This window comes from Centruroides vittatus, unplaced genomic scaffold (genome assembly GCF_030686945.1).
Source record: "Centruroides vittatus isolate TY-2023 unplaced genomic scaffold, ASM3068694v2 contig_1033, whole genome shotgun sequence".
Lineage (NCBI taxonomy): Eukaryota > Metazoa > Arthropoda > Arachnida > Scorpiones > Buthidae > Centruroides > Centruroides vittatus.
This window is the reverse complement of record NW_027120671.1, coordinates 822,556-941,766: the sequence shown is the minus strand read 5'-3', so window position 1 is coordinate 941,766 and position 119,211 is coordinate 822,556. Positions and strand designations below refer to the sequence as shown.

The 119,211-nt window shown below is 29.7% G+C and overlaps 1 protein-coding gene across 1 annotated transcript; it reads left to right on the top strand.

Moving 5' to 3' along the window:
• Window positions 1-9,341: 9,341 nt before the first annotated feature.
• Fmr1 (synaptic functional regulator FMR1) lies at window positions 9,342-114,253 on the top strand. The gene is made up of 12 exons (XM_067262547.1): window positions 9,342-9,605; window positions 31,479-31,531; window positions 40,849-40,954; window positions 48,898-49,052; window positions 52,723-52,788; window positions 55,002-55,095; window positions 56,763-56,879; window positions 60,297-60,470; window positions 64,562-64,640; window positions 69,447-69,556; window positions 85,133-85,258; window positions 112,362-114,253. Exons 1-12 carry the CDS (start codon window positions 9,555-9,557, stop codon window positions 112,746-112,748), a joined length of 1,518 nt encoding a protein of 505 aa, XP_067118648.1. The 5' UTR covers window positions 9,342-9,554; the 3' UTR covers window positions 112,749-114,253.
• The last annotated feature ends 4,958 nt before the right edge of the window (window positions 114,254-119,211 follow it).

Here is a 119,211-nt window from a genome sequence, read left to right as displayed (position 1 = left end):
GGCTTGGTTGAAACAATGATGGTCATAAAAAACAAAAAAAAAAACAATCATATTGCTTGAAGTGCGCAAATAGTAAAATAGGGACAAGAATTGAACAGAATAAATATGCAGTAATGGTAATCACTGTTTGACATGTGACAATTGTCGGTTATATCGCTAGATTTGGTTATCATCTATCTCGGACTGACAAGATACATAGTGGGATTTCAGTTGTTGCGAGCGAAAGACAGAAAAAAAGTTATATCTTATTAATATAGAATCATGAAAAATCACGAAGACTCAAATCAGGTTCAAATCATAATCCTTCACGATGGACTAATCTTGCGGATGGAACATTTTGCCAACAGGGAGATTACTGATTACATGGTTCGACTGCCAAGAGACGTCGCTTTAGAACGAATGCATCATGGCATCGTTCAACTCCTACGTTTTGCTGAGTTCACAAATCACCATCGTTCCCAATGGTTCGATGGGTGTGACTTCGCCCACCGTATCCGTTTCCCGCTCGACTAAGTCCAAGACCAAAAAGCGAGCTAAAATAAATAACATGAATGCCTTAGCAAGAGATAATAATGTGCCAGTATCGCCAGTCAACGAAAATGCAATGAGGAGAAAGGCATCGGTAAAGAAGTGCAAGAAACCCGTTTCCATGACGGGATTAGATGGCTCCATGAATCTCGCTCGTGAATTCATTAGAGTTGCCAATGTCACCGTGTGCATAAATTCCGGTTCTCGTACAATTGACAATTGCTTATATAACAGTCAATCTCGCACTCACATCAATTTAGACAAATTTACGACTCGCCTACTGTCAATTAAGCAGCCTGTGGCTTACGAATCTGTGCAGATAGCACCGCCAGCCTATCCTGGCCAGTCCCAGATGACACATCAGCACTTGGGAGATCTGCATAGGGGGGATGCCTTCCGGGAGGTCTTTTTTAAGGGAAGCTGGCTCATATTCAAGAGTCACAGAAAATCCAGAAAACTCCACTTGGCCAGCCCGTCCGAACGAGACGCAAACCCACGACCGAACTCCCAGTGTTCAGGGAACGAAGACTGCTTAGCCACTGGTGGGTCTACGTTGATTTACTAACTTTTAGAATAACAAATTCCGAACACGATGGAAAAAACACCATCTTGAAAAAGTGATGAGCATTAAAAAAAATCGTACGAACTTACGTACTTTTTCTCTTTCCCTTGATGATTATGAGGATCGTGATAAGACGACCCAGGAGCCGAGGCGGTTAAGTTGTCAGCCTACCGTTCTGAAGATCCAGGCAATCCTGAATTGGATTTTCAGATTAGGAATTGTTCATGGATGGTCCGTTACAGATATATTGGACCACATCTATTACTACCCTATTGCTCCAGTGTAGACCTGGCCGAACGAACGATGGGTATTGATCAAAACATCCCAAAAGATGTAAAGAAAAATTAAAAAAAAACGCAAACTAGTGGGAATTAAAATAATTCGAATTACAATTAGAGATGACAACTTTCACGAAGGAAAAGGTAACGTGCTAAAAAAGCATACAACTCTGTTAATTTTTAAGAACATCTCTAAATAGTAGGCTCACCAGTGACCAAGCGGTTCCGTTCCCTGAACATCGGGAGTTCGGTCGTGGATTCGCGCCTCGCCAGTTCGGGCTGGTCATGTGAAGTTTTCCGGGTTTTTTCCACGTCTGTAACACCTGAATAGGGGCCAGTTATTATTAAAAAGATCTCCCAGAAGGCATTCCCCTAGACAGATCGTCCAAGTGTTGCATTGCCATAACTCAATAAAACAAAGCAATGAGCAAAGAAGATAGGCCGTATGACCGAAGCAGTTAAAGCTTACTATTCTGGAGATCGGGAATGAATCCAGACGAGAAACCTTCTGGATCTGTTAGACCTCGATACGCACCATGGTAGGCCTGAGCAAACTCACAGTAGAAATGGAAAAGAATTATTCATTGCTTTTCATTGCCCACAAGAAGAGTCAAAAATTAAAATTATAATAATAACGATTATTTACAAAAATGAATACCTGTTTTTTTAAAAACTATATTGTAAATTTTATTAAAAACTTACTGTATAAATTTTATTATAGGTACCTTGATTTTTCAATGTTTTCAATGTTTTCAATTATGTTTTGCAAAATTTTTCATTAAACACCGAAATTTTGTTAGTAACTCTTTTTGTCGTGTAGTTACTAAGAGGGTTTTTTCCAAGCTTATCGTAGGTTTTTTTTTTCCTTTTACTTTTTTTACCCTGTGGGCACTAAGAGGACCTCTTTTTAGCAAGCCCATTATGGGATAGGCCAGGCCTACAATGGGACGTCCGGGTGGTAAGGGACAGGGCCCGACATATCCAAACGGATCACCGAAAAATCTCCAGGAATTTTTCGACCGGTTCGGATTCGGTCTCTGGTTCCCCCGAGCGGTAGGCTGCCACCTTGACTACTCGGCTATCCGGCCACGGTTTTTTTTTTAGCTCTTTCCGCCCTGTGGGCACTAAGAGGGCCTCGTTTAGTAGGCCCATTATGGGTTCGGCCAGGCCCACAATGGGGCGACCGGGTGGTGAGGGACGGGGTCCGACATATCCGAACAAACCACCCCCCGAAAAATTCCTGGAGATTATTCGACCCGTTCGGATTCGATCCCGGGTCCCCCAGAGCGGTAGGCTGCCACCTTGACCGCTCGGCCATCCGGCCGCTTAATCCGGCCACGGTTATCATAGGTTTGGTGACAATAGTGCCAGTCGGTGTTGAGGGACAAAGCTGAATGTATCTGAGACGGTCTTCCCCGAAACTTCTGAAATTTTCTAACTCATCCTGCTTCGTTCCTGGAAGTGGCAGGATGACACCTTAAGTGCTTGAGCATTCGGCCATCATAGTCGTAATACTTTCACGAGCAATTGAAATATAAAATTTAAATATTAGTTACAGTTAATTGACAGCATATTTTTTGGTAAGTTTGGTAGTAGGCCTACGTAAGTCTATTACCAAGTAAATTGCAAACGGCCCCTGTAAAAAGTATTTCACTTTACCTAGTGTAGGTACATTAAAAACTTGTTGTTTACCGGACGGAGGCCGAGGCGATTAAGGGGCCAGCTTATTTCACTGGAGATCCCTGGTCCCAGGGAAGGTCGAAAAATTCCAGAAATTTTTTAGGGATCATATATACTTGATATGTCACGCTTCGTTTCTCACTACCCAGCAACCCCATTTTGGGTCTGGCCTAACTCACGCAAAGTTTAAAAAAGACCTTATTAATGCACATGTCGAAAGGAACAAGAAAGGGGATATTATTGAGCTTCAAAATGGCTTTGTAACTAATAAATATTTTGTTTCGTAATTAACGAAAATTGATATATATCGGGACATCCCTCAACCATGCAGGTTATCCCACTAAGATCAAGTTTTTCGAAAATAAGTTTGGTTTGGTTTGATAACATATGGCATGGCATCTGCCAACATGAACGACCTAGCAAAGTGGGATGCCTTTCAGAACTTTCTGTGGACATCAAGTCCCCATGTAGATGTTGAAGAACACCCGAAAAATTCCACGTGGCCAAACTGCTGGTGAGGTGAAAACTCACTAGTGTTCAGTGATTTTATCCACTCGGACCACTCCGTCACTGGTAGGTTTTCCAAAATAGTAGATCCTGAAGTCAAAAAAATATGGTTAACCTGATGTCTCGCGTTAGTAAGTAAATAAACATTAATAAGTACTGTATTTGAATACAAAATTTTTCAAAAAATTCGAAAATATAGGCTAAATATAGTTTCATTATATATACGTTGTGATTATTGTAATTCGAAACTAATGATAGATTTAAAGAAAAATTTAATAGATTATTCAAATCTGTAGATAAAATTTTAATTCTTATTATAACAATTTTTTACCGATAATTTTCAGTAATCTTGAAATCGAAGATAACTAAGTTATCGAAATTTATTATGCGTCATATTTTGCAGCACAGAGATATGACTTATCTGTCGGTGTTCAAGCATATCTGTTTATGCCTACATTGAAATGACTGTAAAGTATTGAAAATTTACATAATATTTGAAAACTAGAAGAAAAAATATATATAATGAAAAGAGATTTTATATTTTGTAAATACAATAAATGAATTTATAATGAATACTTCTAAATGACAAATAGATAACTAATACTAAGCAACCAATGGTGTTTAATATGAGACGGGGTAACGTATGCCATTGTTTGTTTACTTAGCTGCTTGTTCCTAATGTTTATACATTTATGAAAGGTATTGTATTAAAAAGTTATTTTCAAATCCAAACAGTCGACCGAACTCGGTAAATACTGTATAACACAATGCAAGAATTAAATGGGAAATATATATAAAATATAATTTTATAATGGCAATAAACATTTTCTATATAATAATAACTTGTAATTTTATTCATGGCTTGTCTGTCGAGGATTATCAATCAAATTTCAATTTTATAAGGTTAAAGAGAATTAATAGTAAATTAAATGAATAATAATTAACAATACAGATAAAGTCAATATCCCTACAAAAATTAGATACTTCCTCAGTATGATTTTTTATTTTTTTGAACGTGGTTGATTACTCGCTTTTATCCATGAATATTTGTTAATAAAAACATCGTAATTAATTAATTCAAATACTATATGCTTTTTTAAAGCTCTTTCTGCCCTGTGGGCACTAAGAGGGCCTATTTTAGCAAGCCCATTATGGATTCGGCTAGGCCCACAATGGGGCGGCCGGGTGTTGAGGGACGAGCCTGACATATCCGGACGGACCACCCCGAAAAATTCCTGGGAATTTATCGACCCATTCGGATTCGAATCCGGGTCCCCAGAGTGGTGGGCTGCCACTTTGACCGCTCGGCCATCTGGCCGTTTAACACTAGGTGTTTTCTAAGTAAAGGAAACAGCTTCGGGGCTTATGTTTTTCTGTTTCAGCTTGACACGAAAATGCAAATGTGGTAACATGTTTCTATCTTTTTGTCTAAAGCAATTTAAAACCCTCGGGTTCAGGGAGAACGTGCTTTTCACCGTCACAACTGAAAAAACGTCAAGAAACGTCTAAAACACCCACAAGTGCGGTCAACTCCAGCAATCGGCAACAGAATATACAAGTGTGTGTTTTAAAAAACTGATTTCGTCCCGACCTTAGAGCCCATAGAGTTTAGATGGCAAATTTTGACCTTGAATATGAACTCACAGATCGAATTTAAAAATTCCGGCTTCGTCACATCAATTGTACTTTTTTTTTTTTTTTTTTTTTTTTTTTTTTTAACTTTTTCCGACCTGTGGGCACTAAGAGGGCCTCTTTAGTAGGCCCATTATGGGTTCGGTCAGGCCCACAATGGGGCGACCGGGTGGTGAGGGACGGGGCCCGACATATCCGAACGGACCACCCCCGAAAAATTCCTGGGGATTATTCGACCCGTTCGGATTCGATCCCGGGTTCCCCAGAGCGGTAGGCTGCCACCTTTACCGCTCGGCCATCCGGCCGTCACATCAATTGTACTGTACAGTACATATTTGCAAAAAAAAAAAAATCGTGTTTACTGGTACTGCTGTTGCTTTAAACTTCGATCACAGAACAGAATACACTTTCTGACTTATGAAGAGCTCTGCTCGTTTAATCTGTTTTTCGAACCTAATATAAATTTTATTTTTAAAACAATATTATTGATATTTTTCCTGAAATCGATCGTTAAATAAAACTTCTCATTCCCCGCCTGTCGCTTTTCGTGTCGGATCCGATCGCTAAGTAAACGAAATTAACACTTAGCTTTAAGCGGCCGGATGGCCGAGCGGTGAAGGTTAGCAGCCTACCGCTCTAGGTGACCCGGTATCAAATCCGGAGGGGTCGAAAAATCCCCAGGAATTTTTCGGGGGGTGGTCCGTTCGGATATGTCCGTCCCCGTCCCTCACCACCCAGCCGCCCCATTGCGGGCCTGGCCGAACCCATAATGGGCTTGCTGTAAGAGGCCCTCTTAGTGCCCACTGGGCGGAAAGAGTTACAAAAAAAAAAAAAAAAAAAAAAAAAGCACTTAGCTTTAATTTAAAAGTCTTACATTATTTTCCTATTTTAACAATCTTGTCATTGAAATCTCCCTTTAAGCCATATTTGTTTTTATTTTAAATATTTTATTCTATATACTTTCAGAAGATGATTAAAATAGTTTGAAGTTTAGCAGATGAAGACCGGTGGTGAAACCAGCGGTAGAGACAAGTTCTTTCGACATAATTTATTTTCCATCTCTTTCTTGGTTGAAAATTTCTTGTAAATAAGAAAAGCTTAACTTTGTTAAGTCTTTCTGACCTATTTTGACAATTGATTGCCGAATAGCTACACATTCAAAGGCGTAAGATGCAAAAAATACACTAAAAAGAAGAGAGAGAAAGAGCGCCTAAGACAACAGAACCTTTTGGCATACACGTTGTAACAGCTATTTTAAATTGAATATGGCGAATTCGTCGGCTTTCCTATCTAGAGGATTTTGCTGAAATTAATACAACAGGAAGAACGACTCCATATTAATCTAATTTAAGTTGAATTGTTTTAATTATCCGAATAACATCTGATTATATTTAGTTTAGTTAATCGAGATAAATTTTTTCCGATTAACTTTCGTTCGTATAAATGTAGTAGGCTATAACAGTGCCATGTTTCAAGTTCATTATGGGTTTAACTAAGCCAGCAATGAAGACGGATGATAAAGAAAGCGATTGGCATATCCAAATTAAATCATGAAAATTCTCACGTTTCAACCCAGGTCTTCAACGCGGTAGGCTGACGCCTTTACTTTCTATTCCATTCAACCGAATTGAGTATTTATTTTACAAGAAAAAAGTGCACTTGATGCATCTAAATCATTTTTCGTATGTAAATTTGCACTTTCTTACATACTGGATCGATTAAACAGAAACAAAGCTTAGACTTGTTTCTGTGAGAGCCAAATGTGGTGAAGGACCCTTTTGTTTGATGTTTGTTTTTCTACAAAAAATTTAGATAGATACAAAATGGAAAAATTTAGTCAAAGACGATTAAAACTGTTTCTTACGGACTTGTTTCCTTGTTGAAAGTGGCACATTCAATGTGTCATCCGGAACCCATGAGTGAAATTTTAACTATTGGCCTCGATGTACTTTTTTTTTTAACTCTTTCCGCCCTGTGGGCACTAAGAGGGCCTCTTTTAGTAGGCCCATTATGGGTTCGGCCAGGCCCACAATGGGGCGACCGGGTGGTGAGGGACGGGGCCCGACATATCCGAACGGACCACCCCCGAAAAATTCCTGGGGATTATTCGACCCGTTCGGATTCGATCCCGGGTCCCCCAGAGCGGTTGGCTGCCACCTTGACCGCTCGGCCATCCGGCCGTCAAAGGCCTCGATGTACTAAAAATTCTAGGGAAGTCATTTGAAAAACCGAAAAGAAGCCTCTTAATAAAAAGTAGGAGGTGATGACAAGCGAGAGTCGTCATCAACATCAACTCGTTGCCTAATGTGTGCGTTCTAAACCACCATTGAAAGTCGTCGCCAGTTTCTCGATCGAGTTCTTCAATTGTCGGATACCTGTGGATTTATCATTCTTTCCCATCATCTAGTTCATCCTTACGGATTTCCTTCTTCCTTTCTGTTGTGCACAAGAACTAAGAACTGCCCTCGAGAACTTTCTCCGGTTCGACCCATTTGGCTTATATCGTGTCAATATTATCGACAAGGTATTTATCCCCACGCGTATCTCATGTAAGCTCTCTCTCTCTCTTGCGACTGCTAGATTGATAGGCTAAATCTATATATCTATCCCGATATGTCTATTGTTTTGTATCATGTACTCTTTTCCGTTGAAATTAAATCGTTATTGGTTGTTAACCTGGTATACGAGTGATTCACTTCCGGTTCGTTGTCTCTCATCTCATCTCCATCCCGAATCCGATCACCTGTGTACGCGGCCGCTCGCGTGACCGATCCAACACGCTGTCTCGGCTTCCGTGTCACCCGGGACACGGTGGTGTCAGGTCACACTTCTAAGTTTATGCTACCGTATGGCTTTTGACAAAAACAATTACACTCAATGGATAATTACTTGTCTAAAGGCAAAGCTTACGAAACATACAGTAGAGGGTGGTTAAGCGTGGTTTATATATATACAGTAGACTCCTCTATAACACGGGTTCATATAACACGGATTCGTATAACACGGAACTTATCTACCGTGTTATAGGGGGGTATATTGTATATATATATTGAAAATTTTAAAAATAAATATAAATTTTCATATTTAGTAAAGATATATTTTTTTAATATCTACTGTTTTATTGTTTTTTTCATGTAACCATTCTTATTTTATATAGAATATCGACATAATTTTTAAATAAAGGGTCTTTTGCCCATCTCGAATTTATATAATTTGATAAAAGTTATATTTAAAATAATATTTTTAATAAGGCTAAGTGATCCAAATATTTTATAAATACATAAATCCATAATATTAATTAATAAAGAGATCAGAATCTACATAAAACTTCTGATTTAGACAGATTTAATTGGATTTTCACTAACAAATAACATACAATTATTACGTTCAATTTGTTTCCTTTTGAAACTGTTCTTAGCATCTATTTCATTTAAGAATTATTATTTAATCCAACAATTTTTTTTAATGCTATCGAGATATATAAAAGAGTCAATGGTGGTATAAAGAGCCAATCTTGGAACCATATTTTGGGTATAAGAAACGAACGAAAATACAAAATAATTTGATGGAAAACTTGCCAAGCGTCTTTGTAACACAACACAACACTAGTGTTTACTAAGCCTAAATTATAGAAAGAGACACGGTTTCATCAAACAAATCAACAAAATAATACTTTAGATTAATTAATGAATCTAAAGCAATTATCATTTAATAATTTTTTACACAATTTTCAAAACGCGTTTAGAAACACACACATACACACACACACACAAGAAAAAACAATTGTTCTAGATGAAGTCAATAATTTACTTTTAACGAATTTTTTAAAGTGTATTAAAATACCCTAAAACGATTTGATTTTTACATTTAATAATTAATAATAAATAAATAAAGCCATTAACGAACAATAAGACATTTATATATTAGATAACGAATTTGAAAATTTAAGATGGCCGAAAGCAAACCACGCGGCCGTACGGGCCAAGTAACTCGCCATTAAAAAAAATCATATCCGACGATAATTAACTTTGTCAAATATATAAATCGGTTAAAATTAGTCGAATAAAATATATAAAAACAATTTTCTATATTAAATAACGCTTATATATCTTTATTATTATCGAATTCGTAACTTTCTTCGTCCGCATAGACGTTGGTCACGTGGTCAGGCGTGACGTCACGACCCGTAGATCTAAATTCAAGTTACGGCTTTCATAGATCAACGCTCATAGTAATCTTAACGAATGTTTTATATGATATTTTTTATGCGGTTAGTTTAGCTGTTGTGCTAGAGATAAGTACAGTATGTTCGTACTGTACACTATCACATTGCTAGCTTGTTCTCGTGCTTCGAAGGTTTGTTAAAGATGGAGGAATTGTGTGTTGAAGTATGCGGCGAAAATGGTGCCTATTATAAGGTAATGGAGAGAAATGTCGGTTTTGAAAGGTTATGTTTCAGTTTTGTTTTCACTATTTAATTGTGTGCAAAAGAAAAGAATATGTAGTTATTATTAAGGATAGCGTTTTCTCTGTACGTATTCGAATCACGTTTGTATCGAATGGGGTTCGTCACGTTGTCAGCCTTTTATATTCGTGTAAAATGATAATTTACTTATGATTTTTCATATAAAATCAACCGGTAAAACTTAATCATTAAGTTTATTTCGATTTTATTCACGAAATTCGATATAAAAACCAATTCCATTTTCAAACACCACGTGAAAATTTATACAATAAATTTCGCTTTATGATCTCTTTCGGTTAATGATGATCTGTTGTGAACTTTGATTTTTTTTTTAAATGCTCTTTCATTCCAATGTTTATTCAAATATATAATTTATTATATGTGAAATTCTTGCATTTAGTAAAGTTTAAGATGATCAACATTAAAATTTTATTTATTTATTGTTTTTGTTTGAATTCAGAAATTTTTAAACACTGAGAAAAATCTTTATTTCGGTGTTGTTATTTCATTTAAAAGAAATCAAGTTTAATAATTAACTTCAGGATTTTTTTTTTATAACGATAATTAAAATCTTTCGAGTTACATTGTTGCGTTTAAATTAAATATTCATCTGTAATCAAATCCATCTCGTAAACAATGTCGAGGATTATATATATCGCACTAACCTCGTAAAGCTTTACAGAATGTTTAACCTATCGTTTTTAAGCGATACGTTAAAAATTCTACGAAGCTTTATAAGGTCGGTGTAATGTAGCCTATTTATTTGTAACGTGTTTGTCTAAAAGCTTTCATTCTGTATAATGATTTATTTTGAAATGTTTTGAAAAGAAATTAATAACACATAAATTTTGCATTCTAAACGAAAATAATTTTATATATGTTTTAATTTAGAATGCCAAATCATATATTAAAACAGAAATGTCGTGATTTTACTTTGGAAAAAAAGTCTTATTATATAGAGAAAAATGTTTTATTTTGCTGATTTGTCTTCTTTTTTGTTTTATAAATATTCATTTGTTTTGAAGAATTTTATAGATTCGAACATACACCTAAGCACTAATTTTCCAGCAAATAAACGTAACCAAACTTACACTTCAAACGTTTTCGCTTAGGTGTATTAGTGCTTAGGTGTATATTCGAATCTATATATACTGTTCCAGTTTTTTGAGGAAGTTATATTCAGAAGATTTTTCTTTATATGAAAGATATTCTTTTATCTCATTTGTAATTTTGTTTATTAATTTCAAATTTATATATTTTATGCATTAATAATATAAATTTAAAATTATACAAGGAAATGTTCATTGTCTATAATGGTAGAGTTTGATATAATTTAATTCAAGTATTGCTGATACCTGGATCAGAATATATAGTGAAGATAACAGTTTTAGAATTTTTGGATATTTATATATATGCAGACATTTGTTTTGATGTTTATACCCAAAAATATAATTGTATCGTTGGAGTTACGGCTATGTAAATATTTTAAAGTAACTGTTTGGAATTGGTTAGATTTTATATATCTTATATTTGTGTGTTTTGATATAAAGTGGATAACTATATACATACGGAAGTTGACTATTAGTTTGAACAATATATTAAAATTTTAAATGTATTGTTATGTACATTTCCTTGTTTACTTTCAGATTTTATCAGACTTCACGTTTCTCAAATCCTTAATTTTTGTAATTACTATCATAAATTACCATGTTGTTTCCCTTATTAGATGCACTTTTTTGTATCTAAAATTTCTGAATTTTTAGATAACTTAATTAAGATGCTACAATTTAGATATTACAATTAAGATGCATCCTATATTCAAATCCATTTGATGAACAAAGCAATAATAAATACAAATACATTGCACTAACTTTATATAGCTTTAAGCTATACAAGGGTAGTGCTACATTTGACTTACAGGTTAGTAACTTATAAGTCAAATGTATCTCACACTGTGAAGAATTTTTTTTTTCTTCAAAAAAGACACAACAAATGTGATGTACCCAATACAATGGTACATCTTATAAGGTAAAAAATATGGTAAATATCAATAAATAATAATATAGTGCAGTGATGAATGATCTGTGGCCAAAAGGCTGCATGTGGCACACGAGGTCCTAATGTGTGGCCCCTGTGGCTTTGGCAACATAATTTTGTTGTTGTTTTCTGTTTCATGCCATTATGTAACCATAATTAAGATGTAGTTCATGATGAAAAAGCACTCAAAGTAAACTAGACCAGTAAAAAGATGAAAATAAACTACATATTACTAGTTTGCACATCACTAGCATGTATTATTTTAGTACCTAGTCTGCTGGCAGTTATGAAGTATGTCAATATTTAGCAGGCTTAACGCTTGAAACTACATAAGAAAAAATGCATATGGTCTGCCTGAAGCCTACAAAATTTTAGTTGGGGTATTATCTAGAAAAGGATTCATCATTGATGTAATGTACTGATATTTAATGCAGTTTTAATTTTATATATGTAATCAGGAATGTGTAAACTTTATTAACTTTCTCCACCTTTTGATTGTAATTGCTGAATATGTCACAAAAACATTCCAGTAACAGAACAGGAAAGAACTTAGGTTTTTGTGGTGTATTCAGTATTACAGAACAGTCCCGTTTGCAGATATTACTCTTTGATTATAATCATGTGTTATGAAATCTCAATAAGTATTATTATCAACAATGTTTAATTATAGATACAAAGAATCTATATAATTATCTTTTGTTTTAAAAACATGGGACCATTTTGAAGTCGTAAGTTTGTTGGATTAATGTGTATTAAATTAATGCAATATTCTCTTTGATAGTATTGCATTAATTTTCTGTAATTTATTTGTTTTTATGAAACATCTTTAATTAACAATATAAATAAATGTTAAATCACAATTTTTGCTTTTGAATTAGAATCATTATTACTGTAAACTACCCATTTTTATTCTGGAAAGATTCACAATATATTTCAATAGATAGCTTGTCACATTTCTTCTGGATCATGTTATTGTTTATAATACTTTTGGAAATGTGCTACATACATACAAGCTGTATAAAAGTTGCCAAAAATAAATTTATTGATCTTATAAGTTGTTACAATGGGGAAACAGTACTGAAGTAATATATCACTGATTGTTTATATTGTTTCTAATATAAGTATCATGTTAGTAAATATTATAAAATAAATTTTTAAAAAGAAACTTAAAAGTTCAGTTAATCGTAATGTTTCGTGATCAAAGTTTACACAATTTCCATTCCTGTCTGTTTTGCTTTATTTAACTTACTCTTTGATGTTATAAAATGAAGCTAAATTTCTAAAACCACTTTTTAAACTTTGACATTTAGAATTAACAAATTTTTGTTTGTTTTATTTATTTATATATAGTGAACATATATTGCTTTTCTTAATAGGTAATAAATACTGTATAAAATTTATGAAAGCTGCATAATTGTAAAACCTAATCATTTTGATTTTGTTTTTCTGAAGCATTCATATCTGTTTTTCGAATTTTGAAATAGGTTTTCATTAACTTTCTGGATATACATGTATAAAGAGCTTGATAGTAAACATTTAAGTAATTATATTTTCCATAAATTATATTTTATAAGAAACAAAAGATAGGTCGTACAGTGTTAAACAGGTCATTATGTAGTCTATTTTCTTGTTATGGTGATTACATTTATTTATTTCAAAATATATTTCAATACAAATTATAAATTATCTTCATAATTTTAATGCATGATAAGTTAAACAGTTCAATAAATTTTAAACCAGTCAGAAAATAATGGTAATAATCATATACAACAGTTTAAGTTGATCAGGTGACTATAAGTAATATGTTAAAATTATTAATTACGTGATCAGTTTGAAAATTCTTGCATTCTTTATATACCTAGATCAGGAAGTTTAATTTCAGTTTTTGTTAAATTTTGACAAGAGAATTTGTTGAAAAAAATTGTATTTATTTCATTTTAAATATACAGATGATTCTATTATTAGAAATGTACTTTCATTGATTGTAATGAAAATTCGTTATTTGTGATGTTTTTTAACTTTTGCAATAATTTCAAATTAAAAATATGCATGCTGTTAGCATTGTTATTGTTTTGTTTTGAAATCAGTTTAAATGGTTTCAAACTCATAAAATTAAACAAACACACCACTGAGCCTATTACCGGTATGCGTCTTCTAATAAACAGACCGTTACAAACGTTTTCGAACTCAGGTTCATCTTCAGGTAATTAATAACTCCCAAACGAATGCAAGTAATCGGGATGATACTGGGTGGAACTGGATAGGTGCCTGGGTTGGGTCTAGTTCCTGGCAACGGTGCCATCTGCGGATCAATTTATGAGTGATGACTGGATAACCATGTTCTTTGGCTATATGTTCAATATGCCTCAGCTCGGCTCGGAGAGCTATCTGAGAAGACAAGTGTGTGTAGGCCCTCTTAATTAAGGCGTTAAAGGCTGCCAGTTTATAATGGGGAGGGTCACATGACCCTGCTGGTTACTTACAATCCATACCTTAAATCGCTATACTTTGCGATAGCTAAGAAAAAGAATATTTGCATCGCTTATAGAAGTTGTGCTACAATATTTTACATTTTATGGAACGGAAAAGACACCTCTAACAAAAAACGACTCCCGGGTGTGTATACCATCCCACTCATGGATCATAGATGGGACAGAAGTCTGGTTTACCTAGGATCCACCAAGCACTCTCTAGAAGTGAGAATGAAAGAGCGCACAGTGGATATTCTACATTCGAGGACCACCTCTGCTCTAGCCATCTATGCCTCAGACCCAGGAATAGAACCAATGTTCAATCAAGCGAAGTTGATCCACACTACACAATATGTACACCATCTTAGATGGCTAGAGGCTATTTGCATCTGCATGGCTAAACTCAAAGATGGTAATTGCATTAATCATAAGGATGAAATCACTCTGTCAACAGCCTGGCAGGTGCTCGTAGACAAGAACTTCTACAGCGGTTAAAGGGGCGCATGCTCGAATGACGTTATCAATATCCATACGATAAAGTTCTGACTGGTGTTCCAATCAAATTTAATTTGAATTGCATTCAGGAGTTATTAGTTAGTTGAAGAAGAACCTGAGAGTTTGAAAATATTTGTAATGGTCTGTTTATTGGAAGACACACACTGGTAACAGGCTCAGTGGTATGTTTGTTTACTTTACTCCGGTGTAGTATCACTGTTGTTTGACTCGTAAAATTGTTTGAATAATTTTTTGCAATATCTATAGCATCGTATAACTATTTTTTAACATACTCTGACACATTATTAAATATATGCAATCTTTGATTGATTTTGATTTATGATATAAACAAAAACTTTTCAAATACATAACAAAGAAAAATAATGAATAAAATTAATATTAAAAAATGCTTAGTAAGATTACAATTACTTTTAATTTATAAATCAAATTTTTACATTTTTAATTCTAAGATTGTATTAAAGGAAAGTATAATGAATGAAAATGAATTAGAATTACCAATAATTTTGTTTCATTTATGTATTATTCTATAAACTGGAGGGAATGCCAGAAATAAAAGTATACACCTTTTAAAATATGTTCCAGAAACAAATTTTAATGAAACAAAATGTTTTTGACACAATATTTTCATTCAGAAATATTCAACTGATGAAGATCTATAAACTTAGATCAAAAACATTTCTATTTCATTAAAATTTGTTGCTGGTTGTTAAGGTATGGATTTTATTTCTATTAGTACATATAATTATAGTTATATTTCAAAATTCTTAAAATTATAAGTTTAATGTGTGATTTACTTTTACATCATATTGGTATATTCTTTGTAGGTTATTCAAAAGAAAAAGTTATCAGTTTGAGTTCACTGAGTTTTACTACTATATATAATTTTCCTTTTTGTACTTAATTTCTGTATAGTTTGCAATCATGCATTTGGCAACTTTGCAAATTATTTACTTAGAATATTTCTGAAAATAATTACATAATAGTACAGTCAGTCACAATAAATTCAGACTTTAGGAATCGTAACAATAGAATGCTAATTTAGAAATTCTAGTTATAATGATTCTTACGAAGAAGGTTAGTTTACTGTGAAATGGTTAATGTAGTGTACTGTTTGGAGTGGTAAATAAGTGATGATCAAAATAAGTGTGAATGAACTTGCATTTTTTTAAATAAAAACAAAAATCAGATATTTGATAATTTATTTTAGCATTATTTAAAAATTTTTTTTATTAAAGTTTTAGAATATCTTTTTAATACTAAAATATTTCATTGTATTTCTAATAGTGGTCAAAAAACATTTTTATTTTAAATCAATAGTTTTAAATAAATATTTGAGATAACTTCTCTTATTTTATCATCAACATTAACAATAACAAAGAAGATAAGTTAAAAGTTCTCTGTAATAAAATAATATATTCAGGTAATGGCTTTAGAAGTTTAAATTAATTTTATAACTTTTTTTAAATACAAGAAATATCTACTGTATTTCTGTAAAGATAAGAGCATGCTCTTATATGTGCCAGCTTGTTTTGGCTTATAAGAGCACTGCACTGCTGTGTCAATGTAAATTTAATATAAATATACTGATACAATAACTATTCAGTGACACCCATTGATTTGTGATTTATGTTAACTATTATTAAAGATAGTTATTTTAGGTACTTTTTAAAATATAGTGTTGATTTTTTTCCCCATCTATAAGAGGATACTCTTTGATATACAGAAATATGGTATGAAACAAAAACTTTTTCTTTAGGAACTATAACTTGTTTAAACCAAACAAAAATCTGTTGTTAAATAATATATATTGTATAAATATTGTCTACTTGGAGCTTGTTTATTAATTAATAGGACTTATTATACTGGTGAAGTTTCTGATAAGTCCTATTAATAAACGAGGTTCAAGTAGACAATATTTACACAGAAATGTAAAACAGTAAGGACATGGAGGTAAAAAGAATTATATATTGTATTTCCTCTATTCCGAGATTTACTTTTTTTAACTGTTTTTTTTTTTCCCCTGAAATAAAGGTATCTTAAAATTTGATGCTATCTTAATTTGCAGTCAAAAACAACAATCAACAGTCATCATTAAGTAGAACACATACAACATTATGCACCAGTAATAAATATTTTCAGCTATACTAAAGTCACATCAGTTTAAATGAGCATTGTTAGTAATGACTGCTTAATTTAAACTTATTTTTAACATTTAAAATGCTTTTAAAACAAAACTTTGATGATGCATTTAAACTAGAAGCTATTGCTGTGTATATGCTAAGTATAGGAATAGAGTTTCCAAACATTACCTTTTTTTTTGTGGCATTTGTATTGTTTTTATAACTTGTTAATTAAACAAAACAAAATGCAATAAAATTAATTTTTTTTAAAATTTTTCCTCCATAAAAAATAAAGTTTAAAATTTAATTTAGAGTCATGGTGTATTTTAGAATTTAAGTAATTGTTAATATATTCTAAGGTAACTATAAATAATAATTCAAATTATAAGCCTTGGGAAGTAAAGACATACTTTAAGTATGAACCATGTTAGATATCTAAATAATTAATTTAACTTTGTAAACATTACAAGAATAGAAAGAAAGAAAGAAAGTTCTAAAATTAATAGTTTTATTTACAAAATACCAAATTTGCAAATATTTTCTTAATGAAATAAATAGTATAAATAATAAAAATACAATGTAATAACTGTACACTGGGCATTTTATTTATTTTTTACAAAATTCTTCAATTATATTCAAGAAATTAGCAAAATAAAATCTACATCTGTGTAAGAATAATCAAACTTAATCAGACTATTTTATTGTCATTACTAAAATGAATAAGCACATTTTTCAATAAAGGTACACACTACATTCTGCCCATGTTTTGAATGGATTCAGCCAATTGTAGTGACATTTCAAAGATGAAGAATAGTTCCATCTTTATTACAGATCCCATTTGAGAGCAAGCTATACAAAACTAACATACAGCTCTCTTTTAAGTTTGGAATTACAACCAATCTGTACCATTTGCAATACTCCTTTTCTAGTTTAGCACATGCTATTAACCTGTCCCCAATATAATACAGCCAGAGTACATCACTTTAACCAGCAAGGATTTTCAGATAATGCATCCTTGAACAAACTGTTTGAGAACAATAATCAGCTCAAACCAATCTCTGCCATTTTTTGTAGACAAATTTACACACTAAACTATATCATTACCATATGAATATCTCTGTTTACCAAAATATCTGTATACTATATAACTGATCCAAAAATTAACCTACTTGATATTCTTTGGCCTAACAAGACCCATGTCTGGTACATGGATCTTGATAGGCCAAACCCATAACACCACTACAAACAATTACAATAACAACAATATTACAAACCCATGAGCAAGAAGCATTATGAAAGAGAATTTGAAAATTGTTATATAAGATTGGAATGAAGAAAATTCAATGAATAAGGATGTTACATATAAAATTTTTGTTTTATGATTATAAATAATAGTAGTAGTTACAAAGACTGATTAATGCACATATAGTGTTTCAAAATAAATCAATACATTATACCACAAAACATTATAATCAAGGATTTGAATACTGAAGTAATGTTATATTTCAACAAAAGGTAAAATCATTTATATGGCTTTTTCAAATTCAGTTTTAATAATAAAGTTAATAAATTATATTTAATTATAAAATAGTTGCTTTAATAAATCTTGGAAAATATGACAATTATAATCTTGTATTTCAAGCTTTCAAGCTTAACCATGGTAGTATAGTGATATACTGTAGATTGACTTCAATCTAAATGTGAAACAGATTAAAGTACATAAAATTCATTAACAATACTTCAAACACTGCTTGTTAAGGAACCAAAAAATTTTATTTCATGAACATTCTTTATTCTGAACAATCTCAAGTATTAAATACATTACAAGAATTAAGAACAGTGAACTCTAAGCTTGTAATGTATTTAATGCTGATGATGATTAGAGTTGAAAATGTTCTGCAATAAGTTTTTGCTTTCCTTAATAAGCAAGTGTTGAGGGTATTGATAATTATAGTGTCAAGTTTTGTGGAATGTCAGAATTCACTAACTTCAGTAATGTAAAATAATCTGGTAAAATCTTGGTGTGAAAATTTGAGATTGGGGCCTGATACCTATTTAGTTATCATATAGTCAATTCAGAGCTTTCATTGTGGATGGAGGGCATGAAGTAGGTCTTTGTGTTTACAAAACAATCCATTTATTGGCACAAAAAGAGGCTTTCTGTAATCTTAAAGTTTCAACATCAGAAATGTCTTCTGGCTCTTCCTCTCCTTCCAAGATAGTCCCAGATAAGAGTTCCTGGATTGTAAGTTAGAATTCCTTTGATGTCTTGATTGGTCCTGGGGCAGTGCTGTCAACATTTCCAGTGGTGGGATAGATGTCAGTCTGTGAGAGGGAGACTGAGATGGAGGTAGGAACAAAAACACAGAAATAAAAAATGATTGACATTTGAAAGACTTGGGCAAAGAAGCCATTGCATTCTTGAAATTTGGGGTTTTTAAAGAATTTGTCCCCAAATCAAACATTTTATTGGTTTCCATCTCTTCTCATTTCCCTCTAATTGGTCTTTTCTCTGTATCCAGATGAATATATACCAGATTGGGTCAAAAATAGGTCTGTCTTCGATGTTCAACCTGCATTTTGACTCCAACCAATATAATGTTCTCAATATATAATGTTCAAAAATAGTGTTCTTAAAGAACATTATTTTTGATCTGTAAGACTAAATATCTGCATCCATAATTTCCAGTATAATAAGTCCTGTTAATATATAGAAAGTACTAGTATACAAAATAAATTTTAAAGATGTCCATATCCTTTATTTTACCATTATTTTGTCATTTCTACAAGTGCTAAAGTCAAAGTTCACCTTCTCGGTCTGACACACTAAAGTTTGACATGCGAGGTCAAGTCTTACTCATGACCTCACATTAGTTTGATTATTGTTTGGCTTACAATTGGATTTATAGTCTTTATACATACAAAACACGTACTATTTAAAATATTACTTATATTACCTTAATCATTCTTTATGTTCTTTTAATTTTTTATAACTTTCCCAATCTGTTTCTGATGCAAAGTTGTTTGACAGTATCTTTATTCTTATCAAATAAAATTTATTAGGCTGCAATTTGAAAAAATTTTAGACCTACAAATTCCCACTGTAGTCCATCCATTCGTTTGTTTGTCCGTCTGTCTTTCCTCAATCTCAAGAACAGCATAGATAGGTGAAAGATAAGACCAGATATGGAAACCTTAGGTGCAGAAGACCCCAATTTACAAACTTCCGACGTAACCTTAAAGTCTGTTATTTCAATTCAAAACTTTCCCCTGAAAGCAGTTAATAGATGACTGGCACGACTATTGTTAAAAGAAAAGTATGATGTACAAGAGCAAGCCACTATTAATTTGAGGTGGCAAGCATATATTTTAAATAAATTAAAAGTATGATTGTCACAATGCCAGGCTTCAATTTTTAATGTTACAATAAATAATTGCTCGTAATAAATAATTTCCGTAACATGTTAAAATAATAAGAATTAAATATATAAGCTTGGTAATAATATTTTCAATGTAATTTTTTGTATATAAATCAGCTATTGATTTAATTCATGATAGACAATTTTATTTTACTATATAAAATTCTTTCATTATAATAATATATTACAAACTTTTTTACAACGTACATTTGACTATTATGATTAAAAATGTTTCGTACATAAATATGTACTGTACAATATTTATGTACATTGTAAATATTGGAGTATATTGCAGATTTATATCGTCCCAAAGATGGGACGTCTCAAATAGTTTGAAGTTTTTTTAAACGAATTTCTCAGTCGTAGATTTATTATATAGTTATATTATAATTTGATTGTTATAAATGAAAAAGTATAATTGCATTTTAATTTTTTTTTCTTTCATCAGATGTATATTAATTATGTTGACGGTTATTTCATGGTATAATTATAATTCTTCTTAAAATATTAAGTATACTTTTTGATTTTGGTATTAGCGATCATGTTTTTTTTTTTTTTTTTTGTTTACAAGAAATAGTAAATTGAAGAAAAATGCATTCTGAAATAATTAATATTGGGAATATTTTTGAACGTACGATAAAATTATTATTATATTACAACATTCGTTTCAATTTGATTAGATACAAGAGTTAGAATATTGATTTATCTTTCTTAATTTTGACTGAATGATCAAGATGTAGAAATAAAATTTAATATTTAATATATTCAATTTTTAAGAATTTTTTTTAGATGAAATAGACTGGTATTAGGAGATGATCATTATCAAATAAACAAAATTGTTAATTACAGTTTGAATGAATTCTTCCCAATTAGGCATTTTTGTAAGATCAAAGAGCATTGATTTGATTGATATGAATGAAAGTAATTAGGAAAAGTTTTCTGTTAATGTGCATCATTTATTACACAGAGAAATTTATTTTAATACTAGATACCTACTAAAAAGTTTTTGCTTTACTGAACGATATTTAAAATATCGATAAGCTTTTTTCCAAAAGATAGAATGCATTGTTTTTTTGTAGTAAAAACTTTAATATTATGTTAAATTTAGAGTTTAATAATTCAGATGGGGCAGATACGCTCTGATTTTATTTATAAATATTTACATTTTTAATTAATATTGCTTTTTTTTTTTTTTTTTTGTTTTCAATAATTCATCAGAATAATTTAAACTTTAAAAGATTTAATTTTGCAGAAGAAAATATTAGAAATAAATATAATAATAATAGTTAATCTAAAACATTTATGCCTTTAATAATAATTTGAATATGAGCTATAAAGAATTTATAAGTTATGAATCAATTAGGTTATTGTTAGAACTATAAACGTTATCATGACATGTAAATATCCGTTACGGATTTATGCGGAAATTTTATTTCCAGATATGAAATGTGGTTTTGGATCTATAAATAGATAATTGTTTTATCCTTTACTTATATAAATTTTCTAAACAAAAATATTCATTGTGATTCTATATGTTTCTGACAATGTGTTGTTAATCAAAGTGTGATGTTTTAATAACAAAGTACATTTTATTTGAAGAAAGAATGTTTTGAATATATCTCATAAGAAAAAATCAATAATTGTTCTTGAGATTTATCACATTTCACTATAAGCATTAAAGATTAGTTTTATCCAAATATGTTTTTTTCTAAACAAAATTTTATAAATTAGCATTACAATCTAGCTCAGGCCTGGCCAGCCCAAATTGTTTCACAGGCCACTTTGATCACACGTAACATTACGGTGGGCCACAATTTAGGCAAACATGCTTTTAAAAAAGTAAAACAAATACAAAATGAATAAGATTTTATTGTTATACCAAGAGTTCGTATTCGTATCTGCTCATTATAACAATGACACGTGCAAATTTTCATTTATTTAATTGTTTTGGTATACACATAACGGGAAACAAAAGTTCTAATAAATATATAATATCGCTTAGCGGGCCACACAATTTAACGCGACGGGCCGTGGGTTGGCCAGGCCTGATCTAGCTTATAAGAAAAACTTTACAAGTATTTATTAAATTATCTTTGATAGAGAATTATAATTTAAAACCTGTGTTTTAATATTCTGTTTATAATTTCGATATCTTTTTATTTGTGTAATGAATTAATATCGTATCTTTTCTCATTTTAAAAAGTGTATGCTTAATGTTAATTTATAAAGTAATTAAAGTATAATATAATATATTGCGATAACCGAAACAAATTACTTTAAATTAGGTGAATGATTTAAAATAAAATATACAAATTTTAAATTAATGTTTTTATCTGTTAACAAGGAATTTCTATGCCGAAAACTAGCACTTTCTTGTTCAGAGGTTATTCATCTCTCTAGTGTTAAGATATTTCAAATTTACAAAAGTTTAATTTAAAAGCAATATTTGGAATATTTATTATATCAAAATTTGTCTTTTATGAATTTCTAATGCTTTTATATAAAGAAATTCACAAATAATTTTATTTTAATCAAATCTGTTTAAAGCTAAAATGGCATGTTACTTTTATTCTCTTTGTACTTGGATATTATTATATTTTTTTAGTTTTGGAATTTATTTCTAGTTTTCATTATACATTATTGAAGGATTTGGAATGAAAGATGGTAACACCATAATGAAAGTTCAGAAAAAATGCAAAAATTAAACATTTTAAGAAGTCTTCTGTTTTGTTTTTTTTAAATCAGAATAAAGAGCGTGTTATAGTTAAAAAGTACATACAGTATTTAAATTGAAATACATTGTTCAACTGTTATCAAACATTATAACATGCTAATGGGAATGACACCTTTACACTTACCTTTTGCACTCAAATCCTTAATTTAATTTCGATAATCTATATATATAATCAAGATGAGATGATGATGATAATAATAATAATAATAATAATAATAATCATCATCATCATCAGCGCAGAGCCCAAACGGTTAGGAGCTGAAAGTTGAAATTTGGTACACAGTTAGGGCACGTCACGACAACCCACACTAGAAGGGATTTTTCGAAATTCCTCCCCATGGGGGACAGGGACAGGATTAAGTCTTAACACTTCCATTAACAATAGAAGTGTTAAGTAACAATGGAAGTGTCAACAATGGAACTGTTATGTAACAATGGAATTGTCAAGAATAAAAGTGTTACGTAACAATGGAGTTGTTAAGAGAAAGTGACGTGCAAGACGCAGATGCAGTTTTTTCGTTTTTGCGGGAAATCGAATGTATTTTTAGACTTGTCTAAAAATTTTCTAATTAGTCTGGAAACAGGGAAACTCAATTCTTGCATTCTGTGAAAACAGGTAAGGTTGACAATAATGTAATAATCTTAATCTTCACTATCGTTAATTTTGTCTGAGCAACGCTGGGCCCACCCGCTAGTAGTAAATAGTTGAGACTAAATATTTTATATTGCAATATATCAAGATAATGATTGTATCTTGTTTAAATTAAGGAGAATTTAATTTAATTACTATGACATCTAAAAATTATATCCTTAAACATTGTAATAGTTTGATTGCTTTTATAAAAAATAATTTTTATCATCCCACCATCATAATTATTACTTAAAATTATACTATCCCAGGGTCCTCGTGTACTTCTCGGTATGCAGAGAATAGAAATTTCCAACACTCCTTAGGAAGTTGCGATTTTATAATTAATTTCTCTAACTTCTCACCCTCGGTTAGAAAGCCTGATGCACTGCAGCAAATGATGTTATTTGCTAGTCATGATACCCATGGTTATTTGCTAGCTATAATTGAGTATCAGACAAACAACACTGGATAAATTACTTACTGATTAATAATAATAATTACAAATAATAATCCTTTGATTTGTACACTTTTTAATTGTTTTAACAAATTCTTATAATGTCACAGTTAATAAAACTAAAATTTCCATTAATTGTTATCTCATTTACTTATATAGCTTAATGTTATCAGTATTGTTTAGTATAAGAAAAAATTAATATTTTTAAATAAATAAATATTCCTATGATAAGGTACAGCCCTGCTGCTTACTAACTGCACCATGAAAATTATGATACCATTGAAGATTTGTGATACTTAGAATGTTTGAAATTTTGAGTATTCCGAGAAAACTGATTATCTTCCTTTTTAAAGGAAAATGGTTGCAGATAATTAACTTCCAATGTATTTTTTTTTCACCTTGCAGTCATTTAATTAAGTATATTGCCGTATTGAATGTATAAGCAAAGAAATACTGATTAAGTATTGATTATTTCGTTGTTAATTCATAACTATTTGTTTTCTTTTTAAAAAATTTTCTTAACGAGTAATGTTTTTATGGAGTAAATGAGTGACGAATTTTCTTAAAAGATGAATAGACTACAATTTTTTTATAGTAGAAAATTTCAGTTTATTAATATTCTTTTGTAGAATTTTACTATGTAATTTTTAAAATTTGTAAAAATGTTCAAATTATTAGTACTTAATTATATATCGAGAATATTTGCTAAAAGTTATATATTCTATATCTACTATTAGTAATATAGAATTAGAAACAATTGTTTATAATTACACTGGTGTCTCAATTTCAAATTTAATTGTTCCTGGAGGCCGTTTGAATTGTTTGAAGTCCAAATCAATTTTCTCCATTAATTAATCTGTTCATAGACGTTAAACAATACCATTTGAATAAACTTAAACAGCAAATACACATAATTAAATGGCAATTAAATGCCCTAAGTAATAAATTAAAACCAGAAAATTCAGCAAAAAATTTTCTGGTATTTATGAAGGTATATCTTATCCAGTTGTTAACGGACATTGCTTAATAAATTAAAACATGAAAACAGTAAATAAGATACATAAATACTGTATAGTAAAACAAAAAATTCCATTAACTGTACTTTAGGAGTGGTGATTCCCCGTTTCTTAAGGTTACTATGCATCGTGCTTGATTTTCTCACAAATAATCCTCTCAGAAATATCACCAATCAGTTGCTTCTCGTTTATTCACACTATGAGGCATTTTTCCATCTCGGTAATGTATTTCCTGGTGGTCACCATTGTCACACCTTGTTGTTGTCATAATGTTAATTACATTTGCTGGTTTTTTGCTTTCTTGTTTTCAAGACTGGCATACACTGTTGATTTTGACAGTTTAAACATTGCTGCCATATCTGCCACATGTGTACTACTATCATACTTTGCAATAAGTTTCTTTTTCCACCTCAGTTATTAATAGTACAATGTTCCTGTCTTAGTTGTTTCCACTTTTCTCAAATGCCATGGTTAATAGGTAGAGTTATATACAGGGGGGTGCAAAAGTAAGTATACCATTGTTATTATGGATAAAAACATACAGGGAGAAAATAGGAAGAAAAAACATTTATTTTTATTTACAAGTTAAAATGACAAATAAGGAATACAAACTAATAAAAGATAATAAAAATAATAATAATGAACACCAAACATTGGTATTTTTCAGATTTTCAACTGTATACGTACTTTTGCACTCCCCTGTATATAACCAAATACACCAAAAATAAAGTGAGAAAAGCATTGAAAACACACAAGCATAATGTAAGAGATGCTTTTAGTGATGTTTCTGGAGGAGGTGGCATAAACAAAATCAATACAAAATAAATAGGAATATGTTTCAGGCATCCATGAATGAATATGTATGTATATTTTTTCAATAAAACATACAGTATTGAAATTTTTACTAATACAAAAATTATATCGTAAAACAAACGCACCTTAACGCTAAGAACTTTCAATTTAATCATAAAAAAATGTTTTCGACCCATTCAATGGGCCATCATCAGGCTAACTGTTAGCCTGATGATGGCCCATTGAATGGGTCGAAAACATTTTTTTATGATTAAATTGAAAGTTCTCAGCATTAAGATGTTTTTGTTTTACGATTTAAAAGAGTCTGAGTGAGAATAGGAGAAGAAAAATTATAACTTTATTTATAGTCAGAATTGATGAAACAGGTTTTATACCACCACTATGTTGATCTCATACAGATGTATTGCTAGATGCAACTTTAGTTTTGCATTGCTGGCCTTGATTGAGGGTCATCCATTGTTGTCAGGGTGAAAAAACATTGATGATAATCATGCACCTTTGTAAAATATGAATTCAAAGTTGTTTGCTATGCCTTATTTTTCCTCTCGTTGAAAATTTTACAAGATGCAAGGCTTCATTTAAACTCTTTCATACAAATTATTACAAAAAGCTTCGTGTCCTTTGATTATTATATTTTTCTCTTCTATCAATATAGCTATTAGTTTAGCTATTAATGAGGACTTACCACACCAATCAAAGAGGGAACTAGATTAGAACTTCTTTATTCTTTTAACTTCAAAGTGTACTTTTTGGGTCTTTTGACCCCTCTTCAGTTGGAGTAGAAAGAACAAAGAAGTTCTAATCTGGTTACCTTTTTGATCATGGTATGATAAATCCTTATTAATAGCCACTTAGACCTCCTTACAAAGTCACTTTGCTCCCAGTCAGGGTCTATTTTCTCAACACTTTTCAATGAGTGTTGAGAAATTTATCTATCTGTTACTAGACTTTGCCTTCCTGCTGCAACCAATGTTGACAAATGTAGAAAGAAATTGTTTAAAGGTATCAATAGTTACCTTCTAAAGTTACAGACTGATGCAATTTATTGACGACTTGAACATCAAGAAAAGGATTCACTTAGTTTCTTTTATTTTAAATTATTGGTTTTTTTTTTCTCTAATTTTATTATCCAATAACTTTCTTTAAAATGGTAAAATACTATGTGAACAATAAACACTTTTTAGAATAATAAGAAAACCAATACTGCATAGAATTACTGTTAAAACAAAGTTGATACCAACAGTACTACCAGGCATGAAAATAATAGGCTATCTTGATTTGCATTTAGAACTTTCAAAAGATATTTTACACAGCTACACATCCACAAGAGCCGAATTATCGGGCTAGAGTTGGCTATAATAAATAAATTAAGACAATTTGGCACTAGAGCTTGGCGTTAGGCGCCAAGCTCTAGTGCCAAATTGTCTTAATTAATATACTGGAGGAGGCGATCGGACTGAAGGTCCGGGTAGCGTAACTGGTAACGTGTCTGCACGGATAGCAGAAGTTGCGGGTTCGAGTCCCGCTTCGGGCCGATTTCTTTTCCTCCAGTTCCAAATTATTAAAATTATTTATTTAATTTAATTATAATTATTAAGTTTAGTAAGAGATGGCGCCTAACGCCAAGCTCTAGTGCCAAATTGTCTTAATTTATTTATTATAGCCAACTCTAGCCCGATAATTCGGCTCTTGTGGATGTGTAGCTTTGTAACGGGTTAGTCGTTATTTATTGATATTTTACACATTGTGAAAAAAAAAAAAAAAAATTGAAATTTTAAAACTGGCATCTAGAATATTAAGCAATAAAACAAACATTGATTTGGCTCGATTTGCATTCATATTAGTAAAGGCTTGGATTAGTGAGTTGCTCTGCATTTGATTTTTAATGGTCTATTCATCTATTCCAGTCTGAGGATGTTAGAGTAAAATAAAATGAAAGAACTTATTGAAAATAATTGGTATTAACAACAATATATTTTTAGGAAGTAGAATATGCAAAAATTACTTGTGTAGATGACAAAGAATAAATACTTAAGTATGATTACTTATTCAGATTTTACTGTTCTCGTTTTGTGGAATGACAGTGGCAATCAAATTCTATGCGAAATTGCGTTTTGCGGTTGCTAGCAAGTGAATAAGAACTGAACAATTCACGTCATTAGATATTATTGATGACAAAACTTTTTAAAATTTATTTTAACAAATTTATTATCATCATATATTTTATTAATATTAATTGATAAATAAAACAGAAATGAAGCAATTAAATAAAAAAGAAAAATTTTGTCATTCATAAGCATTTGTATCTTTGATGATGATTTAAGAGGTTCCTTCTCAATATTTCTTTTTTAATTTTACTTATTTTATAGCTACAATGAAGTGTAATAGAAAAATGTTTTAATGTTTGAGATGGTGCCTCATAAATGGCATAAAGTTTTGAGCTTTTGATGGCTGTTACAGAGGAAGAAGGTAGAGCACATTATGCAAAAATTTTATTTCTGTCCTAGAGGTTTTCCATAGAGTATAAACTACCATGAGTTATACTACTGTGATCAAAAAGTATTGGGAATGGTTCATTTAAATTGCATGTGTGCAAGAGGGTGCTGTCGTCATTTGGTATGACTTTCATTGACATCTAGCAGCAATTTGTATGTCATCATCTGTTTTCCTTTGCAAATAAATGCTTGTTTTGTGTTTAAAGAATTTTTGCACCAGCAATTTTTCAAAATATCAAGCGTAATTGAGCAAAGAACAATTATTAAATCTTGTTTTTGCAGTAGAATTACTGCTACAAAAATATATTGAAAATGTTACAAAAAGCCTTCGGTGGCAATAGTCTATCAAAAACAAGAATTTTTGAGTGGTACAAGATGTTCAAGGTAGGCAGAGAATGCATCAAAGATGAATCATGTTCTGGTAGACCATCCACTTCAACTGATGAACAACATGTCACTAGAGTCAGAGATTTGGTGCTCAATAATCGTCACTTAACAATTAGGGACATTTTTGAACATGTTCTAGTATCATTTTGATCTTGCCAAGCAGTTTTAAAAGATTGTTTGGGCTTGCAGCATATCGCTTCTCTCAAGTGGCTGAGGAAATGCTTTCCTTTGTCAAGGTGAATTGTTCTTAAAATGCATTATTGTGGATGATGAAACAGGGATCTACACTTTTGACACCAAAGCAGCTCTGCAACCAAGTGGATGGCACTTGAAAGATGAAACAAGACTGAAAAGACCATGTCAAAGTCAGTCAGAAATCAAGGTTGTGTTGACTGTTTTTTTTTAACTGGTGGAGTTGTGCATAATGAATTCCTTCCAACTGGCCAAACTGTCAGCAAAGAATATTAATTGAACATTTTGCATCATTTGCACGAAACAATTTGTAGAAAACAAGCTGATTTGTGGTGGGAAAGTGCAAACATTTATGCATTATGGACTAAAAAACTAATGCATTGTCAAGGGTGCCAAAAACATTGCTATGGCTCACTGTAACCATTATTTTTTTTGTAACGTTTGCTTAACCCAAATTTTGTTAACACAAAGGGAAAATTTTGAGTCTCCAACTTTGTATTAATAGGGTTTGCGTATGTATTTATTCCTCCTTTTTTAAATATACAGTAGAGCGTCGTTTATCCGAATCAATTGGGGACTGGGGTTGTTTGGATAACTGATTTTTTTTGGATAACCGATTATGTACGAAAAAACATATTAACCTATCCCATGTTGAAATTTTTTTCCGTTGCGTGTCGTTTTGTGTTGAATTTTCATCGATTTTAAGCCTAACGAAAATTTTTATAATAATAATCGAGGCTATTGTATCCTTAAAAATGATTCTTTATTTTGTACAAACAAAATAAATATATTGAAAAATATAAAAACAAAAAAATTATACTATAGAAGTTAATCTAGTATCAGAAATGTTCGATTCGGCATGACAAAGTCCGACTGGAAAGCATTAGGTTAACTGACATTTCAGTTGACTGGCTTTTGGATAAACGACGCTCTACTGTATAATTTTTTAAAATTTAACTTATTAAACAGATTTTAAAATTATTACGTAATTTGTTAGTAATATTGGTATTTAAAAAAACAAGTTTTTCTTGATTTTTTTTTTAATTGTTACTGTAATATTATTATATATTAAAATATTTTAATAAGGTATCTAGATGAATTGAATTTTAAATTTGTGAAATGTATATACTTGTTTTGATGAAAGATGAACGTGATATTACTTTCAAATAAGGTATTTGCTGATGTCTTAAAACATGGTCATTTATATTTACCGTATTTTATGGACTATAAGAAGCACTTTTTTCTTCGAAAAATTGCCTCCAAAATTCAGGTGTCTTATAGTCTGTAGCATCTTATGGGTATTTTTTTAAAAAATTGCTTAAAAATTAAGGTGCGTCTTATAGTCCGTAAAATACGGTATGTTGTCACAAATGTTGCTAGGATTCCATAGAATCCTATTTTTTATTTAAAAAAAAGAATTATTACAATTTTTTAAATGTACTGTGAAAAACTCAAGTTCATTTCTGGAACACTATCTTCTGATGGCATTCAACAAGGATTTGAATAGACTTGAAGGAGATTTGAGAACATTTTTGTAAAGAATGTTTTTTGAGACTTCCCCCTCCAGAAAGGAATGTTGTTAGTGACTTGTAGTCAGACCTAGGGTATGTCCTATGTGGCAGCATCCAGCAACTGTGAGTGGAAAGAATCTTTGTATGCACTTTCAATTCACGAGTGACCTCTGTCTACAGTGAACACATGTTGTTTACAAAATGGTGGCAACAAGACTTCATCAAATACTTGCTATGGAAAATATGACAAGCATTAAAACAATAAATTTGAAAGGTAAACGCTATCACTAACTAGATACAATACACAACAAATATAAAGAATCTTCATAGAATAAGTTTTAAAAAAAGTTTTATTTTTAAAATGTTGCATTTACAAAATCAGAAATTATTAAGTTATGTAAAAAATTATTAATTAAAGTATATACAACATATATAAACAATTTGACATTCTGTTTTCATTAATCTACAAAATCAACCATTTTCTTTGGAAGCACGAACAGTGGAAGTGGTGATAAAACTTGCTTGGTAGCTGCTTCCTGCATGTGCACGTAGAAGTGTCATCTGGTGGTTATTGCACGCTAAACGCAGTTACTTCAGACATGCACATTTGCTTGAACTAGTTTGTCTGCTTTGCTTGGAAGCACATTCATGCCCATGGTTGCTGGACGCTGGCACATACGATGTACCCTTAAAATAAACGTGTATTTGTTTTCTAATACAAATAATTGTATAATCTGTAAAAGAACCTGTTGGTGTATTTAACCTGTCTTTGTAATTCATACAAAGTCATGAATAGATAACATTTGAATTTATAGTATGAATTTAGTTTGGAACAAGGTTGCAGTTTACTGGAAAAATACATATTGCAATACCAAGCTAGATTGATGAATTAGATGTGACATGATCTCGCATTCCCACTATTGGTTATCATTCGTCACATGCCTTTCAACTTTTGCTAAACCAACTATAGTTCTTAACTTGTAATTTTCTATATGAAATTTAAACTTATGTTCCTTTTTAAATTTTTCAGGCTTTTGTTACTGATGTTCATGAGGATGAAGTCAGTGTAGCCTTTGAAAATGAGTAAGTAATATTGTTTAGAGTACTTACTAATAAATTATATCTAAATTTCAATGTAATAAATTCTTATAATGTATATAAATATTTTAATTATATAATTTTTATTAAAATTGATTCAAAACATAAGTAATGTATTTATTACATTAATAAAAAAAATACAGGTAATCCCTGACTTGTGACAGTTCAGTTCTGAGATCTCTGTTGTTAATCAGATTGACATAAAAATAGAGTATGACTTTTACGGTCATGCATAAGCCTATATAATATCATACATATGCATATATTGTAATTAGCTACTCTCATATCATAATACAATATAGTGTTGCTCTTCAAATCAACATTTAATATTTCAATTAATTATGGTATTTTATTAGTAGAGAGTTACATGTGCAAGTAGTCAAGTATATTAAAAAGTATGAAAAAATTATATCGAAGGATTATTATGGAATGATCTTACTATTATTATTAATTCATTTTAGCTTTATAAAATTGCAATTATATTGATGATCTGGACTGAACAGATGCAGGAGTTATAGGTTCGAGTCCTGCCTTGGGCCAATTATTTTCTTCCAGAACCTTTTAATTAATTATTAAAATATTAATTATAATTATTAAGTTTAGCAAGAAGTGGTGTCTAATGCCTACCTCTAGTAATGAACAGTTCTGCAGAAAGTTAGTTTTATTTTATTTTTTTAATTTGTTAATGAAACAAATTCAACTTACAGTTAATTAAGCAGTTGTCATAAAAAGTTTTCTTTTCTATTACAACATTAAATTTGACATTTAGCTGTTATACTGTGTCATTAGCACTAATTGCTTAGACCAGGCCTGGCCAACCTAAATTGTTTCACGGGTCACTTTGACACTTTGATCGCACATAACATTATGGTGGGTCACATAACATTATGGTGGGCTTTTAAAAAAGTAAAAGAAATACAAAATGAATAAGATTTTATTGTTATACTAAGAGTTCGTACTTGCACTTGTGCACGACAAGCAAATTTTCATTTATTTAATTGTTTTGGTATACACATAACGGGAAACAAAAGTTTTAATAGATATATAATATCGCTTAGCGGGCCACACAATTTAACGTGACGGGCCGCATGTTGGCCAGGCCTGGCTTAGACTCAAAAATATATAAATAACATCGCTAGACCCGATATACTATAAGCTAGACTCCAACCAAATGCCAAATTCTTTTGGGCTAGATATGGCTAAATACTAACGAACCCCGCTCCGGGCCGATTTTTCTTCCAGTGATTCTAAATTATTTAAATTAATTAATTAAATATTATAATTATTAAATTTAATAAGAGATGGTGCCTAACGCTTCCCTCTAGTACCAAATTGGTTGCATAATTTATTTAGTATTTAGCCATATTTAGCCTGATAGAATTTGGCATTTGGTTGGAGTCTGACTCAAAAATAACTTCTAAATATTAATAACACTTTTTTTTATGATCAATAATATTGTCAGAAATATGGTTGGTTGTAAGTTGGGGATTGACTCTACATATTTAATTTATTTTTTAGAGAGTTATGGTTTTTATATTCTAGTCTTTACATAGCAAGATTTCAGTACTAAATATTTTTAAAATAATAGTACACTTAATTCTGTTTTCACGTCATAAATATGTTCCCAAAAATTTATGTAAAAAAATACTGTGTGGAAAAATGGATAATCAACTCCAGACCTTAAAAATCAGTAAAAATAATACAGTAAACTAATTAATGTAATAGGATGTTTAAACAAAATATTTCAATTTTAATTACAATTGTCTTTTTTCTGATTTATTAACTTACTTATCATCAAAATTTAATAAATTTATATTTGAGCAAAGTTTGTTTTAGCACAAGTTTTTGTTTTTTGACTTTTCCAGTTAAATTCCAAAATTACTCTGGCTTTAATACCAAATGGCATACAAAAACTGTTACATATTGAAAGAAATTCAGAAGTGCAATCATACGAACAAATTGTCAAACTTCAAATTACAGTTTTTCAGACTGATTGTTGCTATACATGTTTAAATCAAGTCATAAAAAAACATTCAGATCTTTAAATTTACTTGTGTGTATAGCAGTCTTAAATTCAAATTTAAAAAATTTTTTTAAAGAATAGTTTTCTAGAATAGGAAGTTGAATACTTTTCTTAAATTTAAAATCAAATGAAGATTTTTAAAAGACAAATGTTATTTAAGTAGGTTAGGTCAAAACAAATTGTGTAGAAAGGAATTTTTTCTAGACCATGTTAAATCAAAATTGCATTTAAAAAAGTCCATGTAAAAAACAGAATTGGCTGTATCAGCTTTTTTAAATGACTCACTCACATTAATTATAAATATTATGAATATAAATATATACCGAATTTCATTTGGAATTTACACAAAATTCTGAAATAAAATTTCTGAAGTTTATGTAATACAGTGGTGGTTATGGAAATTTCCATCATACAAACAAATTATTAAACTTCAAATTACAACTTTTCAGACTATATATGATATATACAAAAAGCATTCAACAGATCTATGCAGTTTGTAATAACATGTAGTATAGAGAAGAAATCAAGAAGAATAAACTAGTGAAATTCAATTTATTACATAGAATGTTATGTTGAACTTAAATGTTGTTTTACACTACAGCCTCACTAATTCTGTTAGCAAACACTGTTGCAAGAACTTGCTGTTCAGTCAGACTTCTTTCACATGAATCCAGGTGTTTGTCTGGATGGGCAGTATAGTTTTCAGACATCCAGAAAGTGTCTGGGTATCTCTGCAGACTCCTTTTCCAGTAATCTCTTGAGTTCAGTGCAATGTATGACATGCAGAGGAAAATTGGTGACCTTTGTTTAGTGTGACACAAAAATAAATGCAATAGACAAAATGTGGGTTCACCCTTTTATGGAAAAAAGATTGCTTCTTGGAACTTTCTATGTACGTTTTGAGGAACTCAGAGCTTTTCAGTAAGTATTTTGTTTGTATTATTTATCATTAGGCATCCAAATGATAACATGAAAAAATGGTGACACTTTTGGTTTAATAAAGCATTTTACATTTAATTTTTTTATTTAAAGAAATTTTAATATGAAAAGTTTGATGTTTTTAAAAAAATATGCTTTTATGTCTGCATGTATGTATGTATGTATGTATGTATATATATATATATATGCTTGCTGATTTAGGAAAAGGTTATTGTATGAGTTCATATTGCTGTTTTAATTTATATTATATCCTTAAAGTTTAATGAGTTTTTTAAGGAAGGATAAAATAATTTTAAAATATTACAAATTGAAGACTAAATACAAATAAATTTGATAAAATATGAATGAAGAACTTCATTTATAGATTTTTTTTTTATATAGTGAAGACAGAATTAAGAATAATGTTTTAAATGAGAATTTTTATTCTCTAAACATTATCTATATGAAAAATAATTATAACTTTTCAACAATGGTGTTGGTATCATGGAGCATGTGCAGAAGTTAATTGGATTATGTAAAGACATGCTTTTGCTCCAGTACTCTGCTAGGTTGCAACTTGGGCAAATGTCTGTGCCAGGTCCATGAACCGGTAGCAGAGAGATCCGGGCAGATTATGGAGATATCATGTCCATGACATGTGAAAAGTCTCATGCCTTACAATGCACTAGTACTCATCCAGGTGACATCCAATTCCTGGGTTTTTGTCCTTGGGCAAACACACACATGAAAAAGAGCCCTTAGGGGAAAAAAAAGGCTTAAGTAGATTAGCAAATAATAAATGAATATTATTTCTCAGTAAATGGGATTCTGATATTTCATAGGACCACCTCAAGCTCAACTCTTCTAATACACTTCTGCAGTTGCTGGGAAATATTAGAAGAGTTACTTTCAGACTCCTTTTGTGATCTTTGTATTCATAATTTGCCAGCTGTTATCAATAGTGTTGAGAGCAGAACTGTTATCTGACCAGTTTAGGCATATGGTCTGGACCATTTGTAGGAATTTTTACCTAAATAATTTTTGGATCACTTTAAAACACAATAATACCAACAAATCAAAAAGAGAGACATTAAACTTCACTTGCCATCTTGGCACAGTGACATGCCAGAGTCATTCTAGGAGATGCAGGATTTCATGTCATTAAATTGTTCCTTGATTGTTAGAATTAGCTTGGCAGGTAAAATGTTATTGTAGCATTCACTCTGTATTCACAGACTTTTAGGAATTGTAGTCTGCTGACTTCTTTACTGGATAATCATCTCAACACCATTTAATTCCTTAGAAACTACTCTGTGCATCAAGCATTCCCTGATATGAGCCTTGCCTTTTCTACACCTAGTAAAATAAGGTTTTCTGTTGGGTCCTTAAAGGTTAAATTTAGATTTATTTAAAAAAATAAAACAATAATTCTATATGTCGATATATTTGTTCACAAGCTTTTAAGCCTAGGTAAGCCACTGTCTGTACATTTTATTTGTCAGTCAGTAATAGTGCTTCTTTTGTGGATAGTAGACTTTTAAATCCACATTGCACAGATGATCATGCATAGTGCATTTGCTTTTGTGGATGTTCTCTCACCATTCTATTCTAGCATGCTGTACTCACAAATTTTCTTCCTGATCTAAATTTTCTTTCAGTGTTGTCATATTCGTTTCTCCTTTGTAACAAATTCACAATTGATTGATGTTCTCTCTACATTGTTTCATGAAAGGATAAACCAGTATCAAAGCAACAATTATAAACTTTTACACAGTGTTAAATATCAAACTTCCCATTTTTATTATAGAAGTGCATTGCCATTGCGTGGGCTTCTTTTTATACCAATGATAGATGGTCGTATTGCTACAGTAGACCTTGCCAGCCACTGAAAAGTGTTCTCATGTTTATGATGTCATGGATGATAGTCTTTACAGTTTTTTATAGGTCAAGGCAAAATGATATTCTAATTTAAAAATAAGCACAATTTTATTTAATTTTATGGGTGGTGCAATTTCAATGATTGCTACTGTATCACTATACAGTGGAATTTTGACTTTGTATTTTTATCTCAATATGTAATAGGTTCAAACATCATTATAGGTAAAAAAAAAAGAACAGAAGCATAAGCTATAATTCATACCTAATTTTATTGTTATATTTATGTATGTTTCCAGTTTACACTAAAAATTAGTTGCATGTCAATTTCTACATTATTTTACATTCCATTGTCTGACAACAATCTTTGACTTTATGTATGAAAATTTTTAAGTTCAAAGTTTGTTTTCTGTGAATTATAACGATGCTGAGTTTATTAGTTTAACCACCTGTAAATGCATATTAAAAGCTGATAAGGAAATGTAGTGAACTTCAGAGTAACATTATAATTGGGCTGCAATTTGAAAAAATTGTAGACCTATAAATTCACACTGTCAACTGTCCGTTTGTTCATCTGTTTTTCCTTAATCTCGAGAATGGAGTTAAATAGATGAAATCCGAGACCAGATATGGAAACCTTAGGGCAGAAGACCCCGATTAACTATATATGAACTTCCGATGCAAACTGGAAGTCACGTCATTTTAATTCAAAATTTTTCCCCCGAAAGCAGTTAATAGATGACTGGCACATATATTGTTAAAGGAAAAGTATGACGTTCAAGGGCAAACCACTACTGATTTGAAGTAAAGTGTATATAGTTTAAATTAAATAAATTAAAAATTGCAGCCCGGCATTGCGACGTTGTCACAATAAATTATTGCTCATTTCTAATCTAGCAAGTAGGATAACTTTCCAATACTTAACTTGTTACACTATGCAAATCAATGGATATTGGTTAATAAAATGATTGATTACTATTTCTTATTTTATTTATAATTAATGTTTTTGTTCTTTACAGTGAGATACATATGAATACCAAATAATGCTGAATATTTGACACTACACTATTAAATACTAAACATATATTTTGTTTAAAGAATTTATTTAATAAAAAATTTATCAACTAACCTGTGGTAAAATAATTACATTAAATGCTACTCAAAATAGCATTTGTTGTTGCTAAGTGTCTGTTGCATTCCTTGACTATTGTTTTGTTTGAAAAATTAATTTTTACTTAGAAATCTAAGTAAAATTAGCTGTTTGAAAAAAGCTAAAGTAAAACTGTTTAGTAAAGCTGTAAAGTAAAAAGTAAAAAAAGCTGTTAAATTGTGTTGGAATAACAAAAGTATCATAAATATATCTAAGATGAACTAAATTTATTTTATTGTTGGAATTTTGTATTGTCAAGGTAAGTATTTTGTCATCTGTTGTTTTCAGTTTTTGGAATATGTTATGCTTTTGCATATCAGGATTTAAAATCTAGTTAAATAGATCAAATTTTTTAAAAGGGCTATTAAGTACTTCTACAATTTCTCTTTATACACACATTCTTGCATTATCAATCTGATTTAAGCTTAATGAATACCAATGAAATATATTTCTGCAGTCATCCATTTTTTAACAGATGTCAGAGCTGTTACTGTGGCTCTCTGTACTCCTCATCAGATGCAAAAAAGTTGCTTTATTCACTTACAGATACAGGAAGAAATCACATGGGCTGACAAATATTGGAATGTGTCGCAAATATCTGACGAATATGGAAATGTGGCAAGATCTCAGCTCCAATTGTAATGCTAACTGGATAATATTGGGGATTGTAGTGATAAAGGGAAACCATTACACAAGAAGTTCCGGATTTGTTTGCAAACATTATAGTGAAATTTTATTCCAAAAATCTCAGTGCACATTTTCCTTATTCACAATTATTCTTTCGGGGCATAAAATATGTATTTGCACATTTTATGCCTCAAAGAATACACAAATGAAACAAGATCTCAGAGAGAGTGCGCAACCAACATTTTTTCCAGAAATTCATTCAGGGAAAACATTGGAAATGATTCCACAAATTTAATGATCAGCCCTTGTGTATAGTAATTAACATGTGTCTTACTATTTATATATAATTGATCAGAGTTCAGTTTTAATTTTAAAATTTTGAATCCTGGATGAAGTTTTGAACTAATATTTGTTATTAGTTCATTAGCAATTAGCTAAATTAGCAATTTTAATAAAGCAAAGATATATCAACAATTTTAATACTCTTTTGGGACAATCTTTTATGTGATGAATATTAAGAAAAAGATGTTCACTATTGTAATCTATTTTGGTAATTTTATAAACATCGGGTGTGCTTCAAATTTTATTTTTGATTAAAAAACATCCAAAATCTTCGTGGATTATAAAACTTGGTAAAATTTGGTTTACAATTGTTGTAAAATCAACAGCAGCATTCCTGCAAATCTCTTTAAAAATGGTCAGAAAAAAATTTCAATGTTAAATGTGAGTAACAGAATATGAAATATTTGTCTACTATTTTCCTAATGAAAGTGAATATATTTAATCAGGAGGTAGTGGACCAGAAACGAATACTGACTTTCTTCAAATATTGATAGGACTTTTGCTATAAAGCTGCACAGTCAGCACAGATATACCGTGAACTAAAAATTCATATTTCTTATTTTTTAAAAAATAAGAAATATCTGCAAAAAGCTGCATGAAAAATGTACCTAAAAATGTCAAATAAGGAACTAAAATCAGTACGAAGTGATCATTAAATTGTGTAATTATTTTTAAAGACAAAGCATTAGTAAGTGCAAACTTATTTTTGAAAATGATTCCTTAAAATAGCATTTTCTATTCTAAGACATTTCTAATTGCAGCAATATAATGTGATTGGTGTCTGTGACCAAATTAAGTAATTTGAATACTTTTTCCCTAAAAATTGCATTATATTTGGTGGAAAACAAGCAGTTGCATTCAAAATCATATTGAATTTGCAAATCTTATATTTTCCTCCCAAGTATTGATTGTTTTTGTAACAGAATCAATAACAGAAAGAAATGTGTGCTGCTCTTCTTGCTATTGATTGATTTTATTACAAATATGATGTTGTGAAAGCTGCTATTATTGCTTATTGCACCTTGAAATACTAGGCAATGTTTTTTAGATGTAATTAATTTAAAAAACTCTTGTTGCAAAATTATGAATTGCTTCTTAATCACGAATATAATTATAAATGTACTAAAATAAGTTACTGTCTAACAATAGTAAATTTTATTTATTTATTGTACAATTAAGGAAATGTGCATGAACAATTGATTTCCACCCCCCATTTTAACAATTATACGCACATTAAAAACCATAAAAATATTTCAACAATAAATTATGATAAAATAAAATGGAATATGTACAAAAGTTATATTTAAAACTTTGTTTGCTTATATCGATTATTATTTTTATCATTAAAAGATTAAAAAAATAAATTGTACAAGACAAACATTTAGATAAAAAATATGATAATTATAATTAAAAAAAAAAATAGAAATGAAGATTGAAGTTATAAAAACTTTAATAAATTTATTAAATAATAATTATACTTGTAAATTAAATAACTTTGTAATATCGTGTAATAATAAGCAAAATAACTTATTTTTATCCAACAAAGACATAATGTTGATTTTCTGCTAATAGGAATAGTGAAGTATTTACCACTGTAATGTTTTAAATACGTAAGATATTGCAATTTAATTTGTCAAATGTTTGGTGTTATTTTATAGTAACGCTAATTATTATTGAAGATAGACTTAGAATATGATGAAGAAAACTGCTTTTTCTTAGCCAAAAGGTTATTCTCCATAATGTTCTATAAAATCATGAAAATCATTTTGTAATGAATGAAAGGTCTAAAAATAAAATGTATTATTTCTGCTTAATATTTATCATGCATATATCATTTAGTATGTGCTTGGAAAATTGCTTTACAAATTAATAAACATATCCATTTTGCAGTTAATTCCAAAGAAATTTGCTTTTGTTTATTACTAAATAAAACATAGACTATTTCTCACATCTGTTTAATGACATATTATTGAAACAGGTAAATATGTATAAATTCAGCCAGTACTTAATATATCAGATTCTTCCCGAACAAACACTAAGTTATCTTCATGGCAAGTATCAAACATTGAGTAAATCAAGAATTGATAAACTAATTTATTCAATGTTTAAAAGTTATAAACTGTCATTGCCACTATTATGTTAATTTCTGTTCTCATCATAGCAGTAAAAATTAAGTTTTCGGAAAATAATGTTTTCAAGAATTTCTAGGCCAAAATTTATGTAAGAAAATGTCTGATTTGTTTACCTTAAAACATCTTGTTTATAATAGAAATCTTTCTTATTTGATATGAAAACAATAAAATGTTAATATTTCCTTATTGTGAATATGTTTATCAAGATTTATTAAAAAATTTTTAATCTTAACAGTTGGCAACCAGAAAGTAAGTTTCCTTTCCGACGTGTAAGGTTACCGCCACCACCCACAAAAGATGGTGAAAAACCCGAGAATATGGTTGAAGGCCAGGAGGTTGAGGTAAGTTGATTTTGCTTGGTAAAAATACCATTTCGATAGTAGTATTTTTTATTACTACATATTTTGCTAATGTAATATTTGCTTACTGTTAAAACATTCAAGATAATTACAGGTACTCCTCACTTTACGACTCGCACTTACGACCAATCGAGTTTCGAACTGCAGTTCGGGAAATCCCCTTTCTCAGCTTGAGTGTCGGTCAGTGGCGAATGGTGGAATGCACACTAAGCGTATTATAATAGGCTAATAGCATACTATAATAGTCTTTTTATGAATAAATTTGAAGTTTGTTGCATAATTTGTATAATTTTACAATGATCTTATATTCCTGGCGCAAGCTCCTCTCTTATCGACCAATTCTCTTAACGACGTAGTCGTCGGAACGGAACTCGGTCGTAAAGTGAGGAATACCTGTATTAAATTTAGGAGAATTTAGGAATATTTTTTTATTTTGAAGTAAAGTTTTGTTCTTTTTGTTTTATGTATAAAAATTGCATTATGTAATTCCAAAATGCATAAAAATTACGGAATGAATGCAATTTTTTACGCATTCTTATCGTAATATAGATTTTGTATGAATTATTATCAATATTTTTTTAATTAGTAGTTGATAAATTGTATCAGAAATTTTATTTTTCTAGCAATAGGAAAATGTTGGAAAGACTTGGAATTGATAATGTCAACATATTTAGTTTTTTAAAAATTTATTCTTTCTTACTTATTGAAATGAATAAATTATTAAACAGAAATGAAAAATCTGTGTTTATTTTCATATAAAGCAGATGAGTATTTGTGTTATGGACAAAGTGATTAATATGAGCATTATGAATAATGACCAACAAAATCAGGCATTGTAATAAATTTCAATAATTTATCAAATTGACCGATCCTTATGAATACTGCTATCACCTAGTCGGGCAAAATGATGATAATACATTGAGGAGTGAACATCTGACATACGCTAGCCAATCAGAACTTACATCTGAGTTGCGCATGCTTATTGCATTTAGTACTGAATTTTAAATTTATGTGACCAGTAGTTACTGTATTTTACGGACTATAAGACGCTATAGACCAGGGGTCCCCAACCCTATGCCCGCGGGCACCATAGCGCCCGCCGATCGTTTTACGTGTGCCCGCCGCTGTGCGACCACGATAGAAATAAAAATATTTCAGTTTTCAATAAATTGCTATGTAAAAGTTTTTCCGTTTTTAATGATTAACCACTCAAAAGTAGAAATGGCGTCCAACACAGATAAAAGCACAAAGCGAAATGCGACTGATCTCTTTTTCCCCTCCGCCAAATCTTCACCAACCAAATTTCCCATACCTGAAATGAAATAAACCGGTCCGTTCTGAATATCATAAAATCAAAGTACAGATCATGACTTACAGATGAACACCTTGACGATTGCTTACTAGCAGGAATATCATCATACTCTCCTAATTACGAAGCAATGGCCAATGAAATGCAATGCTAAAAATCACATTTACTTTCAGATTTATATTTTTTATAAAGAATTTTTATACTTTGTAGATTTTGTATGCATTGTTTAGTAATTACTTGTTTTGTAAAAATTATTGTTAATAGTCTTGTGTATGTTTTATTACATTTTTGGAATTAAATGTTTTCTGTACATTATGTGTATGTATTATTAACTACGTCCAAATATAAATTCACCTTGAAAAAATAAATGGTGCCCGCCATCCGGCCGGTATTCTAGAATGTGCTCTTAGTTACAAAAAGGTTGGGGACCCCTGCTATAGACTATAAGACGCACTTTAATTTTTAAGCATTTTTTTTTTTTTTTTTAAATACATATAAAATACATATAAGATGCTACGGACTATAAGACGCACCTGAATTTTGGAGGCAATTTTTCGAAGAAAAAAAATGCGTCTTTTAGTCCGTAAAATACGGTAATCTTTCTTCTTTGACAAAAGTAACGATCATGGAGGAATCATTAAGTGATATGAATAATCGCCTCAACAACCGAATAAACGAGTTAATAGCAGAAAAAGGTGAGAACAGTCAAATTTTTGCAAAATTAGCATATTTGTCAATGATACAAAAAGTCAGAGTCAAAAATGAAAGTTACTTCTAAGTTATCGGAAGAATATCGGTTAATAGTACTTTGAAAGAATTCACAAAAAATAAATATTTCTAAGTGAAATAAGTGGAGTTTTTTTTTTTTAAATCAAATTTAAAATTTGGTACTAAACATGATATGCACACGCAACTCAGAGTGCTGATTGGCTAGCGTATGTTGGATGATCACTCCTCAACTTATTATCATCACTTTGCCTGACTAGGTGATAGCAGTGTTCATAATGACCAGTCAATTTGATAAATTAATCAATATTTATCGGACTGCGTGCCCGCTTTTGTCATTATGAATAATGCCCGATTAATCACTCTGTCCATAACATATATATTATTGTTAAAAATGTTTATTTCAAATCTAAATATTTGATACTGTTCTTGCAATTTAACATTTTCAATGCTGCTTTATAATATATAATTTATTTTTCTTACCAGAAAGTTTATTTGTCTTTTGTAGTGAAAAATTAATTTGTAACATAAATATATTCATATTTATATATAAAAGAAAGAAAATATTTTTACAATATCATATACTGTTGATCCTGGCTATCTCTAAAACTTCTGTATTTCAAAATTTATTTTTTTCTTTGCATTTTCAGCCTAAATTCAATGTAGTTTCCATATTTGTCTCAAATAATTTTCTCTCAAAACCTCAATCTCAAATTATGAACTGAAGTATCATTTACAAATTCAAAGCTCAGTGACTATATTTTGATATCATGAATTGTAATTGAGAGACATCTCTTGCAATATAATACGTAGCTGCAATTAACATCGCTTTTCTCTGATTTCCAATAAGTTTTGCTTGCATCTCATCTTATTTCTTGAAGAAAGTCAGGCATCAGAAACTATTGATAAAGTATTTCTATTAAGGTTTGTCAAAAATAGTTTATTTATACTGTACTAATACAGGTATGCATTGTACTGTACTTGCTATAATATTAATGAAATAAAATAGCACGTACAGTATATACTTCCAATCAAACCTATTACTGCTTACTGTGTCGGGACCTCTGTTGAAACCTATCTTGAAGTTTTTTCCTTGTTCCTGTGAGATTCTATCGACAGACAGGTTCAACTGTATAATTTCCAAGCATGAAGTAAATGCACTGAATAAATATCATTTTGGCTGACTAGCTTATTATTTAATGAAATATATGAATTAATAATGACTTAACTTAAAGTTTATATAAATATAACTTGAAACTTTGTTTTTATTCTAGATAGCATATGCTGAAACTTGTAACAAATATATGTTAGTAAATTATGTTTGTTTTATTAAGATATTTATTTAACATTAGAAAATGTATTTTTAAATTTTTGTCTTAGTTTTTATAAGTTTTGTTTAACGGTTGTCAATAGTATATTTAGATATAAGAGGGTATACATGATGGGAACACTTGTTGCACGATGGTATGTCTTGGAAATCATTATGAACAGTATAAGGTGTGGACATCCTTCTGAACCTATTTTACTCTCCTAACTTATTGTCTGATGCATATGTGCAGGATATCAGGGGTTGTCACCTGCAACAGCTTTCTACCTCACAACACTTTGAACAACTCTGGACTACTTAAGTATGCCTTGGAATACTGTTCCATAAAGTGCTATCAACCATTTCATTGATAGTATGTCATTGTCTACACAAGTGCACAGTCACCTGAGGTGAACCTATTTTCTATTGATTAAACACTCATCAAAACTCAGTTATATTTCTCATATTTTTTTGTGGGTTTTCACATTTACACATTATGGTTGTACCTTGCAAAGTTGTATTTGTATCTGTCCGTTCACTCTTAGTGCTGCAATTTTAGTTCTGAGCACTGTGTTATGCTATGAGAAGGGAGCAGAATGACAGCAGTTTACCACAAATAAAGCATCACCCATTGCAATAGTGGCCACATCCTGTCATTCATATGAATAAACGTCTGCCTTCACAGTGCTAGTTAGAAGGGTGTTTACATACTGCACAAACATCATCAGTACCTATAAGGAGCTAGCATGTGTTAAAATGATAGTGAAGCAGCATGATATCCAAGAAATAAGTTATGATAGACCAACTCATAGTAAAGTACAGCAACAATGAATGCAAACTAGAAAGGAAAATGGAAGAAAGGCTACCATCCATTTTGGCCCAACATTCAACAGCATCTATGTGACAATAGCCAAAAGCAAAAACATGCAATTATATTGTAAGAGGAACCAACAGAACAAGATAACACATGCTGCCAATTTGTCTTGTACAGAGTAGTTAGTAAATAACTAGTATTGAATACAATTGAAACAAGTTGATTAACTTATTGATAATTATAGAAATTGAAATAATTGATTAAGTAGGGTATTAAAATTCTTTGAGAAGCCAGATTACAGGGTAACTTTGTGTCTATTCTTTGTAATAATGTAATGCAATTGGGATGTTTGACAATAGATCAAGACGCTAGTTTTTGGAACTTGGATTGCTTGCTATTGTATGAGTTCATAAGGATTACATCCAAGAAGTATTTGGATACCTAGGACAAGTTCATGTTAGCCAGTAGGCCAAATGCACCTTGACCTAAAACATCCATTTGCACTGCACAAGAAGTTACTTCAGAAGTCCGATCTCTTTAAAAGAAGACAGCAGACTTCTGGAAGAAAGCTGAGGGACTTCACCAGGTCTCTCTCACTCTCTCTCTCTCTTTCTCTTATTTATTGATACATAGTGCCATGGTTTCTCATAGCATTACCAGGACTTCGTCAGCCTCAAAAAAGTGGAACCCAGAGAGCTGCTCATTCACAAATGAGATTCAGAAGAGTTTCCTCAGCAGATCTACAAAAGTGACAAGAGGCTGAAGGAGAAAAGTTTTAGTTAGAGAAAAGTGCACAGATGTTTATGAAAGTGACTAAAACTGGTCATAACTATGATCAAAAAGTGAACACGATGCCTGTCAAAAGATAGGAAATCTTTGGTTCAGCCTGAGAGCAGGCTAGGCAAAAAAATTTGCTCTGCTTTAAACCAGGAGTTAACCTCTACATAATCAGAAGATATATTTGGCCTTGTCTAACACCATGTCAATTCTTAACAAACTCCTAGGACAAGTAAAATCCCAAGGTATGAGGAAGAAAACTATCCCCATTTATTGCAGAAGAGATTCAGAGAAATTCCTTAAATCTCTCCTACAAATGAAGGGAACAATAATAGTTTTGTCGGGTCTGATGCTTAAGCTGTTATCCTTGCACCAGCTCTAAACACAAATCGGGCCTTCTTTGAAGGAGGTGTGACAGAATACTAGGGAATTTCCCATACAAAACAACAATATCATTTGCATAAACCTCAGTTAAATAACTTCAGAGTTGAAGACCTCAAACAGCTCAACTCCCTGTTTCATCAAAGAACTAAATGATGGGTAAGCTTCTCTTGATTAATACAACTAATAGTGTAGGAAGAATGTGCTGTTGCACAACATCAATAGTCACCTCAATGTCTAATAAGGGACCAAATCAGCAAGAGAAGCAATCCGATTTGAAAGATATACATTCTGAAAAGTGCTCCATCACTCCGTTCTGGGTTACAAAATTTCACCCTTTTTAGGCTAGAAGCCAAGTTAAGGGTGAAAGTAGTGTGTGTGTGATCAGATAAGGAAGCTTCATCAGACACACACGAATCCACTGATGTCTAAATCAAAGGAAGCTAGAGTTAGGTCTATAATTTCCATATGGCTGAAAGTGGGTTTGCTGCTTTGATTTAAGATTATCGATTTTGTATCCACCAAAAAGTCCAGATGATGATCTCTTCTGGGATTGCTATCATTCCCAAACACTTGTGTCATTTCCCTTGCAACCAATTAGGAGAGGAAGGTGATAAGTGGTAAAAAAACTATCACAGATCTTATCTCATCAGAAGGGGGAGGTTCAGTAGAATCATAAGGAAGATAGGCAGAGGAGGAGAAAATCTTCTTAAACCCATTAACATTAGCCATTACATATACAACTAGGTTTTTTTCGTCCAGAAATCTGAGTTAGGGAAATACTTGAATCTATTTACTAATAAAAATGATTTTTATCAGATGAATGGTAATAGAGTTGGATCTAAGTTGGACAAGCTTCTAACTTGATCCCTGAAGACCTGGGGCTCTTGTATCAAGGATATGTCAATGCCATGTATCATTACATGGTGGTTTCTGCAGTACTAGAGATTGATTTGGATAAATCTTAACATAATGATTTACATAAAATAAAAAACCATTCAAATGTCTAGCAGAATTCTTTAATATTTTAAGAACATTTTCAAATGCATTAAGCATCCATCATCAGTTATTTTTTTAATTTTATTGAATTATAATCTCCAGTAAGCAAGTATACATTTATTTAATGATTTACATGTAATGGGAGCACCACATGTTATGATAGAACACTCTAAGAGTCAATAGCAGCAGGTCTGTTAGTCCCTAAAGCCACTGACAATGAGCAGCAGCATTGGGCTTGCTACTAAGTCTTGAAATTGCCAACCTTGAGCTAACCAAGTGGCCCTACTACTAAACTCAGAAGCAGCCAGCTGTCCTGTTGAAGGAACCTCACACATTTTTAGAGTAAAAAACCATATATGGGTTTTAATGTAGAGGAAATATGTAGTCAATGTCTACAGAACCTCAATGCTGACACAAGGCTGAAAACAATGGGGTGTTGCCTGGTGTCCCAAGTGAATTGTTTGCATTATCTGTTGTATTGTCTGGATACTTTCCTTGCCAAAAATCTTTGATGCCTTCTAATTTGGCATTGGCAAGTGCTTCTCTTAGTTGGATGTGATCTTGGCACTCAGATGAGAAAACTCTACAAGACACAACAACACAGATCACAACAAGGTGGAGACATGATGGAGGAGGTACAAGTTTGTGGAAACACCTAAAACTTTTTAGAACAGAATAGTTCTCAACTTTTGCATTCAAATACTCTTATCTTTAGTTAGAATTGCTTTGGATTAAACCTAATAACAAGTTTTTTCATGTAAGAGTGTATAAGAGTGATTTGACTATAAAAATGAAAGAAACTGTGTGACATTTATCTGTTGTAATTTAAAGATAAAGAAAAAAAATATTAAAACCTGTTCAAAATTGAGATCTGTTAAAATGGAAAAAGTAATTTGGTACTGTGCAGTTCCAATTTACACAGGTATTTTTACTATATTTTACTGTATTAAGATTATTTCTCATTGCAAATTTGAATTAATTAATTGCACTACACAATGACAAAAGGTATTTTTTGATTGATAATCTGAAACCGTATTGTTATTCTTTCTCGTTACTTCACTAAGTGATTGATTAATCACACTACATAGTTAAAAATAAGCCAGGATGATTTAATGTACAATAAAGAAAATAACTTTTCCAGCAGACAATACGTACATAATGTGTCTTGCGTGAGAAGGACCAATTGTATAAAGACACATTATGTATGTATTGTCTGCTAGAGAAAGTTATTTTCTTTATTGTACACTACATGGTGTTTGAGTAACATAAAGGTATTTTATTGATCTCAATTTACACACACTGGCAATTATTATTACTCTGAGAGGTAATTATCATTAGTATGTTAATTGATTTCCTAGTTGATTATATATTGAATAATTATTATATTTGGATATACCTTAAAAAATAACCTTACAAATAGTAAATTTGTTTTTTTATTTCTTCAAAAAGTTGAACTGAAACAAATTAAGAAATTAGTTGATATTTTTCAAATTATTTTGAAAAAATTGAGATTTAAATGTTAAACTACTACAATGGTACAAATGGTACAATTTATCTTTAAATATTTCATTGTAAGTATGCAAAAATTGAGCTTTAATTATTTGGTATTTTAGGTTTATTCTCGAGCAAATGAACAAGAAGCATGTGGTTGGTGGAAAGCCTTAGTAAAAATGACAAAAGGAGATTTTCATGTAGTAGAATACATTGGTTGGGAAACAACATATACGGAAATTGTTCCTAGTGATCGATTAAGATTCAAAAACTCAAAGTAAGCATTATTTTCTTTAAATACAATTTAATTTATTACATATATTTTTTTTTTATTTGATCTTGTGCATTAAGTTTTGTTAATGTGTTTTGATAATGATGAAATAAAACAAATTTTCTCTAAAGTTACCTAAATAAAGAAAAATTATATTTAAATAGCCTATAATTAGCATTGTATAATATCAGTTTTTTATTCTGAGAGAATGCTTGCAATACTATTACTAATAACATCTTTATACAGTAGTCTCTATAGTCCATCACTTACCAGTCTGACACATCAGTTGGTAAAATATTTTTGCTCATTTAAAACATTTATTAAATATATATCGGGTTTTTGAATGTGTTGAAGTTTTATTAAATACTTTTATATATACTACTGAATTCCTAGGTTTATGTTAATGTTCTGTAATCTGTTAGTAGTCAGAATGATATATACACATATGCTAGAAAGAAAATAGTGGCAACATATTTGTTATATTCATTTATAACAAATTATGTATTGTGGAAACAGAATAACATTACATTTCTTCAATATATTACCCTGCCATATTTATCACCTTCTGTCACGCATATGGAAAGCACTGCACACCAGTATCACTACTGTTTTTATGTCCTTGAATGAGTAACCTATTTCTCAAAGAATGGTATCTCTTGTATGGAAATGCTTCCTCTCAATGCTTTAGCATGGAGAAGAGATTGAAGTCATGGGGCCCATATTGGGAGAATATGTTCAAGTATTTCCTATTTCCATTGTTCTAACAACTCCCTCACAGGAGCAGCAATGTGATGGTAAGTATTGTCATGCAAGAAAATGGAAGCATGGAAATATTTTTGCCTGTATTTGGAAATGCTGTTTCCTCTACACTGTAGGACAAAGATGACCCAGGTACAGTACCTACAGTAGTATGCAGCATTTGCAGTCTGTCCCTGAGGAATTGCAAGATAGATTCTCTTTATCATATGTCATTATCAATATTAATTTTATATTTCCAGATTCTTGGTGGTTTTTTTTAAGGCAGGGATGATGGGTGATGCCATTCATTGGACTGGCATTTCAGTTCTGGCTCATAAGATTGCATTGCATGAAATGTGGATGCAATGATCATACTTCGAAAGCATCATTTTAGGTTGTTCCAATTTGACACCACTGTGACCAATTTGATCAAAACTATATACTGTGGTACCTCTTACTTCAAATGTAAAATTAACAAAACTTTGCCTCGAAGTTCAAATGATCCTTTGAAATTTGAATTACACATGCAGCAATAAACTGTGCTTGAAGCATAAACACAATCTGTTGTATTCAAGTTGTTTCTCATTCTTGTTTTTATGTGTTTGGTTATATATATTGTACTGTGTGTTGTTTGTCAATTTTTAACACTTTCTTCCTGCAATTTTTCCTTGTCACCAGCTTTTTGGCACCCTGTTCATTTTGTATCCTGTAGTTCAAAATTTCCTGAACAGAAGTTTTTAAGCCACATTTGGCATGTTCAAAGTATAGGAGTATTTTCCCTATACACACTACAATTTTTTTTACTGTTTGTACTGTATTATATCCTTTTCAAAACTCAAAGCATAATATGCTTGATATGCTTTTTATCTGAAGACATAACTTGTTTTTATTCAAACAAAATATGAAGTAAACAGTTTAAAGTAAGATTCTAAACAAAGAATAAAACCTCACATTATCTATGTATATTAAATTTCACAACTTTTATAATTAATCACATCTATATTAAGATGCCTAAGTCAGCGTGATCAATAAATGCAATTTTCCTTTTATTATATAGTATTTACATATTTATTATTCTTGTGTTAATTTATTATTAGGGCATTTAATTGTTATTTTTACCTTAAATTATGTCTATTTGTTATTTTAAGTTCATCAAAATGAGTATTGTTTAGGGTCTGGGAATGGATTAATTTACTTTGTTATTTCTAATGGAAAAAATTGATTTGGAATTGAAATAACCTCCTGGAATGAATTAAATTCAAAGGCACCACTGTGTTTTCTTTGTAATTTCTACTTTTTCAGTTTGAATTCAGTCAGTAATTCTTTATAATGTTTTTTTAACCAAAATAATATTGATTTCATAGTGCCTCAATATATTTGTAATTATATATTAAATTTTACTTGTGAAATTTAATAAATTTTATGACTAAGTAAAGAAGGAAATTCATAGCCATCTCATAATCAGTAATTGCTCAGTTCAGATTGTTTTTCTGTTGTAATTTTGTGCTTTACCAAATTTATATTTACTGTCTAAGAATTAATTTAATAAATTTTTAATAGAATACTATGAAATTTATTTTAATTTTATAACTCTAAAGAATTAATGAATAATATACTAATGATTTCAAATTTAGTCAGTGAATAGATATTCTTCAGTGGAACATTGCAATATCAATAGTATTGCATATTATTTTATGCATTACAATGACTTAATGAATTGATTTTCATTATGATAAATTTATAATTTAAGAAATTGACATCACTTAATTTGTATTTTTGTCATTTTTTTCTGTTAAATATTTCTTCGTTTATTTTACACTTAAATTTGTTAATTATAAATTATAATAATCATCATCATAGCGAGTTTAATAACATAAAAATAATACAATACAAATTAGCAATACAAAAAGAGAACAATTTCTCTGTTATGGGGGAATAATACAAATGGTTAGAAGGATTACAAATTAGCAAGTCTAAAGTACAAAGATAAGTCATAAACACTATAAACAATGATTTTATGATTGCATACATAATGTTTCATCTATAATTACAAAGACAATGAATACAATAACAATCATTAATTTTGATGTTTCAAATAGTACTTTTCGGAGATTTTAACAAAATAATTGTATATTTTGTAAAGATTCGTTTTACTGAGATTATTTAAATTAAGTTGGAAGTCAAGTAATGAATTATAATTGCATATTTGAGGTATTTTATAATAGTCACGCAAGCTATGAAGTTCTTGACAATTGTGAATTAGATGATATGATGAAAATTCTTCAGAATTACATAAAGGGCAATAAGATCTTGCTAAATCAATATAAATATTATTAATAAAAAGAGTATATTTATTTAAACAGAGTTGAATTATTAATCGTTTTACATTTAAACTAACTAGTTGTGACATATAAGGTTGTGAAGACGGAATTTGTAGTAAATCAATATACCATGGATGATAAGTACTTTGGTATAGTGAATTTTGTTCTTTGTTTATTGCCTGGGAAATTGCGGCGTTTATTAAAAGTGAATATCCAAATTTCCAAGCATTAATGTTATGTTTAAATAATGACTCCGATACACCAAAACTATTTAGGATTTGGCTTAATTTGTAATGCCATAGATGCTTAAATTTCTGATTTTTACTTTGATTAATATTTTGTTGGTGTAAATATATTATAGTATTATCATTTTTAAATTTGATTCTGTAGTAAAATTTTATTAAACGTTTCAGTAAGAACGGGAAGAACGAAATTCAGTTTACTTCATGCCACTTTTCTGTTAAATATTATTATTATTTTTTTAAAAGAATTTCTTATAAAACTAAAAATACTGAAGTAATGTCATTTTGTTCATGCTTATGTGACTTAAAATATTCTTAGTAAAAACCTATTTCAAAACAATATTAAAAATAAGTGATTTTAATTTTTTTTTCCAGTCCTCCTATCACTAAAAATACTTTTCATAAATTTGAAATTGAAGTACCCGAAGACTTAAGAGAATAGTAAGTATTGATATACATGTATGTATTTTTTTTTTAGTAATTTAATGAACTCACCATATTAAACTTTAAATATCCTTTTAATAAAATTTCATCAGACATTGTTGCTTACTAGATGTTTATACATCTAAACACACAAAATTATGTGATAGAAGAGTGACATTCCCTGAAATTATGTGAGCAACTCACAAAAAGAAAGGAAGCTAGGTTATCTGTTTCTTGTATTTAATTAGTAGACATCAATATAAAGAAAGGGAAACAAAGTTTTGGTTGATGGATGGTATCTTTTGAGTTTATTAGGCTGGTAACAATGACTGACTGTTTTTGGCATTTGTGTCAAAGACTATGTTCATTATGTTTATTATGAAGAATTTTGAATCAAGTTAATTTTGTAGCTTTTATTTTATTAAACATTTATTTTTTATATTTTTATATACAAAGGCCAGTGGTTCGTGTTCAGTTTTCATGCTAATAAACACTTGTTGCTCACTTAACTGTTTGTCATTCTTCATTCAATAAAAACCAAATGAACAATATGACTTTATTAAGTCATATATATAAATTTTTAAAGTTAAATTTGCTGAAAGTTGCAAGTTCACTTTTTATCAATAAGATATCCTTGTGTGATGTAAGTTACTAAAAACGGCCCAAAAAATTTTAGCTTCAAATCCACAGAAACTGGTAACTGAAATGATAAAGATGATTCCATTACCAGTTTCTGTGGATTTTTTTTGAATTTAGCTAAAAATTTTTAAATTTAATTTTTTTAACATACATTGGAAATAGACACTTTTCAATTACAGACTGTGATTTTAGTAGTGCATTTACAAAAATGTAATTAAGGAGATGTTTTTTAGGAAATTAATTTAAAGAGAGATGCATTTAGAAATATATAGGTGTAAATATCTCAAATGTCATATAATATTTTTAGTTTATTATTTGTAAATTAAATCATTATCAATCTTTCTTCAAAACAGAAGAAAATTAATTTATTTTAGTAATTATATGCATTTGTAATTCAGTTTTATGTGTGTGTTTTGATGCATGGAATAATTTCAAAGAGAATATAATTCCAGTGAAATTATGCGGAATTTGAAATGAAATTGTTATTAATATGTTAAACATACATCATTCAGACTGTTGCAGATTTAATTTAATTAAGAAATTTTGTCTGATAGATTAAATGTACAAAAAATGATTGTATCTTGAATGTTATGATATTTATATGCTAATTATTTTATAAATATGTTAATATTGTGTATTAAAAAAATACAGTGATACCTTGGTTTTCTTCGATAATCTGTTCAAAAACAATCGGCGAAATCTGAAACTGACGAAAACCGAGGCAATTATTTCCATATGAATCAATGTAAATCCAATTAATTCATCCTAGACACTCCAAAATACATACCGAAAACACATTTTATAGAGAATTAATATAGCGTTAAATAGTAAAAACAATAAGAAATTAATGTAAAAGACTAATTAGCATAAAGATAAAGGCATCAAGATTAATGATAAGATAATTAGCATTAAGATGAAAGCAATAGAATTGTTTGGCTAGACACACAGGGTAATGTCTTGTCTTGTAGAAGCTAGTTGGACACGAGCTTCCAGCCTATATCGCCCCGTGGTAAAGTGTGACGTAATTGTCATGTAATAGTAGTTGTATGCATTTATGATGGTCGTATCGATGGGAATGCATTCCAGGAAATCCGTTTAAGGGTAACTGGCCCCTATTCAGGCATTACAGATGTGGAGAAAACCCGGAAAACTTCACATGGCCAGCCCACTCTGGCGAAGGGCAAACCCATGACTGAACTCCCAGTGTTCAGGGAATGGAACTGTTGTCCACTGGTGGGCCGTCGCAGAGTAATGTTCACACAACGAGAAATAACGCCACACTGCACTAGAAAACGCGTGGGTTGCCCTTTGTTTTAGCAAAATTAGCAGTGAGGTCACTTGAGCACACTGACGAAATCCAAGGCAATCGATGAAAGCTGAGACAAATTTTTCACGAAAAAAATCGACGAAAACCAAAACCAACAAAAACCAAGGTATTACTGTATATAAAATAAGAAATTTAAATTTATAAAATTCTTACGATATAAACAAATTAAATTTGTTTGAAACAGAAAAAGGTATAAAAGTTTGTTTGTATTATTTAATATTTTTTTTCTTGAAGTATGAAAATATAATAATTTCAATATATTTAGTTCTAAAATGGAATCTGCCCATAAAGATTTTAAGAAAGCTGTTGATGCTGCATTATGCCGGTTTAATCCTGAAAAAAATTGCTTAACTATTCTTGTAAGTACAATATATTATTTTTAATAATTAAAAAATTTAAATAGACTATTATAAGCTTTAATAACGAATTAATGTTTACTGAAATATTTTTATAATTATATTTAAGTATTTAAACACATCAAAAGAGTCATAAATCATTAAATTAAAATCATTCTTTAAATTGTACATTTATCTTAAAAGATAAAATATATTTAAAATTTCATTATTTAAGGTAATCCAGTTTGTTTCAAAATTATTACAATTTGTCTTATAAGAACATTTCTTAATAATAATGTAATACAAGTAAAACAAAATCAACATTTAAGTAATTTTATTTTATTTTGTATTGAATCATTAATAGGCTTTGAAATTATAATGAGTAGACTAGTGATATGAATGCAACGTTATTCCACCTATTTCATTTATTTATAAAGTAACAAAAGAAAAGTCTAAATAAAAAATTTTATAATTAATGTTTTGAAAATAAACAATTTACAAGTCACTTGTTAGTTGCCACTGTAAAGAAAACATTTTAATTTTCTCAGATGTAGAATTGTGATTACTGTTTTTGGATTGGGAATGGATGATTCTTCTTTTACATGTGAAAGCAAATGACACTTATCAGCTCTGTTTATATTAAAATATTGAGAATTTTCAAATCTTTAGTTTTTTGGTTAATTAAGTTATGCAAGAACCAAGCAGAAATTACATTGCAAAATTATCATGCATGTCCTTTTGTATTATTGTACATCACGAAGTACTAGTAGGATCATTAGAATTTTTAAATGAAAGGATTGTCGAATCATACGTGTTCTTATGTGGCTTGATTATAATAATTTTTCTTCATTTTACAGTAATGACTCTCCTCATATTTATAACTATTGGAAATCTGTGGTGTAATATTTTAAGATGATTCACCAATTAAAATTACTGCTGAAACAAATATGTGTTTTGGTTTGAAAAATTTGAGCAAATGATTGAAAATTTTGTAGAAAGAATATTTGTTTCAGTATCCCCTTTATCTATATATCATAACATTTTAATTTTTTTTATTTTCTGTAATAATAATTTTGTTGAGAGACAATTATTCTGGGTATTCCACATATTTGTAGATTTATTAAGCTAAATGAATGAGTTTTTCCCTGAATGTTATCAGTAACTAGTTTATTAACATATATTATATGACACACAATATTATTCTAGTCACTTAACCTTTAAAAAAACTTTTATGAAGGTTTTTTAAAGGTTAATGTATTCTAAAGCAACAAATAGTTTTTAAAACTGTTTTTATTTTGTATTGTTGCTATATAGAAATATTTTAAATTAAATTAAATTGTGAAAATTATATTTAATTAAACATATTAAATGAAGTCATTTTGTTGAAAAAAGTTGACACTTGGTTTTCCTAAAATTTGTGTTAACATAGCTTTAAAAATATATAACAAAGTAAAAAGTGAACAAGAATCCACCCTATAAAAGGCAAGATAAAGTAAAAAGAAAAATAATGTCAGATCTTATTAATTCTCTTATAAATAAATCATAAAATTCTATGTTAGTAACTTAAATTAAATAATAATTTGTTTTAATAAATATGTTATGAGTATTTAGACATGTTTTTTCTTCTATCATTACAATTAATTTATTGAATGCATATATATATGTGTGTGTTTTTCTACGTTAAATTTCAGTCAAAGGCAGAAACTTCAAAGAAGCGAGCTACAATGCTTAGTGAAATGCATTTTCGTAACTTAAGACAGAAGGTTTTATTAATGAATAGAACAGAAGAAGCAGCACGCCAATTAGAGGTATAATAATATTTTAATTGAATTGATAATTTTGGATTAAAAAAATATTATTAAATCTTATTTTAAAAATGTATGGATGTGTTGTTGATTTATATCTGAATATAGTGCAAAGTTTTGTATCAAATAGATTTTGCATTAGCAACAAAAATGGGAGTATATTTTGCAATTTTTCTCAAGCAAATTGTTGGGTATGTTTATATGCAATTAAAGGTGTTAATAATTGTATTAGGAGTAAATCTTTTATAGTGACTTAAGTTTTATCAGAGTTCTAAAAATAATAATAATATCAAATTATAAGTTATTCAGATTGATAGGGATTTAGGTTTGTAGAAAACAACCAGATTATTGAGAAAATTGCTCCTGCATAATGCAAAATCTTGTTTAGGATATTCTTTTCCCAAGACTATTCTAGAACCTTCAAAATGGAAAGTTTCAAACTCCCTACAGTTCTGAATTTATCTCAAACTAGCAGACCCGGCCACGAGTTGTTGTGGCTCAAAATGTATCTATTATAAATGTATAACACTTCCCCCGTGAGGGAAATTTCAAAAAATCCCTTCTTAGTGTACATTCTCTTGACATACCCTATTAAAACGCAATCAAACATTCATCTAAAATAGTATAATAAAAGTCGAGTTCTTCACAGTAAGCCTTAATCCTGTCCCTTTCCCTGCTGGGGAATATCGAAAAATCCCTTTTTAGTGTATATTCTGTTGACGTAACCTATTAAAACACAATCAAAAACGCAAAAAAAACCACATGTAAAATAGTATAAATAGAAGCCAAGTTCTTCACAGTAAGCCTTAATCCCCAGTAGGGGGAATTTCGACATGTATATTATATAAAAACACGTGCGTATTCGAATGCAACGTTGTGTCAAAATTTCAAAGGAATCGGTAGAAACAAATGAACGTTATATTTTATTTATATAGATAGATAGAAAATGATCTGCTTTAGTCCATTCTCACAGAAAAGCAAACTTAGGTCGTCGGAAGTTAGCGCCATCTGTTGGACATAAAAGCCTTAATCCATATATAAAGATATTTTTGGAAGGGGGGAAATGGTGGTCTTCACATATGCCGGAAACCTTTGCGGGAGTGTATTAAACAACTTCCCGAAGTTTCATGGCAATCAAATAAATGGTGTGGTAATGCATGAAGGACAAACAGACAGACATACATTTGTTTTTATATATATAGATGATCATAATCCATTTATTTGAGCTGCTGAAAGAATATTTTAATTGAAAACTTTTGCACTAAAAGATTTTACATGAAATAAAAGTACAATTATAATTAACCTCTGTAATTTTATGTAGCTGGTATTTTGAATTTGACAAGCAATTACACTAATATATTAATGATTTAATAAATAAAAAAGTTAAATATTTTTTAGATTTTTTATTGGTTGATTCTTGTAAATATAATCAGATATTAGTTTATATAGCATCTTTTTTTATATTTAATCTTTTATTTGAACAAAATATTTTATTAAAATAATATCGAAATTCTTAATTTCTTTATAAATACATTTTAATATTTAGTGTTTTTAATTATAAACTCATTTTTTTAAAATTTAATATCTGCAAAATATGCCATCCAGTGTGTAATTGATGCTAATACTATATTGATTCTTAGAACTATTTGTACCAAAAAAATAGTAATTGATGGTTAGGAAGCTTCTTATACAGCTGCCTACTAAAGATGTAATGTAAATATAATTATAATTTTATTACATTACGTTTACTCATAAAATATTTCATTATGCATATGAAATATATTGATCTTTTGTAAACCGATGGAATATACAGCAAAATTATTAGTATGTCATGGCAAATTGTTTATATCTGGATTTAAAAATGCAAACTGTAAATTAGCTTTGTTTTTTTCATAGAAAATAAGATGAAAGTATAATGTCTGAACCTTCCAGCCCTTCTATCTTCTGTCACCATTATATTTAATGTAACTTTAATAAGGCTTATCATACATGGAACCTTTTGTAAATGCTTATTGCTTAGTAAACAAAAGAAAAGTTATAAAAACATGCAATATCATTACAGATGTTTTTGTCAAAATGCATTTTGGCTATTGCCCTCTTCAGTTGACCTTATATTAATTCTGTTTTCTTATGACATTGCAACCTACTATGAAGGTTTTACATATTGTTGTTTTTTATCAATTATACAAATTCTAATTTCTAAATCACAGTAAAAATATATACATCAACAATAACGTAATATGATAAGATCTTATTGAAGTTATATGAAATATAAAGGTAACAACAATTTTCCATAAGCTTAAATTATTTGAATTCTATTGATATCATGAAAAATGCTTTAAATAACAAGCAAATAAGAATGTGTCTTATTTGCTTGTTATTCATTTTATCATTTCAACTGCTTTTATTCGAATTGCCAGTTATGTAATATTTTTGTGGAAAAAATGAACTCAAATAAAGCAACATAACAAAAATAAATTTATTCTCGCTCTTTTCTACCTCTTAGAATCTTTATTAATAATTTTAATAACTAATGCTAAATTTGATAATGGAAAAGGATTCATAGCTGAATATTTGTAATTTTCAATTTCTGAAATCTTTAAATATTTATAGAATGTTTATTAACTGAACTTGCTAAACTAATACTGTTCAGTGCAGTAAAGGGGGTACTTAACCTTTTGAGCTTGTTTCGTTGAAAGTCTCATGTGAAAGATGTTGCACACTTCAGCCAGTTTTATGATGTTTAATTAGCAAAGTTCTGCAATCAACCAGTTGGTTGCAAAGTTACTTTCAGTCAAAATCATCAAAGTATTGGAATGTTATCAGTATTAACATACTGTCAATGCCAATAGTAGTTACATCATTATATGAGAACCTCTTGTTTAACTGGATTAACAATTTTTAAAGTAATGGTACTTGAAACCATTTTTATTGTTAGTGTAATCTGTCAAATGTGAAATATGTTTAATTTAAACAAAAGCCAAACAAAATTTTATATTCCTTAATTATATAATTTTTTTAGATGAAATCAAGCAAACAAAAAAGAATGGTTAGAGATTAATTGAAATAAGTACGATATTCACAATAGGCAATATTGCCATTGTTTTGGTAATTTTGATGATGATTCAAAATTATAAATTATTGTTTTTACATTAAAATCATCAAGAGACAGTAATATTTAATTAGAAAAAAATCTGTTTCTGATTAATTTTTTAATTTGCTTAAATGTTAATCTGAGTTTGTAGTGTGGCAGTTTCAATTTTTCAGATTCTAAATTGAAATTATGATGATTATTCATTTAAAATATTTTATGGAAACAAAATGTTTGGATTATATTTTCAATGTAATTTTGCAATGTTTTTACACTATAATATACTTAATATATTAAGAAATGTAACTAATATAAAATTATTATTGTAGAGTACAAGGCTTCATTCTAATTCTGGATTTATGGAAGAGTTCAGTGTTAGGGAAGATTTAATGGGATTAGCCATAGGTGCCCATGGAGCAAATATACAAAATGCTCGAAAGTTAGAGGGTGTTACTGGAATTGATTTAGAAGAAACAACTTGTACGTTCAAAATTTATGGAGAGGTAAGTAAACACAGTAAATTGATAAATTATTATGTATATATACAGCTGAATCTTAATGACGTAAGGGAGAATATTTAGTGAATGATTCAAAAAATTCAATATATCCTCTTCATTCCCGTCAGTAAATATTTTCGAATAATCATATATTATTAAACTAGCAGATAAGCCCGGCATTGCTCAGGCAAAAAATCCGTTCCAGGTGCACGTTCGTTAAGTGAAACGTTCGTTATACGAAATGCATTTTCCCATAGAAATACATATTAAAACATCTAATTCGTTCCGCAGCATAAAATAACCGTACTGTATCATAAAAAAGGAACATGGGGTGCGTTCTTTTATTCCTCCGCGTAACTCTGCGCGAGCGACATCCATTTAAAAATTCCTGCGGAACGTGCTCCTAAATTCTGGTGGGAGTGCGCGCCGTCGAACGGCAAAAACGGCCGCTTGTAGCAGTAGTTTACGGTAAAAAGCAACATGGCGTCTTCCGTGGCTCAGATAGTTTCGTTTCTGGGTCCATTATGTGGTTTTTATGAATGAAAATTTAAAAAATTGTGACAGTGCAAGTTAGTGCACGTGGTGATGTAAGTGTCCTTTACGAATTTTTTTTCAAATGGTAGCCAGCATTCTAATTTTTTTTCCTGGCTATTTTGAATGCTCTTTCAACAAATAATCCATTTTATGGTTTAAATTTTACAATTGGGACTCTTCTTTTGCCTTTAAAAGCTCATATTTTAGAATTATAGATCCTCCATCACGATACTAATCGATAGTGCGAGCGCTGCCATCTTTCTGTCACCGTCGTTCCTAAATGCCTACAAAACAAGCAGCGCACTCCCGTAGTAGCGGAGACGCAGAGCTCCGCTACTACGTCTTCGGTTACGTTTGTTTAGTATGTTAGGAAAACACTAACGCACCCATGGAGCAGTTGCCAATTATGCGCGAAAAGTCCATTGTTCGCAGCCAGTCCGTTGCTCGAGTTACGTAACGGCCAAACAGAAAGTACGTTGTTCGCAGCGTCCGTTATTCGAGGCGTACGTTATTACGAGGCACGCACTGTATTATTAAACTAGCAGATAAGCCCGGCATTGCTCAGGCAAAAAGTAAAGATATCGAAGATTAAGATTATTACATTATAGCCAATCTTACCCGTTTTCACAGAATGCAAGAATTAGGTCCTCCCTGTTTCCAGACTAATTAGAGAATTTTTAGATGGGTCTAAAAATATATTCCGTTTTCCACAAAAACGCAAAAAGTCGCATCTGCGCACATAAATCTTGCACGTCGCTATCTCTTAACACTTCCTATTGTTAAGGAATACACTTCTTTCATCCCCACGTGGTACCCTACTAAAATGCAGTTAAAAATAAAAAATTGCATCTAAAATAGTATAGTAGAAGCTCAGTTCTTTAGGATAAGCCTTAATCCTTTCCCTCTCCCCTGCGGGGGATTTTCGAAAAATCCCTTCTTAGTGTGTGTTCTCATGACGTACCCTAACTGTGTACCAAATTTCAACTTTCAACTCCTAACTGTTTGGGCTCTGCACTTATTATTATTATTGTTGTTGTTAGTATCATCACAACCCATCTCGCTTATATTATAAGATTAGTTTCTGACTATAATTGTTGTAAAACTTCACGAATAGATGTTTCGAGAGCATTCCACAACATTGGAGAGCGTTCTGGAATGTTCCACAATGATCTGGGAATGTTGTGGAATGCTCTCGAATATTCCGGACTGTTCTAGAAGGTTCTAGAAGGTGAAACTTCCAGCCCTTATATCTTCAACAGCATGCCCTTCAGGTAAAAACAGGAACCTTCTTCATGGATGGGGGATAGAGGGCTACCACACCATATAACTCCCTTGATCCTACCGGGACTCATTTTTGAGTTTTAGCGGCATGCACATTGTACGCTAACTTTTATAATATACATTGATTGGTTACTTCATTATTTAATATTATTATGCAGTGCATCAATCTTAAATTAAAGTAGCTCATTCTCATTTCTTAATTTTGTAAGTTCAGATTCGAGTTCATCATTTCTATCTCTATGGAGTTGACCAGTAAAGTCACTAATTTCATTATGAATAGTAGTAATTTCTTTGCGGATTAGAGAAAATTGGCTTTCTATTTTTTCATTACTAGAAGTAATAAGATCGACTATCTTCGTCCAGAGAAGTGTAGTTGTAGTGTCAGATAATTCCATATTTGAAGTTGCAGATGAAGGATTTAAAGTAGGGTTTTCACTTACCGAAGTAGCTGATTTCCACTCTTCGTGGTTGAGTATATTCAGTAATCAAGTTGTTTTTGTATTGAATGAAGATTGCATAGTTTGGTTTGTTGGAGGTCTACCTCTTTTCGTTGGAGTTTTTTGAAGAGGACCTGGGTTCGGCTCAATTCCGGACATTAGTAGTAATAATTGAGTCAGTTTTGTGTTAAACATTGTAGAAACAAAAACAGGAAAAACAAAATGGGCAAAATAATTTCCGACGAAAACAAGGTGTAATCGAAAACTTGCCAGTCACCATGACAAACGGAGCACCCCCAATCACAATATAACAAGTAATAACTTATATTAAAATGAAAAATTAATAAAAGTACAAATACATAATGTAGGGGAAAAATGTTAAAAGTTGTAATAAAGCATTATATAAAATTACAAAATGTTTGTACTGTTCATAATGATATAACAGCTAAATTGTTTTAACTTTTGACAATTTTAATAGATTCAAAATTGATCATTGCAAAAAAATTGTAGAAAGCTAGTTCACTATTTTATCGATAGATTAGATTTGTTTACTAAAATCACCTTTGATATCTTAAAAGATGCCAATGTACAGTACATAAACCTTCATGTGGACTTATATTCTAAAAATAACGAGAAATATAGTGTAATGATTATAGAAACTGAATTTATATGTACTGTACTTTAATTTTTACATTATGAACATCAGTTATTATAATGTTAAATGTAATGAATACAAATTATTTTTTCTGATTTTCAATTTTGAGAATGTCTTAACAAAAATGGAATAGAAAAGTAAGTTGAAAAGACCAAATTGTTTTTGAATTTTTAAATAGAAAAAAACATTTCAAATAGAATTTTGTTTTAAATTGAAAAATTGAATATTTTTGAATTGTACATTTATGTTTACAGTTTACAATATAATAAATATGATATTCACTTAACTTGTGTTTATTGCTTATAATTTAACTTACTTGATTTCAACTAATACAAAATACACTGTCATTAGATTAGTCATTAATTTTAGAATATTCATCAAAGACTTCCAATCAATGTATAACCAATGCTTGTTATCAATAAAATTGTCTTTTTTATTTACTAATTATTCTGTAACAATTTCATGCTTCATTACTAGAGAGAATTTATAGAGGCAAATTTCTCAAATATCTGTAGTTCTTTGCAATATATTTTTTACATATTTTTCGATAAATTTGACAGATATTGTGTATGAATAATAATCTTATCTAGTTTATTTTCTCAATGTTCAAATAGTGCATTCTCACTAATCAAAGTTAATTATTGTAGACAATTGTTCAGGTTAGCAAAGTTTCAAAGGAATGGAAATCAAAAATAACTACAATAATATGTATAATTAAAAAAATTCAGTATAAAAAAAGTTCATAATACTATAAATTTCAATAAATTTGGTGCATATAGCTATTCAAATAATATATTTTTTACTCTGACACAAAATGAAAATTACTACACAAACTCTGCAAGCCTGGAATATATTATAATAAAAATAGCAACTAACTGAACCTTAAAAGAATATCCTGGAATTTCTTTTAAGGTTCGGTTGGTTGCTATTTTTATGAAAATTGTTACTTGCTTTTTTATTTCATTTATATTAAAAAAATACATGATAGTAAAATGTTTACATTCAAAACTTATTTAAAAAAAAAGGAGAGAGAGAATTTATTTAGAAACCTAGAAAATTTAATATTTTGGAATATCTTAATCAACTGGGTTATATAATTTAAGATTACTTGAATTAATTTATTTTGGTTCGGGTAAAAAAATTTTTTTTATTGTGAAATTTAATTTTAAAATAAATTTACTTTTGATCAGACTGAAGAAATTGTAAAGAAAGCCAGGTGCATGTTGGAATATGCGGAAGAATCAATTCAAGTGCCTAGAGCCCTAGTAGGTTAGTAATTTATGTTTATACTTTATTCAGTCTTGAATAGATTTAAAAATCAAAATTATTTGATAATTTTTAAAATCAGTGTAGGAAATGTAATAATTTTTCTAGCAATTTGACAAAAGAAATTACACCAATTTTATGTAAAATTTTGAAGTATTAATAAAAGTTTTTTCTGAAAGAGAGATTAAATGATTTTCTCGTAGTAAGATATTAAAAGATTTGCATCTTTTTCTAACATACAGATTGCCCTCATTTTACATAAATTAACAATAATGCTGATTTCAAATTTCCGAAAAATTCCAAAATTTTTTCACAATATATGGAATATTTTTTTGCAACTGCTAAATGCAAATATTTTTTCATGCCATGTGGTGGTATCAGTAGCACTTTTGCTTTTTAATAGTGATTCTAGAGATTACCGACATTTACTGGTTTCTTTTCTTTTCTTTCGAAGACACAATGTAGTGACGTAAACTTGTATGTAAAAACACAATGTATTTACTGGTTTGTTTATTATTCTGAAGTGTTTATTGTTCTCACAGTATTTTACCATTTTAAAACTTATTCAAATGAAGTACCATTTTGAAGTTATTTCATAATAATAAAAATAGAAAAATAATAACCATGTCAAGTAAAAGGAAATTAGAGAGTTCAGTCAGATGTTAAAGTCTGTTGCAAAATAAACCCAGACTGGGAATGAAGTGACTTTGTAAGGAGTTAAGTGAAGCTTTAGCATCTTATTGAGAAAATCTCAAGAAGAATAAACGAGGCACAGCAAATAACTTTGGATTTGTTTTATGAAATTGCATGATTCTTAACCTAGCTTGTCATCAAGGAATGACCCTCAATTGGAAACAAGTTGTCCAATTTCAGTGCTGTAAGAGTTCAACATAGTGACTGTATAAAAATTACATAATTGATTTTTGGCTATAAATATGTATGCCTAAACTAATTTATTATTGTTATTCTGAATTAGTAAAATCTTGATACTAAGCATGTTTTTATTGAAAAAATATGTATGCATATATACATGTGGATGTTCAGAATGCATCTCTATTTATGCCATTATAAAATGGATTTATTTTTCACCAATTTTGTTTGACACCACCCCCAGGATTGCACCACTGGCTTAAAATAAGGATAGCATGTATTTGAAATATTTTATTATGGTGTTCATAAACATAATTATTAAAAATATTTATTTGGAAGAATAAAAATTTAAACACTTGCAGCATGTTTTTTTCCTGATATGAGATGATTTAAAATCAGTTACTTTTTAGCCTAGATTTTGTTATATTTCAGTTCAGCCAAATTTTTTATAATTATGATTAATGGTTTTAATTTTGTAATAGTTGTGCCTACAACAGCAAATTGATTCAGCTATATTGTACTGTTGGGTTATTACAAATATGCAACTTTATTATATGATCCCTTCCATTAAGGTACTGTACATAGCAATCTACCTAGGGAGATACCTCAAGTGGACTTTCTGTAGAAAGCTGGCCGGCCCATTTAGGTGTCAGATATGTGAAGAAAAGCTTGGAAAACTACACACAAACCTGTTGGTCAAGCCTGAGATTGACTACCAGTGTTTAGTGGTTTTATTCATTCACCTACCAGTGGCTGAATTAAATCTGAAATCAGTATATTCAAAGTTTAACATTTATTTTGCAAATATAAGCAAAATAATTTTAAAGTATTACCAGTTTATTATTTTTAATGGAATCATTTGTTGTCTCAGAATTTGGCAACTTAGATCCAAAGAGCGACTATATCAAAAGCATGTGATAAATCAAAACCTTGTGATAAGACTGATAAATAAATTTATTTGATTCTAGTTTTATGTAATGATGAAAATGTTTCACATATTTCAAAGAAATTTTCATTTTAAGATCAATGCTACTATAAATAACATATATACTGTATATACAATAATACAAAATCTATCTTGAACATAGCAAGTCTCACTGCCATAATCAATTTCTCAGCAATAGAAACCATACACACACAGGTTATTAGATGTATGCATGCAACTGAATGCCATTATCATCAGAACAGAATGAATTACATTCACATGTTGTATGTGATTTGGATAAACTGTGAATTTATGGATATCTATAGAGATCATAAATTCATGAATTATTCATGAATAAGATGGGTGTCTCCTTGATTGATTGCAGCTATGAGCTATTGTGCTGGTTATTTGTAATAATGAATATATGTGGCTAATGGAGGAACATTAAAGGCTTTAAGCTGTGGTTTGGGAGGCTGGTATCAGCCATCACTGCTCTAGACCAGTGGTTTACATTTGACAGTTTGTAAATACCAGAAGGTTCCTGCTAAAAATTTCTTAATGTCAAATGTTGCTAAACTTGTGTTTAGAGAAACAAGCCAATGATCATAATTAAATTGACAGTTTGTGTGACACTATATTTTGGTAAGTTTGTTTCTAGTGTGTTAACACATTTCATTAAACATGAATAATTATTTGCATATAACAGAATTTGTGAAAGAAATTCTTTTTCAGAGTATATTTATTTTCAATTGTTAAACAGTGTAATTGCATCAATTGGTATTTATATAAATTATATATGAATTCTAAATTTTAATAAATACTAATATGAAAATCTTGGCCATCTAAACTATTCTAAATATTTGATGATGATAAATGTAAAATTTTTGTATTACATAAATCCATTTAAGGAGTTTGGAATAGAAAGTTTGTATTTAACATGGTTTATGAAACAAAAAACATTGGAAACCATTGCTCTAGATCAGGGATGTCCAAACTTTTTGCCCCAAGGGCCAGATTGAATTTAAATACATTTGCGGCAGGCCACGTGAATATGTGAATTAAAAAATCTCATTATGACTAAGGTAGCATTGAATTTTATTTTTTACAGTTAATTGCAGATACACCAATACTAAACAAACATAGCTAAATAATACATAATTAGAAAATTATTTCATACAACTTTTAATGGGAATGATGGAACTCTGTATTTGCTGAAGAATTTTTTTAAAGTTTGGATTAAAATCTGAAACACCAATTATAAGCAATGATTGCAAATGATCATCCGATAAATTTGCCGTCTTTCATTTCAGATACTTCACCCTGGAAAAAGTTTATTCTCACATATAGGTAGTCCCAAACATAGAAATAAATTTACAAGCAAATTGTTTTAAATTTGGAAACTCTAAATCCTTTTTTTTATCAAATATGATTTTTGCATTTTTTTTTTTTTCAATTTTCGATATACATTTTTGAAAATCAAATGGGTTCGCGCAAAAAAATCAGTATTTTTCAAAAGCCTTTGCGGGCCGGATAAAATCACCTGCCGGGCCGGGTCTGGCCCACGGGCCGTAGTTTGGACACCTCTGCTCTAGATAGTTCTTCATTTGTGAAAAATGTTAAGTAACTAGACTAGATAAATCTACATTATATTTCATTCTTTTCAGTATAGAATGTGGTCTGATTCTATACTATATCAAATTTTTTAAACTATCAGTCTATTACTGCACTATCTTACTAATGTACTAAAAGTAATGCATGAATGAAATAAATTAATCATGGTTTTACCAATTTATTTGCTTAATTTTAAGAAAAGTAAGATGACTAATAATACATTTTGGATAAATTTTTCTAAAGTTCAGTAATTATTGTTAAGAATATAATACTATTTATTATACAATATTAGTATTATAACTTTTAATTCGGATTGATTTTTAGTATATGGTTTTAAGATTTTATATTGCAAGAGAGCTCATTGCCTTCTGATGGTAAATAAATTCTGAAACTTAGTTCTACTCCTGAATTAAGTTGTCTGATATTTATTGATGTTAATATTCAAAAATATTTATTCAAACAGAATTTAACGAAACAGTATTCAATAATAATACCTTTCTAAAATTTTGTTTTTATAATTGATTTAATATGGTTTAATATTTTATTTATTTATGAAATTTCTGAATACATATTATTTTATTAAATGAAAACAAACCATAAGTAGAATTAAATCATGCGAGTAATATGATAATTTTCAGTTATTAATTGACATATTGTCATCCTATCAAAAATGTCTTACTGCAGATTTTAATTGTGTAAATTCTAAATTATTCAGTTTAAAAATAGAAAATTAACTGTTTAATTTAAAATGAGACAAGAAGAAATGAATTAATAGTTTAGTTGTTGGCAAACTTATCCAATATTTCTCTAGATTGAAATTGCACATTACACAATAAAATACAATTAGTAAAATATAAATTAAATGTAAATATGCTAATTTCTGTACATATTTGCCATCTTATACTAGTAAAAAATTGGATTTTATTTAAGAAGTTATGTATTCTTAGTCAGTAGTTTATATAATTATTTGATCACCCATATGCATTAGGTGCAGAAATTTTCATATTTTATTGAATTTATTTACTAGAAAGTGTTTTTAATTTTAAGTAAAGTAACATAAAAATTATTATTCATATTTTTCTACTAGGGTATTTAATTTTTTTTCACACATTTGTTCTCAATAACTTTAACAGATAATAGATGATTTATAAAATGAGTCAATTAAAAGTATACAGATATAACTTTTAGAAAATTTAAATAAGACATATTTAAACATTATTATTTTTATTGTTATGATAGAATTTTGAATTACGTATTATTTTATCAAAAAAAAATTACAGAAGTCTCAATATCACTTAATGTTAATTATGAGTAACTTGGTATGTGAAAATAAATATTAATATATTAAAATTTTGTTTTATAATTTGTTAATAAAAGTATTACGTTTATAATTATCAATGTAGGCAAAGTGATTGGAAAAAATGGCCGCATAATCCAAGAAATAGTAGATAAATCTGGCGTAGTTCGTGTCAAAATTGAAGGTGACAACGAGAATCAGACATTAAAGGAAGAAGTAAGTTTTAAATTTTAAGCTCAGACAAATTAAAATTAAGAAACTGTCAATAAAGTTGTTCTAGTCTTCATTATGAAAAATTCTATGTTCAAATGTGATTTACAGCAATAAATTAAAAATGCTAATTTTTGTGAAATTGTATCTATAATTTAAATGTTAACCACTCTGCAGTGATCGAACGGATGTATCCGTCAAGGGCGATCACGTAGCAGTGGTGAACGATGTCTATGTCCGCAAAGAAATTTTGCGGATATCGCCAAAAACTAGCCAAAAATTACCGCGGAAAAAAATTCACGTAAAAAAGGAATTACGTGACAATAAAAAAAGATTTTTCTTTACTAGACACTGTTTAAAAAATTTTTTTTGAAACAGAAACGAGAAAAACGTGAGAGATTCGTAAAAAATTTCTCACATTTATTCTCCACAACATTGTGGTAGCTTCATATCTGACTAACCCACTGTAGAAAGGTTAATGTGATTTAATAAGTTAATTTTAATAAATCAAGCTATACCAGAAATTTATTCATTTTTGGTATAAGTTAGAATTCATAAGTAGTAATTTTCATTTATTAAGATGTGAATATAAATGATTGTTTGGTTTGACTGCATTTATTAAAACTAAATTTATGACATTGAATTAATTTCCATGTATATAATAAAATTAATCTCCGAATAATGTGTCATTCTGGTTTTGATGCTTTTATGAAATTGAAGCTATTTTTAAAAAGTTACACAACAAAGAAAGTTAGTTAAACTTCTGCATTTCATACATTCTAATTAAACAAATATTGATTAATTTTTATAAAATTTTGATGTATCAAATTTTATTGTATATAATATGTATTTATGTTAAGAGTTTGTAATAACATCTTTAAATCTTTTTTTTTTTCTTTTTTTAATGCATTTGAAACCGTGTCGGTAATTGTTGTTGTCTCCTAAACACTATAAAGTGCAGACACTCGGACACTTGGCAATCTTCATCTTAAGTTTATTTCAGTTGAACTGAACTAAACTTAAGATGAAGATTGCCGAGTGTCTGCACTTTATAGCAGTGATTCTCAAAGTGGGGGTCGTGAAAAATATTTGGGGGTCGCTGAAAAATTGATGCCAGATCAATTTTTTCAAATATTTTATAAATTTACTATGGATTCATGTTTAGAAATAATAGAAATAAAAAATATATAAAATAATTTTTACTTAAATAAATTGCACATATAAATAATAAAAATAATATAAATATTTAAATACGAGCCTAACCCCCTCCCTCCGGGATGTTTTTCGACACACACTTATTCTTCGGGGGTCCTTTGAAATTTTTAAGTGCAGAAGGTTGGTCGCGGTCCAAAAAAGTTTGAGAAACACTGCTTTATAGTGTTTAGGAGACAAACTAAATTTGTTTTTGCTTTAGCTATACAGTTATTGTTATATTTAATAAAATATATATTCTATTTCAAATTTTGGAACAGTTAAAAGTAAAATAGTAAAATAAAAATTACGAATAAAAGAAACACGATTTTTAAATTTTAATGTTTCGTAAAGTAACACTATCTTTATTAAACAAAGACTGCTTGATTAAAATTACCAAAATTGTTTAGATAATTTTGATAACTAATTGAGCGGTTTTTTGTTTGTTGAACCTTGTGTACAAAGTTTCCTGTTTTCATAACCTATATATCTGCTAATGTAAAATATAAATAAACCACATAGAGATGCCATGTTCTTAAATAGTTTACATATGCAATCAGGTAATTGTTAGAATGCAGATATATATTAAAAAGTTGATGCACAAAAATTTTTTTTGTGTACTACTGAACTAAGATATGCATAATTATTGGAGTATGTGCATGTGCCATATAATAAAAAACAAGTCTAATACATAAATGATTTTCAATTTAGCACACACCTAAATTGCATCGTCCTTTTAAGGAATCGACGAATACTTATAAACAGACCCTTTTGAATATAAAAGAACTCTTTAATATCTATGAATTACTCAAATTAAATGATTTTGCATTACAGATGCCATTGTCGTCATCAAAATCTATGACTTTTCAACTTTCAAACTTAACGTATTTCTGTATATAATTCTTATGTAGGCCTCACTAGTTTGAGGTTTTTCAATTTAGCACTGCACTTAATTTAGTGCCACAGTGACATGTAAATTGAGATTCGATTGTATATTTACATTTTTCTGTTATCATTCAGCATTCTGATTCTTTTGAATTCTTGATTGTAGAAGCCTTTCTTCACTTCTGTCTTCACTTACTTTTAGTTATTTTTACCATGATGTTTGAGATCTTTCATATCATCTAATCATATTTTGCTTTGTCTCTCTTTTGGTCTCCTTGCCATTCTTTCCTGCTAAATATTTTTTTACATACTTTAGTATCTTTCATTCTTTTGATATGTCCTAACCATCTGTCTGTGTATTTTTAAATATTTACAGATATTCTCTGTTTAGGTGTTATAATTTACTGTTATTCTGATTCTCCATTCATTTCTGGTTTTTTGATTGGGCCACATATTTTTGAAATGATATTATCTGAGAGTTGTTTGTCGTAGATACTGTTTGGTTATATTCCAGATTTCAAATTCTTACAAGACAATGACAGGATAAGGGCATTTATCTACTATAGTTTAAATATATATAAATTTTGGCAATTTATAAAAATAGATTATTTAATAATTGTAGTTGTAATCACATTTAATACATCATTAGTCTAATGATGTACAGTGGACCTTCGTTATAGTGCTGCTCACTATACTTCGCACTCGGTTATTGCGCAGGCGATAAGCTGAAACACGTTTATATAGGTCTGTGTGGCATTAGTGAGTAGGGCATTTTATTGTTACTGCGTCTTGAGTAATTGTGTATGTATTGAGTTCCTGAATGTATTTTGAATAATGTTTAATTATTGTATGCATGAAAAGCTTACAGTGTGAAAGAAAAGCTTGACATTATTGCTAAAGTAAAGAGGTGAACCGTGTTACACCGTGCTGCTCGGTATAATGTGGATCACCTTATAATGCAGGTGTTGTTTCCTGCCCGACATGCGCGTTATATCGAGGGTCCACTGTATTAAAAATAATTTCCATGACTATTATCAATGCATTTATCAATAATTATTTTTAAAGAATGTAAACATTTGAAAATTTTATATATAAATACATAATAATATAAATGCAACATTATAAGATTATGATAATTTTAAATTTCATAAATTAAAATATTAATATTGAAAGTGTAATATTTCAAATGGAATTTTTTAAAGGTAAATGTAATTTCATATAAATGATTTATCTTTAAAAAGTTTTTTCTTTTAATTTCTTATACAATTGATTATTTGCTAACTTTTATTAGAAATAAGTGTACAACATTCAGTTTAGTGAATATGTACATTTTTATCTGATTAGTTTATTAAGAAAAATTTATTTACTTTTTGTATATACAAAAGGAAATGTCATAAGACAATTTATATCCTTCCCCAAAAATAATGCCCATAACAAAGAATAAAAATCAATAAACATGATAAAAAATATATAAAAAACAAGAGATTATATATTGTAATGTAACTGTTTACAAATGTGTTTAAAATGTAGAAAATCTTCATGTAGAGATTGTCTCATACATCGCATATTCTGAATAGACCAATAAAAAAAAAAACAAGTTTGGTTATGAGTAATGCTTGATGGGACTCTGGAAGTATTTGTATAAAAGTAAACAGTCAAAGTATTTGATACATTCAGTAAAACTGGGAATTCCCAATTTGGACCTAGCCACATTAGCATTAGGGGTAAAAGGAAAGTTGGAGAGTTAATTAGATAAAATATTTCGTACTTTAAATACTTTAAAAATTTTTGTAAACTGGATGAGACAGCTTTAGCCCATATTGGCAGACAGTAATTGAGTAAAGACTGAATATTGGCAAAATAGATGGATCGTAAGACTGTTTTTGTGGATATAGTTTTGCAAAATGCCGAAGAATACCACAATGATTAGCTAGAGATTTAATAATCTTATCAACATGTCCCTTGAAAGCAAGTGTAGAAGGTCATTATAAGAATTAACATATGTTATGGGATTATTGTAAATATGGAATGTGGGCAGCTAAAGATTACTAATAAGTGAAAAACACATGATTACAGTGTTTTGTATATTAACTTTCAGGTTAGCTCTTCTAATAGGGAAGATAAATGGAGTAAGTCAGACTGAAGGACATGTGGGTCATGGTTAATCAATTTAATACCATTAGCATAAGATAATGTAGTCAAAGTAACATAACCAAGTATGTTGTTTAAATAAAAATGAAAAAAAAAGTCTGCTTAAAGTGGAACCTTGCTGAATTTTGCATAAGGGAGAAAAATTCAAAATTGCCAAGTTTAATTTTACAGATACAAAGGAAAAACTGAATGCTGCCACAGTGAAGCTGGGCATTGTTACAAATACAAACCTGACATTGGAAAACATTGCTTGCTTTGGCAACTTTTGAACTTACAATTGTAAAATTATAAAATTCTTAAATGTAAACTATAATACTCATATATAGTTTCATTGAAGCTGTTTGCTGTTTATTTCTGTGTATGTGTGTATAGAACAGGAAATGGGGGATTAAGTTATTATAATAGAAACATTTGTCCCACTATCGTGGATTCCTCACACTATTACACCATTCCTAAGACAATCAAACATAATAAGTAAAATGTACAGTACTTGCGTCAGATTTCTAGTTTAAAGCAATCTTTTTGATTTCTTTATACACATCCATATTAAGGTTGTCTTCTCTTTGTTTAATTTATAGTATTTATTAGTTTGTTTGGATGAACTATTTTAGTTTTGACATTCAGAACCCCAATGATATCTACCTTTATATCTCATTTTTCAGTAAAGAACCATCCAATAAACATTAATTATAAATACACTGCACTAACCATTTATTTTGAGCTTTTTTATTACTGATTTGTTCCAACTCAATTGTTGTAAGTTCATATGGATTGTTATTCATACAGTACATAAATTCTTCGATGTTTGGCTTTGTTCTCCAGATGATGCATATGTCATCAATGTATCATTTATATATTTCAATATTGGAAAAGAACTTAGTGATGATCCTGGCTTCTAAAAGACATACTACTATTTCACCTAAGTCCCCTGATAGTGGGTTACCCATAGGTATCCCTCATTTTTGAAGGAACATCCTCCAATCTAATTGTAAGCAGGAGGTGTAACAAAGTAAACAAAGCATATGAGATACAAAAAACAACTATCGAAGGCATGGCTAGTTATGTATGACTCAGTGTTATAACAGCCAACGCAGGTACACATTTTTAGAGATTTGGAATTTTAAAAAGTAAATTCAAAATTAGAAGCATCAGAACTAAATGGAACCCTAAGTGCACCAGAAAGAAATTTTTTCTAGAATTTCACCCGAAGAAGGTCCTAGGACCAAAAACATTTCTGTTACATTCCAAAATAACTGCAAAGCATTATAAGGTTAGTACGATGTATTTATATCTCATTTTTCACAAATATGACAGGGATTTGAAGTTTTTTCTAAGCTTGGAAGATTGAGGTTGAAATGTTGGTTTTATCAAGGGGTTAAGTCTGTTGGTTTGCCTATGTTTAAGGTCTCTTGGTTTGTCTGTGACAATTTTATGGTTTGATAAAAATGCATGTAAGAGGTGATTAATTGTAATGAAATATTTGGATAGACTCAAAGGTATTCTATCATAGTAGGTAAAATTTGTTGTTCAGTTAATCTTGTTAGTGTAACCAGCCATATTTTATTCTCAATGCAACCTTTCATACCCAATTTGGCTTTGTATCTCAGATTCAAAAATTCGGCGATAGGTTCAAAACAATTAAACTTATTGTTTGAATTTTTGAATCCAAGCATGTTCTTTTTTAATTTTTTCCATGAACTGGCCTCACAATTTTCTATGTTAAAATGATATAATTAACACAAACAAATTATTTTGTAATACATATGATCATTTTAAACTGTTTTTATGAATTATAGTATAAGAAAAGTAGTGTAATCATTTACAGGTTGTTTTTGATAATGCAGAATCTCTGTTAATTGGAGTTCTGTTGCGTGCGTGCACACACACAGAACAGCAAACACATATATAGTGGAGATTTTTTTAGATTTCTCTTGTCATGATTAATGTGCAGCCATACATTACTGTTCAATAGCATCATCAATACAGTCACTTTAATTCATTGTCAAACAATGAAATAAGATGGCTGAGTTAGACCAACTTCCTTAAATTTCCTTAGAGTAGTCTGATAACCAACTGCACTGATTATTGCACTGTAAGGGAAGGAATAATAAATGTCAAAAATACTTCTTAAATATATATTAAAACACACTTTATTTTTACTTGTCTTGACATTTTTGCAACAGGAACTAGAATGTTTTTATATTATTGATTTAAAAGTGGAATTGGAACACCCAAGTCTCAAGGTGTTTATGCCTTAAAACTCATCTTTTATACAGTACTAAGCAAAACATAGCAAAACTTTTTATAATAATATTAACTTTATATGTTTAAGATAAAACTTTATCTCAGAGTAATGTACAAAAACAGTTAACTTTAGTCTAAGAGATCCACTACTAGATTTTACTAAGAAAGAAACTTCAGAATTTTCATAACCATTTCACAATAGATATATTCACCATAAATATTTTGTGTAAATTTTCTAATAATTCAATCCATCTTACTGTTCAGACTGGTACAGCTCTTATTTATATGAAGAAGAAATTCAAACTATTAGATTTGAATTTGCTGTTTGCATAAGATTTTTACATATCTTATAAATATGCAAAAGTAAATCTTTGAATATAAGAGAAGATTCTTTTCTTTAGTGTTGCCACCATGCCAGTTTTCACCCGGACAAACCAGTTTTTAAATTCATGGTCCAGATTAATTATTAATTTGTCCAGTTTCATAGAAATTATGAAATTATGGTGAAACAAAATAAATTTATAAAAATATTTGCAAAACACTTGATAAGATTACATAATTTCAGTAGTTGTTACTAAGCGTACACTAAGAATATTTTAATTTTTTTATTCTTATTTTAACAAATTACAAATGCTTTCAGTTTCCTACAGTGTCATCTATGGCAAGAAATGTAACTATTTTGGTACTAAAATATTTATTACACACAAAAAAATCCCACTCCTTTCTAAGCATTGCTGTGAAAACTGTGTAAATAGTTTGTGAGTTTTTAATTTTTAAAAATTTCTGTGACTTTTGAATTACTCTGTATTTTTATTTTAACGGTTAAAGACTTTAACTTCATACCCCACCCAAACTTATCCCTAGGCTAAAAGTGACAGAAAATGTACTTTTAAAATTCTAACTTGCAAATATCTCTGTTAAATATTAAGTTTGTTCAACACAAGTCCCTAACTGGCTTAAAATTGGCATGCGCATTGTTCAGTTCTTGGCTGTAAAATGACATTACGCGTGTCTCGTACAGTTTCAAATTCAAACCAGTCAGGGACTTGTGTTGGAACAAACCTATTGTCCGGGTCAACGATTTTGAAAAGGTTGCAACATTACTTTTCTTGTAAGTACTAAAGTCTGAATATTTAGCTTTTTTTATGTATAGATAATATCAGGTAATGAAATTTAGACATTTCAATGTTTTTTCTAAAAACAACCATAAAAAAATGTTTTAGAAAGTTTGATGTGGGTATATAAGTAGAGTAATCAAAGGATGTTTTATTACATTTTATTGGAAATAGACACATTAGCAATGTCTGACAATATGAAACTTTCAAAAGAACACATTCATATGCTGTTTGTTGCTTTACCACTTCAAAAGTGGTCACAATGCAACAGAGTCATGATTTCATGTGCAAAATGTTGAAGCATTCATGGGTAAACAAAGGTCAGTCAGCTGTTGCACATGTCAAAGGGCCAACAGTGTAGAAGGTGATGGATGATTTGCATTTGTTTGATGTCATGATGATGGAGCTGCTTCCAACCATCAACATTGTCATGAAAAACTCTACTGTGAACAACTGGATTGTTTGAACACCAAGATTAAGAATTCATCTAAAAATGGACAAAGTCCAATACCACCACAAAAACATACCAACATATAGAGCAAAGATGACCTTAGAGAAGCTGGCCATTATAGGCTGGGAGGTTCTGCCTCATCTGCTTCACAGCCCAGACTTGACACCAATAGGTGACTATCACCTATTTTAAGTCTTGCAGAAGCATATTGCTAATATACAGTTCCAATAACAATACAGACATTTGAGGCTTTTTTTAAAGAAAAGTTTCAGTCATTCTGTGCTCATGGGATAAAGTTTACAGCAAGATGACAAGATGTGATTGATATTGATTGTGATTACCTATCATGCTAAACTGTAATCCTTGTTGTTCAGTTAATTGTCAATAAAGTTTTTTTCAAAATGTCTAAATTTTACTTTTACAACCTAATACTATTTGAATTCAGTGTAAAAGCGACATATGTAAAAAGTAACAATTTATCTAGTGTTACTCAGCAATTTCAATTAACCAATGTAATTTTTTGATTTTATGAAATGATTGTCATTAAAAATTAAAATTCCTAACTAAATTAATTGTTGTCATTCATGGGTCCAATGCCTGTTTGAGTCTGATGTTTCCACCACCAACTTTTTCTGTTCTCTTCCGGCAAGAGTGCTTTAGATAAATTTGTGTAGTCGGCATTACACTATTTGTTAGTCATTAAACCATTCTTTGTAGGGTTTTCCTTTTTTGTTTGTTCCTTCCCTTATTCCGAAAGTAACCATCTTAAGCCCTCTTATTCTTCATTCTGCAGATTTGTTCAATGAGACTTTACTGCAAAAATTAATTCTTACAAGAATATAGATATCTTCTAGATTCTTCTATGAATATTTTACTTTGTCTTGCCAGTTTATTCTCAGTCTCTTTCTGTAGCAGTTTTTTCAAAGGCTAAGTCTTCTTTTTTTTTTCTTTCTTCTTTCTTTTTTCTTATGTATCAACCACATTTCATAGCCATATAATATGCTGCTGAAAATACTTCTATTCAGGACTTTTAGCTTTGTCTAACATGTAATATTCTGACATATCCATATCTTGTCCATTACTTCAAGATTTGAAAACCCTTGCAATTCTTGTCTTTATCTTGTCAATGTATTAAATTTTCAGTTAGTTTTCTTCCCAAGTGTGTGAACTCTAACTTTTTCAATTGTCATTCCAACTAGCTCTACGCCATTTGTATGATTATCCCCTCCAAACACCATAAATATTTTCTCTAAAGATTAATTTGTAGTACATATTGCAATCCTTCTTTGCTACTAGTATCCATTGTTGTCTTTAGGATTTCAAGAATTACAATATAATCTGAAAACTTCAAATTTTTAATTCTTTTACCATTTATGGTTATGTTATCTCCTGTGATGCAGTCCATAGCTCTTTCTAGATGAATGGTAAATAGTAATGGTGAGATAGAGTAGCCTTGTTCATGCCTCTCCTTGTCTTAAACCATTTTCAAGATTTCCAAAATTTCTTACTGCTGCTTCAGAATTCTCATATCTTGTAAAACATCAATAATTTTTGTCTGTACCATATGATTCTATGACTGTCCATGTAATTTACTGATCTACGCAATCAAATTCATTCCTAAAATTAGTGAAGCATGTATAAACATTCTTGGTTTTTCTTTTTTCTACAATAAGTTATAGAGTAAGTATTTTCTGTTTAGTGTTTATCTTTCTTAAGCCCAGCTTGTTCATCTGCTAAACATAGTTCTGATTGGTGCTTTAGTCTGTCAGAATCATTATTAGAACTTTTCCAATAATACTAGTAAGGGAAATTCTCCTATAATTTTTGCATTCTATTGCACTGTTTTTCTTAACAATAGGAACTAGTATTGATTTTTTCCATGTTTTAGATGTTTTTTCCTTTTCTTCATGATGGACAGTTCTTTGATTATTTTTGATCTGTGTTCTTATCATACACTTGTAGTTGAATGAACTGATACTAGAAATTGATGACTTTTCCAGGTAATTTAAAAAAAAAAATCTAATAGCCATGCATTATCGTATGAATTATTGTCACTTTGACATTGTATGCAAATAAACAGTACTTATTGTAAATGATGTGTGTAATCATAAGTTTGAAAATTTCAAAAAATTGGCTGGTGATTACTGCATATGAACATTTATTTCTGATAGTACTGAAATCAATGTTGAAACTTGTGTCTTATTCATGCAAGCAATGCATTAAATAGTTCTAAATTCTGAACTACAATTTGTAATTGTAATAACTGTTGATGGTTATAACTAAGGCCTGGACTTTTGGGTGCCGCACCCACTCAATTTTTGAAAGGGGCAGAGTGTAAAAAGACAAACTAAGTTGGTTTTAGTGCAGTAGGCCCACTCATTGTCAAATTATTTAGCACCCAAATCGCAAACCAAATCGCACTCAGTTTCCCATTTTTATACATTTTCAAAGAATATGTTGACAATTATTTTTTTTGTGGTTTTTATTCATTCACTTGAGGGGGAAAAACCAAATCTGTTAAATTTGAAAAAAATATGATAATTAGCTTACTATCTTCTTTTGTTGAGCGAAAAGGGGGTAAAGCGGAATTTTCTGGACTAAACAACTAAGCCTTAGGGTTGTTTTAAGAATGTAAACAGATTCACTGAAAATCTGGAACACGTGTTTTCTTTTCTAAGAAAAGAACAATCTAGAAAATTCTGTATTGAGGTCACCTTACTCTGACTTGCGAGCACAACAGTTTCAATCTTTTGTTCGGTGTCGGCGACATTAAAAAATGGCAAAATTGTCCGCATCTAAACCAAACATTTTAGCAAATAAGTTTAATTAAAGATGAAGGCGTATGCACAGATGGAAAAGTTCTTTGCTGTTCCATTTGCAATTATGTGATTTCAGTTGATGTGAAACATCAAGAAACAAAAATCAGGCGACACACAAGTTTGGAAAAGCATAGAGAAGGCAAACAAAAAAGAGGAATTTCAAGCATATATTTATAGGGGCACCTGGACGTTGTTGGAGACAATCCTGTAATGTTTATACTGGAAGAAACAATGGATTCCACGAAACGGTACATGCTGAACATTCTTGTTGCACCACTGACCAGGTGTTATTTACAATCAATGTTGTTCAAAATGTACCAACTTGAAAATACGAACTCAACGAACTCTAATATCTGGTCATCCATTGGAGGTCTTGGATAAACAGTGTGGTATTCTACTGAGAGAACTTCGAGAAAATTAATGCATTTATCAATGAACTTCCTTCCGGTGATTCTGTGGCCGTCGACAGTGTCAAGAAACTGGTCGCCAATCCAGTAGCGACCACAGAGCTCTACTCCATGCATTTGCACAAGTTATTGGTGCATAAAATCAACGAGCTGGAAAGACGTGGAACTGTAATGCAGGATCAGTGAAATATTGTAAGTCAGGCGCTTGATGTACTGGACAGTTTTGCCCTGGACAAAGTCAAATCTAGTTTATCAAAAAATCCCAATTTGAAAAGTATTCTGGATTGCACTGAACTAGAATTCTGAGTAAAACTGAAACATGTCCCCTTAGTATCGGTCGACATAAAAAATCTTTTTTCTTATATAAAGATATTCTATCCTCCAAACGAGAAAACTTCACTTTTAAGAACATTGAAATGGTTACTGTTGTAAATTACAATGCTCATCTTTGTCTTAATAATACAGCATTTAAAAGCACCCAAACGAGCACCCGATTCATTCTAAAACTGCACTCAAAAATCCAAACCTTAGTTATAACGTAAGCTTATATATATTGGAAGAGGAGATCGGACTGGAGATTTGGATAGTGTAACTGTCAATGCATCTGCACGGTAAGCAGGGGTTGTAGGTTTGAGTCCCACTTTGGGCTGATTTTTTTTTTCTTCCAGTAGTTCTAAATTATTTAAATTAATTAATAAAAAATTATAATTATTAAAGTTACTAAGAGATGGCACTTAACGCCTCCCTCTAGTGCCAAATTAGTTGCGTAATTTATTTAGTAATATAGCCTTGTCTAGCCTGATAGAATTCAGCATTGGTTGGGGCCTAAATTCATAATTCTTTACAAACAACAACAAAAAAAAAACCAGCATTTAAAGCAAGAATTTGTTGGAATTTTCTAGGAAATACTATTATTATTTTTAATAATGTATAAAAGCCATCAAAATTTGTCAAGTTTTTGTTTCTATGATTTCAGTTTTTAATAAAATAATTTCAAATTTTGTGAATTCTTCAATTTATTCATATTTTATACAGTAAATAAAATTCATTTCAGATATGTAGGGCATAGAGTAAACAAATGTGTGTTTATTCCATGATTGCGAAATATTTGTTTTTAATGTTTTAGCTGAGTATTTATATTTAACCTGACGAATTGTAAAGATTAGATTATCAGTTATATGATTTTAATTCAAAAAATGTATTCAAATTAATTTCTGACTATAGTATTTATGATTTATTATTTATTTTATTTCTTAGAAACAGTAAACTATTGGAAAAGCACGAAAATGCTAATATTAATTTACTTTTGGATACTCTTTATACCTTGTAATGTTTTCTTGTATCTTCATCTCGTCGAAAGACGACGAGCATCGGGACATTTATTCAAACTTTATTATATCTGTCAGCATACAAACTATTATCAGACCATAGAATAAATAAAATATTCAATAAGCAACAAATGTAACAAAATAAATTTAAACCACTTACTAAATGAAAACACGACAAATATTTGCCTGGTGTCCCTTACAAAAAGTAGTATTTTAATGTTGTCTTACAAAGAACAGCCATCGGGCATTTTCCACAAAGCTTCTGAATGACTAACTTAATGCACAAATACAATAGGTGTTTGAGTGTCGTACATAAATTCAGTACTAAAATCAATTTAAGAATTGAATTTTGTAAAGGTGAAAAGTTTTTGTATACATTTTCACAGTTCTGATATCAAAACAATATTCAATTTGTATAAATATTTTCAAAAATTTATTACACAAGATTAATGCAATTTTACTTTTCTCGTGTTTAGAAAATGTATGAGAAACTGTTATAACAACATTATTATTATACCAATTTAAAATTTTGTGTTTTAACCCTCGTGTAATGGGAGAAATTGATTCTTATACAATAAAAGTTTATTAAATTGAAAGTAAATTAATTTTTTTAATCAAATTTACAATTGACATTTTAAAATTGCCGTAAAAATTAAGGAAATACTCCCAAGAAAAGGAACAAACTTGATATGTTTTTTTAAAACAATGTGTGAGAAATTGAACCAATCATTGGCAATTATACCATTGACATTTTAGTGCATTTACATATTTAACATTTTTAACTGATTGCTCACTTATATTTACATTCATGTGTTTTTGTATGCAAATACTTCACCATATTTTTTAAAATCTTATCGTTGTTAAATGTTCTTTAATTCTACATTTTAATGGTCCAGCAATTTCTCTAATACGAATAGCTATCCATTTTATTAATTTAAATTTATATATTGCATTAGCCTGTCTATAATATAAATTGTATATTTTAATTACACTATTTTTCTTTTTGAATAAAATAATACTTGATTTATATTATTACTTCCAGAAATAAATTTTAAATTTTAATTATGTTTTGAAGACTTTCAAAAGCTTTAATATATGTAAATGTTATGTAGGTATTATTATTAATAAGACAATTTTAAGAGTAATATTAAAATTTTTTATCCCATTTCATTAATAATTTATATGGATAATTGTTTTAAAAATACTTTATATATTATATTTGCTATTTCTTTTTGTATAGACAAGTCTGTTGCTTTGTCTAGTCGTCTATATTGTAAATCCATTCAAAAGGCATTACATTTAATAAAATTAGACATGTATGAATAAAAATTGTTCTATTAACATTGTATGGTTTATAATAATTTATTGCTTATGTTCTAATTAATATTCTTTTCTAATTATAGTTATATCTAGGTAATTTAAACAATTATTATGTAGATAAAACAATAAGTAGAAAAGAATATCAGTTAGAGCCAATATTATAAACCATATAATGGTAATAAAACAATTTTTAGTCATATATGTATAATCATATCGACTATGCCGCCTTCATGGAATTACAATACAAATAGTAAAATTTTATCATACATTATTAATCATTTGCATACTTACAAAGAAAAACAATACCCATTATTTTAGAAATTTGTGTATTTATTTCAAGACTATTTCATGAAGTTTAGGACCGACACAGATCCCGTTACCATACAATTTAGCTGTCTGTGATGATGTATTAAATTCATGTGTGAATGAACGAAATATAGATGATCTTATAGTTAAATAATATAAGTCAATTATCATTTAAAAATTAAACAATAAAGTGGCGATAATAAATCTTGATAAAAAAATATTTTATTTTGACTTACTGATAGAATTTACAAGTGTTTTTTGTCTTTTGTCTTCGTGAATTTTTTCTCTTTCAATTTGAGTTTCAGATTAAAGTAATAGTTAAGAATCTTTAATTGATTAGATGAAAATGCTGATGTTGATGTTAATTAAAAGTATAATTAAATTTTAGGTGGAAAAAAACATATTGTGATTTAATTTTTTTAGCCAGAAAATAGTATAGAATAATATTGCCTACTGTTAGCATTTGGTTTATTCACATCTAAATCAATTAAGAAATATTAAATTGAGTGATGATTATTTTAATAAGAGTTTGGTTATTTAAAACTTCAAATTTAGGAAATTTATATATGCAATAAAACAGATGCATAAGTAAAAAATTTCAAATACGGGTTATGTCGTTATTCAAATACCTTGAGTTATGTCGTTTGTCAAAAAAGTATATGGAAAAATAAAAATCAAGTTTGTCATTTTATTTGACTTTACATCCATCTGCCACAAATATTGAAGTTGTAATATCACTAGAAAAGCATTAAAAACACACAAAATCATATTAAAATATGTACATTTACAGTAAATGTTAATATAATCATCATAAATCCTAGAGAACGAAACAAGAAAACATCTGTGTTTGTGTTGTCGTCTTATTAAGCGGTCTTTAAGTGCTCATTATTGGCGTTTTCCACCGTAGTTTCGACCTACGTCGTAACTACACAAGTAAATTTGACTTATGTCGCCTCTCCTGGAACCAATTACCGACGTAAGGTGAGGTATACCTGTAATAAAGAATTAATAAAAAGTAAAGTTATCGATTTTAGTATAATCGTGGAAAAATTCAAGTATTATATTTGAGTGAGAAATGTTTTGAACCAATAAAATGCACTCATTACTCCATTTTTAACTTGGGGAAGAGAGACTGGATTGTGAGATTATTTTTATTTATATTTTCCAATAAATATTTGATACATATTGAAGAATATTTTTTCAATAATATCAAATGCAAAATTTTCTATATATAGTTAATTCTCATTAAATATTCATAATTATTTGATTGTATTCAAACAATTACTTTTAACAATATTTCAGTTTTTTATATTAATTTCTTTAGAATGGCTAACATAATTTTTATTTATTTATTTTTCTTTCAAGCAATATGATGAAATAGTAACACCATTTCACATTCAAGGGATGCAGGTGCCATTTGTTTTTGTGGGAACTATGGAAAGTATTACCAATGCAAAAATTTTGCTGGAATATCATCTTGCCCATTTAAAAGTTTGTATACATAATTTGTAAATAGTTATTAAATCTAAATGATATTTTTGTTCTTTTATTTTAGTATTTTACTGATAAAATTAATTTTTATAAATCTATATAGGAATATGTTGAATTTTAGGTATTGAAAATTCTGTATTCAATAAAATCTAACAAAAATAAATAAAACTTTTATTCTTAGTGAATTTTTTAAAATTTTTATTAATATTCAAGCTTTCTGAGAAATAACTTCGCAGCAGATTAGACTGCAAAGTAATACTAATAAAAACCTCATTCAACTTAGAGCCTTTTTTTCATTTCCAGTATATTTTAATGATAAACAAAAGTTTGAAGATGAATGTTTTTGATTTAGTTGAGATCTTCCTCGGGTCTACATGAAAAGATTTTCATGTCAACCTGAGCTGCTGTTCAAAAGAAATGAGGTTGGTCATCCTGACCAAAATAATTTACAATAGTCTGTCTGTTAATAGTAAAATTAAAAAATAATGGAAATTAATGAAAATTAAAAATAATTCGGAATGGATGAAAGAATGTTAACTCAAAAGTTATTTTCAGAAATGTTTTTATACTGGATGGGGATAAGTTTAACAGCTGGAATGGCAGGGAGGAGTGCCACTACGGCAAGAGCAAACTTGGACACATTTTTGTTCTAATTACTTTAAACGAATTAAGTATAAAATTGATGCAATAGGTCTCATCTACATCAAATATTCAAAGTGATGTGTGAATTGTAGATTTAATTCTTATGCAAAACCTTAATGAATTGGAAATAAATTTTATCTTAGTGTATTTTGTATATAAAGATACTTGGTTATGCTGGAATTAAATAATGTAAAAAGCTTCTTTGATGAGCATAAATGTTATTAGTCAAATTATTGATTAATTTGGTATCTGTTATTTTTGAAAAATGGACTTTAATAAAAGTGTAACCTTAAGTGTTGTGTATCCTAAACAATATTATGATATTGAGAGAGAACTTTGAAAATTCAAATTTATCTTAATTATTGTGATTTTCAGTTAGTCAAAGTTTCTAGTCAAGTCTGTAGTTCAAGCATCAAGACAAATCCAAAAAAGTTCAAATTACCAAGGGTAAATTATTAGCATTCTTTAATAATCTGTATTCTTTGACAATATCATATCTTTTTTCTTTAGTTTCTTTTTCACTCCTTTAATCACTTTAAATTTGTTAAATGAAGTCGCCTGCTTAGACAGTGTAAAACAAGGCAATTTTACCCATGCCCCAATGAGGTTACAGAACTTGTCCAGATAGTGAAATCCCCATCCTATAAATCTGGTTATATGCTTTTTTTATATTTTTGGAAAGATGAAATATACTAGCTTCAAACTATCCAAATTTATACTATTTTTATATGAAGCTTTTTTTGTGTTGCAGTATATGAATATTTGATTGATCATCTCAGAACAGAATAATTTTTATTCCTAGATGTGATTGATTAAATTTCATAATAATTGAATTATTTGTTTTTCTTTCATAATCTATATTGAATGAAAGCTGTAAATTCTTGTTTTTTTTTCTTGTAATTGGCTATTCTATCTAATTTTTTTAACTAGATTTGTCACAACTGTTAGACACAGAAGACCACTGTTACTCCATATAATATCCTTCATTGAAATCGAAATGGTCTTCTGTGTCTAACAGTTGTGACAAATCTAGTTAAAATAATTATGTGACGACGGGGGGGTCCGAAAGAGTCGCAACCCCTCTCAATTGTCACCAATATGTGAAACGGGTAGGTAGGAGGATGTCGTATCTCCTGTTTCCGGTTCACTTGTCAAGGATGGCTGTTCGTTTCTGATCGTTACGCGTTACGTGTTACGCGAGTGGATAAGAGGAGAGACGGATGGGGTCGACGATAAGGCGAAGTGATCTTCGAGACACAGAGGAGACCATTTAACAATAACAACAAGATTTATTAAGATATAACAATGGACACAACTACAAAATCTCTAACTACAGTCCCTAATGCGCGTAGGGGTCGAGAGAGAGCTTACATTTGCGGTTCATACCTCAATTTAGTTCCTTAGAGAGTTAAACTTGATTTCCTCGATGGGGAGATTAGTATCCAATTAGGCACAGTTTTATATATGTTCGCGACTGAGCGCGGAGACGTCTGAGAAGGTCCGAGTCGGTGATGACAAGCGACGGCATTATGTCCGGCAGATGATAGGAGACTCCCCTGAGGGGGTGGAAGGAGTGGCTTTTATAGTTTTTGCCTGGGAAATTAGATCATGTGATCGTACGCGAATGACGATTTGTGTCAGAGGTGTTCCCGGGACTAAAAACATACGACGAGTTCTAACGGTAACTGTCAACAATCCTTTGTCTAAAATTGCAACTTAGATCATCTTGCAGCCTTAGTTTATAGTTAAACGGCCGGGGACGCATAGTTTCTCGTCCAGGGCCGTTTTTCGACAGGATGTTTATACTAGGGGAAAATTCCTAAGTCGAATTATTATAAAAAAAGTGGATCTGATAAAAGTCAGATCTCACAATTAGATAGAATAGCCAATTACAAAAAACATAATGGATTCTACTAGATATGAAGCAATCAATAATAAGCTGTAAATTATAATTATAGATTTGAATGATATATAGAAAAAGTAATAGCAAGGTTGAGGCCGAAGTTTTAAACGCGAAAACGTGTACATCGGATGTTCGCTGCCTCTTTCCTGTAAGCCTAGAAGTTTGAAAATGGTGTTTGGAAAGTCAGTGGAATCGTGCTTGACATTCCAAACACCATTGTCAAACTTCTAGGCTTACAGGAAAGTGGCGCCGAACGTCCGATGTACACGTTTTCGCATTTAAAACTTCGGCCTCAACCTCGCTAATAACTTGATTTAAAAACTTATTCTCATTTTTACATCATTTTTTTAAGGAAATGGTAATTTTTATTAGAAAAATGTCTATGAATGTTTAACTTGTATTATAGTAATTATATAAATATAAATACTTACCTAATTTTTATTATAGTGTATTTTAAAAAGTTCATAGAAAATATCTAAGATAATTAAAATTTAACAATTTTGGTTGATATATAAGGTATGATCATTTAATTTGCAGAATAATGCTAGTTTGTTCCCTTGCTGTCATCTTCTAAGTTGTGATAAATTTTTATGCTTTAAAGCATCTCCTTTGTTCTGTATATAGGTATGGTAATGGCAAAGGTGTGTATCATATGTTTTCTGGAATATTTTTGGATAGATGTCAAGGTTGTCATTGTGGTTCTGCATGTTGTCTCCTCAGATTTGAAGAGCTTGCATTTTCAGTGCTTTCTTTCAATTATGGAAACAGATATACTGCCCTACCATTAATATCTATACACCAAGGTTTTAGACAAAACACTTGATTTATTGTGTTTCTAATATCTTGTATGAAAACCTTTTGACTGCTATAATGACCCTTAATCTTTTTGGCATACTCTCTATCAAAGTGAAATATTCCTCTATTTAGCTTTTAACATAATCAGCAGTTCAGCTCTGTTCCTTGGATGCACACAGCTGATGCTCCAATCCATCCCAAAGATACTCAATAGAACAGATATGTCTTACTACTAACTTGTATGGCTTTGCAGTTACTACTTAAAAAAGTAACACAAATGTTTTCAACCCACTTCTAGGGTCTTCTTCAGGTGTTTTATAAGTTTGTGTTATGTTTTTAAGTAGTAACTGCAAAACCATACTAGGTTAGTAAGACTTATCTGTAATTATCACTTTGTTTGCTAAATGGATTGGATGCTCAATAGAAATTGAGATTGAAACTTTGAGGTGGCCAATTCAACTTTTTAACACTTCTTTACAACCCAAACAGTCTGGCAGCATGTGTTATCTTGCTGATAGATGTAGTATTCCCTGAAGTATTGCCACAATGTTGGAAGTTCATAATTGTACAGAACATCCAGATATCAGACAACATTCATAGTTTTATTGATAACAACTAGTGGACCTAAACCATACTATAAAAAGCAGCCCCTAAACCATGATACCATCTTCACCAAATTTTTGTTGTGACAATGTATCTTGGAAGGAACTGTTCCTCTGATGTTTTATCACACTCCAGATGTGATTTAAGTAATACTAATGTTTTTGACCCAGTTAACTGTTAGCATTATTTAAATTCCATCCACTGTTAAAAGTGCATTGATTAATTCAATTGATTTATTAATAAGGCCCATGAATAAAACTGTGCATGACAGGAACTGATCAGCACCTACAACTAACCACAACTTCTGAGAGAGTGCAATTGTCATAAAGGTATTACAACAAAAAATGTATATAACAGTTTCTTTTTTCTCAGAATTTATATTATTGAAATCTGTCAAACCAAGAAAAATTACAGTGAATAATAAAGTTATTTTCTATTTCAGCAGTCCGTATAATTTTTAAAGCTCTGTTTGTTTGTTTGTTTCCAATTGATTCTGACTGTGTTTTGGTGCAGAAATTTGTTTCATTATTACCAGTAACACATTATTTTTCTTTAAAATAATATATGTACTGTTGCAAAATATTGTACAGTAGAAACTCAAATATCTGAACTTGATGGGATCAAGGGTCTTTCATATAATCCAGAAACTCATTTTTTAGTATTTTGAATACAACATCAAACATTGTATTGTACATTTAAAGCTTTGTGAAAAGTCTTTTCTTAAAGAAGGCGTCAAATACAGTATTTTACATCTAAAAACTGCATTTAAAAGACTTAAGTTTGGGGAAAATCAAAAATGCATATTTGCTTCAAATAAGATATGTTTCTCTGAGTGATCCAAAAGATGCTTCATCAACAACAGCCCAACCAAAGATGTGTTGTTTTGATGCTCTCAATAAACAATCAACTATTTGAACATATGTGTAGCCTCAGTGTGGTTTGGTCCTATTGGCTTTGTACTGTCATCAAGTTCAGTTGTCGGTCCTGCTGACCTGAAGAACAGGTAGCAGCAAGCTTATTTTCAGATAACAATTACTGACCAGAATAGTCTTCACAATTTATCCATTAGATAACACCTTCATATTCAATTTCAGGGCAGCCTTCTATGCATTTGAAAAATTTCAAATATATATATATTTTCACACTTCAGGGATCTTAATTTCTTTTGGAATGTTCAGCCACAACCTTTTCCACATGTTCACTAAGGTTTCTTGTTTTACTTCTTCCCATACTGATGCTTTCATGTAGATCATATGTTTAATGATAGTGCTTTTCAAAATGCCCTTTCTTTTTTTATTTTTGTTTTTTCCTCAATTTTGTTAATAAGCTTTCTCCTATATCTGCATTTCATACTTTAGATAGCACTTTGGTCCATGGGTTGAATGACACATAAAAGATAAAAGAAACATAAATAAATAACAGCTAACCCGTTACAAAGCTATACATCCACAAGAGCCGAATTATCGGGCTAGAGTTGGCTATAATAAATAAATAATTAAGTTAATAATTTAGGCTATAATTTAGTTTAGTAAGAGATGGCGCCTAACGCCAAGCTCTAGTGCCAAATTGTCTTATTAATTATTTATTATAGCCAACTCTAGCCCGATAATTTGGCTCTTGTGGATGTATAGCTTTGTAACGGGTTAGTTGTTATTTATTTATATTTATACGCCTTGCTGGGGTTGCGATGGCCGGTTGAGTGCCTTGGGAGGACGTGGGCACTTGATGTGTCCCCAGCTGGCATTGTAATGACCGTCGATGGTTGTCATGTTAGCTTATATATACTGGAGGAGGCGATTGGACTGAAGGTCCGGGTAGCGTAACTGGTAACGTGTCTGCACGGATAGCAGAAGTTGCGGGTTCGAGTCCCGCTTCGGGCCGATTTCTTTTCCTCCAGTTCCAAATTATTAAAATTATTTATTTAATTTAATTATAATTATTAAGTTTAGTAAGAGATGGTGCCTAACGCCAAGCTCTAGTGCCAAATTGTCTTATTAATTATTTATTTATTATAGTCAACTCTAGCCCGATAATTCGGCTCTTGTGGATGTATAGATAAAAGAAACTTTATCATGTCTCTACTTTTCAAGTCATCATCAAAGTGGTGATGACTTGAAAAGTAAATGCAAAACTTTCAAAAAAACTAACTTGAAAATTATTGCAGACATCCATGCAAATTTATGAGCTTCGTGTACTTCTGGCAACAAGTCCAAATTTATGTTTTCAAGTATGCTTGTCTTAGCTAGCTTCCTTATAACGACAAGTTATAGCTTTTGTTTGTCAGATGCACTGCTGCAAGAAAGCAATGCCATTGTTTGTGTTTCTTCCTTTTTCAATGACCTTTTGCTGCATCCAGTTTAGATGCTACCATGGTGTGTCGTAACATCTTATAGCACAACTCGGTCTCATCAGTATTATAAACTTCAGATGAATGTAAATTATTGTCAGCAACAATCTTAGCAAATTTCTCTTTGTAAGCTTCAGCAGCATCTACTGAAAGATACTCTAGCCACTGTAAGCTGGCCTTATACCATGATGATCCATCCATTTTCTCAACCAACTTATACTAACATTAATCACTATCAAGTTTCTCATTTCAACTTAAAAGTTTTTTGATACAGGCATTCCATGTTCTCTTTATTGTTTAAAAAACGTTAAAGGGAATCATCAAGAGATTCATTCTTCACCTTTTTTTGTCTGTAACACAATTATCCAAAATCATGCCATGGGATAATTATTCTACTAGCATTTGAGACTATTTTAGCACAGAAATCTTTAGTTTGAGCCCCATTTTTTTCCAGTCACACAGTTTATATATGCATTCTATACTCAACAGTAATGTTTTTAAGAGGTTTACCTTTGTCCAGCTGGTTTATGGCTTTTAACTTCTTTTCCATTGTCACAACTGCTTAGGTTTAGTTTCTTGCATGCTGAAGAAATCAGAAAACAAGATTAGGTTGATCAGAACATCATCCACAATGAGAATACAGGGCATTGTTGCCAATAGCTATGCCATAATTATATTATTTTATAAATTCCTCATTTAACTTCATTATCCATACTGTTAAATAAGTACTGTTATGCACTTATTCTATTTGAAGATTAAATTAATTTACTCAAATTCTAATGTAATGTTACATATTTGACTTAGTTTTTCAGCTCTACAATCAATAGTTGCCGTGATGATTTCCAGTTGCATGGAGAGTTTGGTTTCTGTATATTAAACTCTGTGGTATGTATACCATTATTGTGTTTTTTAAATCATTTTGGCATATCAGGTTTTGCTGTGTCATGAGCCATTAGATTTTGCATCAGTTCAAGGAATCTAACATTATTTTCAGTTCTTTTCTTCTCTTTTTGGGCTTGTAACTAGCTTTCTGGCTGAATGGCTTATCTTGATCCACTCTCTTCATGATGTAACAAATCATCTGACATGGATTTTACATTTTAGAAAGTGAATAACAGTATAAGATTTCTATTTGAACAAGGACTAGAGTAAATACCCAATTGCATTTTTCATATTGTTTTCTTTTAAGGATTTCATTTTGAATTCTCAAACATTAACAAAAATTTTTTTGTTAATAATGTTTCTGAAAATAAAAACAGAAATGTTAAAATGTAAAATGTTAAATAATAAAAGTCTTCAAACATTCTATCGTTTAAATGTTAAGTTAAAAATGTGTTCGAATTTCGGTGCATCTGAAGATGTCCTATCATATTGGGTCGAAAACGTTAATGTTTGTTTAATAAATGTTTCTTAGCATCAGGTGTTTGATGATTCAAATCCAGAACCTATTACCGGCGTAATTTGCATGAAAAAATCTTCTTTTCACAAACGTTTTCAAACTTTTGAGATAGTTCTTCAGGCAAAGAAATTCCAATGGAATGCTTCAAAAAAATGGAACGTAGATATTTAAACAAAAACTGAATATTCGTATGACGGAACTCGTTGAGATGGGCATGCGCATTCGTGCACGGATGTTAATACCTAAAGATCAAAGCATTTCAACAGAATTTCTTTGCTTGAAAAAGAACTATCTCAAAAGTTTGAAAATGTTTGTGAAAAGATTTTTTCATGCAAATTACACTGGTAACAGGTTCCGGATTTAGTATTTCACCCCCGGTGTCAAGAAGAAGTTGAGTTTCTTGTTTGATGATTCATTAAATGAAATCAGTTTCAACTGCTTTTGCCATATAAGCACTTTATTTATTTTAAAGAAACAATTATTTGTAAGGACTTTTAATTGTAATATCTATATTTTCTCATAAATTTGTGCAAATAAAAAAAAGAAATGTATCAACCCTTATGATTTTCTTAATTCTAAGATGCACTATAAGTTTAAAAACAAATTTTTAAATTATATTTTTTTTTTACGGAAGGAAAAAAATCAATGATGTTAAGTTTTTTGTTACTTAACAAGAAGGTAGAATAGTGATACAAATTATATAAAGGAACAAGTGATACAAATGCCATAAAACAAGTAATGTTCAGCAGTTTTATTGTGATGCTATTCTACACTTTTAAATTTAATGCTGCATTATGTTGTTTCGAAGGCATTTTAAATGTTAAAAAAGGAGTTAAAATTTCATGAACAGTACCATCAAAGCTTACTTGAATTTCTATGAGTGCCATTGACATCTGCAGAAAATTTTCCAGGGAGTAAAGCTTGGAGACAAATGACTACATTAATAAATTTTTAATTATTTAATTTTTTGTGGTTGTTTTTCACAAGTAGATTATAGAATATAATATTGCATCAATACAAAAAGACAAAGCATCCTAGTGTTATGGTGTAAGGTTACATATCTCGATAATTATTATGATAATAGTTTGTGGAAGTTTTACTCAATTTTAAGGAGGGTCAAGTGCCCCATTTGATCCCTCTGTAGACACCCATGATGAGTACCAAACAGTTTTTCCAAAAGTGTTTGTTATTGGTATATAACATATCACATTGGCCCACATTTGTAATGATTTTTGATTGCTGTTTTGGATAGTGAGTGTTAAATACCATCAATTCTAAGATTCATCTCTATTTTGAACAAGTAAAAATCAGTAAAAAAAAATGCCTTAGAATCATGAAATACAGAATAACAAGTAATATAATTGAAAACTGATATTCGTAATAGTTCTCTAGACTGGGTATCAGTACGCAGCACAAAACACCTTAAGGAACCATAAATTATTCCAGTAAATAACTTAATGAAAATGGTAACTTGAGAAGTAAAAATCTGAGATAAAAAATATCATTCTTTTTACTTTAAATTTTTTGTAGTTGAATTTAGTGTTTTCAAGTTTATGTATTTCTGTGTAAAATTCCGAAATTATTCAAATTAAAAATATAGTATTTTTGTTAGAGCAACCAACTTTGTTTTGTTTCAGTTGTTTTTTAATTATTTATAAAAAATAAATATAATTCAACGATTCACTGAAATATGAAAATAAAGTAGAGCATGGTTTATCCGAAAGCCGATCAACCGAAAGCTTTCCAGTCGGACTGTGTCGTGCCGAATCGAACGTTTTTGATACTAGATTAACTTCTAAAGTATAAGTTTTTTTGTTTCTATATTTTTCAACATATTTATTTTGTTTGTACAAAATAAAGAAATAATTTTTAACAATACAACAGCCACGATTATTATTATTATAAAAATTTTTGTTAGGCTTAAAATCAACAAAAATTCAATGCGAAGCGACACGCAACAGAGAAAAATTTCAACGCGGATAGTTAATGTATTTTTTTGTACATAATCGGTTATCCGAAAAATAAGTTATCCGAACGACCCCAGTCCCCAATTGATTCGGATAAACGATGCTCTACTGTATGTAAATTTAACATTTTGGACTGTCTGTGTATGAAACAACGTTGACAGTTTTGTTGCTTTCATTGCAAAGTATATACAGATGACTTTTTTGCAATGTATTTTAAAAATTATCTAAAATATATGGTTTGTCTTAAATTCTCGTCCCCATTCTCATAAAAACATTTCATATACATGTGAATGAATGTTGCACTTTTTTATATCACTATTTTATATATAATCCAATATTGTTTTAAAAAACAGTATAATGTTATCAATTATAAGATGAGTTACTTTTGTACATTATTATATACAATATTTTGTTACAAAAATTTGGAATAAGTAGCCTAATGTTTAAAGCAAAGACTTTTCAAAGCATTCATTGAACTATTTAATTGTTTGTTTTAAATTTAATAAGCTGAGTACAAGGTTTTAGTTTTAACAATGGTTTAATTTAACTCCCGAAAAGTTATGGTTATATTTTTTATGTATTTCCCCCCTTAATTTATGAATTGACTTTTTTGATTTGAAAATTCTTATGACGAATGCTTTTAATGAATAAAGTTACATACAGAATTGGTTTTAAAAGAAAAAAATTTCTAAAGTAATTTATTTAAATTTTGAAAATGTTACTATTATGAAAGCGGTTACTGTACAATAAAAAATTTAAAGTTCTTCTGATCAAAAAGTATACTTACTATAGAGTTTTGCATATATATGTGACTATTTCTCTGAATATGAAGTTAGTTTCCTATTATTTTTCTTGACTTGTTTTGTATAAAAATAAAGCTGATAATTATTTATAAAAATTGAGTTTAAATGTTAATTATTTTTAAAAATATGATTTTATGTATTTATAATTATAAAACATAATATTTAAATAAATATATTATAATAGATGATGAAAAACCTGAATAATTAATATTAGAGTTTAAACATATTTTAAATAAGTTTGATTTTTATTAATATAACAAATGTAGACTATCAAAAACAGCATCTTCACTTGTCCGTTTTAGAAGTTCCCAGTGCGAAAAAGAACGAGTGAAGACACCATTTTGTATAGTCTACGCTTGTTGTTTTAATGAACCTTAATGTCCTGGATTATTATCTTTCAAGTTTGATTTTATTTTTAATATTTTAAACAAAAATAATTTAAAAATAAATTATTGCAATTAACAATTTTCTTTGTTGTATGCAATAAAAGAAAAATTATAATTGAGTATTAATTTAAAGAATTTTAAAAAATTTTGTTTATATGAAATTGTATTCGATCATTGCATAAAATGCGTTTTAAAAAGTAATGAAGAAAAAGTGTATATTATGTAATAAATTTTGCAGTAATTAGTTATTCATCAGTGAGAATTCTGAATAAGAGAATTTATAAAAGTTTTACTGATGAATTTTTATATAATTTATTATACTTTATTTACTACAAATATTTATATGTAATCACTATCTTGTTTCCACTAGCATTATTATTTTTATTTTATTATATATGGCTACTTATATCAAATGGAAACAATTAAAAATAGAAAATCTTGTAGAATCTCAATCGCAAATCATCAATAAAATTTTTTAAATGTCACAGATTATAATTTCTATTGGTGTTTATATGAGATATACAGTATTATGCACTATAGTATGCTTTGTTTACAGAATAAAAACAATACTTGAAATTTCTATTTATAGATGTTTTGTTTGTTTGCTGCATTCTATATTATTGATGTTGATGACTTAATCACAATCTTGTAATTTTCCATTTTTGAAAATGAAGTACAGGTATCCTTGTACAACATGGTACTTTTACATGGTTTCACTCTAACACAGTTCGAAAATTGGGGATATCCTCTGTACAACACGACTTCTGGTTTTGCCCTAACATGGTTTTGGAAATCTGAAGTACAAAATTTCACAATGTTATTCAATATTTTTTTTTTTATTGAAGTAAGTATGTGTGTTGTCTCAAATTTGCCCATAGATTTTAGAATATTGAAATTTTCAAATTATTTTGTTCTTTTCATCAGGTATACTTTAATGAAAACTGATAGTATAATTATTTTTTTCCTTGTCCTTACTCTCCTATCAACCAGATGTTGTCGTCGTTGCTTTTCTTTTTTATATATTAATCTTTGTATTTAGTAAAGTTTATTTAAATATTTTTAGATAGTTTATTTTAAATATTTTTAGATAATATTTTATGATAAAAATTTTTAAAAAATTGCAAATATTGCTGATACTTCTAATCAAGATCAACAAAAAAGCTATGATGATGACAATACTTTGTAAAAAGAAAATGCCTTCATTTAATTAAAATTAATAATAATACATAAAACTTTTAATTGTGATTGTAAATTAATTATTGATTGCTTTAATAAACATATTTCATTTAGTAACAAAAAAAGAATAGTATACTTTTGTTAACTTCTGGAATGTAATTCTATGTTTTGCATTTGATTTTTGTTTCATATAGCATAGATTTGCGTAATATGGCACTTTTTTGGAATGTAACTACAAGGGATGCTTGTATATGGAATACAGGCTGCACTAAAATACTCTAAATTATAATAATTTTATCAGGATTTTTAAAGAATAAATAGTAATTCAAACTCGCAAATATCGTGCAGATATGTTGCCAGTTACGCTATCCGCAAACTCGCAAATATCGTGCAGATATGTTGCCAGTTACGCTATCCGCAAACTCGCAAATATCTTACATAATTTTGTTATTCATTATTTATCAGAATGTGAATACAGTAAAACATAGAATTCATATTTTATATTTATTATTATTTAAGACTGAAATATTTAACTAATTAATAATTTAACTACCTAATAATTAAATTTTAATGTGCTGCATTTTAATCAATAAGTGATTATTTTCCTGTAATAAAACTTAAAAATATTTAAATAATTGTAAAAAGTTTATGAATTTTCTATTGATTACAGAAATGATTGTAATATTTTTGAATTATTTTAAGCATGTTGAAAATACTCTAATGCATGATTAATTATCATTTTTAATACATGCATATATAATTTTGACTAAAATACATCTTCAAGTGCTAGAAATATCATGCACCTTTTTAAGTATTTTATAATGCTTAAACAAAAAGAATACTTTTTCAAATGGGGAATAGAATTTATAAAAATTATAATTTTTGTTGACAATCTTTAAAATACAGGTAACCTCGTATAACATGGTAGATACATTCAGAAAAGGTGTCGTGTTATGCTATACGAAACAAGGCCATTCTAATCCATGCTATATGAAACAAGGATTAATGCAAAACATAGGGTTGCATTCCAGAAGTTAGAAAAAGTGTACTATTCTTTTTTGTTACTAAGAGAAATATGTCTATTAAAGCAATCGATAATTCATTTACAGTCAATAATTAATTAGCAATCACAATTAAAAGTATTGTATTACATGTTAATATTAATTTTAGTTAAATGAGAGCATTTTCTTTTTTACAAAGTATCATAATCATCTCGGCTTTTCTGTTGTTTTTGTATCGGCAACATTTTTTTATTTTTATCATATAAAGTGTTTATGGATGACAAAATAAAAATATGTTATTAATCAAAAAATTTTTATAGCAGGTTGCATTTGTTCAGTTGAGTACCAAGCAACTTTTTCTAAAATTTGTGTTTGAGTACTGAGATACCATCGTATTTCATTCGTCGTTTTAGGAACGATTGCTTGCCTATAGTTAAAAAAAAGTTTAATAACACTTACCTAAAAATGTTTAAATAAACTTTACTAAATACAAAGATTAACCTATAAAAAGAAACACTGCTTTCAGACTTTAGCACTTTAGCACTTAAGACTGTGACAGTCTTAAGTGCTAAAGTCTGAAAGCAATGACGGACACTTGGTTGATAGGAAAGTTAGGACAAGGAAGAAAAAAACTTGTGCTATCAGTTTTCGTTAAAGTAAATCTGACAAAAAGCACAAAATGATTTGAAAATTTCAATATTCTAAAATCTATGGGCAAATTTGAGACGTGTGCTTGCTTGAATTTAAAAAAATATTGAATAACACTTAAAAATTGTGAAATTTTGTACGGCAGATTTCCAAAACTGTGTCAGAACGAAACCATGTTGTATAAGGGATACTTGTTTGAATCAGACTTTGAATTATTGTTACTTTTATTATTTTCAGTTTTAAGATTTTTTTTTCATTTCATAAATTATTTCAATTTTATAAAATTTATGTAACATGTATTAATTTGTTAAATACAATTCTGTGGAAGACATTATATAAAAATACTGCTCTTAAATCTTAGTTCAGATTTCATATCTTTGACTTAAATAGAAATATTTTTTAACTTCTACATTTACTTAGTACAAATGCTCTTTTTCTTAAATTACTACCAGTATGATATGGGGTTACTAAAAGTTCTGAGTTATGAAAAATGTAACAATAACTAAAAAACAGTGTTTAGTATTACTAATTTGTTTTTAATAAATGTACATATTTACATTGTAGCATTTATACAAAAAATTGAAAAAATCTATATCATTATCTGTACTTTCTTTCCTGTTTCTTATTTTGGATTTAGCGTCAGTTGCTAAATTGCCACTTTAATAACAATCTTGTACTTTTCCTTTTCAAAACAATATCATTAATACTTCTTTGAACCTTGTTTCTTGACAAGAACATAGCAAGAACAGACAGTATTATCCATTCATTGAATGAGGATTTCTGACAAAATTCATCCTATTAGCTTTTTACTTTAGCTCCAATTGGCCCAAGGCGCTTGTTTATCTTTCATAGTTGGTGCAACTACCTAACCTGCTATTGATTGAGACTCTCCAAGTTTTTCTGTAATTTTTCATGTAGATATTTTTGGGTCAGTATTCTGCTACTGCATCAATTTCAACATTTTTTAAGCCAAAAGGTCATCAAGAGCATGTCTCATCTTTAAGATTGAAACCCTCATCCTTGAATTTTTTGAATCAGTATTGACATTTATGGCTTCACTGCCATTCCCACTATATACATTTGTTGCTATAACTGCAATATTACATTTTTCAAATTCTTATACTATAATGTTACTTGCCTTAAATGTTCTCCTAGAAGTTTATTTTGATTTACACCAATAATTTAACTTTTTAAAAAACAATCTAAAACCATTATGAAAATTGTTACTAAAAATCATTATGTAATTAAAAAAGTAAGCACTTGAGCTGACTGGTGTATTATGCTGTAGATGTAAACAATGCTTAGAAAAAAGGTATTTGTTTCTGAGTTACTGTACTTGTGATTCAGTCCAATATTTAAGATTATCAATAAAATATTTGGTAACTTGGGTAATTATATTTATTATGATTAGTTCAGGTTTTTTGCAATGTCATCAGCAACCAGGTACAAGAATTTAATGTAAAAATTATTACATGATGCTTTCATCAAAGTATCTGCCATGAACTTTAATCACAGCCATACAAACTTGTGGCATGTGCTCCAACAGTTTGAGGTAAGCAGAAAAGATGCTATGCCATATGGGTTGTTTAGATGCACATCATTGTGATGTGCATCTAAACAACCCATATAATGCGTAATGTAGTAATGTACATAATGTCAAATTTGTCTATCCACAAACAATGTCAATGGGCATTGTGCCCATTGACATTGTTTGTGGATAGACAAATTTGACAAAAGACACAAGTCCTAAATAAGCAAATGAAGAGACAAGTCAAGTGACTGTAGTGTCCATTTCACGAGTTTCAGCATACTTACTGCTTATTTCTGTTGTAAATACTACTTACATAGGTTGTATATATGCTTAGAATTGTTATCTTGTTAAAAGACAACAACACCACAATGTGTTATGTTCCGTTCAATCCATTTATTGCACATGTCCACACTCATGCACAACTACTACTTGCTTGATTCCAAGAATTTATAAAATTTATTTTAAACAAAATTAATATTTGATTCGCTTTTGTGGAGCGTGCTATCTGATCAGCTTGACCAAGCTTGTTATTTTATGAAACATGGCTGGTCTTAAACTTTCTGTCAGTAGTATTTACACTAAGATCTATCATTCTGATATATATTGTATGTTTTAAGCATGATATGACATTTTCTACATGTATCTTCTGCAAGCATTGTCCTTTAATATGATTATGCATTCTAATCTTTTGTTTGATTTTGATCTTGTGGCAGTTGTGAACAATTTCCTAGAAGGTTTTCCAAGTTAATGCCTCATTTGATGCAATTTTGTAATGTAATCCTGACAAAGGTTATAAAAATATCTACCATGGAGCTTCTAATTCTATGGCTATTTAGTATTATTTGTTTTTTATGTATTATATTGAGATTTGCTATATGAAGTTTTAATGGTGTATTATTTTCATTGCTGTGTGTATATTGCTTTTGAATTTGTTTTTGTTCTGTATGTCTAATGTATATAACTTCAAATAAATATGTAAATATTGGGATAACATGTACGATTAGTCAAAAAGAGCTTTAAGATGTGGAAATATGCAATCTTGGTATGCAAAAAAAGCGAGTTCTGATCAAGGGCTACTTGAAAACTCTGACTCTCCCACTGTTTACATGTTGTGCTTTAGGTATACACTTTCACATATTAATCATATTGATTCAGCTTATGTTTCCTCCCATAGTGTTGAAACAAATCTTGTCCATATATTTCCAGTTTTGTTCATGGAACCATGTTCATATTACATTATTTGCTTTATCATTGATGAGGCCTTGTCCCAGAAATTTGTTTCTTTAATAATTCAAATAAATAATAGTCAAACTATGTGCTGGGTATTCTAGATCCTCCAAGCAATGCTGCACGCTGTAGTCTGGACTTTCCACCTAATATTGGGACAAATGCTTTAATGGTTTTCGTGAATTTTGGTAGCCTGTATCTAAAAATCATACTGTTGTGAAGTAATGTAGAATAGTTTTGAAATAGTCCATGATCAGAACTTTTTGAACATGCCAAGCATTTACTGCTTAATTTCTATTTATGCAAATTCTGTGAGTTTGGTCTATTGGATTCTAAATATTTATTGACTCTGCATTATTTATGACCTAAGTGATGTTTGATTTCAGAATGCAAAATTATCCCCTTTCAGCATTCCTTTTTTTATGTGATGAGTTTTGCATTTGTGTAATGAGAGGACAGCATGATGTTGGGGTCACTGATTTTGATCGCGTTTATTAAAAACTTAAACTTTGAAACTTTTTTTACGATAAATTTTTAATTTAGTATTTTCATCCCAGTTTATTTAATGCTGCAGTACGTAATTCCAATGTTTTAGATTTGCGTACTTCTTGCCCAACAAGTAGCGTGTGAAATTAGTAATGATCAACTTATTTGTTATACCAGATAACTAATTATGCAGCTATTATTTTAATTTTTAATAAATATTGACAAATGTTTACTTGAGTAAAAAATATATAATAAATTAAATTTTCATTATCGATATCATCAAGACAAAACTTGAGTAATTGTATCTGCATTGTATAGAGGAGAGTTTAAATTAGTGATGTAGATCAAAAGAACTTATTAGTTAGATCTAACAGATAAATATTTATTTGGAAATAAAAATCACCCATTTATTTTACATTCAGATACTAATTATTATTATTATTATATCAGTAGATACTATTACATTTCTGTGGACATTTTAAAAGCATTAATTCCTACATGCAGTTTCATTGAATAAAACTAAATATTATAATGTTTTTTTCTTTTTATCTTTTTATCTAATAAACAAGCAATTATTTATTGTTTTATTGTGACATCAACACAATGCCAGGCTGCAATTTTTTAGATCTCAATGCACGATGCTCTTGATTTTAGTAGTGTCTTGCCCCTGTACATCATACTTTTCCTGTTAACAAGACTCATGCTGGTCATCTAACTTTGTTCTGGAGAAAATTTTTGAATTGAAATAACATGACTTCCCGTCTAAACCAAAAGTTTGTATATAGTTAATTGGGCTAAGATTTCCATTTCTCGTCTCGACTTTCATCTATCCAACTTTATTCTTGAGATTAAAGAAGACCAGACAGACAATGCCAGTGGGAATTTATAGGTCTGCAATTTTAAAATTGCAACCCAAAAATGATTACTATGAATATTCTATACAGGAATATTTTATGTATATTAATCAAATATTACATTACACTTTTATTTTTCTTATAAGACAATGCTTTTTGACTATTCACTGATTACACTGTAATGAAAAGTTATTGAGCTGTAAGCAAAAGTTGAATTTGATAAACATTCTTTTTAAAATTTTTTCTAAGTTTTACGTTAGAAATTTGGAATTTAGACATATAAAAAGTTTTCTTTTGATAAATATAAACTAAGCATTGAGTTCTAATCATCGTTATAATCTAAAATTCATATCTTAAAGCTGAATTTTTATAGCATTTTAATTTTCGAGAAAGGACTAATTTGAATTTAGAAAAGATGCAAATTAAAATTTTTTTCAGATAAGTTTGATAGACTAGTCAAATTTTAATACATATGAAAATAACTCTCCGAGATTAAATTTTATTTTAAAACTTTTTTTAATGCAGCTATTTGCATTCGAAGATTTTAATATATACATGAAAAATGATTTAAGAACAAACTTTATTATACGTATATAAAATAAAATTTACAGAAGATATACACTTTATAAATCATATATTGTCTGTTTAATGTAAAAGTATTTTGATAAGTAGAAATTTATTTATAGTTGTCATTTTTCAGGCACAAAATTGGACACTTGCCAATTGAATAACTAAGAGTTTAATGCACAGATAGAAAGTACTGTATTATTTTATTGTACACACCACAACCAAAAAATGTTGTAGTAAATCGATTGGTATATTATAATTAATGTGATTTTAATTAGAAATTAAATGTATGTAAAATAATTATCATAAACTAATAATTTATAAAATGATTTGTTCTGGAGTACTGCTAACAACTGTTTTTATATCATCAAAATGATTCTCTTCTTACTGAGAAGAATATTTTTCCTTTTGGTGGGATATTTTTAAAGGATATGACTTTGATCCCAAAATCATTTTCCTTCTTAATATATTAAAGTTGAATTTAACTTAGATTCAATTATTTATTTTTAATATTTTCTCGAGAAATATTTTTAAGTTTGAGCATTAATAATGCAGTTTGAAAAGTTTGAGCAATTAATAAGCACTAATATAGTAAATTGAATTAATAAAATTCTTAATCGGAATCATTAATAACATTTAAGGTAGAACATTTAAAACAAATAATTTCTTACGCACTGCCTCTGGAAACAGAAATAGATTTATCATAGAATTATTAATAATATACTAATAAATTTTATAGAAAGTTTTTAAAAAATATGAAAAAATTAAAGTTATATTATTTAATGAAATTGTTAATAGATAATGCATATACAATATAATCAGTTTATTGTAGTCATTTTGGACTAGCTTACTCTGATATGATGATAATCAAATAGCATTAAGTAGTATAAGTTAATGAGAATGAGACTACAATTAGTAGAAATTCGGGTTTTATTTATTCTGGAAGTAAAAGTATATGTTAAAACAATTAAAAAATGCATAACTTGAATATTTATTAATATTAAATTGCTGGCATTTCTTACTTGAATTAACTTATTGCACTTCAAGCAAATAACAAGTAAAATGATAAATGTTTAGTATTTAAAGTACTGATTAAGACTGGTTAAGTACTGGTAACTGATGATAACAATATTGGTGATTAGATTAAGCAAATTCCTACTGTATATGCAGTTTACAATTTGCTTCGTAACAAATATTGAATAAACAAAAATAAGTTTGATTAAATTTTTTCTAGGTATTTTATATTTTATTCATGATGATAATTGTGATAATTAATAAAAAGCATTAACTTTTTTGATAATTATAAATTCTTGTTGCTAACAAGAATGAAAGATGTTTATATTAATACTGACTTCAATCATTCAACTCCACATTTAATTTATTCAGTTATGTTAACTTCTCAGTAATATATTCTACATTTATAATTTCAGAATTCTTGGTGCTTCATTTTTTCCTTGTTTTTCTCTCAATCTTCTATAATTAGCTGATTTAAAATTTTTCTTTTGGCTGATAAAATGTTTTTATCTTGCAGTCAAGTCTTAGTGTCATAGATGATTTATTAAATGTCTTAGTATGAATAATTCTTCATAAAGTTGAATGAAAGTTTTTTTCCATCCTATGTCTTAATTGATTTATCATCATTTTGTGAATCCGTATTTGCAAATTTAATGAAACTCTGGAATTGATATGATAGAATGTCTTATACAGCATTTTGTTTTTGGTTAGTTTGTTAACTAAAATGGAAGGTAAACATTTTAAATTTTTTTAATATATACAGAGTGTTTTTTTTTTTTAACTGACGGTACTCAGAGACATCTTGTAGAGCAATCTAACAGCCAGACTGTTGCCACATTTGGGAAAGTGACTAAGGACGACATGGGAAAGAGATTCCGCAAAGAAAAAAACAGTAGTACCCAAATTTGCTAGTAGGGGTGGATTTGGTACTGTTGTAGCGAAACAGCTAAGAATTTGCATAAAACCCAGCTGCAATTAACAAACGCACGAATGAATAATCAGACAGGTTTCAGTGCAATAATGAAAGTTTAATTAATCAGCAAATAACTTTCTCCCTCCTTCAATCTGACCATCGTCCTGCTGGACAACACATTGCATCCTGAACACTGTGTTCTCTATGGCCAAACGTAACATGTCTGTAGGAATGTTCATCACAGTTCTAGAAATGTTGTCCTTCAAGGTCATCAAGTTCGGAACACCACCAAGATAGACCTTGGACTTTAAGTAACCCCACAGGAAAAAGTCACATGGAGTTAGATCCGGGGAGTGAGGCGGCCATGCAAGTGGAAAAAACGACTGACGACCCTTTCTTCAGTGAAGTGCTGGCGCAACACATTCCGCGTCATGAGATCAATGTGTGGTGGTGCTCCATCCTGCATAAGGAATGTCTCATCCAGGCATTGTTGTTGCTGAAGTTGTGGAATGACAAAACTAGTCAGCATATCACGATACCTTTCCTTAGTAACAGTACAGGTCTGTGGTTCTGTTTGAGTGATGTTCTCAAAAAAGAATGGTCCGATGATGAAATCTGCTGTAAAGCCACACCAAACAGTGAGTTTCAGTGAATGCAATGGGATTTGTACAACCTCCTCAGGGTGTTCTGATGCCCAAATGCAACAATTTTGAGTGTTCACATCCCCATTTAGGTAAAAATGGGTCTCATCTCCCCAGAGAACTATCCATGGCTAAGCATCGTCTACCTCCATCTTGGCAAGAAATGTCAGAGCAGATGTCAATCGTGTAGCATGGTTGTTTGGTTTTAATTCTTGCAGGCGGCTTATCTTGTACGGATAGAACTTGAGAACTTTTCGCAGAACTTACCATACCGTCAAAGGCGTCATTTCCAATTGTCATGCCACTTCTCGGGCACTGCTACTACCAGTAACAGTCCCCTGTGAATCTTCAACGAGTGCAGTTGCAACATCATTGTCTGTGCGAACACCGGTTTCTGCCCTCTACCTGCTGAGGATCCTGTCTCCCCAAATTCCTTTATCAAGTCTTTCAATGCATTAATTGATAGAGGACCTCTTTGCAGGTTGTTATAGGTTCTAAATTCAAGAAGAGCATGCGATGTGCTCGATTGGTTAAGATAATAGTTTCACAAGCAACACATGCTGAGGTAACAAAAGATGAATGTTGAACTCTGCTGATGTACAGAATGCACTTTGGACTTTTGTCCTTGTCTTTTAAGCTCAAATTAGGTGGCGTTGCTGTCGACCACATCATTATGAATTTGGAATTTGAGGTGTTACCAGCACGTTATGCAAATTCTTAACTGTTTTGCTACATCAGTGCCAAATCCACCCCTACCAGCAAATTTGGCTACTACTTTTTTCCTTCACGGAATCTCTTTCCCATGTCGTCCTTAGTCACTTTCCCAAATTTGGCGACAGTCCGGCTGTTAGTTTGCTCTACAGATGTCTCTGAGTACTGTCAGTTTAAAAAAAAAAACACTCTGTGTATATGTGTGTATGTGTATATATATATATATTTTAGTATTTTTGATCTTAAATAGTTAAGTTTCTGATGATGTATTCTGCTTTATTGGAGAACCCAAGGTTGTCAAACAATATGAAAAATGTTTTTAATTCTTTTAAGCTCTTTGGCATATCAAAGGTATATACAACTTACTGGGCAATTGTAATTAATGTACCTCTGTTCAATGCTTTCTAGAGAGATTTAGCAGTCCAAATGCAACCAAATCTGGTATGATGACATTTCAGAACATGCAGAAGACATTTCTATAAAAAAGTAGTTGATACTAAAATTATGACACTGAGTGCTACTAGTAATGAACATTTTATTTGTATTATACAAGACACTCAGTGCCAGATTTCCAGTAGATACATGAGGTGCATGCCTAGGGCATGGTCTTGAAACCCTGAAATAAGAAGAAAAAAAATTAAGCAACTTTACTCATTGCAATTATATATCATAATTCTATAGTTACAATTAAACATTATTATTTATGATGGTAAAATTATGTAGATAGGCTCTCAGTCTTATATCTAGGAGTCCCAAAAGTCTTAATCCACTACTGAAGACACTCATGTTATACAAAGACCTTAGCGATGCAGAGGATACTGTTCTGTGTGCTCCCCATTAAAAAGTGTTGATAAACCACACATTTTAAGTGTACCCATAACCAAAAATCAAACAGATTAAGATTCAGAGAACAAGGTTACTAGGCAGCTAGGAAATACATGACTAGTCACTTTATCAGTAAAATGTTGTAGAAATTTCTGTATACAGTGTTTGATATGTGGAGACATTTCATCTTGTATTAAAGTTGTTGACTCAAGTTATTGTTCGGTTATGCCAAGTGTTTGGGTCATTACAGAACAAGTCACTGGTAAATTAGAATTAGCTCCTTCAATGTAGACTGGTTCAAGGATAAATATAGGTGTAATTTTTATAATTGTCTTATTTTTCTTGGTTTTAAGGTCTAAGTTCCATTCTTCCATATAAACAGTATCTTTTTTACACATTTTGTTTGACGTGGATTCACATTTTTCAGGAATGCATCTACTGTGTAAAAACAGAACTTGAGTGTATTTGTAATTTTATTTATTTCACATTAAATTATATTGTAAAATCATATTCTGAAATTTTATGTTCCTTTTTCATTAAAATTTAATATATTTATCAATCATTGTATATGTAATTAGTATAGAACTTTGTACTTTATATTATCTTAATGTTGCATGATAAGTTTTATTATTGGTTGTTGCTATCCATTTTAAATTATTCTCCTTGTTTTGCAAGTTTTTATTTTCTTAAATATATTTTGTTGAATTTAGATTTTCGTGTAGGAGGGAAAAAAGTGATATTGGCATCTTTATTTAATAAAGTTAGATTTGACATGTATTGTATGAGTGATATATATTTTTGATTTGTAATTTTTCATTATATGAAAAATTTATTAGGGGAATTTTTTTCTTTCAACCAAAAAAAAATCCAGGGTAATATTTTAAACTAAAATATGCAATAAGAATTCATATATTATTACAATGCACAAAATGGAGAAGAAAATTATCATAAAATGCAAATAAATCAAGAAAAATGAATACTGATATCAATTCATTAATATTCAGGACTTATTTATATTCTGTAACAGGTTTGTACTTTATATGTAGAAATTATTAGTTAATATTTTAATTTTTCATATCTTTTTAGAAAATTGAAAAATCCGTACTATTCGTTCAGAATTTTTGCAATTTCCTTGAATTTTATGTATAATATATAATACTAAATCTTGATGTAAATAAAAAAGTTTCTTGTCTTTTAACGACCTAATATATTCCCAAAATTCTAGAAATTTTTTGTTAAGTTTACTAAAGTATTGTTAGATAGACACCCAGATTACTTTCAGAAGAATATATTTTTATTTTATTTGATATATCCCTTTGAGAATAATATAAAATCAACTTTTATATTTCTAAAATAGTCAAAAAATAATAATAATTTTCATCACATTGTTAACATGAATTATTTTTAATTGAAAATAGCTGTGCGTGTTAAAAAAGTTTTAATAATGACTTGTCATAAATTTTCTGTTCTCAAAGGATAAATATTTATTCCTTAGTTATAAAATATGTTTCTTCAGATTGTTGATTTATATATATTTTCTTTCTTAGAAAATGAGTTTGTACACAGTTATATACAGTTAAAATTATTTTCTTTTTTCATATTCAGAATAAAATTATATATATATTATTTTAAATTGAATTACAATGACAGCTTTTTCAAGAATTATTTAATCTAAAATAGGCTGTATATTTGTTTTTCTTTTCTTTCTTTTTTTTTTTTTTTTTTGAAGCAATATTATATATAAATAAACAACAACTAACCCGTTACATATAAAGAACAACAACTGCCGAATTATGATATAAAATATTTATAATTAATTTTAATATTAAATTATAAGTTTATAATAATTTTTTAGTAGTTGTAGATAAACTTAAAAAATACTGTATCTGCATATAGTAATCAGTAAGAAAAAATTAAAAATTGAGAAAATATGAATAAGTTGTGATGGTCTACAAAGGAAATTAATTTATTTTCCTTCTGTTTTTAATAAAGTAGCTGAACGTTTGTCAATGTGATAATACAATTGTTTTTTCCAAATCCCAATTATAAAATTGCTAATGAGTATATTGAATCATGAAAACATTGCATATTGTATTTATAATAATAATAATAATAATCACACTCATTGACAATAATAATAATCACACTCATTGACCCAGACATCACACTCATTGACAAACACAATAAAATCACATACATTATAGACATATCCATTCCAAACACTCACAATATACAAAACGCATGCACTGAAAAAATTAGCAAGTACACAGAACTCGCCCAGGAAATAAGGCATCTGTGGAGGATGGATAGGGTGCTTATTGTACCTGTTGTTCTCTCCTCTACAGGTGTCATACCACACACACTACACAAAAGCCTGGGCACATTAGAATTGAATAGAAACACATACATCACACTACAGAAGGCCACTATATTGAATACATGTCATATTGTGAGAAAATTCCTGAATACAGACACACACACTGATACACTTCTTTAATTTCTGTTTTGGTTACTATGCCTTGACTTTGGTCCGGCATAGTACACAGCCACCGGTGTTAACCGAGTATATCTCACTTAACCCAACATAATAATAATAATACTATGCCTTGACTTTGGTCCGGCATAGTACTTAGCCACCGGTGTTAACCGAGTATATCTAGCTTAACCCAACATAATAATAATAATAATAATAATAATGGTTACTATGCCTTGACTCTGGTCCGGCATAGTACACAGCCACCGGTGTTAACCGAGTATATCTCACTTAACCCAACATAATAATAATAATGTGTTTTATTTCAGCATTTTCTCTATTATAATTATCTTACAATATTATAGTTGTCTTTAATGTGAAAATATGAATATTAACTAAATGAAAGATTTGATACTAGAAATGTAAGTTATATGGTAAGGAAAAATATTGTGCTCTAATTTTTAAATTGCAGACCTATACATTTCCATTGTTGCCTGTCTGTCCTTTGTTAATCTTGAGAACAGAATTAGATAGATGAAAATCAAGACCAAATATGGAAAATTTACGGCACACAGACACTGATTAACTGTATATGAACTTTCTGGTCTGGACTGGAAGTCATGTGATTTCAATTCAAAATTTTCTCGAGAACAGAGTTAGATAAATGACCAGCATGTCTTGATTGTTATCAGGAGACGTATGATGTACAGGGGCAAGATACTGCCGAAAACCAGAGAAGATACGGAAATTTTAAGGGCCGAAGACCTGATTAACTATACGTGAACTTCTGCTCTGGACTGGAAGTTACATGAATTTTTTTCAATCAAAAGATAGTCACAATGCCAGGCTGCAATTTTTAATTGTCACAATAAATAATTGTTCATCAGAAATAGAATAGTTTAGTTTCACTATTATACATCTTACTTAAATGTGATTTTATTCAATTATTTTTCAAGAAATGATTAGAAAACTTAATTTGTTTATTCATATTTGATTCATTAAGAGTTCAGTTTCAATATTTTCTTGTATAAAATTAATGAGTTTTAGAAGTTTTGAGATGATATTGAAATATTTCACTGTGCATGTGTGGGTGATTTCAAAAGCACAGTAGAGCATCGTTTATCCGAAAACTGGTCAACCGAAAACTTTCCAGTCGGACTGTGTCGTGCTGAATTGGATGTTTTTGATACTAGATTAACTTCTAAAGTATAATTTTTTTTTGTTTTTGTATTTTTCAATGTATTTATTTTGTTTGTACAAAGGAAAGAAATAATTTTTAATGATACAATAGCCTCAATTATTATTATAAAAATTTTCGTTAGGCTTAAAATCAATGAAAATTCAACACAAAGTGACATGCAATGGAGAAAAATTCAACACGAGGCGACACACAACGGAGAAAATTTTCAACATGGGATAGGTTAATATATTTTTTCGTACATAATCGGTTATCCGAACAACCCCAGTCCCCAATTGATTCGGATAAACGATGCTCTACTGTAATCATCCATTTTTAAACATTATTTATTAAATAGTGTGTATTAAAATTGCTCTAACAGTAGAAGGTTGGAAAGATTTGTCATGCATCTTCATGAATTAAGAATTAAAAAAAAAACAGAAGTATAAATTATATAACTTTGTAACAAAATGTCATGTAACTTTGTAACAAAAACAAAATATAATAACAGATGACTACTTTTGCATTGTCTTGTATCATAAGTAAAAATCTGTCATTATATAAATGATAGATTTGTATTAATAAAACTTTTTTATGGTGATTGATTCCTTTCTGGAACCTTTATGTATTTTTCTTTGACAATAACTAAGCATAAATATTTAATTAAATTATATTATTATTATTAATATTATATTTATAATTATATAATAAATTAAACTAATTCTTATTATGGAACAGAAATATATGTTCAGTTTTAAATTTAAGAAGTATTCTTGGTATATTTGATTCCCCTAATTTCAACTACTACATAAATTAAGAATGTTCTTAATTGAGTTATTTAAAAAATTAGTATTTATTTTGGTATCTTAATGGTGATTTAGTTTATCATATTTGATGAATGCAGAATGATTATTCTTAAATATTAATATTCAAATATTTTTAGTAATAAAAAGTTTTGCTTAAAATTAAGGATGATAAAGAATAAATTGTTATTATTACTATTACTATTTATAGGAAGTAGAAAAGTTACGACAGGAGAAATTAGAAATTGATCAGAAATTAAGAAACCAGATGGGATCTATTCAGAACTTTTCTGTCCCTCGTCGAAGCGGTCCAGAACGTAATTATAATTCTGATGCAGATTCTAATCGAGGGAGAGGAGGTGGACCACCAAGAGGAAGAGGACGTGGTGCCGGACCAGGAATGGGACCAGGACGCAGATGGGGTGGAGGTGATGCACGTTACAACAACAACAGTGGAAGTCATTCATCTTCTCTTAGTGATTACATTTCCAACTCACACAAACGTGGTGGACATAATTCAGGTCCTCAGAGAGGAGGAAATTCTCGGGGTAGAGAAAGGGGAGGTGGAGGTGGAAGAGGCACTCCTACCAGAAAATAACAGTATGCATTTAGAAAAAGGACCTATACTAGGTTTATGACCCTACGACCTAGCATTGTCAATAACCATACAGCATTCCACATATTGCTGTTGGTGAATACTTGGATTTGCCCTGAATTTCCAGAGATGTCAAACAGACTAAAATTCCTCTTCACATGCCATCTGTGTGTTTGATTTGTATCCTATAAGTAGACGTTTTACATTTTTGAGTGAGTTGATGGTAGGAAATTGCTTCTATACTAACTTAATAAATTTAGTATAATTTAATGGTAACTCCATTAAATTACTAAAGGTTATTTCAGCCTATGTGGGTTTTCAATATCAATAGTTTAATTTGGAAGAAATAAGTTTCTCCGGCAAGATCAGTCAGTGACTGTTAAAAAACCAACCTACTGTGTATTGTTTGACGGATATATGACTTTCTTGTTTTATTTTTTGAAGTCACAGTGCAGTTGTCACAAATGTTTTGCACAAAGTGAGATAAGGCATTTAGTTTTTATTTTTTGTGGTTGGTATAGACTTGGTTATTTAGTGACTTTTAATTTGTGTGTTATTATTTTAAAGGAAAAAAAAAACTTCTGTTGTAAAGTGTTGTACCTGGATGAACCAAGGACAATACTAAATTTCTTTAAAACACTTATTAGTTTGTCAATTTTATCTTTAACATGCATACTGGTCCTCAATTGTGGTCTTCCAGTTTCTGAATTTGACATTAAGATTAGCTGTATGTTTATTCTGCTGTGTGTGCATGCTTTAAAAAAATAGTTTTTAAGATAATGTCTAGTAATATAGAACAATTATTAGAACAAACCAAAAATATATATAGTATAAACCAGAAAATTCTGCATAAAATAGAAATATGTATTTATTTCTGTATGAAAATATTGTCAAAAATTGCATCTCTTGAATATGTCACTAAATGAATGTTTAAAATAATTGAAGAAAGAAGATTGGAAAACAAAAATTAACATGATGACAAGAAAAAAAAAAGCTTAAAATGTTTATTAAGTTTAGTATTAGATAATCATTTTCTGTATTTTATACCAAAAGAAAAAAAAAAGATAGGTGCATCTACTGTTTGGAAGGGCTGTTTAAGGAATTTTAGTAAAAATTTAAACTCTAAATTTTCAGCCATGGCACCTAGAATTTTCATATCCAGAAATTAAACACCTTATATATTGACTACTTAGAAAACTAAGTTTACCTGGCTATGATTTAACTAATCCAGGATTTGTCTTCACTGTTTTCCAGAATTGTCATGTATCCTGGAATTGTGTGAAATCTCCTGAGATTTGAGCCTCAAATGAATCAAGCATGTATCTGAAAAAAAACAAGCAAGGTTCATGTGTCTAAACACCATGTTACATTAAATTGACACGAGCTCATAATTTTTTACAGTTTTCCCATAATTTCTCTACTCTCTACTCTCTCTCTCTCTCTTTTTTTTATATATTGACAGATGATGTTCTCAGGTTGTAATAAAGTTGCCATATTTCAAAAGTTCACTCGTGTGTGCATATGGATGGTATCCCCATTCTCAAATCTCTTGCCACATTTTAATCCTTTAATTCTCATTTCTGTTCATACTTTTAATACATAATTCATCCACATCTATAATAATAAATATACATTTGCACATTATCACTGGTATATTTTGTAAGTTGTTACTTATATATATTAGTGTTTTGTTTAGTAATTTTTCTTTAACAATAGTACTGAATGAATAAATAAATTTTCTAGAATTTAATTCAGACTACAAATTATTTTATAATAGATCTTACATGAAAATTTATCTCGCTACAAATCAAACAAAAAAATAACTTAATGTTTTACATTGAGAATTAAAGGGTTAAAATCCTTTTTTTTTTAACACAATAGTTTATTTTTTCCATCAAGTAATGAAAAATGGCAGCAATTGTAAGCCACATTAATAATTTAGAAACCACTGAACTAAATAACTTTCTAAGTAATTTTTTTTTCTTACAAAACAAAATAAAAAGAAAGGTCTATAAATTAATAACTATTAAATTTTTCTATTCATTAAAAAAAATTTAAATTTAAAAGTTTTATCATAATTTATATTTTTAATGAATAAATTGAGAAAATTCTGGTAAGAAACTTTATGTGATATTTATAAAGGAAAGAAAAATCATCTCTGATGGATATTAAAAAAAATTGTCCCATGTTTTTAAAGCATCAAAATTAAGTTTAAAATATTCCACACCAGTTACCTGCATCACACTTCTAGTAAAAAAAGAAGAAAAATGTTGCACTTGAACTTTTAACTTTTTGGGAAAATACCAAAAGCTAAACATGCAAAAATCAATGTAATACCAATGTACGGTTAGTTTGTATTCTAATCGATTTTGGAATGTTTACAATGGAAAAAATTTTCATTTTAAAAATGTGACCAGCAGTGGAAGAATGGAGACTAACGAGTAGCAGCTATATCCTACCAATACAGTCGAGACACGACACGCTATTCACCGAGATTTTTTTTTTCTTGTGTAGTGAATATTGAACAGAACCTCCAAAGCCAGCTTAAGGGATTAAGGAAACGCATTCCAAAGAATTATTTTCTATCGATTGAGAAAATATCACTAGTCCGAATATCAATTTTTTCTCAAATCTTTAATTGGATACTCTCTTTCCCACAGAAAAAAACTTTGAACAGATTTTAAAAAACTGCCGACCCGGATTTATTAATTGTTTATAAGAGAATAATACTGAAAAGTCAAGATTTACGATTGGTCATAAACTGCATTTTTCTATAAGTTGAAAATAAATCTAGGTTTAACTATATTGCTGTCTCCTGTTGTGATAAAAGGAGCGCCCTTAGTTGTGATAAATTCCCGAAATTCCATTTAAATTTAGTAAATCCTGTAATGGATCGAATGGATAAATTAAGTTTCGAATTCCGCTGATCCAATAATACCTTTACGAAGCGTATATTTTTGATCGCGGAAAAGGAGAATATTTGCTAATTACCAAATTTTGATGGGATATAATTTCCGCTCGATCGATTGCAATTCATTACAGGTCAATCACCACTATAGAATTGGATAAATGATCCTTTAGATGGAGTGTTGACTCCATTGTAGTTAGCGACAATTGTTCCGTTGATAACTATAACACGCTAATCTGTTAAGATGAGATCTGGAGTATTGTTTATGTATATCTTCAAGGTGGGTTTCTTAACCGCTTTTGTTAAGTGTAGCTCATTTACTGCACGACCAATCTGAGCGAATAAAGCAAAGCCACGACATCTGTTCTGATTTCACCGTTCCTTCGTAAACGTTAGAAGATGTCAATAAATTGATTGCATCCCGGTAATCGATGCAATACCGACTTTCATTCTATACTGTTGCCAAGTGTCTCCTCCGCTTCCAGCTTGCTGCTTGCTACTCTCAATCTTTTTCTTTCTTCCTTTTTTACAATTTTCTTTTCTTTAAACTTCTGTCTATTGAACTAAATCGCTTAATTTCCACGCCGAACAGACATTTACTAAGTACGTTGTCTCAATAGGACTAAATGGATGAGATGCGGGTGTAAAAACAAGGAAGGGATTTATCATGGTCTCATTAAGAGGGTCTAATGAGATTTAATCGGGATTTTTTAATATTAACTTATAACTAACCGCATTGTTTAACTACATCTTAAACTCTCTTTCTCTCTTTTTTTGTATCGCTGATTTTTTTCATCTCCTGCAGGATTTTTGGGTCAAGCATGCGAAGGAATTGACGCCGATGGAAATCGATATTGAACACCACAGTTTCCTTAGAAAATGCAATCCAAATGTTCCTCAGGCATTTGGGACATTTTGACAGCTTCATCTGTTTTGGCAATGCGATGGTTATTTGTACATCCAACGACACCTAAAAAAGTCATAGAAGAAAGATGTCATTTTTCCCCCTCCGGTGCGTAACGTCCCTATTAGATGTATATCATCCGGATTTATTTTTTGTATTTATATCTAGTTGTTGGTTGTGAAACATAAAAAGGATAAATCATTCAACTAGTCTGCTAGGTTTTATTTCGAGCATTAAGAGTGTGCATCCAGGTCCAGGTCAACACTATTAACTCCAGGTTTTTTTTTTGTGTGTCTGTGTTTGTGTGTGTATATATATACATGTGCGCGTTCGCGTTACTTTTTTTTTAATATTATTATTATTTTCTAAGCGAAATGCTGCTTATTATTAATATAACAGTATAAAGGAGGATTTGCGTGTTTATAAAGAGATCCCGGATTTTTGGAATAAAATTTTATGAGCGCTGGCTTAATTCCGAAGTTTTACGATTAAGGCGGCGATTCTTTTGTGTATTTGGAAGTTCTCTTGTCATTTAGGAATGAACTAAAGTGAATGTTGTCTCTAGAGGAACAAACGGAATTCTTTAGAGAAAATAAATTCTTTTTATACAGGACATCAGAGATAAGGAAAAGAAATACGGCAAACAAGTTTTCCTTCTCTTAACTTCTTTTCTGCTATCAGAAAGCCTAATAAATGCACTTTGTTTTGTAAAAATCCTTGTCAGTTGAGTTTTATTTGCAATTTTCTAGGATATTCTGCAATTTCCTCTACCGGAGAAATTATTTTAAATCCAAAAGATTAAGTCAGATTAAGAAGAAGATGGGTATTTTTTCCGGTTCCTATAATTATGTAAATATTTAGGATTATAAAATGAACCTTTTTTTTAAAAAAAAAAAAACAAAAATTACTCGTACGATTGCGAGCGATATAATTAAAATTCGAAGTATTCAAATGTCGTTTATGGTCAGTGGGGGAAAAAAGCAACGAGTCAATTTCGTAGAAGAGGGGATTTTTTTTTTTTGAGAAAGTTATCAAGGGGAAGAAGAAAAAGGTAAAAAAATGGAATATTGAAAATGCATTATAGCTTCTGTTATTGTTCAACGTTTCCATTTTTGAACAAAACTGACTGATGATAATTAATGGGATAAATTAATTAGTAAACATTTTTGTAATTTATAAAACAATAAAGATTTAAAACTAGGCAGGAAATCTCATAAATCAATTATCGAAAAAATAATTTAGATAAAAATTTTTATAGGTTTTAAAAAGGTTACATTTAAAAAAAACGAAAATATATTCATTGTGAAAGGTTAAAAATTTCGTGTTTTTTTTTTTTTAAACCCGCCGTTTGAAGTAAAAATTCTTACCTTCTAAATAAAGTTTTACGTTTTCTTGACAGATAATAGAAATTATCTTCCATTTTTATCAGGTTGAATAATTATGAAACGTTGATCAATAATTAAAGTTTGATCGATAATTTTGTTCGGTCAATGTTAAATCACGTTACATACAATAAATAGGTCTAATTAAGAGGAGGAAGGGGGTGGGGAAATCGTTCAAATTTTGTCTTTGTACACCCCCCTTTTTTTAATTAATCCGACATTTTTAATTACGTTACACTGTAAAAATTCCCTCCGAATGGTTTTAGATCTATTTAATAATCAGTAGTAGTAAATAACAATTGAAATTTACTCGTGTAAATGTAGTAAATTGTAAAAATTTTCTACATCAGTAGGTAAGCTGGTCATTTTTTTTTTTTTTTTTTATAAATAGAAAGTGTTTTATGATGATATAAACGGAATATTGGCAATGACGTTTTTATATCGAGGAGTTTTATTACGTTTGTTTGCTGTTAAATTGTCTTGTTCTATCATATTTTACTTGTTGACCTTACCTCGTTTAAAGTTTGAAGTGGTATAGTTTGTTTTATGGGGGGTGTGTGTACGCTTACTACCTCCGTTATAACAAGAATTAATAAGAGCAATTAAGTGCTTCTGTGCTTGACTTTCTGTACTCGTTATAGCATGTATTTCTTTCCTCCTCCTCCTCCTCCTTTTCTTTTAAATGCGTAACTAACAAGACGTCTTTTATGGAGAACAGTAGATAATTGGAATTAATTTTTATTAGCTCAGTTCCGAATGCGGGATAATCTGGATTAAAGAAGAAGAAAAAATGGTGCAGTAAATGTAACATTGCTGTTCTAAATATACTCTAAATAGGATCTGAGCTTTTTGTGAGAATTGAAGTAGTGAAAACGTTTTCTGAAAAAAAGTTTAAAAGGAAGAGTTTGAAGATTTATAAGAGGTGAACGTTATCGAGGTTTTCGTGTCACAAAGAGGGATTGTCTGTGAAGGACTTGAAGTTGATACATAGTGAGGGAGGGGAGTGAGATGTCGTTATTGGACCGAACCAGCTGAAAATGGAATAGCGTTTACTTCATGATCAGCAGATGACTTAAAAACTGGCGGATGTGATTTAAAACTTGTAACAAAGTTTACACTCCGAGAGCAATTTAACATCCCACTGGAGTGGACGTAAATTCTAAAAAGAAAATATGCCAACAAATTGCATATTAATTTCTTTTCTGGAATGGTGTAAGAGGTTGCTTTTAGCAATCTGATGAGCCCAAATAATCCATTAGTCCTATTGGCCCA

Coding starts and splice junctions, on each gene's coding strand:
- Fmr1 (XM_067262547.1), top strand. CDS start 9,555: ATGGAGGAATTGTGTGTTGAAGTATGCGGCGAAAATGGTGCCTATTAT. Junction 55,096..56,762: donor AAAATTGCTTAACTATTCTT/GTAAGTACAATA, acceptor GTTAAATTTCAG/TCAAAGGCAGAAACTTCAAA. Junction 69,557..85,132: donor ATCAGACATTAAAGGAAGAA/GTAAGTTTTAAA, acceptor TTTTCTTTCAAG/CAATATGATGAAATAGTAAC.